This window comes from Alligator mississippiensis, chromosome 1 (genome assembly GCF_030867095.1).
Source record: "Alligator mississippiensis isolate rAllMis1 chromosome 1, rAllMis1, whole genome shotgun sequence".
Classification (NCBI taxonomy): Eukaryota; Metazoa; Chordata; order Crocodylia; family Alligatoridae; genus Alligator; species Alligator mississippiensis.
The window spans coordinates 129,191,568-129,335,746 of NC_081824.1; the positions used below are offsets into that span (position 1 = coordinate 129,191,568).

Below are 144,179 nucleotides of genomic sequence, written 5' to 3' on the forward strand. Positions count from 1 at the left end.
ACTGTATGAACTAGACAGACAGCAGTCTTCCTCCTCCTGTCCCCACTATCCCCATACCTCTCCTGACCTGCTGGCACTAAGACCCATCTACTGCCACCACCATCTGCAGGCGTTTCTCCCTGCTGAAAGCCACAGAAGACCCCAATCCCGTCTCGGATCTAATGGCTCTGCAGGCTGTATCCAGACTTCGGTTGCTGACCTCTAAATAGAGCAAGTACATTATTAGGGACAACAGAAGGGCTGCATAGATAGCTGAGGTCACACAAGAGCTGGAGAATTGTTATATGCACAAACAAGTTATTTAGTTAAATTATATAGATTTAAGTAGAGCTTGTGTATTCTATTTGGTAAAGGTCTACTGGAAAACAGCATAAGTGATAAAAATAGGTTAGTTGCTGCTATTTGTTGATCTGTTTTCTTTAGTGGTTTAGTACTCTGCATTTGTTGAATAAGTGGGTTTAGAGAACCAACTCTGAGCTTGACAAAGGGGACTCTGACGTTAGAAAAGCTTTTCATTATCCTAATGAAAATCCATTCAGAACCTGCCATTTGTACACGAGCAGTAGAACCTGTTCTACTCTTCCAAAATGTTTAGTGCTTCAACTGTTAAGGCTGTGCAAAGCTTTGGTCCCTGATTTGATTCGGCCTGATTCAGTGGCAGAATCTCCAAATCTGAATCGAATCAGAACCCTCTGAATCGATTCAGAGAGATTCGGCGATTTGGATATAGACACAGCTTTAAATGTTTTTTCTATATACCTCTAGGTAGCAGGTGGCTCATGAATGCTTTAATGCTGGGGTGCATGGAGTGTCCCACAGAAGCATGGGGCTCCCTAACATGCTCAGCAGCAGACCCAGAAGTGGACCAGAAGCACTTCCGGTTCACTTCCAGGTCCTCCGGGAAGCATGCAGGGGGCCCCTCCATGCCCCCCTGGCTTGGCGACTGGTGCCTTCTGGGTCTGGGGGGGGCACTTGGGGTCCCCCTGTGGCTGATCACCAAGCTGGGGGGGGGGCCCACCTCCCACACTCCTGTGAGACTGTCATCCACCCCAGCATTGCAACAATCACAAGCCATGCCTGGTACCTCAAGGTATGTAGAAAAAACTTTTAAAGCTGGGTCTATGGCCAAATCATTGATTCTCTTAATCAGTGTTGAATCTGCAGATTCGGATTCAGCTGAATCAAATCAAGGACAGTGATCTGAATCAACAAATCGAATCACTGTCCCTGATTTGGGCCAAATCTAAATCGAGTAGGGCCCATTTCGTACACCCCTATCAACTATACCACAGTTTTCCTCAAGCCTTGCTGAGTTGATTGCACCAACCAGTCATCATGACTGCTTACTGTTTTCCCCTGTCAAAACAACATTTATCTTAACGGAATATGCACTAGGCTGTACTCATTGCAACCACCTTCTAAGTGGCTTGTGGACCACCCCAGAGGCTGCCCTAGTATGAACCATAGGTAGTGACCTACTCAATTTGTGATTTTGCAGATTTTGGGCATCAACCACAAAATTGTACAAGGTCTGCAAAATCTGTGGGGAAAAAAAAAGACTTGTGGAAAATAAAATGATGGCTCCCCAGAGGGAGCCACCAGTCCTCAAGGCCTCTGTGGCCTGGCTGTGCATCCTGCTGGGGGGGGGATGGAGGGCTGTCAGCACTAAGGGAGCAGCTAAGATGGCTGCTGCCCCTCCACTGGTTAGTTGAGAGGGCTGCCTGTCATGCAACCCAACCCCCTCTCCACCAATCAGCTATGAGGGGTGGGGCCACCTGAACCTCTTGGCCAGTCAGCTGCATGGCAGGGTTTGGCACAATTAGCCTCTGAAAATGGTGGCCAGCTCCATGATCTGCCTGCAAAATTGAGGGAAGGAGGGGAGACTAGAGGTTCTGGCTGCAGTAGCAGCTGTAGTGATGGGGGAGTGGCAGCAAGGTAGGAGTCTGGGGCGTGTGCTGCCTGAGGGCCGTCAGTTAACCCTGACATACAGCAAGGACCAAGCTGCTTACTGTACTAGGCAGGCAGGCATCATTCCTACATTTTACATAAACAGTAGTAGCTGAGACTCTGTGAGGCTGCATAAGATTACTTTAATCATAACTAGGAATAGATTTTGGGTCTGTTCAATCATGCTACATTTCAAATTGTCTGTACCAGCTTTAGGAGCATGGTGATACTATGTAGATAACATGCATTCTGTACACCCACTTCAGCAAAGCAGTTTTGGACACACAAATGAGTGACCATTCTGTAAGTACAAACAATTAATAGCACTTGAGGATCCCAATTGGCAGCTGAAGTGCTCTGCACTTCATGTTTCAATCCAGACAGGTCTCTTGAGCCCTAGCATTCCACTGCTGCCTAGCAAATAAGTGTTTAACCTACCGATAATGCACATTGCATCCATCTTTACCAGATGATCCAGCTAGAAGACAACACCTTATCGCTACTGGTCTTACACTAATTGTTCCTTTAGCTCAAATGAAACAGGTCTGTGCCACTGATAGGAACGGTCTACATTCAAACCTTGCTGATGACCCGTGGGGTCAACTTCAGATGTGGCATATTTTACAGTCCAAGTGCAGCCCTAAACTTCTTTTGACATACCTGTCCTGTTTTTCTTGTTGCAGAATAATAAACACATTTTATGTATGTCCAAACTGATGCTGAGCCTTGTATGTTGCATCAAGGAGTTAATACTGGCACTTGTACACAGCTAGACTCAAGGGCACAACAGAAATCAATATTACCAGAGGCTATGTGATTTTTATTGTCTGTCACTGCTGTGCATGTGTGTGGGTTTTTTTTTCAAAGCCTTTACTTTATTGATTCCCTTCCTACCAGCCCTCTCCATAAAAAGGAAGTTAGCTTAAATATTCATCAGTGAAAAGTGATAGGATGAATGGCAACATATACACAAATATTCACAGATTATTCACCCTAATATAGCATTCAATAGTGCCAGTGGCAGCTACAGTGTGGCCTTGCACCATGTGAAAGGAGATCTGGGAAAAATTCTGCTTCAGAGGAAATTCCTACTCTTCTCTCCAAAAGGCAGCCTGCCTGGGAGATCGGCTTTGTTGGTTGGTGCATAAGGAGAATAGGTCTATGTGACCACACTACTTCCTTGGCTTCTTTGGGGTGTCTTGAATGGTATACAAGTAAGGAGCAGTTCCTGTGCTCTGAAATTGCAAGAATCTGGGACAACACATAGGGGGTGCACATGGGTGCATGTGCACCCCCTGAAATTGGCAGTGCACCCCTGCAATTGACCACCACTGCCAATCACCGCCACCCCCCCCCCCCACTGCCAACACTGCTGTGGCTGCCTGTGGGAACTCCCTACTGCCACACCTCTGCTGCCACCACTGCCGCTGCCACCTGCAGGTGGTCACCGTGCCCCCCCAGACTCTGGGGGCACATGTCGTTCATGGCAAGAATTGCAATCTATTAGGGTAGGGAAATGCATGTGTGCCTATATCTGTATGTATGCTTCCTCAAACTCTTCCCCTCTTCCTTATGGACACATGCACACATGCGTCTACATGAGATGTTTACTGTACACTAATTAGCTCCACAGGGAACATATAGGCCGTTCATGTGTGATCCTATTGGGCCGCGGGAAACTAATAAACTCTGTAGCAGGTTAATACTAGTACTAGTTGGCAGCTGGTATCAAGTGAAGTGTCTCAGGGTTCAGTCCTGGGGCCAGTTTTGTTCAATATCTTCATCAACTCTCTGGAAGATGGGATGGAGTGCACCCTCAGCAAATTTGCAGAAGAAACCAAGTAGGGAAGTAACAGATACACTGGAGAGTAGGGCTAAGATTCAGAGAAACCTCAACAAATTGGAGGATTGGACCAAAAGAAATCTCATATGGTTCAATGAAGAGAAATGCAAAGTGCTGTACTTAAGATGGAACAATCCCATGCACTGGTACAGGCTGGGGACTGACTGGCTGGGCAGCAGGTCTACATAAAAGAACCTGGGGGGTCACAGTGGACAATGAACTGAATATGAGCCAACAATATGCCCTTGTTTTCATAGTTGCATAGTAGCTAGGGTCAGGAGGGACCTGATCAGACCATCTAGCCTGACCCCCTGCCACAGGCAGTAATGAATGCTGGGCTCACAAGACCCCAGACAGGTGATCATCTAACCTCTTTTTGAATTTGCCCAAGGTAGGGGCAAGGCCCACTTCCCTAGGAAGTTGGTTCCAGATTCTGGCCACCCCAACTATAAAATATTTCCTTCTGATCTCTAACCTAAACCTATTCTCCATCAGCTTATTACCATTGTTCCTCGTCACCCTGGGTGGTGCTGGGGAGAATAGGGTTCTTCCTATTTGCTGATGATCTCCCCTGATGAGTTTGTAGGCAGCCACCAGGTCCCCCCTCAGCCTCCTCTTGCTGAGGCTGAATAGGTTCAGGTCCCTCAGTCTCTCCTCATAGGGCCTGTCCTGCTGCACTCTTACCAAATGGGTGGCCCTCCTCTGAACTCTCTCCAGGCTGGCCACATCCTTTTTAAAGTGCAGTGCCCAGTACTGGACGCAGTACTCTAATTGCAGCCTGACCAATGTTGCATAGAGGGGGAGTATCACCTCTCTGGACTGGCTTGAGATGCATCTTTGGATGCATGACAAGGTATGGCTGGCCTTGCTGGCTGCTGTCCGACATTGGCAGCTCATGTTCATTTTGGAGTTGATAATGACTCCAAGATCCCTTTCTGCCTCTGTGCTCATAAGCGGGGAGCTCCCCAGCTTGTATATATGCTGTGGATTCCTTCTCCCCAGGTGCAGCACCCTGCATTTATCTACATTGAAGCCCATCCTATTACCATTCACCCACTTCTGTAGTCTGTCTAAATCTAATTGAAGCTTCTCTCTCCCTTTGAGCGTGCCTACCTCTTCCCACATCTTGTTGTCATCGGCAAACTTGGACAATGTGTTTTCCACCCCCTCGTCCAAGTTGCTGATGAACATGTTGAACAGTGTAGGCCCCAGGACCAAGCCCTGGGGGACCCCACTATTCACATCCTGCCAGGTCGAGTACGACCCGTCCACCACCACTGTCTGGGTATGCCCCATCAGCCAATTTTTGACCCATCCAACTGTGTAGGCATCAATTCCACAGTCACTCAATTTATTAATGAGAATGGGGTGAGAGACAGTGTCAAAGGCCTTTCTATCCTGGGGGTCTTTAAGAAGTGGCTTGATGCCTACCTGGCTGGGGTCATTTGAGCCCAGTTTTCTTCCTGCCCAGGCAGGGGGTCGGACCTGAAGATCTTCAAGGTCCCTTCCGACCCTACTTCTATGATTCTAAAGTCTAGAAAGACTATGCCCATGGTGACACCATCATCCAAGGATTTAGTTACTTCGTCATAAAAGGCAATCAGGTTGATCAGGTTTTGAAGAAGGCTAATGGCATACTGGGCTGCATTAGTAGGAACAATGCCAGTAAATCAAAGGAAGTGATTCTTCCCCTCTATTTGGCATTGGTGAGGCCACATCTGGAGTACTGTGTCCAGTTTTGGGCCCCCCACTACAGAAGGATGTGGACAGATTGAAAAGAGTCCAGTGGGGGGCAACAAAAATGGTTAGGGAGCTGGGGCACATGGCTTCTGAGGACAGGCTGAGGGAGCTGGGCTTATTTAGTTTGGAGAGGAGAAGACTGAGAGGGGATTTAATAACAGTGTTCAACTACCTGAAGGGTGATTCCAAAGAGAATGGAGCTAGACTGTTTTCAGTGATGGCAGATAACAGAACAAGGACCAATGGTCTCAAGTTGCAGCAAGGGAAGTTGAGGTTAGATATTAGGAAGAACTTACTCACTGGGAGGGTAATAAAACACTGGAAACAGGTTACCCAGAGACATTGTGGAATCTCCATCCTTGGAGGTTTTTAAGACCTGGCTAGACAAAACCTTGGCTGGGATGATCTAGCTGGAGATAGTTCTGCTTTGAGCAGAGGTTGGACTAGATGACCTCCTGAGGTCCCTTCTGATCTTCATTTTCTATTATTTTATGAGTGTTTACAGACCAGGGGTAGGCAATTATTTTGGGTGGAGGGCCTCTTACCAAGTTTTGGCAAGCTGTCAAGGGCCACCTGGGTAGCCCTGCCCCTTGACAGGTGCCCCACCTGCTGGTCACCATCTTGTCACTGGAAGTCCCGCCCCTAACCCTTGACCTTTGCCACCAGAAGTCCCTCCCTTTGCCCCCAGAAGTACTCCTTTCAGCAAGGGTTTTTGCCATCTCAGAACCAGAGAAATACAAAATTATATTGTAAAAAGCAAACATCTAAAACATTCATTAATTTGATTTCAAAAAATATTTTTGTCCTGATTTACATGTGTTTGTGTGGTGTATGAAGAAGTGATTGTATATAATAACTTAAAGTGAAGTCTTACTTTTGTATATAGTGTGGGGATATAGGTTTGTGGGGGGCTATGGGTGTGTGGGTATGTGGAGTGTTGGGGAGGGTTTGGGTGTGGCTGTAGGGGGTGGATAGATATGGGGGTGTGTGGGTGCAGGTTCAGGGAGCATGGGGTATGTGTGTGGATATGTGGGGTATGGGTGAGTATGGGGTTTGTAGGGGTATGAGTGTGTGTGGGGGATGGTGGCTGGGGTGCATGAGGAGGTGTGGGTTTGGGGGTCTGTGGGTATGGCACTGTGAAGGGGGTGTGGGTACATGTGTATGGTGGGGTGTGCATGTGGGACTCAGCCAACCAACACACACACATGGTACTGGTGTGGTCCTGTCTCCTTAGTCTGGCAATGTAGCCAGAAGCCACATGGTGCTGCAGCAGTGGGGGGGCAGAATGGCAGGGAAATAGCTGGGGGTGGGGCAGGGCTGGGCTGCCGTGTTCCTGCTGGGGCTCCCCCTGGGTCCTACTGCCTCTGGCTCCTGTCATCTTTGACAGGCAGCCAAGAGCAGATAAATACTTTCTAAATTTTTTAGGGGCCCTGTGGACCATATTTTGCTCACCCCTGCTACAGACCTTACCGGCCATGTTGTAACTCATGGCACTTTATATAAAGTGCCATGAGCTAGAGCCCCTCCCCCCCGCCCCCACCACCCAAGAGACATTTACCTGTTGTGTTGTGGGGGCTGGAGCCTGCCTGCATTGGCCCTGGCCAGCAGACAGGGGCACTTCAGCAGCCTCCAAGGAGGCTGTCAAATTGCTCCTTTTCCCAGCCCAGCCCAGCCCCCCAGCTCTGGGGCTGTCAGCGGGGGTGGGAGGGAGAGAGGGAAGGAGCAGCATGGAGTTGCCAGCTAGGTTTTGCCTCACCAGAGCTGGGGGGGGGGGGTCCTGGATTGTAATGGGGCCACTTCACTTCGTAATTCCCCTCCTCCCCCCGCCCCAGCTACCCCGTTAGAGTATTGGGGGAAGCCAGTCCAGGCCGATGAGAAAAGGGAACTCTATTCCACCTCCTCCCCCACTACTCTAGCTCTGACCAGGCAAAGCCCAGTGGTAGCTCTGTGCTGCTCCCTCCCCTGCCTATCCCCCCTCCTCTCCCTCCTTTCCTTGCTGACAGCCCAACAAATACCAATTTGCTGGCAGGAGCACCAGCCCAGTCCGGCCCAGCCCTTCAAAGTGGGGAAAAATAACCTTTGAGGGAATGCAATTTCCATAAGGCGCTCTGCTTTAGAGTGCCTTAATCTATTACCTGATTTGAGAAGCGTTAATTTTTCACACACAGCCATTTTAAAAGCCATCTGCAGCCATGCATGTGTATTATGTCATGACTGTAAAGCATTTTCAGGGTCCTGCTTGCTAAAACTATAGCGTAAGGGCCCCATGATTCTAAGGCAGCGGTGATGCAGAACAGGCTCTAGAGGGAGCAAGGGAAAAGAAAGAGTGGAGCAGAGTATAGAGCAGCTGGGATAGGATAAAAAAGGAATGAACACGCACATAAAATGAGGAGAGAAAGGCAGGAGGTTAGCAGAGGAAAGAGCAACACTGTGAAGTAGAAATGCATTTGCAGTTCATAGTTTCCTCTGCTTCCCTTTTCCTTTTCCTTATTATTCTACCCATCACTTCATTTTGCTTCTTCCCCCTGATTCTAGGGACTGACAAGTTAATGGAGTAAGAAGGCTGCATATGCGTTTCAAAAAATTTCTGAGGCAAGCAGACATTTCTCTATATCCATTGTCTCCTGCCTACAATTAGAATTCACTATCTTCAGAAAATTCAATCCCTTTCATTGGCATTTCTCCTTCATTTCATTTTTCTTTCCACAGCTTCATCTGAATTGCCCAATAGGGAGCTGGTAGATTTCACTGGTGCCCAGAATTGGTTCTAACCACGTAAGCTCTTTTTAAAATTGAATCCTCTTTCCATGATTTGCGCCTACATCCCACTGCTGGTTCTGAGCCTGGCGACCTGCAGGCAGAGAGAATGCAGGATTTTAGGTGATTTTGGAGCTATTTGATCAATGATAGATGAAACATAATTTTGGCAGGATAATGTAGGTACTGGAAGATCCTCATCGATGAAGCCATGCTTCTGTGGCATCTTAAATGTGTTCTTCTCATCAAGCTTGAAAGTGGAACAGGAGTTGGAGGTACAGGGGAAGACTTTTTCCCCTCACTCCCACACAAGTTTTTCATTGGTGACCTTGAAAATTGTCCGTGAGAAATTTGTGTAGTTTTACTTTTTCTCTAACAGATGGCCATCTCTCACATCCAACACAAGAAGTTCAGGAGCAAATGGTGTAAATCGAATCCACATGGCAGTGTTGCTCATTTCCAGGTTATATGCATATCTAAAAGTTTCTGCTGAAGTTTTGACTTTCAAGCAACTAGATCTTCCTTTCAGCTGAAGGAGAATTGTTATCAAGATTCTGGGCAGCAGTTTTCCTCTTGGCTTCCTGAGAATGTATTTTCTTCAGAAAATGCATGAAAACCCAAACTAAACATAAGAATGCTGGCAGCTCTACAAGTTCCTCATTTGCACACATTCACCAACCACTGTACATTATTTAAAAAATGCAACTCTGAAGATGATTCTGAGGAAATGAGTTGAATATTCTCCAGTACCTCATTTTCTACTTTTAGAATTTTTTGAAGTATTTTTCTGAATGGCAAGTGCCACTTTTTAATGCCTGTACTGATTACAGTGTCTTGTTAACTCAATACTGAGAAAGTACTGAAGTGACATCTTTGGAGCATCACACTTAGTGCAGATAAGAGTACTTAAGCTGCTCACCTACCTGATACTTGCTACAGTGGGGAACAAAATGCTCAGGCTTCTGCCCACAGCTGAGATTCACAGAACACACTCTATTGCTTTTAAAAAAAAATTCCTGTTGTGTTATTTTAATTTGGGGATTTTTTTCCTGCTTTACTCCCTTTAAGGGAAGGAGGGCTATAAGACCAGTTTAAATCCTCAGGCTATTTTTAATGTAGTTAGCCATCTTCCTGGGCAGACATCTGTTGTACTGTACCAAATGCTAATAACTGTGACTGAAATCTGTCTATCAGAGTTTGCTAGAGACCAACCCCCCCCCATGAGAAAAACCCCCACCCCACCCAAAGAAAATATAAGAAAAGAAAAACAACCTTCTTAGCTGTGAAGTCAAGTAATAAACTATATGGATAAGGAACTCTAGATCGGACTTTCAGCATAACCAAAACTTAAGACGCAAATTATAGGTCTCTCAAAACATAAAAGTTTAAAAGACAGCCACTCCTCTCCTTTAAAACCTCATCATCTTTTTGGTTTCTATAACCATAAGAAACAGTTGCTGACAATAAATCTTTCTTACTTTATTTATCCATGTCTATATTTATAAAAGCTAAGAAGAACTATACAGCTGCAGCCCAGAGTGGAAATGGTAATTCTCTTTTCAGATCCTCACAAACTCAGACTAACTGTAGGTTTCCTCTAAAAGGATTGATCATGGAAGACTTAACAAAGTTCATATTTAAATCTTATCAGCAAGCAACTCGATATGAGAGAAAGGGGAAAACATAGGTGCCAGACATCTTTCAAGCTCTGCCTGTGACCCAGGCTCCATTGATGTCAATGTGAGTTGCAGGTGGCTATGCGCCCTAAGTATGGATTTTGGAAGTTGGCAGATAGGGTTCTTTGGGTAGGTGGTGATATCTTTTATTAAACCAACTAAATAGTTGAAAAATGGGTTTTGGAGGTTAACTCTTATGCAACCAGATCTGAAAATCTGACATTCATTTATTTTTTCCTGACTGAAAAGCTTAAGGCTTAGGGACCATTTAGATCAAATCAGTTTATCTCCTGTATATCATAACCATTACATTTCACCCAGATACTTTTAAGCTTAGAGACTTCAGTTAGATTAAAATGTTTCACTCAGCAGAACAATAAACTATGTACTATGGGCAAAGGAGAAGCGAGACCAAGGTATCACCAGAGCACTCAAGGCCTGTGCAAATATAGGAAATTGATTAGGTGAAAGGTCTCAGATGACAACCATTCTTCAGGCTATACAGCCAAGGAACCCTCTCCAGTATCTGTGCCAGTCTGACCTGAGGGAGAACTGTTCTCAGATCCTACATGTCCTGGTCAGCTTTACACTGAGCAGGTAAGCAGTACCGTACCAAGGAAGTTTGGCATCTGGGACAAGCCTGCAGCGGCAGCCTACCCTTGCCTTGTGCACAGATCCAGGGAGCACATGCCCCTCCATGCTTGCCTGGGAGTATACGCAACAGCAGGAGCTGCCCCCCGCCCCCCTGAGCCACTCATGGCTCTGTCCTGTGTCTTGCTCTGGCTGGGCAGCGCCTGTTGGCACCCCTTTGCTTCAGCACCCAGGGCGGTCATCCCACACCCCCCTGCTACGGTACTGCAGGTAAGCAAGATGCATCAGCTAGGCATCTAAAAGCAGTCTGATCAGCACCGGCTCACTCTTTTCAGCACCCTGGCTCCTGCTGTGGTCAACCCTTGAAAGGAGTGTGTAAAAAAACAAAACAAAACAAAACAAAACAAAACAAAACAACCCCCCCAAAAAAAACAAAACCCCAAAACAAAAAAAACCCCTCACACACAAAAAACCCAAACAAAGAAACAAAAACCTGGAATACTTCTAGTATTATGTAGGTGGCATTGGGGTAAACTACATGGCACAGGTGTAAACTATATCTTTGTTAGTGCTTTATATCAGAGCAGTTCACTTGCTGCAATTACATTTGTGTCTGAGATTCCAGAGTAGACAAGAAACTGATGGAACCACTGGAAAAATGCCAATACTTCCATGAAGTAGAATATTGGATTGATCCTGAAATATTCATAAACTAAACCTCTGTTACTAGTATCTTTGCTAACAGTGACCTGGAAGACCCTACTTGACAGTGAATTATGCTGGCTAGTCATAAGCAGATATATGATATGAGGTTGTTAACCTGGTTTTTAAACCTACAGCAAATTAACCTCCTTCAGTAAATGCTTCAAGAAAGCCTTCTTAGGTATAATACTCTAATATAAAAAATGAAGCCACTAAGCCTAAATGGTATATTTTAGAGAAAAATGTTTTGATTTGCTAATTATGATAAAAATTCCATTAAATTGAACTATTTGATTTCACTGCAATGGAAACATTCAGCCTACCTCTAGAAAAGAAAATTAGCTTAATCACCATTTTAGTGTTCCACTATCTAGAGTTTGTGCGGTGCAGCAGAATATTTTTTTAAATGTGCATAGATAATAGATTGCTGACTTCACACTTGACAGATATGATTGGAAAGCTACATAATAATTGTCAGAGGAGCCTACTCTGGGTGGAAAAAGCATTAGAATTTTAGAGAAAAGATAATCTGGATTGCAAAAGTGCCATGTGCACTAGCTTGCAGTCCTTTGGCAAATTTTTGATATCATGCATAATTGTGTGAACCAGGAGAAGAAACATTTGCTTAACTGCCACTGCTGTAAAGGTTTGTTAGACATCTATGTTGATCATCTAAAGTAATTTGGCAATTGCTTTGAAAACGTGCATGAAGGTGTTCCTGAGAAAGTGCTTGCCATACTTTGACAAGGTTCTTTGTGTAAATCCAATATCTTTCATTAGACCAACTCAAATAGTTGGAAAAATTCTTCTTAGCAATCTTTTGGGCACAAACACCCTTCGTCAGGTTGAGGAAGTGTTGGGCACAAACACCCTCAGCCTGACGAAGGGTGGTTGTGCCCAAAAGCTTGCTACAAATAATTTTTCCAACTATTTGAGTTGGTCTAATGAAAGATATTGGATTTACACAAAGAATCTTGTATGCCTATGTTAGACCAACATCGCTACATCCTACACCCTTGCCATACTTTATTATTCAAGGCAATTTTAGGAAGGCTATAGAAAGAAACCTTTGGACTTGAATGGACATTTTGCCTTTGCAAATGCCATACCTAACAGAGGGGGGCGCAGGTAACAACAAACTCCAAACATAATCTTATATCTCTTTTCCTTCTCATGCTGGAGGCAGACCAGTCTGACTTCGGGTGAGTTGGGGCCACGTCTGCTAGCCCAAGAGCATGAAGACAAAATGTCTCTTCCCCATTTCTCTGCTCCCAAGACCAACACTGGACAAAAAGGCCACACTCTGCAGTACTCCCTGAGGCTAAGCTGTTTTGGGCTGCAAGAGGAGTTTCACCCAAGCAAAACCACAAAGTGCGTGTTGAAAGAAGAGAGATGGCAGCATCCTGAAGGGAAAAAACACACTGGGCGTGTCCATACTTGCATTTATTGTGCAGTAAATTACTGTGCAGTAAGCAGTTTTTAGGTCAGAGCCTACATGCGTAGGACCCACTTAGGAGTAAAGTTACTCCCAGGTCAGTCCACATACACAGTGTTACTGTGCAGTAAGGTGTCTCTACATGCTTTACTGTGCAGTAACTAAGCAGGTGTAAATTTGCTACCTGCACCATGCATGTAGCAAGGTGGCGTATGTCACCATAGTTACCACACAGTATGCGCATGCACATGTAGATGCATGCCCATACTGTGCAGTAACCCACTGTAGGCTAACCTGGGACCCCCTGCCTGTGGTGGCACCTTGCCTCCTTGCCCCATGCCTTCCAGGGGGATGACTAGATGACTTTGGGAAGTCCCTTTCAGCTCTATTTTATGATCCTATGATGAGGGGCTGACACAGCTGCTTCTTTAGGAGACTAGTTAGCCCTGTCAGTCTGATGTCAAGTAGAATGGAGGGCAGATTTGCACCTTATAAATCAGTGATTCTCAACCAGGGTGTTGGGACACCTTGGTGTGATGCCAGATTTTTTGAAGGGTGCTGTGCTGCAATGTGAGGAGATAAGCATGTTGTGAGAAGATAAGCAGATAAATTAAGCAGATAAACACAGGCTCCAGCTTGCCCCTGCCTGGCTGATTCCCCACCCCCACTGCCAAGCTCTTAGCAAGGAGGTCAGCCCTATAATATATGAATTAGTTTTTGAAACTGGGTGCTGCTCAATTTCTAAAAGTTATGGAGGGGTGCATCCAGTCCAGTGTGCGTGTGTGAGTGTATAAATCTATGCCTATATGTGTGTGTGTGTGTGTGTGTGTGCGCGTACATAAGGGGTCTGCCTGCCTGTGTGTAATATGTATGTAGGGGTGTGTATGGATGTTTGTGTTTATGTGTGTGTGTGTATCTGTGTATGTAGATACATATAATGTGATCATTTATGTGTGTGTTTATATTTGCATGTATTTATATATGTGTTTATATATGTATCTGTATATGTGAATGCCTATATGTATTTTTGGGTGTATATGTGCTCACATATATAGATGTGTATGTATGTATGTATGTATGTATAGTTTGTGTGTATGTATGTAAATATATACATTTGTAGAGATGTGTGTGTATTAGAGGTACACTGATACATCAGTCTGATACTGGATCAGCACCGATATGAAGAAAATTGAGCGTGTCAGAAATCAGCCTGATATGGCTGATAATTTGACCAAAAAATGCCTGTGCATGCGCACAGCCACCGTGCAGCACGTAGGTGGCAAGGAGTGTAGCCCAGCAGCACAGAGAGCTGCGTGCAGCTCGTAAGTCTGTTGTGGTGGAAGGGGGGGGGGAGGAGGGGGAGGGAGGGAAGGGGCTGGGGAGGGGCAGATCAAGGTCCTTGCAGTGAAGGAGGAACAGGACTGGGGCTGGGGCTGAGGCAGGGGTTGGTGCTGCCCAGCCAGGGTGGGGTGTGGGTGGGTGGGTCCTGCTACTGTGTGCACCCTGGGAGGGTATGGGGGGGTGTATGCCCCTAGATCTCCAGTGGGGGAGGGGCGGGGCTGCACCAGGCTCTTCCTTGCTTGTGGGGGTGGGAGTTGAGCTGAGGCTGCGCTTGGGGCGGGTGGCAGTGGTGCTGGGAGAGGGGGTTGGGGGGGCTATGATGAATTCTGGGGTGGCTGCATATGTATGTATGTATGTGTGTTTTTATATATGCGTGTACATATATGAGCGTGTATATTAGGGCTGTGTGAAATTTCATTGGCTGTTTCAATTTGACCCTGTTTTGACTCATTTTGAGCTTGAAACAGCAAAATCAATCAAAACAACGGGCTTCGAAACAGCCTTGAAACAAGACGAGGCTAGTTGAAACATTTCAAAAGTTTTGAAATGTTTTGAGTTTCAAAGCAGCCAGCAGCGAGGTGGTGGGAGATGGGAGAACCAGCGCTGCGCTCTCTGTCTCCTGCTGCTGGGCTGCGGGAAGCCGGTCACAGTGCAGGGGAAGGGAACCGAGCCTTGGCTCAGTTCCTCTCCCAAGTGCTGCGATTGGGCTGGGGAAAGGAATTGAACCCCATCGCTCAGTTCCCCTCACCAGCCCTATGATCCGGCTGGGGATGGGAAGTCAGCTCAGCTGGACTGAGTTCCTTTCCCCAGCAGGATGGTCAGGTGAAACAACATTGAAACAGCCTTGAAACAGCCTCATGATGAATCGAAACAGTGAGGCTGTTTCGACTCGAAATGAAATTTGAAACAAAACACTGTTGTCCAAACCTTGAAATTGAAGCCAAAATGGAACAGTGCCATTCTGCACAGCCCTAGTGTGTATATATATATATATATATATATATATATATATGTGTGTGTGTGTGTGTGTGTGTGTGTGTGTGTGCATATGTGTATATTTTTGTGTATATGCATACATTCGTGTGTGTGTATTTAGATGTGTGTGTGTGTATTTGTATGTGTGTGTATGTATGTGATATATATATATATACAAATATACATTTGTGCATGTATATATGTGTGTATAGGTGCCTATGTATGTATGTATGTATGTATGTATATAGGGGTTTGTATTTGTATAGCTGTGTGTGCGTGTGCGCGCGTGTGTGTTATAGATGTTGTTAAGCGTGTTTGGGTGTATATCTGTATACACATATGTCTATCAATATAAGTGTATATATCTGTGTATTTATATGTGTACATACATATACACATATGTATATAAGTGTCTATATCTGTACATGTATATATGTATACATATACTGTGTATGTTTTTCTATATGCATGTATCTATACATGTATGTAGGGATGCGTGCGTGCATGGACACACTCGCATCTGTATGCAGAGCCACACACGCGTCCATACGTACACCGACGTGTGCACGGAGCGCGAGCGCAGGTCCCTTCGCCCGTGGCGGTGACAAGGGGCAGCTCAGCGAGGCTTGCGCGCGGTCCGAGCCCCCCGGCCGGCCGCAGGCAGGAGGGGGCGGGGCGTTGCCGGCGCTGTCCCCGCCCCCCGCAGCCCCGAGGCAGGCCGGGCGGCGCCGCGGCGGATGAGCGCGGCTCCGCCGCAGGTGCCGGGCGGGCGCTGGCTGGCGCGGGCGGCGGCAGCCGGGGGGTAGCGGCGGCGGGAGCAGCTCCACGACGCTGCCTCGGGTGCGGAGCGGAGCATGTCGGTGGCCACGGGGGGCAGCGAGCCGGGCGCCGCCGGGGGAGGCGGCGGGGGCCGCGTCTTCTTCCAGAGCCCCCGGCCCGGCGCGGGGGGCGCGGGCCCGGCGGCGCGGGAGGAGGCGGCGCCGGTGCAGCAGCAGCAGCAGCAGCGGCGGCAGCAGCAGGGCAAAGTGACGGTGAAATACGACCGCAAGGAGCTGAGGAAGCGCCTGGTGCTGGAGGAGTGGATTGTGGAGCAGCTCGGCCAGCTCTACGGCTGCCAGGTGCGGCCCGGGTGTGTGTGTGTGTACACGCCGGTGCGCCCGCGTGCGTGTGTGTGCACTGACCCCCCAGGGGTGTATGTGCGCGCGCGCGCCCGCGTGTGTATTCCTGCGTGTGCGTGCGTGTGCAATTCCCCCCCCTCCCGTATGTGCACCCCCTTGCGCCCAGCCCTGTGTGTATGTGTGTCCACACGCGTGTGCACACCAGCAGTGGGTGTCTAGCGCTCCAGCCCTCCTCCTCGCACTCGCCCTCCTAGGGGATTGGCTTCTTTGCCTCTCCAGTGTGCCTGTGGCTCGATTTACGCTGTGTCCGTGCGTGTGTCCCGTGCGCGTGCCGGGCAGGGGGCGCAGGCTAGGAAACCACCTCCAAATGACATTCCTGGCGGGCGGGTGCTGAGTCCCCCCCCCCCCCCCCCCCCCCCCCCCCCCCCCCCCCCCCGCCAATCATGCTTCTCCTTCCCACCTCACAGGAGAGCTGGGCGCAGCACCCCCTCAAGCCTCGGCTGTACCAGGGCTGCGTGCAGGGAGGACCCAGCAACAAGACAGGCTGGCAGGTCCCCCTCTCTGTCTGCAGGGTGTCCCCTTGCTTGCCTTTTCAGCCAGTGTTGGAGTTGGGAACAAAAGTGAAGGTTCCTCAGATGCCTGCTGGCCTGTCCTTGCCCTGCCCCATCTTCCCAACAGCTGGAGAGATCCCTGCTGTACAGAACAAAGCCCCCCCCCCTTTAAGTTCCTTCTTCACCGGGTTTCTCCCCCCCCCCCCCCCCCTTCGCTGTTGGAAGAGGGCAGAAAGGCAGTCCGTGGGCCCCAGGCTCTGTGAAGATCATTAAGTTAGTAAAATAGGATAGCTACAGGACCCCTCTTTTGAAGGTGGCCTTTGGGCACAGTTCTGGATAGTGTCCTTGAATTTAAAAGTCCCTACCCCAAAAGCAGAACTGTAAGGATTTCTTTTTTTTTCCTCCAAGGTGCCAGCCAGCAGAGTCTGTAGTTTCTTCTCATCTTGGGCAAAATGTACATAGCTTAAAAAAAGAAAGAAAATAATAAAATTATACATGGACCTTCCCCTACTCCCCCCCCCCCCCCATAAAATCAGAGGTCTGGACTCTGCCATTGTCCTACACAGTCTCCAGTAACAACCCTCATGTTCACCTGCTCCTTCCACCAAGTACATTATTAACCCATAGTACAGAATGAGGGCTGCACGAAGACCAAGTTTAGGTGCACGTCACATGTTCTGCAAACAAACCCCAAATTCAGCACCCTGCCCTCCTGCCCAAATGATTTTCTGACCCCATGTTGAAAGAAAAAAGTCTGTGCCCAATTGAAAAGCCCCTGCCCCCAAAGGCATAACTGTCTTCTAAAGAGGTCTTGGGGCTCATTCTGTACTATGGGTTAATAATGCGCTAGGTGTAAGGAGCAGCTGAAAATAAGTTTTTTACAAAGATTATGTAGGATGATGGCACATTGAGTCCATACCTATTATTCCTTTGAGATCTATCTGTCAATCTATCAATCTTGTTTTAAAACTACGCATGTTTTGTCCAGGATGAGATAAAAATGCAGATTTGGCTGGCACCTTGGGGGAGGGAGGGGGAATAAAATCCTTATGGTTTTAAAACTCTTGGTTCAGTTGGTCTAATAAAAGGTATTACATCTAAACCAAGAGTTTTAGAGTTTTGTATTCTTCTTTGTCTCAGACCAACACGGCTATAAAACACATCCTTATGGTTCAGCTTTTAAAAGATCTCGCAGGTAGATAGCTATATTTCAGCAGAAGTTCCAGTATTCCTTGTCTGGCCTTTCCTGTCACCCTGGTCAGTTTCTGTGTAGAGATTGCTTCTTTATTTTATTTTTTTTTTAAACCATTTTTTCTGGTATGACACCTTGGCCCTGTTGAGGCCAAATGTGAAGTTTCCTGCTGATTTGAATAGAGCTGAAATTTCACCACAAGAGTCCCAGGGTGCATCAACAAGGCAGGAAATGCATGACACATCCTGAGGTGTTTAATGCATCAAGTAGGTGTGAAGATCTGAATAACTGGACTTTGAACACCACACACCCTCCTCACTTTAGTGCTAAGGGTTCATACAGAAATTACTTATAGGGAGGATGGAAAACAATTTAGTATGTTTTCCAGGTTTCCTGCTGGTCAAATGCATTAAAAAAATAAGTTACTAAATGCATACTTAAAGGTTTTCAGGACTCGTAATAGAGATAATATCTTTTACTAGACCAGCAAGATTTTTGTAAAAACATTTCTTTAATTACTTAAAGGTTTTGCATCATCATAAAGCCTCACAGGTGAGCTGAGAGATTCCTTACCAGCTAAGAACTGCCTGTCCAGAGGAGGTTTCCATCTATTGACTCCTCTGTGAAATTCTATGAAATATGAACTTTCATTTCTACCCAGGAAAACTTTTACAGTCTTTTCTCCAGTGCCTGATGAAGGGTGTTTGTGCCCAGAAGCTTGCAATTAAAGAATTTTTTTGCAAAAAATCTTGTTGGTCTAATAAAATATATCACTTCTACCACGAGCCCTGATTACTCAAAGGCTTTTAAATTCAATTCAATGTCTCCTTACTGTGGTTGCAATGTGACTACAAACAGGAGGTAGAATGTAAATGAAGAATTTGGTGAGAGGGAAGAACTTTTGGAACCCCTAGTTCCACTCTTATGCAAATGATGAATCAAAAACTTATTTTCCTCCATGGGGAATGAGTCTTTCTAATGACTTGATGTGACACAATCTTTTCTAATAAAAAAGAAAAGAAAAAGAAAGGGTAAAATTGTTTAAAGTCTTGACTTAAGCTCTTAAGTGTGTGTCTTTCTGTGTGTCTGTCTCTGTTTGCAAAGTGTTTTATTAATCCCATTGGTTTTGAGAATGCTACACTTGAGGTCAAAATGGAGATTTGATTATGGCTCATTTTTGTTCCGAGATTCTCAGACTCTTTATGATGCAATTTCCCTCCAGGTTTTTTTCCTTTACAATTAATTAGCAAGCAGGCTGCATATCAGAAGTAATAATGGGTGAGAGAAGGGAGCTCAATTGAGAGTATTAGGTTAAAGTTAACTGCACAGCTCTTGAACTTTAAATAAACTCCCTCATGATTTATTTTTAGGCTGGGATGTAGCTCCTGTGTTGAAACTTAATCAGCTGAACAAACTGGTAATAACTATGACAGGAAGGCTGGCTGAGAGGAATTGGTCCTCATAATATGGCATTGCTTGGATTCTGAAATCACTTCAAAATCCTTCAGATTTCACACTATCTGTAAAATGCGTAATTTTGGAATAGCACATCAGTGTTAGTGTTCCCTGTCTCATCTGTTCAGTGACTTGGCCTTTGCAGCTTTCATTGACGGTAATAACAAATAATAACCCTACAGTCCTGGGGAAGGAAAGCAGAAAAAGTATGACTGAAGGGTGTTTTGTAGCTTGGCGCAATGAACGTGTGCAAATAAATAAATCAATCTTGGACTCTAAAACTGTAACTGAATAAAGGTGCCTGCCCATCAGTCTCAATTTAAAAGGCATCTCCTAATGAATTGCGGTGAGAGGTTTTATTGATAAATCAACAGTTCCAATATTTATATTTTAAATATAAAATATACATTTCTATATTTTAAACTAGATAGGCAGTATTTTTTTCTGGCTTCCTGGTACACAGGAACAAGTCCTGCCTGTATGTGATCTTCTTTCCTTCCTTCCTCCCTTCCTCCCTTGGGTTAAAGTACTGCTTTTTAAAAAGAAAACCCCCTAAAATCTGATATCAAACCAAATGAGAACTCTCGAGCGCATCTATTATTCATTATTTGCAAAACTTTTTTGCCACTAACTCTAGATAAAACACTTGAAAACACGATGTCTGCAGGAAGGCTAATCCCATATAAAAATCAGATTTGGGGATTGGCCTAGCTTTAGTTGTGAAGGGTTGTCAAGGTCAAAAGGAAACCCTGCAGAACTAGGGAATCTGGAATAGAAGGGGATGTGTCCTAAGCTTCTAGTTAGCTGAGAGATCACTTCATTTAAAGATGATTCCAAAGAATGTTGAATGAAATGCAAGGTAATCCAACCTAACACTGATTTGGTTGTGCTCTGGGCAGCTAGATTTCAGTGCACAAATCTGAATCTAGCTTAAACTCCTGTTTGTATGAAGTGGGGCCACTTAAACAAGTTACTCTAGATTATGCCACATTTACATACTTTTAAATTGTGTTTTAGCCATTCTAGCTTTTTTTGCAAATCGTAAGGTGGAAACAGGGTACCAAACTTGTAGGCCATTCCAATCAGTTTCTATAATCACTGCAGTAAATTAGTTTAAAAAAAAAACTCTTGTAGGAGAACTTTCTTTAGAACACTGGCACTTTCAAAATTTTGGCTCAAGTTCACTGTTTGTGGGTAAGGATTTCTGGCATCAAACAACCCACATATGCATAAAGGAATTGAAACTGGTGCACTCCACACCTGCATCCTCAGCACAGAAATTATCCCAATTGAAATTCTCATATGCATCTTCTGACCACCTACCAAACTTGTACAACATTAAACAGTACCTCTGAATTTGCCTTAGGAGCTATTGATTAAGCTTTATAAATAACTTACTGTGCTGAAAGGTACATTCTCCACGCAATACTTTTAAAATTCTGTAATGAACAGAATTGTGGAAGTATATTTGGAGGGAATAAAGGTCATGAAAAACTTACAGGAAACAAAAGACAGGAGCTATACTATGGATTGCGCAAGAGCTATTTTGTTTGCACATTATTATATCCAAGAAAAAGGGTTATTAGGTTTATAATTGGACTATTCTTGAACTTTAAGAGTTGAGGACATTAGCCAGCCACACAGCTTCTTTGGTTGCTGAGTACAAAAACCAATACGAATGGCAACAGCTCAAGCTGTGTTGACGCTTCTTTTTAATTTACTGGTCTACTTGGTTAATTTAAATGGATGGGCCATAGAGTTTAGAACAATAGGAAGCTCTATATCTTAAGAGAACAAGCCTCAACAGGAAATGAGCTTGTTTCTTGGTGAGAAAGGGATACTCAGTTGAAGCCTGATTTATTCTGTTGGCCTGGCATGCTTTCAACATGCCACAAAACATCAAGTTTTGCTTTCTTTTATTTAAATAAGTAGTACAGTCTTAAAGTAAAAGCAGCAGTAATTTTGGGTTTGTTTTGGAAATAGGTAAAAAGAAGACATGCATTTAAAAAGGTCTCAGAAAGTGTTGCCTGGTTGGCTAAGTGTGTATCCCAGTCTAGCAAACCTTAATCTGGCCTTTGTGATATGTCATTACCTGATTGGGTTACAGCAGGATAATATACCTAGATATGAAATAATTGGCCTTTGGAAGGGTGGTTGGGGACTCCTCCTGGTAAAGAATGCAGCTTCTTTTCTTGTTGGGAATACTATTATGAATATGGCTGTTTTCCATGCTCTGTGCTGACTTCCCATAGGATGTGGTCAAACTGAAGATCCAAGTCTTTACCTTATCAGTGTGTTATGACCTGGGCTCAAGATGTGTAAAAGAATATTTAAAGCTTTGTGATAGAGACTTTTGATGTCTAACTCAGCTCTTGGGGGAGCGGGGGGCATGTAGGTGGGTGGGGGTAGTGAGCGGCATGACGTGAAGCCAGCGGCAGCGGTGCAGAGTCACCAGCCCTGCAGGAGGGGCCATGGCCTCTCTGCCCTGCACCCTCCTAGGGTGTTTTCCCTGATTCACCTCTCCCCCCGGGACAGCCGTGTGTGTGTGTACGTATGCGCACACACACTTGCGAATTGCCTGTCAAGAATGATTGGGGGGCGGTGGGGGGGGGACAGGGATGCGGGGGACAGAGCGCTGCCACCCACCACCCCGCACTGCTGCTGCCTCCCAGGAGCAGCAGGGGAGGGAAGCTTGTATGTGGTGGCTGCCACCATCACCCATTGCCCTGCTTTACCACCACTCTGCATTCAGCTGTGTGCCACCTTCCCTCCTTCCCCTCACCCCATGAGCATTATGGACAGACAGACAGATGGACTAAGCCCTTTATTATATATATATATATATATATATATATATATAAAGCAGGCAGCATCCATTCTATATATATCTATAGATATAGATATAGAATGGATGCTGCCTGCTGTACAGATAAGTCTCTCTAATAGATGGAGATTTGTTGTGGAGGATCAGGTGAAGATGGTGGCCTTGAGAACAAAACAACTAAAGAACCATCACAGACCTTTCAACTTCTCCTTCCAAATGCAGCATGCCCTTTTTCATTTTGCCTCTCATAATATACCTGCAAAGTCCAGGGTGACAAAAATACCAATAAATAAAACAACAGGAGCAATTCCCCTTACCATAAAAACCTCACAGTATTTCCTTTGAAGTGATGGTGAGAGAGGACCATATTTAATAGTACTTTGTTTCTTTTGCAATTTTCTGGAAGATGTGCAGATACAGTGATGATAAGCAGGGATCTCTGATTAAAAAAAAATCCAAAAGTATTCTCTGATTAAAACCCCCCAAATGCACATTTTCCATGTTTAAAATGAAGCGCCACTAATATATATATACTGTGTTCAACTGATTCCACACACACACACACTTTTACTGATATATTTTCAGTTTTAAAGCAGTTGGAAGCCTATCAGTGCTTCAATCGTTATCATAAAATTAAGTTCTAAATATCTATGTATTTTGGTGTTTAAATTTGCTTTGTTTGTTTATCGTGGAAAATCGGAGATCCCCCTGCCACAGAGCTCCCTGTGCCTGGTTTGTTCACCAGGACATAGGTCTAGCTGAAGCCCACTCCCTGCCTGCCCCCCAGCTTTGTGACACTGAGCAGCCCTGATATACCAGTGCCCCTCAGTCCCAAGCCACAGCCCCCCCAGCCCTGCTGCTGCCCCTCCTGACCCCCAGCTCCTGCCTACCCCCTACTCACTTCCTCCCATCAACAGCTCCTCCCCCCCCCCATCATGATAGGGTCCAACTGTGGGTGGCTCCCCCCCAGCCCCCAGCTAGCTGCTTTCTGGCACTGATCAGCCCTGACATGCCAGTGCCCTGCCACAGCCCCCACAGCCCTGTCAGCATGACCCATGCCCCTCTTCCCAGCCACTGCTAGCCCTGCTGGTATGACCTGCATGTGCATGTGTGGGGCAGGGCATAGGAAACGCGTAAGTGCTGACACTGAGGGATACAACTCTGTACCACCGCCGCAGTTGGGAGGCAGGGGGGGCACAGCTCCATGCTGCCATTCCCACTGGTGCTGGAAAGGCAAGGGGAACCTTACTATGGGGGTGTGGCAGCATAGGGCTCCTAGCGGTGGCGGTGGCAACACCAAGTCTCCCCACCCTGCTGTGCCCCTGCGCTGGGTTCAACCTGCTAGGCTGTGGAGGCAGCTCCTGCCTGGTGCCAGTCCGTCTAGGCTGTAGCCTCATGTCTCGCACCCTGTTGTTGGCACAGAAATCTTGGGGGGGACATGCCCCCCATGCCTCCTTGGCACATCACCAAGGGGCCGGGGTTGTGTGGGGCTTTCCAGAGCTTGGCACCCACTCTGATGGTGCAAGCTGGTTCAGATTCACCAGAGCTTGGCCTCTGGCCTGGACCAGCCCTGTGCCATTGGGGGACCTTGATGGTGCAGGGCTGGTTTGGGCTTGTCAGAGCTTGGTCCCTGGCCCTAATGGCACAGTGACAGTCCCTAAGCCCTAATCCTCCAACCTCTCCCCCCCCTGCATCCCACAGACTTACCTGCATGCGGGTGCTGGACCTGCTTCCACCACCCTGCCTGGCTGTATTGCTGGCTGCATGGCACCCTCTGCCCCATTGCCCTGGATTTTTTTTCCCTTTTACCTCCCAGGCCCTCTACCTTCAATTGCCCTCTGCCTGCTCCCCCTCCATGCCCAAGCAGCTTATTTGCAGACTGGCAGAGATCCAGCCTCCAAATGGAAATCTGCACTTTTCTCCTTTAAGGGGGAAAACGTGGATCCCTGGTGAAAAGGGTTGTATAAAACCTTGACCAAAATAAGGAATTGGCCTTTGCAGTACAAATCTTATTACTCTAAATTACCATAAATATTAATCTAATGTACCTTCACTACACTGCCAATGCAGTGTTTTGGCTCTAGTAGCTTTTATTGCAGGATGTAATGTTGAAGTGGGTGGCCCTTGTTGAACTTCTATTGTAGAAGTTCATCTTGGTCAGTTCCTCCAACCTCTACTGTGCCTTGGTTTCAAAAACAGTATCCACAAGGGGAGGCACTTCAGGCTGTTGAAAGTAGCTTTGAATTCCTCTCTCGGGTATTAAAAATGCGACTGCAGCAGACCCATGTCAGGAAAGGCTCCATGCTTGCTGGGAAGAGGATATCTCTTTGGACACCTAAAGTCCTTGCTATTACATCCTGTTTGTCAATGAGATTGTTCTGCCAAGTGTATGTGTTGTCATGTGGGCCACTTGGAGCATTATTTCTCCAATATACTTTTCTTGTCCATCAAGTAGATGGAAATGGCTAAAAATTAACACAATTATTAGAGGGTCAAAATGTAGAATTTTTTTCTGAAATAATACCTTAAAACTTCAATTAAATGTTATTCATTGTATTTCAAGACCCGTGTCATTAAGAGACAACACCATTCCAAGAGAGAGGGGCATTATCAGGTATTGTTTTTGGTATACTGTGTCCTGTATGTTACGGTACATAACATGAGCTTCTGTATACCCATGATTCTCAACCCAGGTGCTGCAGCACCCTGGGGTGCCTTAAAATTCTTTCAAGTGTGCCATGGGGTGCCATGCAGTGTTAGCACTGGTAGGTGTGTGTAGCATGTTGGGATCCTAGGGGTGGCCGTGACACCCCTGCAGGCTCTGTGACTGTACCCTGCTCCACCCCTACAGTTCCTTCCTGTTTCGTCTGCCACACCTTGAAGGGATAGTGATAAATAGGCTGCCCACAGACCTTTGCATGGCCCTGGTTCCAATGTACCCCACTAGGGTCCCCAGTACCTAAGTAGTCCTCACTGATCCTCAGCCCCTCGCTGGGCCTCTATAATCCCAGGTCCCTCTTTGGGCTTCTGTAATAACCTGTGCATAACAGAGTACCCAAAGCCTTAAGGGCTAATTGTGTGGCTCCAAATCCTCCCCTATACCACAGCTTGTGCCTTGCGGGTGGTATTGTTATGTTGTTCCCTCTGTTGGGGCTTCAGCCTCCTTGGCCTCTGCCCCTTTGCTCTAGCTAGGCCTTTGAGCCTGGGCCCACTGTTTCGGACCTGGCTTTGAGGCACTAGCTCTTTCTGTCCTTTTTGGTTGCTGGGCCCCTGGTCCCTATCTGCCGGACCCCAGGACCCCATGTGTCTGTGCCCCTCTGGCACTGGGCCTCTGGCCCCTGTCTCACTGTTGTCTTGCACTCTCCCCACTCCAGGCTCAGTAACTGCTTGAGCCTGTCTCTGGTAGGGCTTAAGGCTATCGCATGTCTCTTAAGCACTAATGGGACCTCCTTAACTGCCCCTTACAACCCCATCACAAACCTCTGGTATAAACACAAGCCCCTGGGCTATAACATAAACCACCATAGTGAAGATAGCCCTCTGCCCCTTTAAGCAGGCAAACCTTCCTTCACCCTTGGGCCTGCACACCTCCCAGCCTGGCTCCTTGTGAGCTCCCCGAGTCTGAGCATTCCTGCAGGCAGCAAAGCAATCAGACCAGCGTCCCTGGGTGGTTCTCCAAGGCAGGAGCTCTTTCTGTGGCTGCCAGGGAGAGGCTCCCTGAGCCAGCCCCAGCCTTGGGTTTTTAAGCTCCCAGGCTTATAAGCCTTGGCTACCTCTGGTCAGCTGACTGCCCGCAGGTGCCTGCTAATTGCTCTATTGGCCTGGTGACCTGTAGCTCCTGCACCCTGCCTAGCCTGCAGGGCTCCCTGGATAGGCTGCTTCTCTTAAAGGAACAGAGAGCCCCTAGGCTTTCTGTTACTGTGTGTAAACATGATTTACGAGATAAACCAAGACATTTCAACAAGAGTTCATAGTGTTTAAAAAAAAATCTGATCTGTTGTGGACTTTCTGAGTTCTTCACATCAAAAAAATTGCTTTGTTGTTTTTCTGTAGTCATACTGCTGTATACATTCTCCTGCAAGTAAATTTCTTGTATACTTATGATATGCCCCAAGTATAACAGGGCTTCTCTTTGAGGTTTGGGGTTATGTTTCTATTAGCCACTAGTTTTCCACACTGGTATGAACCTTCTGTTTCGGCCCATACCATCCCCTGGCCCTGTTTGTGTGTGCCAGGCAGACCTTAGGCATCTGACCCAGTTGCCCTGGTTAGTAGCAATCTGCTCCTTCTGAGTCTGGAAGAACAGTAAATAATATTGCAAACACTTAAAGTAAAACTCTTTTTGTAAACGTCTCATCCTTGCTGAAGCCACCAGTGTTGCTTGCTATTCTCGTTGGCTTATCAAGCCACCCTAATTAGCAATTTGGTTTTATTCTGTTTTATTCTGTTTTGGGGCAGTGTTGGAAGTAGTGGAAGAGAAGAGAAGACTGAGAAGGAATTTAATAGCAGACTTCAGCTACCTGAAGGGGTGGGAGGTGGTTTGAAAGAGGATGTTCTCAGTGGTGGCAGATGACAGAACAAGGAGCAATGGTCTCAAGTTGAAAGAAGGGATGTTTAGGTTAGATATTAGGAAGAATTTTCTCACTAGGAGGGTAGTAAAACACTGGAACAGGTTACCCAGGGAGGTGGTGGGCTCTCCGTCCTTGGAGGCTTTTAAGACCTGGCTAGACAAAGCCTTGGCTGGGGTGATCTAGCTGGGGAGTTTTCTGCTTGAGCAAGAGGTTTGGACTAGATGACCTTTTGAGGTCCCTTCCAACTCTGATTTTCTATTATTCTATTATTTTTTCTTGCAAAGCGTTTTTTATTATGTTTTTATCACCTTCAGTAAAGATAGGAAGGAGTCTTATGTTTAACACTGTCAGGATATAGAAACTAATTTACAACACAGTTGTCTGACTGAACAGACTCCCATTTAATTGCTGCTGAGCCACCTCCAAGTGGTAACTAGTGAATGAAGTGATTCTTGAATACAACAAAAATGTATAGAAAGAGAGAGGTATAAAAAACTTCAGAGAGGTGGAGAAGAAATTTCTTAAATGGATATAAATCAGTATAGCATGGATACCAAATCCTTTCAAGGAATGTAGTTCTGTTACATTGAAATATGCTACTTGGGTTGGATGAACTAAATTTCTAGTGCTGAGTGATTTTTTTTAAGAAACCTATCAATATTGGTCATCTGTATTTCGCTGTATGCTGCACACACTTTTGACTGCTATTTGAGCATGGGAACATTACTGAACTGATATGTGCTAGTGAAATGAGTCCTATGATCTAAGTCAATATGGGAAGCATTCAGTAGATTTTCTTGCAGTCAGAGGCACATTCTATGATTGGTCTAATCAATGATTATCTGAAAATGGTCTGAGAAAGTTTCATTTCCTAGCTAAATGCATGTTGCTGCTTTTAGACAGTGAGATAGTCAATTCCAACTGTTGGGGAAGATGTTCAGTCCCTTGCAGGAATGGGTCCTCTGTGTCTTGTGTCTATAAATACTTACACTACTTAAACTCTTATTCAAGGTTTTAAAGAATACAGGTTTTAATTATCCTGAAACACAGCTATATTCCTCCATTTATTTATTTATTTTAACAAATCTTTTGGGTAATTGATGTTGCCCTTAAGATAACAGGACAACTGGTTTTCAGGTTGTGTAGACCTGTTGCCCATTCAACAGTGGTCTTGGATCATTGTCATTTTCCCTTTTAAATACCACCCATTGCTTTGGTTTCTGCTTCGCAAACTTTTAAAGCCAGACTTTGCCTGTTCATTTAGCAAGTAAAATCCCTTCCAACTGTTTGCATGTGGTCAGACACAAACTATTCTTATATAATAAAGGGCTTTGTCTGTCTGTCTGTCTGTAACACTCTTGAAGCATTCTAATTGATTAGTGAAACAACCAATCAGAATGCGGCGCGCCGACATGATGGTAGGGACGGAGGGGACAGAGAGGTGGGGTGAGGCCAGTGGTGCTGGGCTCACCCCACCGCTCCATCCCCGCAGTCATGACAGCACTCTGCCACCTCTGAGGAGCAGGGCTGGGTTGGGGTGGCAAGGTGGAGGTGGCAGCAGCGCAGGGTGCTGATGGAGGGGACAGTGGGGCAAGCTTCCTACCCCCCCTGCTCCTGGGAGGTGGCAGTGGGTGATGGTGCTCTGCCCCCCACTGTCATTCTTGACAGGCAGTTCGCTAGTTAACTTAATAACAAGTCTACTTCTCCAGTTTTAGATCTAAAGGACCTGGGCCCCATACAAAGCATATTTTCACTGGGAGACTTGCAGCTCTCCTAGTAGAAACCACAAGCATACAAGCAGTCACACACTTTCTCCTAGATCAAAAGTGGTGGTTTTGGGAAAAGTAAGACTCATTTTCTGCCCCGTACAGGTTGCTTGTGGGAGAGTTTCTCCCAAGAGAATGAATGCTTGTACACTTACATGCTTTTGTGTCCCCCATCCTACCCCCCAGGGACCAGGAGTTGAGTGGTGGGGAAATATTGCTCATGCCTTTTACAGACCAGGGTCACCCCTGTCTGGGGAGGGCATAGGGAGCAGCTGTTGTGCTTCTCCTCTTAGTCTTGGGAAGGAGTAAAGTGGTGGGGAAGTGCTCTCTATGCCTTCCTCAGCCCAGGTCACCCTAGTCTGGAGAAGCTGCAGAAGACAGGTTCTCCCAACGGGCAGCCACTCCTCCCCATCTGCTCCTTAGACTGGGACTCCCAGTCTGAGAAACCTTCCCCACTGCTTCATTCCCCCTAAGAATAGGACTGGAGCAGTTGCTATTCCCCAGTGCTTTTCCCAAACTGGGAGCACTCAGTCTTGGAAAGGTATGAGGAGGAGGGGAGAAAGGGCAGGCTGAACAGTTGTAATGCTACCTCTCCTGAAAACATACCTAGTGGCGGAAAATTTCCACTGCTAGAAATAAATGGCTATTTGTGGTCCTGGTCTCTTTGGGTATGATGTGTAGTGGCTGCTTTTGACAAGGTAATGAAAAGGATTAGTTACTAAAAACAATCTGCAAACAGCCAAGGTTAAACCTTTTTTGGCAAATTGTGTAGTATATTGAATTTTATGCAGATTTATATCCCATTTCCCAGGATCTGACCCAGTATTCTCATACCTGTGCATTAACCCACCTAAATTCCACTGCTGAAATGAGTACCTGAAAAAGCGTTTAAATGAAGAAAATATTTATTGTATGGCAACCTGTAGCCTTGAGGGATAGTGAAATGTTCCTAAATAGAATCGGTATCTGAGTACAAAGTTCTAATAGAAATAAACCCTTGCTTTCCAAATGGTGAAAGCATTTTGGATCAGGGTTGCCTTGGGAATAATTTGATTGCGATTGGTGGCTTGTAGATACTGTCAGGAACTGTCCCTGGCCCCAGACCAGTAAACAAACCTCTCAAGAATTTCGGGGCACTAAGGATAATCTTTATTTCCTATGCTTGTAAAGAATGCTTTTGCACGTTGGTTAAAAATATACTAGACTGCATGTCTGAATCAGTCTGAATAATATTAGTTGCTTCATCTCCTATCAGCTAAGGTGATAAAGCAGCAGAAATATAAATCCATTCCTCCTGTAGCCTTTTAGGTTTATTAAAAAGCAAGAGACATGGCTTCTTTCTCATTTTCCCCCTTCTTTTTCTCTTTCCCTCCCCTCTACCAGAATCCAGAAACTTCAGTTTGACAACACAAATTGAGTATGTTAGCAATGGCTCTCCATCTGTGTCAGTGCAACTGCTACTTGCTTGTCTTAAAATGTTGACAGTTTCATTTACTATATCCCAATCTGACACATTGAAAGAAATTACATAAATGAGGGATTCTAGAGGTTAGCAGCATATGAGAAGAGGGATTAGAGCTTAAAGTCATATTTGTGTATGTGCTGATTGGCAATTGTAGTTAAGGTAGAATAAATTTACTGCTATTAAAGGTAATGGCATTTTTGGAACAAAGAAGTAGCTGAGTCAAGGTAACACTGAAACAAATCTAATCTTCCTTGTGGTGAATGCAGGTATTAAATTGTGACTATTACATTTTGGTAATGGAGTACATTTTAGAAAAAAAAAAAATTCAAAGCACCATGTTGTTCTAGGAACCAATTCAGCACCATATCTTACACTATTTGCAGGGAATAGACAAAATGCCTTCTGGGTCCATCATCTGTTCCTTTTTTTTTCCATATGGTAGTTGCTGGCACTGAAGATAGTGTACTTAAACCATGACGGAAGCAATAGTGACTTGTGTGGACTTTAATTATTAGAACATTGATAGCTTAATTCATCTAACGAAACACTGTTTCTGGCTCAGGACAAACTAGCACACATGACATTTGCTATTATGTCTGTCTAAATTAACATTGTTTTATCTGTTACCTTTATCAAAAAGGCCCTGATTTATAGGTGATTTTTATTAGTCAATTATAGTGGAGGTTTTTAGGTTTAAGGCTTAAAGGTATTTTGCAATTACAATCCTCACATTTGCAATATAATTGGAAATTTGTCTTTTATGCAGGACTTCATAAATGCATATGATGGTACAATCAATGTCTTACACTGAAAATCCTTTTATTGGACCGTCAGTTAGATTCTTTTTCAATATATGGAAACACAAAACTGGAAAGGACCTCTTAGTCTACTCCTTTACTACAAGCTTTTTGCATTTGTTTTATGTGCTAACAGGGCAATGTAGTTGTATAATAACAATAATAAAGTTTAGCCTGATGTTTCCTTCCACAGTGCGTTCTGAGTTTATACTTGCACTTTTTAAGCCATTCTTTTAACTGAGCATTTTCTCACTTGGAATTGTATAATGGTTACAGAAGTGATCTTGCCAAAAGTTCTTCTTGTTTTGACCCTTATACTGATGTATAGTCCCACTAAAGTAAATGGGATTTTGTTCTGGCCTAAAGGTACACACACATGCTCAAATCTTTTTGTCACTGACATCTTAATAGCCTTACTGCTAACAGACAGGTTGTGACAATGGGGTGCAAATGTTGTTGAGACCTGATAAGCTGCTGTAGTAGATAACTGTATTGTTATAGATTAATTTCCAAAAGGTTTGCTCATCTTTAGGCCTCATTGAAGTACTTTTGCAACACTTGGAAAATGAAGAGGGCAATAGCTAATCAAAATTTTAACTTACTATTTTGAGACTTAGCTGATAATTTAGATATCTTTGACAAAGAGGGTGACTTTTAGCATTTGTGTGTCATGTTGCCTATAGTGTATGAGAGAGAAAATGTCTGTTGTATCTATAGACAATATCTTGATCTTGTATGACTTAATTTTCTTCAGATGATACCTTAAAAATAAATATAAGGTCAGATAGTGACTGATCAATTGGGTAGTGGGGTAGAGGGGAGTGTTAGAGTTCATCCTCTGAAGTAAATTATCTTACGTTTAGTGTTGTGTTGTATTATCTGTTCCTGCTTCTGCCCCCAGTGGGGCACTGAAACAGATTTTTTCATACATTTCTTCTTTTGGAAAATTAATTAAGCTTCTTGCTTGGGAAATAGGCATGCGAACAGTCAGTGGCACTTGTGGGCTCTTATTTCCACATGTCTTATTTTGACTATCCTGCTGTAGTGCTGTTTGTTGGGCCTGTTCAGCCAAAGATTTTAATGCAATTGTTGGATCCTGAATTTGAATAAAGAAGTTTTGCCTGCTGTTCACCAATGCAGTCTGCATCTCCTGTTTATAGAGTAGCCAGGTCCATACTGGAAAATGTGGTAGCCAGTTGCTTATATAACTGAGGCAAATGAGGAATGTATTCATATACGTTATCAAGATGAATATTCTGAATGAATAAACCAGGGCTTTTCTTCCTGGCAGACACAATTCTGCTCCTGCAGGGGAGAATAGCATTACTTCTAGAAAAAAAAACAGACCTGTGCAGTCTTTCACCTTTATTTCCCTTTTCTCCAGTGCTAAAAATTTCTTGTTTCTTGTAACATTGTCCATGCAGATTCTTGACATGCAGCTTAACCATTATGTATTGATATGCATTTGATGGAGAACTCGGGCTCTTTATCTGGGTTAATAATTTGACAGATCTTGGCAATGGCAGGGTGTAGAAGAGAGAAGACCATTTTGCTTCTCTGGAGTACAGTTGGAGGAATTTGGGCTTGATGCAAACAAAGATCTGAGTCGGACTGGAGCTAAAGATTTTATGGAATCTTTTCTTTCTTCTAGGACTTTCTCTCTTTCCAACAGGGCAGTCTCAGCCAATTCAGCCTACCCACTAGACCTGAAGTATCATAAGCAAATCGTGGTAAGTGCTCTTCCAAATAGAATATTCCAAATTTATAAAATCACAGAATCATATAATATTAGGGTTGGAAGGGATCTCAGGAAATCATCTAGTCCAACCCCCTGCTCAAAGTAGGACCATACCCAACTAGATCATCCCAGCCAAGGATTTCTCTATCTGGGTCTTGAAAACCTCCAAGGATGGAGCTTTCACCACCTCTCTGAGTAACCTGTTCTAGTGTTTTACTACCCGCCTAGTGAGAAAATTCTTCCTAATATCTAACCTTAACTTCCCTTACTGCAAGTTGAGATGGTTGCTCCTTGTTCTGTCATGTGCCACCACTGAGAACAGTCTAGCTTCATCCTCATTCGAACCCCTCTTAAGGTAGTTTAAGGTTGCTATCAAATCCCCCCTCAGTCTTCTCTTCTACAGACTAAATGAGCCCAGTTCCCTCAGCCTGTGTGCGTAAGTCATGTGCCCCAGCTCCCTTACCATTTTTGTTGCCTCCACTGGACTCTCTCCAATTTGTCCACATCCTTTCTGTAGTGGGGCTTTCAAAATTGAACACAGTACTCCAGATGTGGCCTTACCAGTACTGAAGAGAGGGGAATAATAATCATTTCCTTTGACCTGCTGGCAACACACCTACCAATACAGTCCAGTATGCTGTTAGCCTTCCTTGCAGCAAAGGTGCACTTGTGGCTCATATTCAGCTTATTGTCTACTGCAGGGGCGGGCAATTATTTTGGGTGGAGGGCTGCTTACTGAGTTTTGGCAAGCCATCAAGGGCCACATGATAGGCAGCCAGGGGCAGATAAATATTAATTTTCTAAATTTTTTAGGGGCCCTGCGGGCCAGATAGAGCAGCCTGGCAGGCCACATCCAGCTCCCAGGCCGTGTTTTGTCCAACCCTGGTCTACTGTAGCCCCCAGGTCCTTTCCTGCAGAGCTGCTGCCCAGCCAGTCAGCCCCTAGCTTGTATTCGTGAATGGGATTGTTCCATCCTAAGTGCAGGACTTTGCAGTTGTCCTTGTTGAACCTCATGAGATTTCTTTTGGCCCAATCTTCCAATTTGTCTAGGCCACTCTGAATCCTAGCCCTACCTCCCAGCTTGGTGTCTTCTGCAAACTTGCTGAGGGTGCACTCTATGCCATCTTCTAGGTCGTTGATGAAGACATTGAACAAAACTGACACCAGGACCAGCCCTGGTGCACTCAACTTGATACTGGCTACCAGCTAGACATCAAGCCATTGATTACTGCCCTCTGAGTCCAGTGCTTCAGCCAGTTTTTTACCCACCTTACAGTCCATTCATCCAGCTCATACTTCCTTAGCTTGCCCACAAGAATGTTGTGGGAGATCATATCAAAAGCCTTGCTAAAATTAAGGTATTCCACATCCACTGGTCTCCCTGCATCCACAGAGCCAGTCACCTCATCATAGAAGGCAGTCAGGTTGGTCAGGCTTACCCCTGGTGAATCCATGCCGACTGTTCCTAATCACCTTATTTTCCTCCAAGTGCTTAGGAATGGATTCCTTGAGGATCTGTTCCATGATTTTTCTAGGGATTGAGGTGAGGCTGAATGGTTTGTAGTTCCTTGGATCCTTCTTTTTCCCTTTCTTAAGTATGAGCACTATTTGCCTTTTTCCAATCATCTGGGACCTCTCCTGATCGTCATGTGTTTTCAAAGATGATGGCCAGTGGCACTGCAGTCTCATCAGCCAACTCCCTTAGCATCCTTTGGTGCTTCCCATTTGCCCCTGTGGACTTGTATATGTTCAGCTGTTCTAAGTAGTCCCTAACCTATTTTTCCACCACTGTTGGCTGCTCACCTCCTCCCCAAACTGTGATGTCCAGTGTAGTCGTCTGGGAGCTGACCTTGCCTGTGAAGACTGAGGCGAAATAGGCATTGAGCACTTCAGCCTTTTCTGTATCCTCTGTCACAAGGTTGCCTCCCTCGTTCATTAAGGGACCTGCTTCTGGCAATTTGTCTGAGAAGCTAAATAAAGTCTTCAGACCTACAGGACCTACAGGACTTCTGACTGAAGTGTTCTAGAAAGCAGGTGTTTTTCATGATGCAAGTGGACCAGGTTCAAAATCCACATCTACAATCAGCCTAATCATTGCCCCAAGTTTTCTCTGCACTGAAACTGACAGGAGTATCAGTTATGAAGAGACGCATCATAGTTATTGGTGCATGGAAGGCTGTCTTTCCTGAGTACCTCTTGGAGGAGGTGTAGTCTGCTAAGGACTATGGGAATGTCTAAAAATCTTCAACCAGTTGGATCTAGCCAACAGACCCCTTAGAATGCAGGCAAGCCTGGGGTGAGGTTGATACACAGGAGAGAGTGGTGTTCTCTGCAGAGTATGTAAGGTCAGCTACTTGATCAGAGCCAGAGTTCACAAGTCAAATCTGAGATCATGTATTACTACTTCTGTCTTGAGGCTTTCTTCAGTAAAGCTTGTGATAGTTTAAAATTATATTATGGCTCCCTACTAAGAATATGTAACAGTGAATTAGAGTACAGTATGTTCATGCTCATGTTGAAATATTTGTCTTGTGTGAAGGTGGATAAGGACAGAAAACATGACATGTCCTCTCTCTATCTGCACTGGAATGTTTTGCTTAACAGAAGTGACAGTTTACATTGAGTTAGCATGTCCTATTTTTATACCAGAGCACAAGGCATTTGCTTAGGAGACACAATTTTGAATGTGACAAATGTCAGCTGAGATTGGATTTGTGTCATGGACATAGTTAGGAAGTTCTGAATTTTTCCTTCTTTCTTTGCTCAATGTGCTTTATGATCAACATCTCCTCTCCCCATTTAGCAATTTCACACATCAGTGGTTCCTGCAGACAACAGTACAAATACACAAGTTAGACAACAATTTCTTAACTAGCATTTGTGTTACTGATATTCTTGGTTATAGTGAAGTTGTTTTGACACTTCAGTCATGAAAACAACTGAAGTGTCAAAACAATAAAATACTAGGCACTGCAGATACTAAAGTAGACTAATTGAAGCCAAAACCTCTCTGTAACTGGCTGACAGTTCATTTCCTATGCTTACCAATAAGCCTGCACTTTTACTGTGAAGAACTACATATTTTTGCATTGTTACTGCATATATATATATATATATATTTAAAAATAGACAAGCAGTAAAATGCAATATCTTTGTATCACATCATTGTAGCTGCAAAGAAGAAAAAAAATGTTTCTGCCACTTAATGCCTGTATTTTTTCCATTAACCTGTGGGGAAAGATAATAATACTAGTTAGGCTGAACTTAGCATATTTACTCGAATCCAAGACAAGATTTTTTTTCTCTTTATTAGCATTGGGCGGTTGAGGGGTGGGAGTGGAGAAAGCTCTTCATCTGGGATTTGCATATAAGGTGGCAGAGAGCCAGGTGGCAGTTCTGGCTCTGGCCCAGACCCTGACCTTGGCTGTGACCTGTCCTCAGAGTTGGAGCTGTAGCCATGGTTCTGCCCTCCACCTGCCCCCTTGCTACCTCTACTCCCTGCTGCCTCTGTCCTCATTGTCACCTGCTGCCTGACTCCTCAACACATTCTCCCCTGCTGCTGCTTTTCCTGTCTTGGTGGTGGTGGGGGCAAATTTAAGATAGCCCTCTAATGTCAGCTGAGATTCTATACATGGAAAATTATAACAAATTATTAACTTTTCATTGTATAGAATTTAATTATTGAGGACTTTCTTTAAATTTAAAGTTGTCTTAGGATGGGTAAATATGGTAGTTCTCTGGTGACTGTGGATTGAGTTTTGTTAGCTCTTCTACAGATTCCTTATAATGGTGAACTCTGGGCCTGATTCTTTGTGTTGCTGAGCACACTCAACCTTCCTTGTTTCTGACGGGCTGCAGGTGCTCAATAGTTCACAGGCTTGGGCCTTTTTATTATTCCTGTTTCATTTGGGTGCTTACATGCCTGGTCCATCTCCTTTGAGCACTTGTTGCCTCTCTGGAGCAATATTCCACTTCTGGAGGAGTCTGGGAAAGGTCAGTTTATGTGGAAGCCCACTCAGGAAAATGTTAGTGCTTTTGGGCTTTGTTATGCACTATACCATACTAAGTGCCTCGAACAACTGCTCTCTACTTTCAAGGGTGTGCAGATTGCTTTCTGTCTTGCTACAGTCTTCCACAACTGCAACTGTTCACTGTGGGGTCTTTTAATACAGGGGTTGCCCCAAGGGAGCAAAGCCTTGTGTTCTGGGGGGTGCAAGAACATGATGAAACATGTCTAGATCTGGAAGGAGATGAGGAATCTCTGTTTAGTTGTGTTTGTTCCACATGTTCCCATTGCAAGAAATGCCAAAAGTTATTCTTGCCCTCACAACAATCTCTCCCTAATTTCATTCATCCGGGTACCTCTTAAGCAGGTAGGGGGTTGAAGGACACAGCTAGGGAAGGACTGAAAGAGTGAGGGGAAAACCAGCAAGTAGGCAGGAGCTTGGGGTGATGGGAAGAGGTGCTTGGTGGCGTGAATCAGAACTTGGAGCAACCTTCCTCCTTCCTGCCCTGTGTATCATTCCTGCCCTGCATTATTTCCATGCTTCTTCCTCACCTGGGTACACTAATACAAATGTCTGTTGCCACTTCCCTGTTGGCTTAGATCTGACAGTGAGACAGATGAGGATAAAAAGGTATTGAGCTGCTTATAGCACTTCCTCCATGTGGGCCCTGGTAAGCGACAGAAGTAGTGGAGGTGCTACAGCCAGGTGAACATATACCATTCTGTACACTCACAACAAGAAGTAAATTGCAACTCTGATGCCAGCCTTGCTTGTCTTTCATAGAGCTTTCTGCTTTCCCTGATCTGCCCGGTCTCCATTTCCTATCATTCCCCATTACCCTTTTACTGCTTAAAGCTTTTTAAAGTATTGGAAGCAATGTCTGAGAGCTGAATATAGTAGAGGGGAGGGGACAGAATGTAGCACTTGGAAGAGTGGTGCTGTGGGAGACAAGGAGGTGAAACTGGGAAGGGATGGCATTTGGGGACCTTGGAGGAGTACATTGTGCTGTGATGCCGTATGAGGCTGAAGGAAATCATCAAATTTGGGCATGCTGGAAGTGAAGGAGAAGAGTTAGGAGGAGGAGGCATGGGGTAGGCTGGAGTGAGAGGCTTAAACTCGAGTCCTGACCAGATCTGCTTTTGGGATTTGAGGGGGGTGGGAGGTTATTTTCGTTAAAATTGCAGGAGGTTTTTTAAAAGGTAAATTCAGTAAAACACTCTGTTCATGGGTCGTGATCTTCTGTAATTGGCTCTGTCTTTTTATGATTTAATAAAAGAGCTTGAAATACGGCTATTTTCCTAATATAGTCAACCATTCAAAAATGGCAAGACTGGCTTTCAGGTTGAGACTTTAAAATGTGTGGCTCTTTTCTTTATTTGGCATTTGTTTTGGAGCCTTTGGGTTATGTCCAGTTTTTCTTTGCAATTATAGGCTGTTACAGCTTTTTTGCTGTGGATCTGAAATTCATATGACTCTAAGAACGGAGTCATGGAAGTAAGTGCCACATAGTGCACAGCTTGCACTAAAAGGAGACTCGATGCCGCTGTTCAGGTGGTCTTTCATATAGTTTCCACAGGGATATTCCATAAATGAGGAAAACTGGCTGCACAGTGATGTTTGTGGGAAGGAAGGTCACCTGCTTAACATGCACGTGGCTTGCTCTTTCAGAGCCTGAAGTCCCGCAGAAAGCTATTACATTTGTTGTCTAAAATGACTGTGTAGAGTTGCAAGGTGCTCTTGAACACCTGATGTCTCACCCCATGTGGCTGCATCACATTGAATGAAATGAGGTTTGTATATGGCTTGTGTTAAGAGTTCTCTGGAATGAAGGTTATAAAGAGAAGTAGTGGCTGGCTGTAAAGATTTGCATGGAGCAGTATCTGCTAACTGGATACCTGAACTGTGAAATATTATTACATTGCAAGCTAGTGTAGTGGAGGCCAACCTTTTTGGCAGGTGTCACAAATGAGCTCTGCACCCTTGGCTCACCAAGTGCCACTTTCTCTGCCTGACCTGTTGCTTTGCTTCCTGCCTGATCTGCCACTATGCTGCCTGCCTCCTCCCCCATCTGATCCCTGCCACGTATACAGGATGCCTGTGTGGCAGGTTTGCCACACCTGAATTAGCAGATGACATCTGACAGCTTTGCTCTCCAGGATGCTGCAGGAAAAATTTTAGTAGAAGCAAATTTTCAGTCACGAGATTAAACGCAACTTCAAATTCAGTACTTTGACATGTTTTATAATGCGGTGGTGCAATATGGTGATATTTTGACCTCAAACAGATTTGAGGAAGATATTAACAACTATATGAATCTGTCAGTTATAGCAGATTCTGTTAGTGTGACTTAGCCATTCTCTTAGTCAGTCCAACACTTGGTTACAGTTAGCTTGGTGTGTGCTTCAAGGAAGACAAAAAGAAACCAAGTGATGCACATAAGTATCCTGTACAGGTTTCCCTCACTTTGTGGGCTCTGTATGTGAAAATTCACTCTTATGCGATGACACTTTTTATACCAAAAATTCGTTATATTCGAGGTAAATTCACTCTTATGTGATTGGTGTGGTGGAAGCCCACAGTCAGCTGCTCTGTGCAGTGCGCTGTGGGAATGACGCACCAAAATATAGTCTCCTGTGTGGATCTCTGCTCCCCGGTTGTTGTCTGTAACACATTTTTCTGTAGTTGCCATCCCCATTATGATAGTGCTTGTGTGTTCTGTCTGCTGTTGGCGAGTACCAAAATTGTCTTGTAGAAGTGGGTCTGGGGGTCAGTACAGTCGAGGTCTTGGAATGTATCCCTATTTGTTACGTTGTAAAGTGGGTTCCTGTTATGCAAATTCAAGTTATGCGCCATTTTCCAGGAACACGTACATTATAATGTGTTGTAGTGTGCATAATACAAGGGAAACCTGTATTGTATAGAAGCCAAGGGTGATATGTAGGGGGTGTGCACAGGTGCACGCATACCCCCTGAGTGTGATGGTGCACCCTCTGCAAAAAGGTGCCATCGACACTGTTGGCAGCGCCTGCGGGCGGTGGCCGCTCGCCACCCCGCTGCCAACAGTGCTGGTGGCATCTGTGGGCAGTCCGCAGTTCCCTCTGGCTGCTACCGCCACTGCCGGTAGTGGCTGCGGGTGGTTGCCGACCCTTGGTCGGTGCTTGCCACTGCTGCCACCCCCTCCGCTGACGGTGCTGGTGACAGCTGCGGGAGGGAGCTCCCCCAATTACGGCTGCCATGCTCCCGCTGCTGCCATGCCCTCCCCAGCTGCCGGGGGTAGGCACTGTTCATGATGGAAGCAGGAACTGTACCCTCTTAAACCTGTGGGGAAACTTGCCACCTGAAGTCTATGACTTGGTTGTTTTTATCATTTGTTTTGCATAACTACAATATTAGGCTTAAATGGATCCAGCCACAGTATCTGACTCATGACCTCTTGTAGGAGCAAAGTCTTTAGATTCAGTACATGCTGTGCAATTTAAGGGTTTCATTTTTATTGCTTCTATACTTCATTTCAGCTGTCTCCAGATAAGAGACTGGGTAAAAAGAAAGGTTAAATCAGTTTTTACTGTACCCTTCTTACTTTGACCCACCTTAATCATCAAATAATTGACCAGAAGAAGAATCAAATGAAATCTTTACTTTTAGAATCTCTTACCGTAGGAAATGTCATATACAGAAGAAAATAAACAGCCTGATACTCACTCTCTTCCTTCCTGTAGTAGGAGCTGCATGAGGAGCAATCCTTCTTATAATGGTTCTAATGTAAATGCTTCTGCAGTGGAAATTAGATTTTTTTTTAACTTGTTCATCAAGAAATCTCCTTACTGCAGGGGAAAAATGATAAAGTGAGCAATGTCTTATGTCTGCGAAGGAGATTAGGGTAGGAAAAGGCATGCCTATTCTGCCACTAGCATTACAATTTGAAAATCAAAAGGAGGGACACAAAAGTGGCAGGATGGGGAAGTGGGGAGGAGAGGGTTGATAGTTTCTTGCCAAATTCAGAAGGAAAAATGCATCTAATCAGATCCTGAAATGCTCAATAGTGCACAGTAGTAGCACTGATGTTGATGTCCGGTGCTTAAGTCCCTTACCTCACCAGTGTAATGGCAGTAATGCATTCCCAGGCAGATAAGCTGGGAGTTACCAAAGGAAATGTGTGATTGGTACTATGGGAACATCCTGAGGTTAGCTGTAAAATGTCTGCCACTTGCTTCCTAACAGAGTAATTAATAAAGAGCTGGTGCCAAACTGTGCTTTCATATTCTCAAAAGCAGATTTATTCTGTGGGTTTTTGGAGCCAGACATACTGTGTGTTATAACCATAAGTGCTTGCGTGAGTTCTGACAGCTTATTAGTCTGAAGTCAAGCAGAAGGCAGGGCAGGGTGGCACCTTAGGCCCCTGGCACACATTCGTTTAATGGTGCATTGGAATTTGATCCCCAGTCCCAACGCTTCCACCTTCTGCCACACACACATCCTGCCATGCAGGTGTAGATTTTGGGATCAGGGATCAGATCCCAATTGTGCCATTACTGCTTGCCAGTGGATCATGATCCTGGGCTCCCCCTGCACCAGAAAGTTGAAAGCTAGTCCCAGAGCTCCATGCATTGGGGTGTCAGAAAATGTCATGTATCACCCAACATCAAACCCTTTTTCATAAGGTCCCAGTGCACTGGGACTTTGGGATCCGAGAGAGGTTCCCTGCTTGTGGGGGTGTCAGAAAACCATGTATCCAGCCAGGAACCTCAGATCAGGGAACTTGGGGCTGCCATGGCTGGAGCGTGTCAAGTCCCTGGGAGCAGTGAGGCAAGGTAGTCAACTTGTTGAGTCATGGTGAGTCCCGTGGCTCCCCATGACCTGGCATGGTGCTTGCCTTGCCTCACAACTCCTATGGGTGCTGAGGACCATGTTCTGGTGAGCCCTGTGGCTTCCAGTGCCCTGGTACCCTGGCCCAGCTGTTGTGTTCATCTTCTTTTGACACCCTGAAAACAGCAGGATACTGCAACAGGGGGCTATCAGCCTGCTTGCATGGTTGTAGCTGTCAACCAGTCTCTGCCATTCAACTGACATTGGGTTGCGTGGCTACCCTGCCACACCTTCAACTTAAGGTGCAGTGGAAACCAACCACAAAAATGTTACATTTTGGGCAATATTTTTATGGTTGGTTTCTCACCTTGTTGTGCCTTTAGTTGCATGAACATGCTGCGGGGTTATTATACATGGCATGATTAACGGGTTAATTATGTCTTAAGTCTAACGTCTGCCAGGGGGTGTGGAAACCAGCTGGTTCAGAGGCATAAACTTGGTTGGTGACAGCTTACTGATCAGTTTTCTGAATCTTATGTTGCCACTTTCTATTTGTTGTGGCTATTTTTTTCTCAGAATACTTAAATTGAATCTGTTAAGTGGAATTCTGTGATGTGTTCTTATAAAAGTCTCAAGAGGCATCATATTTAGCATATGAAAGACAGAAGGAAATCCTGCTGCAGCCTCAAAATAGGCAGAAATTTGTAATTAAATATTTCTTGGTTTTGTTTCAGTATACTAGCATGTTCAGATTTTCAACAGATTTACTAGATTGGTACTGGTAACTAAGGATTGTGTTATGAAAGTCTTCAGGGGTATGGCTATGGATTTTGCTGGCTAGGTACCATGACATGACCTACTTGGAAACTGGAGAGGTCTGAGAAACAACTCATGGCATTTGATGCCTGTAGCTGCATCCCTTTTCTGCTGTCTTCCTTCCGCTTCCTTCAGTGGGTGCAGAAATGACTTGGATGGGTTTTTGAGGTATGATGGAGTCGGTATTAAGACCTTGAACTACAGTTTCTGTTTTTACCTACTGTGCCCATTAACCAGCCATATAATTACCATCACACTTCAGTATCTATCAGTGAATACAGTATTTCTTTAACAAAAATAAAAGCTACCTAATTTTGCAACTTTAGGATGTATCTGTGCACCTGTCTCCATTGTAAATATGAAAATCCTAAGGTTTCATAGGAGGGGAGCCTGTGAATTGGAAACCTGTATTCTTAAAGTAGTGCTACTATAATTTTCATATTGCTGTGAAGAAAATGATCTGTAGTCTAATAGCAGCTTTAAAAATAGAAATTTCTCCCTACCGCGTCTTTTTCACCTCAGTGTGATGAGACTCTTCAATCCTAATGATCCATGTAAATATCACTATTAAACACAGAACGTCTCTTAAGAAAAAAAATACATTTCTGATTTAAACATAAAAATGCCTGTTAATTCACTAGCAAAGCTATGCAGTTGAGAAAAATCAAGAAATAGAAAAAGAAGGTTCTAAAATCTGTGTTTGTTTTAACTCTACTCTTCTGTTCTCAGCATTCAGTTTTCCTATTTCTTGGGTAAATATGTATATTTCTCATTCTAAAACACAGTCAGTTTGAAGATCTCAAAGTGCTTGGAAACGTTACTGAACAGTCTCTCAACATTCCAATGAGGTACCCACGTATTGTCTCCACTTTTCTGTAGAGGTGCACCGACATATTGGTTCATTTCAGATCAGCACTGATGAAAGGAAAATTCACATTATTGGCAATCAGCTTTTTTTGGCCAGTGTAGCCGACAATGTCACTGATAAATGCCGTGTGCATGCATGCAGTCGCAGCATACATGCAGCCAGGAATGCAGCATCTGGCTGGTAAGTCTGTGGGAGACGGGGCATGCAGGGGTAGATCGAGGCCCTGCAGTGAGGGAGGGAGTGGGGCTGGGGCAGGGACAGATGGTGTCCAGCCAGGACAGGGCTGGGCAGTAGGGCTGTGTGAAGCTTTGGTAACATTTTTGTGGTTGGTTTCCATTGCACCTTTAGTTGAAGGTGTGGCAGGGGTAGCTGTGCAACCCAGTGTCAGTTGAATGGCAGAGATTGGTTGACAGCTACACCTAATTTGGCAGAAGTTCAACCCTGTTTGGTGGCCAAATCTCTGAATCAGAATTGAATCAGAGGACCCTTTCATTTCTCTGAATCGATTCGGAGAGATTCGGACAGATTTGGTAATTTAGACATAGATACAACTTTACATGTTTTTTCTACATACCTCTAGGTAGCAGGGGCTCTGAATGCTGAGGTGCTGGGGCAGATGCAGTGTCCCACAGAAGCACAGGGGGCTCCCCAGCATGCTCAGCAGCAGACCCGTTAGTGGACCAGAAGCACTTCCGGTCCACTTCCTGGTCCATCAGGGAGCACATGGGGGGGGGCCCCCGCACCCCTGGCTTGGTGACTGGTGCCTCCTGGGTCTGGGGGGGCACCCGGGGTCCCCCTGCTGCTGATCACCAAGTTGGAAGTGGCGGGGGGGAGGGAGCCCAGTGTGCTCCCTGGAAGACCTGGAAGTGGACCAGAAGTACTTCCTGTCCACTTCTGGGTTCGCTGCCAAGCACGCTGAAGAGCCTCCCCCGTGCTCCTGTGGGACGCTCCATCCACTCCAGCACAGCAGTGAACATGAGCCGTGCTGGTACCTAAAGGTATGTAGAAAAAACTTTTAAAGCTTTTTCTAAAAGTACCTGTTTCTGAATCTCTGATTCGCTGAATCAGCATCAAATCTTCAGATTCGGATTCGGCCAAATCAAATCAGGGTCAGTGAATCAACGGAATGAATCACTGTTTCTGAATCGGGCCAAATCCGAATCGAATAGGGCCCGTTTCGCACACCCCTACTGGGCAGCTGTGGGGTGGAGCCATGGATGGCTTGTCCAGAAGGGTGCAGCAGGGCAGAGAGGGGGGGCGGGTCCCTGCTATTGTGTGCACCCCCAGGGGAGGCATGAGGGGCGTGTGCCCTCCAGATTTCTGCCTGGGTCAAGGGTGGGCTGCTTGCAGCAGGCTCAGGCCTGGGGGCTGTGCTGCTGTCTTCCCAATAGGGGGGCAGGGCCGGGGCTGTGCTTGGGGTGGGCAGGGGCATGGCACGTGGTGGCGGCGCTGGGAAGGGGGTGCTACAGTCACCCCAAAATTCCCAGTAGTCTCCAAGCGCAGCCTTGAGCCCACAGCAGGTAGCCCACCTGTGCCCTGTGCACAAATCTGGGGGGCACATGCCCCCAATGCCTCCTCTGGGGGGGTGTGTATGGTGGGGAGCCACCCCCTGCACGCCCTGGATGAGCTGCCCATGGCTCCGTCCCACTCCCTGACCCACCCTGGTTGAACAGTGCCTGCCCCAGCCTCACTCACTTCCTCCCTCACCATGGGGTGCTCGATCTGCCCCCCACTCCCACACACACCCCCTTCCTGCCCACAGACTTACTGGCCAGACACTGCTCTCCAAGTTGCTGGGCTGCATATTGGCTATCGGATTGATATCAACTGATTTGGCTGGTTAATAATCGGCCATCGGTATTGGCCAGAACAGTTTCCATTGGTACGCACCTACCTTTTTCATACACAGAGAAACAAAGTCACGTTGAGGTGTTTTGTCACAAGGGCCGGCTACCAGATTCCTAGGTCCATTGTTCTAGTTTTAACTCAAGACCATCCTTCCTCTTAACTTTCATAAAGCACACTTTCCTGAAATGGTTCTCTTCCTTTTTTATAATCTGATTTAAATATCAAGAGCATTTTGGTAAACCAGTACAAGTAAATCACGGGGAAACTATAGAAATGGCTTACACCAACAGGGGCCACATGCCTCACAGTTGCTTCCCTTGCATTGTGACTGCCCTCCTGCCTTCCAGAGTATCTTGTGTGTACACACACACACACACACACTTTCTCTCTCTCTCTCTCTCTCTCTCTCTCTCTCTCTCTCTGCAGCACATGGGAGACAAAAGCCACGGTTGACTGCAGTGAGGATGAGCCCTGAAAGGTGCTGGCAACTATGCCTTAAATTGATCTGCAGTGCCTATTATTAAAGAACTGTCATGCAAGAAAATTAATTATGGCTTGTAGGGCAGAGGAAGAACTTTGGGAGATTGTTCTGAGATAGTAATCTAGCTCAACAAATGAAACAGCACAACAACACCTGAGCTGTGTTCCTATACTGAAATTGCATCTAGCACGTACCAGCCCTCGAGCTGCATATAGGAAGCTCTTTGTCTTGGCACTGTCTCTTAATACTAGTTTTAATTTTTCTACTTCATTATACATTTTCAGGTGTAATTTCTAATACACAGTTGTACTTTGTACTCTTAATTGGTTCACCCTGTTGACTGCATCTATAATGTTTTCAGGAGATAAATATTCATATAGGACATACACATATTATAACTTCCATAATTTAACAGGTAGTTAGTGGTAAAAACTTAAGAATAACTGCATGAGGATATGATTAGATAACAGCTCAACTATTATTTATGTTGTTTTTAAATGTGCAGCTATTCTTATCTCCTTCTCTAACTGCCTTAAGGAAATGACTTATTGATTTTCGTAGAAATACATGAGTCCAACGCCAAAACTTTTCCTAATGAAATGCGTATGATCATTAATCTCTTAGCATTGGAAATTGATGATAAAATGTCTATTTTTCTCTTATATAAAGTGTCCCCCAAAACAGTCGGTGGTCCTCCTAATCCCTTCTCTGGGTAAAGCATCCTTTACTAGTGTCTTATGGCACATCTCATAGATTCATAGATGTTAGGGTCGGAAGGGACCTCAATAGATCATCGAGTCCGACCCCCTGCATAGGCAGGAAAGAGTGCTGGGTCTAGATGACCCCAGCTAGATGCCTGTCTAACCTCCTTTTGAAGACCCCCAGGGTAGGGGAGAGCACCACCTCCCTTGGGAGCCCGTTCTAGACCTTGGCCACTCGAACTGTGAAGAAGTTCTTCCTAATGTCCAATCTAAATCTGCTCTCTGCTAGCTTGTGGCCATTATTTCTTGTAACCCCTGGGGGCGCCTTGGTGAATAAATCCTCACCAATTCCCCTCTGTGCCCCCGTGATGAACTTATAGGCAGCCACAATGTCGCCTCTCAACCTTCTCTTGCGGAGGCTGAAAAGGTCCAGGTTCTCTAGTCTCTCCTCGTAGGGCTTGGTCTGCAAGCCCTTAACCATACGAGTGGCCCTTCTCTGGACCCTCTCCAGGTTATCCGCATCCCTCTTGACGTGTGGCGCCCAGAATTGCACGCAGTACTCCAACTGCGGTCTGACCAGCACCCGATAGAGGGGAAGTATCACCTCCTTGGATCTATTCGTCATGCATCTGCTGATGTACGATAAAGTGCCATTGGCTTTTCTGATGGCTTCGTCACACTGCCGACTCATGTTCATCTTGGAGTCCACTAGGACTCTAAGGTCCCTTTCCACTTCCGTGCCACCCAGCAGGTCATTCCCTAGGCTGTAGGTGTGCTGGACATTTTTCCTCCCTAGGTGCAGCACTTTGCATTTCTCCTTGTTGAACTGCATCCTGTTGTTTTCTGCCCACTTGTCCAACCTGTCCAGATCTGCCTGCAGCTGTTCCCTGCCCTCCGGCGTGTCCACTTCTCCCCATAGCTTTGTGTCATCTGCAAACTTGGACAGAGTACATTTCACTCCCTCGTCCAAGTCGCTGATGAAGACATTAAAGAGTATTGGTCCAAGGACCGAGCCCTGCAGGACCCCACTGCCCACACCCTTCCAGGTCGAAACCAACCCATCCACCACGACTCTCTGGGTGCGACCCACTAGCCAATTCACCACCCACCGGACTGTGTAGTCATCCAAGTCACAGCCTCTTAACTTGTTCACCAGTATGGGGTGGGATACCATATCGAAGGCCTTCCTGAACTCTAAGTACACGACATCCACCCCTCCTCCTGTATCCAGGCATTTCGTAACCTGGTCATAAAAAGAGACCAGATTAGTCAGGCACAATCTGCCTGCTATGAACCCGTGCTGGTTTCCCCTCAGCATAATTTGCCCTGCCGGGCTCTCGCAAATGTGAGCCTTGATAATTTTTTCAAAGATTTTGCCGAGGTTGGAGGTGAGACTGACTGGCCTATAGTTGCCCGGGTCCTCCTTCCTTCCCTTCTTGAAAATGGGGACCACATTGGCCCTTTTCCAGTCCCCATCTCCCTTCAAATTTGCCAGTTTCTTAATATTCCCATGAGTATTCTGTAAAGGAATACTAGGTAGGTTTAACCTTTTTAGCTGTGCTTAAATGTAACATTAGCTGGTAGAAATGAGGAGTTAGCATTGTGTTGCTACCCAGTTAGGCAGTTAAAGGACCTTTGTGTTAAACCAGTAACGAGGGTATAGATTCAGATTTTGTTCCGATTGACAAAGCTGCATGCATAGATACTTGCAACATAGAATTTATGTTCGTTCTCTTAAAAAAAACATTTTAGGAGGCTGGCACAGATGCACAGATGCTAATTGCTGGACACAGCTTGATACATTTGTCAGTGATGAGTAGGTTGTTTTTCTTTCCTGAGTGCCACCACTTTTACAGAACTTGAGTATCTCTCTTGTGCTTTTGTAAAAAAGGGCCACTTAATCTATACAAGTATCAAGAATAAGTCACTGTTGTCTCTTCAAAATATGATGGCTTCTCTAGCACCTCAGATCTGTTATGCTAAAGCAGAGTGAAAACTTTGATTAGCTACTTTTATGCTGCTGCTTGAGCAGTAATGGAGCTGTTCACTAGAGTGAGGAACCTAGAGCATCTATACCAGTGCTCTGGGATGGGGGTGGAGCACATGTCTATACAAGGGTATACCTCGGCAGTTCTCTCAACCCTCTTCATTAGGCCATACATCCATCTATTCCCAGCCTCATTTCTAGGGGCACCTAGACACATGATGGACCTCTGGTGTGATGTGTGCTAATTAGCATGCATTGGACTGTACTCAGTCAAGTCTGCTGGAGTGTGCTAATTAGCATGCTCCAACAGCCTCCACATCGCGTGTATTCAGTGTCCTGTGCTTCAGAATGGCGGCAGGAGCACTTAAACTAAAGCTTGTTGAACAAGCTTTAGTTAAAGTGCTTCCGCTGCCACTTTGAAATGGGGAATGCTGAATACATGTGACGTGGAAGCTGCTGGAGCACGCTAATTGGCATGCTCCAGCAGACTTGCAGCAGACTCAATGAATCGAGTTTGCTCCAATATGTGATTAGCACACGTTAGAGCAGGGTTCTATCGTGTCTAGGTGCCCCTAGGAATGAGGCTGGGAATAGATGGATGGATGGCCTAATGAAGAGTGTTGAGGAAATGGCAGAAGTAGAGAACCCTTTATATCTTTATGTACCTCCCTACTGCTATGCATTTATTTTCTTGGTAGACTTAGCAAAGATTTTGAGGTAACTTCTATTTTAGACCTCTGATAGCGGGAGACTTCCATGAAAAATGGAGGCCTTTTTTCACCACAGTTGGGATTAGAGGTGACAGCTTGATAGGAAGAGGCAGGGTGTTGAGATACCTGAAAGGTGAGGGTGGGAAAAATAACTCCTCAGTTTTTAATATTTGTCCTTGGACAAGTAAGAGCCAGACTAAATAGGGATGCCTAATAAAATGTTCCAGTCTGCTGGCAGTATGAAGATAGGAAATGATGAGACTTGTTCTCAAAGTGAAATACAACACAAATCTTATTAGTGTAATTCTGGAGGGAATAAAGAGGAGAGATGCAACACTTAGGAAAAGCAGCAGAGGAATGAAAAAGAGAGGGTGAGAGAAGGAAAAGGTAAACAGATGAGGTAGGAAAAAGTTGCTCTATGCCCTTCTAGAAAAAAAGGGCAGGGGAACTGATGAGGGTGAATGTGAGGAAGCGACGGAGTGACTTGCTTTATACTTTTTAAAAAGTCAATATAGAATATTGAACGTATTAAAAGGAAGAAATGATGGCTTGCAAACTGTAGCACGAGGGTTGTGGATGGTGGCAGCATAAGCATGTTTTACTGTGGTTTATAGACCTTAGTCTAGTATGTGTTGGGAACACTAAGCCTTGCTTCAATATTTTGTGGGGAAATGGTGACATTCCAAGGCAACTGTGGTAGTTCATTGAATCTTTCAAACTTCTAGGAAACTTTGGAAATGCCTTTGCATCAATAGTTTACCTAATTTAAACTTATTCTGTTGTACAGAGCCTGTTAGAAATCTGTTGCATATAATTCTGGAAACTTCATAACATTTGCATGGGTAAATCTTAAAACTTTATTTTCTCTAGTTAGTTCATGATAAGATGGTTAGTATCAAATGAAACTGATAACAGACAAATGACTAACTGGTCAAAGGAAAGGAACATATTATGCCACCTTATGATGCCATGCGTGTGTTGCCAACAGCACTGGAAGTTCTAACGAGCAAGTTAAGAGTTCTCTTGCTTACCATTGAGTCCTATTCATTTTCAGAGACTGCATAAATGCGGAGCCCTGCCCCTTTGTGAAGAGTAGAGAAGTGTTTAGCTTGTATCCAAGCTGCTAGATACTCTGTAAGAAAAGCTGCTTGCTTTGCTCTTAAACTAGGCATTACTGGGTTCATCTACATGTGCACTTTAATGTGCGGTATCCTATTTAACTACGCATTAAAATGGTGTGTAAAAAACCATGTAGATACATTAATGTGCAAATAGACTACTGTGCATTAAGCATCACTAAAAAAGTGTGTGCTTTTGCTACTGCGCATTAGGGCAACCTAAAGTGCATTTATTTAGTACTTCACATTGGAGATACTAAATTTCATGTGCATTAGGAAAAGCTCGTTAATGCATTTATAGATGCACCCACTGTCACCTAGCCAGCTGTTGGAAAAGAATTAATGCTTTATTTACCATTTGTGTTTGTGGTTTGACATGGTCAAACTTTGGCTTAAAAGGTCACTTCAGGTCCACAGTAATTGATTTTTAAGTTGTTATTCTATCAGCCACTTGACATAAGTTAACCCATTCCTCATAGGTGTTATCCATTGACGGTATTGTAAGGTGGGCCACATTTTTTACAGATTTTGGTTAAGAATTTTCTATCCATTTTGGTTCATGTTGGTGTGTTGGATTAAGGGCATTAATGAATTATGGGAATATCAATATAAAAAGTTGCTTATACAGTCTGATATAACACTTTTACCAGGTTTCAACGTCAACAGTGCTTATAGCTTATTCTTGGGAAGAAAACCAGTAAACTGCAGTAGAACCATCACAATTGTAAAAAATCTTCTCTTGTGTTTAAACAATCCTTAAAGCCCAAGCAAAAAAGACTTGAATTTCTGGGAACAGGAAGATACTTATTTCTTTTTCTCTATCAACATTTTTGGAAGATTTTTGCTGAAACAACTTCATATGTGAGATCTGAACACTTGTGCTTTGGCTGGCACCAGTTTAGATAGCTGTCAGAATGGGTTAGAGGTGTTTTGGGGCACTGACTTTGATTGGTTTTAACTGTCAAAGTAAAGAGGTAGAGTCAACAAGAGTATCTTGGAATATAAAAGTTGAGGAGGTAAGAGTCAACAAGAATATCTTGGCAGAAAAGTAACATGCTCAGGAAACATCCAAAAGGCAGTGGCGGAGGGCAAGCTAGAATTGTGTTAGGTTAGGTAGGAAATAACTTGATTTCTCCCTTATAGCAGATCTCCGTTTCATACACCTCCTTCTATGATTGTTGGATGCTCAAACCCATGCCTATAAAGGAAGAAATTTAGATTTTTCTTCTAGCAGATAAAAGATTACAAACGATATAGTCCCAAACATGGTAAAAAGCTCTCTTTTGAGATGTTTGTACTTTGGTCTCTATCAGACCTGAGATAGAGCTGACAGTTTGGCAACTGTTCCCTAGTTGTAGAATTTCCTTTTTGGCTTAAATACATGATTTTCTTAAAGAGTATTTACTTTTTCCTTTACGTTGGTAACAAATCAGGGAGGTTGTTTTTCAGACTGTATTTGTCCACTCTGTAACTTTGTTTTTGCCAATAGATGCCACTTTATGTGCGGAGTGAATTTTATATCAGCTATTGCTGTAACCACCTATTACTTACATGCTGGCATGATGACAACATTGTCCTGGGAGACAAGTGCACATTCCTAGCCAATCTATACAAAGAATCTGTTAAAACTCAACTGCTCCAGGCTGTGTTAGAGGCATCTAAGTGTAAAAAAAGACGTTAAAACTTTCTAAAACATTAAGCAACAGGAATAGGAGACTGAAAAGACTTGGAGCATGCTTCTGCTTTGGTTCCTAAGTGCCTGCAACCTCCCACTCCCATTATCTATATCTCAAAGTCCTGATTGTCCTCCGAGGCTTCTCCAGAAAATATCTCCCATTCAAGGGACTGTGGTGGATGTTACCATAGGCCTGGGAAGGGCAGTCCCATGGGTTATGCTCCTTAGGGATGTGTGTTGGCCCCTAGGCTGCAGTTTCCTAAGCCTCAACTCTGCATGAGTTGTTTTATGAGCAAAGTAAAACAGCTTAAAAATAGATTGAATTCAAAGTGTAACATATAGCATTGAACATCTAATAAATAGCCAAAGTTCTTTTTTAAATCTGTGTTCTTGTTAGAAGTAGCCTAATGCAAATGGCAATCTGTTCCTTAGCTTTGGGCTACACCTTGAAGCTGTTAGCTTCTTTTTAACTGTATTTCTATATGACTATAAAGTTTGTGGAGCTTCCTTCTCTTCCTTCCCAATGCCAACAGAAAACAACTGTATAGTTACTAGCCACATTATCTCATATTCTCATTTTCATGGCATGAAAATGAACCCAAGGACTTGGTTATTTATATTTGTGTGTTATGTGGGTCCAGGTAAATTGAGGCTGTTTGATTGTGGCAGGGTGGCCAAGGGTTAGCTGTGTAAACAAGGCACAGTGGGTATCTCTCATTGGGTGCATCTACATGTGCATTTTACTGTGCATTAGACTAATTTAACATGCAGTAAAGCATCATTGTCTACATGTGCACTGTACTTAGTGGTCAGTAAATTAATTTACTCTGGCATAGGATAGTCCTGTCAAACTCGGGTACTGTCCTACACTGCAGTAAATTACTGCACTTTAAATGCATATGTAGACAGTGATGGGATTAATTTACTCCAACTCAATTGCCAGAGTATATTCAGTCGCATTAATTGTAGGCTAATCTTCTCAGTTGTTTCCACACTTGTCCACAGGTGTCTTACAGTCTTAGTTTGCTTATTTCATTTACTGTACTAGGGCATTGTTTCTCAGGTAATGGACAGTGGTGGGGTGGGGGTGGGGTAGGGAAGAGGAGCAAAAGGGTTTAAATCTATCAAACTCTTACAAATCTAAAACAGTGGTGCTGGTTCTTTTGGCCCTGTGGGCTGAAAGAGTGATGTGGTGCGCATCCATGGGCTGGATTCTGTGGGCCTGATCTGGCATGTGTTGGGTTGGACCCCGGTCCTACATATTGCCCACCTGATTGGGCCTGCCTCCCCAGCTCTCGCCCTTCATGTGCCAGATCCATCCCTAAGACCCTATGTGCCAGAAGAATCCCATGTGCAGGACCATGTCATCTGACCTGTGGGCTTGGAAGTTTGGCAGTGTTAATTGCCATTTCTTCCTGCAGATTTCCAGACCGTTGGGAGCCCTGTGGGCTAAGCATCCATGATCTAAAACACTCTTGCTCCCCTGCTCCTTAAACACTTTTGTCCAAAGGGTCAACTGCTTTGTCAGCCTCTTAATCAATATAAGAGGGGGTGAGCTGCAAAAGTATTTTGATGTTGGGAAAGGGATCACCAACTTTAAAGGGTTGAGAAACTTTTGCCCTAGAGATTAGAGCATGAATGGTGCCTGTGTGATAGTGCTTCCCTTGGTGGATGGAATTGTAAAATGTTGTACAACTAAGACTACCACATTGCTATACTGAGTATATTAGACACAACTTAGAAAATTGTGGCAAAAGGTAGGCACCTTAACTGGGCTGAAGTTTTTATTTAAAATAATAAAAAATGGTGAAATCCAATGACTGTTTTTGAATGCTCAGAAATTTTCAAATCTGGCCCTAGTTTGCTGCCAATCTTGGAAATATTGGCAAACACTTTTTCTGCCAAGCTGTTATTTTGTTATAAATGGAATTAGTCTACTAATTTAATTATTTTTCTAGCTATTGCATACAGTATTCTTCCAATACCCCAGAGCTAAGAAGAAGACTGTACAAGTCATATACAGACTCAGCCTTTAGCATGTTGCCAGATGCAAAGCAGTTTGTCTGATCAGGTGAAACTCCTTTGCTGGAAACTCAGGTATGTCTTGGCCATATCCCAAGTGGAATGACCTCTTAAATTGTGATCTCCAAAAGGAGGCATGTGATTTATAAAAGGAAGAAAAGGAAAAGAGGAGCCTCCAGGATAATTGGGAGCATTGGTATGGTAGTAAAAGAGGATAATAGGAGGAGGTACATTTAAAAGGAGGTACAATAGGTGGAGTTAGATTTAAAAGTTTAGGTGGTTGAAAAAGGCATTTATGTTGTGATTTTTCTGGCCTATTTTTGGAATCCTGCCAGTTGCTAGAAATTGGTACCTTTTGCATTCTGACCAGATAGGGAATGTACTTGCCATCTTCGTCCTCAAGGATGTTCAGGCTGGTCTGGTTTCCTGCTATCAACATACAAGTTTTGGCAACCCCAAAACCTAAAATTCAGCAGTCTGTCTTTCTCTGATCCCGGTACTTTAAAAAATAAACAGTGTTTTTGGTCTGTGTGTGTGTGTGTGTGTGTGTGTGTGTGTGTGTGTGTGTGTGTGTGTGTGTGTGTGTGTGTGTGTGAGGCCCTCTCAGAGGTCGAGAGAGGCCCAGGCCACTTCCATTTTTTGAGTCTCAAAATACAATGCAATAATTTGTAATAAATCTTCCTTTTTTATTTAACAAGTGCTTTTCTAGCTTTTTTCTTCTTCTTTCAGTCCTGTCAGTATATCTCTGTGTCTGTACGTATAACCTCATTTGGAGATAACATCAGAAGTCTAAATTTTGAGGCCCTCTGTGAGGCCTGGGCCAAATGGCCCTCCTGCCTCTCCCGTGATAGGCTGTGTGTGTGTGTGTGTGTGTGTGTGTGTGTGTGTGTGTGTGTGTGTGTGTGTGTGTGTGTGTGTGTGTGTTTAGCTTCTACCAGCCCCAATGTGTGCAGTGCAATTAGTGATGCTAACTCCTTGCAGATATATCATGAATAAAATAACTTTGGCTGCTGTTTCAGGAACTCTTGCCTGAGCAACCAGTTGAGAGTAGGGTCTCAGTAGGAACTATTCCAGTACATGAGAACGGCAATCCTGCCTGGGGAGCTCACAGTTTGATGTAAAGCATGGTGGAAGATTTGATAACTGTAACCAAACTGACTCCCTACAAAGGCTACCATGCATCCATTAGACAAGAAATTTCAATTTATTTCTTTGCTGAGATGGCTGGATTAAAACGAATCTCATATAGGTAAAAGACTATCACGCATTGCAGGTGAGTTAAACTTTTAGTCCCATTTAAATGCTGATGTTTCACCTGTAGGAATGAGGGTTTTTTTTCTAGACAGCTAAAGCAAAATGTGACCTTTTCTGGACCTTCCATAAGGGAGGTCTAGAAAACTCTGACTTAGTTCAGAGTCAGACTCTATCAAACTCTGACTCTATCAGGAGGCACTACTTCACTGTCAGGGTGGCTAGGAGCTGGAACTGACTTCCAAGGGAAGTGGTGCTCGCTCCTACCCTGGGGATCTTCAAAAGGAGGCTAGACAGCCACCTAGCCGGGGTCATTTGACCCCAGCATCCTTTCCTGCCCATGGCAGGTGGTCAGACTAGATGATCTGCTTAGGTCCCTTCTGACCCTACCAACTATGAAACTAAGAGTCACCCTTCAACAGTATCTACATTGCTTGTAAAGAGAGAGTTCCCTTTAACCAAAAAGCAAACATTGAAAAAGCAGTAATAAATATTTACACATTAGTTTAACAAACATTTCAGTCACTCCAGGGTCCTTTATGTATTTCTTAAGGTATTTCCCCTCCCTGTACTAACCCTCACCCACCATAGGTTGTCATCAGGGATTGAAACCACAGCCTTTAGATCCTGAGATCACCTTTTTCATGCCAGTGTCTTCTGTAGCGAAGTAGAGAACACTTGATCTGAGCCTTCAAGAGGCTGAGAAGCCTTCTTGAGGACTGTCTGTATTCAGAGCCTTTGACTTACAATACAATTGGTTCCTGAAAACCGTGACTTAAGTTGAAACGTTGTAACTTGGAACTGATTTTTCCCATAGAAAACAATATTCTAAATGGGGGATTGGTTCCTGAACCAAGGCCCGATACCCTATTTTCCCAAAACCCAGAATTTTGTACTCAGTCAATTACAGATGAGTAATATAGCTACAATAATATATTTATATTGTAAATAGCAATCATATTTATTTGGAAGGACTTCTTTGAGGTGACTTTGCTGGACTTTTTGAAGGGCTCTTGGTTGGACTTTTTGAAGGGTTCTCCGCTGGAGTCTTCTCGGGAATCTTGGCTGCAGGTTTTTCTGGAGTCTTGTCTGCTTTCTTAAAGAAAGTGTCCAAGGAAGTTTGGACAGATGTTCTCCAGGGAGATGGGCGACGTAGCAGACTTGTTCACTGGTGTGGCATGGCATTGGATCAAGCGTTGTAAAGTCAAAACTGATGTCAGAAAGTTGAAACAGGATGTCAGTTTATAAATGTAAGTGCGAAACATTGTAACTCAAAACACTGTAAATTGAGGACTGCCTGTACATATGCAGCCAGTGCATTTATATAACTGGGATGTTGGATATTGGAATTAGCTGGGTTTATTCTCTGTCTCTCTGTCTGTCTCTGTCTCTCTTCCCAGCAGAGCATCATGTGGTATCTGGAAGCAGCAGAGTCAAATATAGAACATAATAACATAAGCCTCTGATTTTGATGCACTTTCAGATGGGAGGTTCATCATTGTCATTGTCAGGCATGGTCTTGGGAGACCATGGACATTGAGCCTTTGGGTTACCAGGTACCACCACAGCTTCTTGAGTAGTCGGAGTCCAATGTGCAACAAGCAGACCCTCCCGCAAGTTGCATATACAGACTCAGTTGAGCTTGTGCCAGCATGCCTAGCACCATCTTCTCTATGCCTCTTCGCTAGCTCATCATTGACCCTCTCCATCTCAAAGTGACGTAGGACCTGTTTCACGGCGGCTTTCCGCTCACAGTGGTCTGAAATGATTGATTCCCAGCATTGGCCATTGATGCCCAGCTCACAAACGTTTTTCTTGCAGACATCAACAAAACGGAGTTTCAGCCATCCAAGTTGATGTTTTCCAGTGTCCAGTTCACCCTAGTGCGTGTCTTTTGGGATTTGGCCATCACTCATACAATTAACACGTCCTAATGAACATATTGGGTATTTTGTCCTGTTCCAGAACTGTGAAGCTGGATATTTTATCACCCCATGTTATGCCTGGGATATGTCGGAGACATCAAATATGGAAACTATTCACTTTTCTTCCTTGGCATAAGCAATCCACATTTCACTGCTGTACAGTAGAGAGAGAAGTATGCAAGTGCTGTAGACAGGCAACTTTGTCGATAGAGTGAGGGCTGTTTTTCCAAACTTTTTTGAAGTTTAGCTGTGGCATTACTTGCCTTTTCCCAATGCAGGCATTAATTTTGGCTTCCAAGCCAAGATTTTGCGAGATGGTAGAGCCAAGTAAGTGAATTTTTCAACCACTTCTAGGCCTTCATCATTTATTCTAACTTCAGGAGGGTGGTCACCTTGTTGACCCATGACTACTATCTTCTTTAGTCTAATGGTCAGACCGAAATCATCACAAGCCTGAGCAAAGCTATCCATGAGACTTTGCAGTCCTGCTTTTGAATGACTAACAATTGCTGTGTCATCGGCAAGAAGCACTTCATGGACAAGAACTTCTTGATTTTTGTTTTTGCTTTGAGACAAGTGAGGTTAAAGTTTCCCATCTGATATGGAATAGAACAGGGGTTTTCAGCCTTTCTGGATCATTGTACCCCCTGGCAGCCAGGCACAAGGCAGTGTACCCCCCAGCTGCCGAGCGAGTCGGGGGGAGGGGCAGGGACAGTGCGCGGCTGGACACCAACCAGGGTTGGGGGGAGCACAGCACATGGTTGGATGCTGAGTGGCAGCAGCCACCATGTGTGAGGTTGCCCCACATCCAACTGGGTGGGCAGTACCTGCGTGGGATGGTGCATGGCAGTGCTCCATCCCCGCCTGCCTGCATGTACCCCCTATGTCCTTCTCAAGTTTCCCCAGGAGTATGCGTACCCCTGGTTGACAACCCCTGGAATACAACATAGAAACATAAGCCTCTGATTTTGAGGCAGTTTCAGATTGGAGGTTAAATATGGCCTTGGAGGCATGGTTGCTATACATTATGCCAGCACATCACTAGTTCCATCAGAAAGGCAGTAGCCTGGTAGGTGAGATGACAGTCCATTTATACTTGAGAGCTTTATGTTGTTCCTAATGTGCTCTTTCACATGACCTTGTGCCAATCCTCAGTCATCTTACCTGCAAAATGAAGAATAATACCTCTGAGTGGGGTGTGTGTGAACTCTTCTTCTGAAAGGCAAAGAAGTATTAAAAAGACTTTCGTAAAAGACCTGGGACAGAACGCATGGTTTACAGGTATGTTCCACTGATTAGACAGTTCTCCTCCACAAATGAAGGAGACTATCTACTTTCAAATAAAAATTGCTAAGTTTCCTGTCTAAGCACTGTAAAAATACCAGTCTTCTCCCTTGATGTATGGTTTTAGAGCAGGTCTGCAGAGCCCTGGGGCTTGCATGTATGTCATGTCTTGCTGGTTGCATTTTAATCACAGTTGGGATTAAGGCTGTCATAGCAGTACTCTGCTTAAAACCTGCTCAAAGATGCAGGATGTTTTACCTCAGAGAAAATAAGTAGAAAACTGGCACTGGAAGGCCTGTAAAGGGAAATCTGCTGTCTCTGAAAGTGACAGGGGATTGGGAGGAATGATTGTCAACATGTTACTCCTGATTGGGAGAGAAGGAAGATCTCTTCCAAGAGGGAGAAGTGTTCCTCACAATGACAGTGCCTCTCAGATTACTGCGCAGAACAAGGTACTTTGGCTGGAGCAGATGGATCCTGGTTGAACCAAATAGAACTAGGTGTAGCAGTGTTTTAAATATTTTTTTCAGTAGTTTGGAGATGTACGTACTGTTCATTCAGCCACAACTAGGCTTTTAAAATAGCCTGAAGAAGCTTAGGTTCCTGTCTTGCTTTAGGTTAGGTTGTGAGATCAAAGGACTGTCAAGATTGTGTGACATTACAGTTTCTGGGTTTACTTTTTTTTTCTGATGCAGAGAGCAAAAAAAAAAATTATTTTTTCCCCCTAGAATCTTTGCTTTTGTAATGGACAATTCATGGCCTGCTTAATCTTGCCCCCACCTTTTTGGAATGAAAAGTTTGACTAATTTTATTTGACCTTAATTCTACTTTCAAACAACTTTTTTTCCCCCAAAATTCCATGCTTTATTGCATTTCTGTTTTTAAAAGTAAAAACTGACTTCAGAAGTCAGCTGGTCCTTGATGTGTACTGCAGATTACATGGTATACCATGGTATACATTACATGGTATGTTCTTCAATTCTAGTGACTGTAAATGTGTTTGAATACCTATTTGGATGGATAGTGAGATGGTTCAGTCAACCTTAGGGCTAGAGTCTCAAGAATGTAGTCATTTTCATCTTTATTTTTTTTATGATGGTACTTCCAGAACAGTAGACTTAAAATGAGCTTGGTAAAGTTTCAAAGCTTAAAAATTAGACCTGGTGGAGTGTGTGGCTTTTTAAATAGCTGGCTGTGACAGTTTAAAGAGCTTATTGACCATCTGCTTCTTCTCATTTGCCACATGGCAGGGTACTACTAATCCAAATACTGATCAGTGCTCTTGTGCAACAACTTGCTTTTGAACATCATAGTGGTATTAATTCCAGATGCTTTGATACTAAGCTGATGAGCATGACATAGGTGCGTAGGGAAGGCATTCTCCTAATCCATATTGGAGGTCCTGTTTTGTTCTTTCTGTTTCCTCCGTTGTCCCTTCTTTAACTGGGGATTCCTCCCCTACTATTGTTTCTTAGCTGCAGTTCTTTGCCTCTCTCAAAATTGTAGCAGCAGATTTGTTTTTAATTTCTCCTTCTGATTTTTAAGGGAAAAATATTTAGAGGGAATGGGAAGCAGGAGTCAGAGGCTATAGCTGGTGTATTCTTGTCCATGGTGATCATAGAGCCTCTGACAAAAAACCAGACAAAGGAAAACATGCTGCAGAAAAACATGGATGCCTCACTCAGAAAAGAGTCTAGGAGCTTGGAGTCCTGTTTAGGAAATGGGACTTTTCTGTAGAGATACATGAGCATAAGGAAGGGTAATGACCGGTTTTCTCCTATTGGTTTTAATAATTTTGCCTAAAGAAGTATACATAGGATTTAGTACAGGGGTGGTCAACCTGTCACAAGTGGCACAGGCAGCCTGTGTGTGTGGCATACAACAGACCAAGGAGGGGGTAAGCAAAGCGGCAGATGGGGCTGGAAGCAGAAAGAGAGCAGAGAGCAGCAGACTGGGCATGGGAAGGGGGTTAGAGTTGCAGTCTAGGCAGGTGCAGAGCCAATTTGTGACATTTAATAAATTTACTTTCCCATAACTGCTGTAGTGGCAGGCACAGCACTTACTTTGAAATGGACATGCAAGTGTGTTGGCAACATCTAGTGACTTCGTCTTCATCAGATGTATACCCTGTAGGCAGTATCTCAGCAGCTAGGAATTGAATCCTGTTAAACTTAGTAGGGACACCTGTCACCATTATAACATGCTCTGCTTTACCACATCAGTAGTATTTTTCTCTAAGCCCCAACTATACGCACAGTTAGAGTGTGTCTGCACTGCATAATGCAGTGTTCTATAGTCATACCCTCAGTTGCATCATCTACTTATAAATTCTGCAACTCTCTTTATACAAGTAAATAGTGTGCTTCAGACTTTGCCAAATACCTTTCATTACAAATTAAATAATATGCTGTGCTATTGAAAATCAGTCTAATAAAACCTTTAGAAGAACTAATAATACAGATTTAAATTCTTGGCCTGCGTTAACATCATGGTCACTCACTAGATAGTAAAACGGCATGTCTTATTTATTTGACATCCTCCCTGATCACCTCTAAATGCTGTATTTACTTGAATTCAAAACAAGGGTTTTCCCAATAAACTTGGGGGGTGGGGGAGAGAAGCCTTGTCTTAGATTTGAGTACCAGCCCAGGGCAGGTGGTGGGTCAGCTCCCTGGGGGAGGGTGCACACAGTGGGGAGGGAGAATGGCATAAATGCAAGGGGGAGACCACTTGGACTCTGTCTGTGTCTGTGCGCGTGTGCGTGTGTAATTATTACCGACAGGGCCAGGATCCCACTGACAAATTAGAGTGTGTGTGTACATATGTGCATGCACATGAGTGTGCATGTACACTTTCTGAGGAAGCAGTAAAGCTTCAGTGTCCTTGTTGTAATGCCTAAAATACTACACAGCAAAGAGGTGCCTTGGCATCCTTTCAAAGGGGCCACAGGGTGCCACACAATATTAGCACTGTTAGGTTTACAAATACGATTCACAAGATGTTGTGGTCTTTCTTAGTTCTTTACAACAGAAAAACTGCTCTTGCTTTTTGGATCTGACAGCATTTGGCCTGTCACCTTTCTGTCAAGTGTCCGTAGCACTGACAAGGGGGCCAGATTTGAGGAAGTGTTTTTCGTGTGCGGGTGCGGGACGAGAACTGCCTAATGCATTGACTCTTGACTGGGGTACAGTGAAACTCAGTACACAGTTGTTAGCACTGGTAGGTGTGCAAACATGATTCATAAAATAAACCTAAGGATTTCAAATAGGAATCCATGGGCATCTGTACATGTGCTCTGGGATGGAGGGGATGGTTAATTGGAGTGGCTCCAAGAGCTGCTTTAATTAAAGCACCCGCAGCATCATGTGTGTTCAGCATCTGGTGCTTCAAATGGCAGCTGGGCATTTGAACTAAAGCTTGTTCGAGCTTTAGTTCAAGTTTCCCCACTGCCATTTTGAAGCATGGGGCGCTGAATAGATGTGATGCAGAAGCTATTGGAGTGTGTTAATTAACATGCGCCAGCAGACTCGATTAACTGAGTCTGCTCCAACGCATACTAATTAGCATACATCGGAGCAGACGTCTGCCACGTGTATAGGTGCCCCATAGTATTAAAAACATTCTGTTGTAGTCAGACCTCTTATGGTCTGCAGTGCTGTCCCTAGGGTATGGCAAATCGGGGCAACCGCCCCAGGCCCTGTGCTTTGGGGGGGGCCCCGTGGAGCTGGGTGGAGTGGCCACAGCCCCTTCCGCGGGGCCAGCCTGGAGCTGGCGGCTCAGCCCCGTACCACAGAAGAATCATGGAGAGCGCCATTTCCCCCCGCTCCCTCCCCCTGTTTTCGGGAGGACCACAGCCCCGTGCAGTGTTAAGGGGGCCCCACACAGGCTGAATTGCCCTGGGCCCTGCACCCTAGTGCCGGCTCTGATGAACTGAGATCTTTGCAACTAAGGAATTGTTTTTATTTTTGTGTAGTTTAAAAAAAAAATAGTGAAAACTGAGATCTGGTATTTTCCATCAGTGCCTTGTGTCTAATGAGGAACACTTTGAATCTAAGAAGGTTGAGGACCACTGGTCTAGTGATTCCTTTGCCCTTATAGTTCTAGGAAACAAATCTTTCATTTATCACTTCCTTGCTTTCTTGCAGGTCGATATGGGACTCTCTAACCTCGTTCATACACAACTAACTGAATGATGAAAAAACAGGCTAATTGGCCATCTTTTTTGCATCCTTACCTCAAACTGGCTTCCTATAAGTGTTTTCCATATCTCCAGTCCAGCTTTTTCTGTGAGGCATGGACTCTTCCCATGACCCATGAGGCATTCTCATGGGTCCTGTCAGTTATGATGGTTTGCTGTTGCTGCCCTGCACTGTCTTTAAGCCTGCTTTCTTTGACTGTGCATATTGTGGTCTGCAGTTGTGCAACAAAACCTACCTATGTACAAACTTGCTTGGGAGTCTTAGGGTTATATGGAGAATATTGTCAGTATTAGCTCTTCAGGCTAAAGTTGTCCTTATGCTCAACAGTCTCTGTTGGAGTCTGTTTTTTGGAGTCACCAGCTCAAAATCATGACCACATAGTTCACTACAAGTGCAAAGTTTTTTATTATCCAATGTGAAACGGTCTGCCACTTCTCTGCTTCTGGCCAGATAACTTGTCACAAGGGATTATGGGCTCTTTAGAGTTTGAAATGCAAAGCTGTAAGCAGGTTGGACATTTCAAACCCACTAGTTCATTGTGTACATTCAGACTAAGCCAAAACAGCAAATATCCTGCCTTGTGCTTGAACTTTTCTGCTTCCTTGTTCCCTAAACAAATCTATTAGACCGACTGTAGGACCACAAGGGTTTCACTCAGTAAAGGGTAGCATCCATATCATGAGTCCATAACTGTTACCCTGAAATAGCCAGAGCTTTGTCACTAGAAGTAGAAACCCACTTTTTTCCCCCCTTGGCCCAGTGACCATTCCAGCATGAGGACAACTAAAGTTTAGTTGCAAGGCTTGATTCACTATCACTCTCTTTAAGTCAAAACCTATCAAGTTTATGGCCCTGCATAAACTATAGGAAAATGTAGTGAGATTTTTATTAAGAGCTGTTTAAAAATATATTACAATATTCATATATTACAATATTCCCTTTAGCAGAAGCTGAAAAAAACCAACAGTTGACTGCTGCAAAGTAATTTAAATTCAGCAACAAAGACCCCCCCCCAGGCCGCCATGGCTGCCTCTGCTTCCCCATGCTACCTGCTGCCCAGAGCAGCGAAGCAGGAGGAGGAGGAGGAGCCACTGGGGACAGGGAGAGTCAAGTAGTACCTGGGCAGCTGCAGAAGCTGCAGTAGCAGCCCCACTGGGAAGCTGTGCATGCTGGTCCCCCGGCCAGGGCTGGGGTGGTGCCATTGGTGGGAATGGGGCAGGTATAGGAAGGAGTACTGGACAGGAGCAGGCAGGGTTCACTCCCATGTGGAGCACTATTGGGGCATCTGTGGCTCAGATGGTGTTGGGGGGAAGAGGGAAGATGGCACCTACACTGCGCTGCCTGAGCAAACTCTGCTGCATCTTTAATGACCGCAGGTTGGCAACAAGTTTTTGCTGCTGAGTGTGCAACAGGGCACCTGTTAGCGTAGTTGAAAATGATACATGTACAAGGATGCTAAAATAGTGTCTCTTGGGATAGCGGATAGCAGCTACTGAACATAATAGTGGAAATCAGAGGGCTGTGGTTTCCACTTTGCAGATAAGGCTTTAGGATATAAGGGCGAGCACAAGTGCTCTTTGGCTCTTTAGTATTTCTGTGAAATCTCTCTGGCAGACGTTGCATCAGTGTAAACATTCAAGCTGTTAAGCACAAATACTTCCCTCTTCTCTAGTGTTTCCTGTATTCCCAATCTTTTGCAAATCTTATAATAGTCCCTGAAGTAGCACGGGAAGATCCTGTTTTCTAGCATTGTGGAGAAAAGCTTGAAAATATGAACCCTGAACTCTGAAGATAAATATGCCACATTTGGCTTTAAACATTGGATTTTAAAAACAACTCTGATTTCAGGAGGCATTGATGAAACACCTTTGCATGATTGAGGTTGATGGTACTACAGTTTTCTTATGTGAAGAAGGCAGAGTGGCATTGTGAAAATGGGCCAGATTGGGAATTTACCTTGGTCTTTTAATGACTGCAGGTGGGCAATTTGTTTGCATACTCATCTGTCACAGTCCTAAAATTTACTCATGACTATTTTTTAAATATGTCAACAAAAGATTTTCTTACGCCTGCTGAATACTTGTCTTTTTGTGGAATGTAAAGTGGTACTGTGCTGCCCCCAAAACTTGTGTGGGCTCAGCCATGTGTGTGTTACAAGTAGAGTTTTAACTTAACTAGATACGAGGAAGAAGACTCCATATTTTACTCCCCAAGTTCTAAGAATCCTTAACTGTAACTATAACTGCAGCACAAGACATTCTTTAAAATCTGTTCCACCTTTCTTTTCACAAATAACTTCTCTTCACCTTACTCAGTCAGATAGCTATATGTGTGCATCCGTGCATTTGTATTCTGTGGTTGCATTTCCCTTCCTTCCCCTTCCAGATGACTATAGTTTCTAAGACAACTGTTCTTCCTTCAGTTCCTCACCCATTAACCAGTGCAAAAGGGTATATTTACTGACTGTATTCAGTATTAGTGTAAAACTTGAGTTTCTGATTTACTTTTTGCATTTGGATAGCACATAGCCTTGATGCTGAGCCTGCAACGGGCAGGGAGGAGGGGGGCGCTGAGGTTGGGAGTTGAGAGTGTGCTCTACCTTTTCTAACTATGGGAAAAACTGTACTGGCATCTAAAACAGTGGCAGCTGCTCCCATATGCAGTATCTGTGCAGGTAGCTTAATTTTGCCAGTGGGAATATGCTTATTGACATAGAGAAAAAAACTATGTTCTGTAGACTTTGGATATTGAGTTGCTTTCAAGTCCTCCGTAAAGATTTGCCAAACATGGGCTTTGCATGAAAATTGCAGTAAGCCTCTTTATTCCTATTTATACTCCAGTAAGAGCAGAGCTCTTAAGGGAAAGTGTCACTTTCCACTGTGTTATAGTATCACCAGATATGTGAGGAGGGCCGTTAGAGAATAGTATGAAATTCCAGCTCGTTAGAATTTTATTTTGTCTATACCGTGTGCTTGAGGGAAGTGAACTTTTAGAAGAGAACTAGTGGCATTAATGCCGTTTCAGACTTCAAGCACAAACATCCTAGGACAGTGGTGTCCATCCGTTTTGCGCTGCAGGCTGGATGTACAGTGCCAGGTTGGTCCTGGAACCTGATCTCGGTCCATGGGAGTGGCTCGCCTTGGGACTCATCTTGGCGCACAACAGTAGCCCACCCAGGACTTAATCCAGGGCTTGGAAATTTGGCAGTGGAAAGCAGTGGAATTGCTTCTCTGCCACCAGATTTCCAGACCTTGGGGAGTCTTGTAGGTCAGATCTGGCCTGCAGGTCAGGGACTGAGCACCCCTGTCACAAGAGGATAGGACAAATTTTTGGAGGAAAGGTGTGCATCAGTAGCTGTTAAGCATGGGAGTTAGGGGCTACAGCCTCTGAATTGGAACTTCTTAGACCAGAGGTAGGCATGTGTGAAGGCATTTTGTTTGGCATGTGTGCCTTGAGGTTGGATGGTGGGGGAGCCGCAAGGGGACCTATCCTTGTTGTGGCAGTGAAGCCTTGGCCCCTTGCCTGCTGTCTGCCTCAAGGCCTGCATGCATCTACCACAGGCACCAAGCCAGGCTGGGGCTCCATGGACCCTGGTGCAGCTGCTTGCAATCTCCCTGCTGCCTGGACTCTGTGGCGGGCATGTGCACCTTGGGGGCATACTTCAGGGAAGGGGCTGTGGCTGTGCTACCACAACAAGATTTGGGCCTTTTTGGGCTCCCCTACCATCCACCCTGCCAACACCTTACAAGTCCAGGTTGTGAGTATTTTTGGCTCTGCCTAAATCCTGCCCTAGACCTTAAATACTGGAGGTTGAAAGTGAGAGAGGACCAGTGGAAACATCCTGAGTCATACCCTGTTCATTCTCCCTTGCAGCACTCTCTGCCACCGTGTGAAATAGGATACAGGTTTCCTGCAATTTATGCAGGTTCTTTATATGTGAATTAGCTCTTATGCGATGAGCATATTTAGACCCATAATTTGTTGTATGCAAGGACAATTTGCTCTTATGTGATCAGCATAGATGACCCCCTGCCCAAACTGGTAAGTCTGTGGGGGGAGGGGAAAGAGCCATGGCCCCACTCACCCCAGCCCAGGCTGCAGTGGCCCCGGGAGCAGCCAACACCAGCTTCTTGCACCAGGGCACAGTGCAGCCTAGGAGCAGAGGTGAGTGAGGACAGGCAGAGCATGGTACAGCTCAGTGGCTGCAGGTAGCTGGTGCTGGCTGCTCCTGGGGCCGCTGCAGCCAGGGCTGGGGTGAGTGCCGCTCTGTTTCCTCTGCTTTGCTGCCTTGTGCAGCCCTGGGAGCGGCATCCCTCCCTCCTTCCCTCCCTCACGCCATGGGAACCTATCCCTATTTGTGACGTTGTAAAGTGGGTTTGCTTTATGCAAATTTGATTTATGCACCTTTCTCTGGGAACGCATGAATCGAAGGAAACCTGTATTGGGTAAGATGGTTCTGTGGTCTGACCCTGTAAATGGTAGTTTTTATGTCCTAATTCAACACAAAGAGGAACAGTCTACAAATTGGGGTGAGGATAATTTTATTTTGTTCAGATAGTGAGATGGAAGAATTTGACTTGAGGGAAAACTAGCAAAAGTATTTACACATTCCACCCACACTTGCTCTTAAATAAACGGTGTTTATTCATTACTATACTTATGAGCCTCACAACAAGAATAAACATGTATTTTAATGGTTTCTGTGTTGCATAAGCATGATCCAATTTAGTGGATATTTTCCACTCTAAAACAAGATGCTCTAAATCTTGCCTATAAATGTATTTTATATAGTTGGTGTATGGATGAAAATAGGGCTTTAGGGATCCTAAGATTAACTTTTATATCTTTCCTAGGAAACTTTAAAACTGTCAGTTACTCCCTTCTAAATTAAAGAAAGATTCTAAGCTTGCACCTTGATATCAGTATCCTAAAGAGACAATAAACCTGTTGGAGCTTCTTTTTTGGCTTTATTTTTCCCGTCTTATACCTGGTTCACCTGTCTAGTGTTGTAACGGACTGTGGAAATTATATATATGTATATATGCGTATGTATATGTGTATGTTTATGTAGATGTGTATATATATGTGTGTGTTTAGAAACTTTCCTGCCTTAATCTTTTTCTGAAAAGCATGTAGTAGTTCTGCAAGGTATTGTCAGCATCAGGTTCAACTACTTAGGAATTCTTTCTGGTAAAAGAAAAAGATTAAATTAGAAAAGAAAAAATGAAGCTGGCTGAAGCCTTGACCTATACCCAGGAAAATTAAATTACCTCCTCAGCATGTTCTTGATGAGCAGTATTTCCTCATTTGGCTTCAGGGTTTTAAAACAAAATTTTGTAGTACGGGAAGAGGTACAGACAGAATAAACGTGGAAATCTTGTATTAATGAACAAACAATAAATATTGGCTAAGACCATTATTGGGAAGGATTGACAATAGCCCTAAGTAAGTGTCTTCCTCAGTCTGAACTTCTTGGAGGGTTTTAACTGAAACAGGTTCAGCTGTTTTTGACAAAGAGATTAGGAAAAATATTGTTTGCCTATAAAGAAAATGTTTCTGACAATTTTTTCAGTTGTTTCTTCAACCTCACTTCTCAAAGCAGTACAGACAATCCCATTGTGTTTTTTTTCCTGCCAACATGCTGAGCTAGTTTTGCTAATTGCTCAAAATCCACAGTATATTCAAGAGTAGTTGGATTGTATCACTGGAATCATAGTAAAGAACCTAATAAAAGTGGAGTGGGGGTAATATTGGAATGGTTGAGCAGGAAAGAGCCTCTAGATCTGTAGGGAAGCCTAATAAGAGAAATTTGGGCGTTGGAAAGAGAACAAGGGAAAGGACAAAGGAAAAGGGATAGGGTAAAAGATGCAGGAAGGAAAAAAAAGAAAGAAAAATGGGTTGAGAAGAAGAATGAGAAGGATAAGGAAGGAGATATGAGAGAAGAAAGCAGCAATATGTAGGGGGCTAGAGAGAGTAAGACTAGAGTTTCATGATCAGATGCTGCCTCTACTCCAGTATACCATGAAGCATCAAATCCTGGGTAGGCCATAAGAGCCTGGTAGATGGTTGTGTAGAGCAGGGGAGTACATGGTGAATCTAGCTGTGAGCTAGCATGTGAAGAGTTGCCCCAGGGAAAGTTGGCAAGCCCAATCTGAGTGCTATTTGTCTGAAGAGAAAGGTCAGATAAAAGGTTTGAGCATAACAAATTTGAAAATGAAAACCTTGCTAGATTCTACAATTATAGTGATGGCTGCAATTTTGGCTCTTTCTGAACTGTTATTAGAAAATAATTTGTATTTCACACCTTAACACATTCAAAAAATTGTTAAGACATACACGTTGCTGAGACTTTCTAAAAGTCGTTTAAGCGTGAATAAAAGTCTTTATATGCCTAGGTCTTAGGTGTCTAAAACTAGCCATTTATTTAAAAAAAACTAGTCCATTGAACATATGGAGCTTATAGTTGAAAAAAGCATGGGGTGTATGTTCCTCACTGAGCAACTTGTGTGGTAACAGCTTCTTATTGGAACTGACAAATTATTAAAATCAGCTCTGGGACCACACCCTAATTAGAATTAGGGATAGGACAAATGTATTTGTAGTGTGGCAGGTCGAAGTTTTCTAAGTAATGTTCAGAAAGAAGAGAGATTTGAAAGATGTGTTTGCTGTCCTGTCTGTAACTACTAGGCCACAAGATAGTGGGCTCAGATTTTGACTGAAACTTGTAGAAACCTGTGTCTACCCCAGGCTCAGGAACTTGCCCTGAAGCAGAGAAGTGGGAAAGTTTGATGTGGAAAAAGTGAGTGGGGCAGAAGGAGGTGATTTTTTGGTATGCAAGAGGCATTGATAAGTGTGGGGGGGAATTTTCAGGTTCACTAGAAGGCTTTATGTTTATTCTAGGAAACTTTTTCTTAATTCTCCCCTTCTTACTTTAAGCAGCTAGCACAAAACTTACTCAAAAGTTGACATAACACACTGGTAGACCTCAAACACCTGGATTAGTTGGAAAGTTATGCATGAGATAAAAGTTTAATGCAGACTGCTTTTGTTGCTTAATGGCAGGTACACAGTTGTTTATGGCCTGTGGTTATAATTCAGTGTTTACATACTTCTGTGGAGATGTATTTAGATGAATGTCTTCGTTTATCTATGGACTAACATTGGATAATTGTTTGGAGTTAATGGTGTTCAGAACAAAATGAATTCATAAAATGTTTATGGTCTCTATTGGATTTCTGGCTTATAAGTCATTTAATGCACACTAGTATAAAGGCAGGTTATAAACACATATGTTAACCTAATAAATGTTTTGTAAGTCTTTAGATTCTGACTTCATGTAGAATGGTTCACAGAAAACTCTGAAAGCTCATTCTTTCTCTTGTTTATTTTTTCTCTTCTTTATGATTCTGCAGGCTGCGGTGATGGCAGGCTGTCCGTTCCCCCCCCCCCCCCCCCGCGCAGGGGCGAGGGGGGAGCAGGCCCATTTTCCCCCCTCCCCTCCCCTGACCCAACGAGAGGTGGAGGGACACGGAGCTGCTGGGCCCCAACCAAAGCTGGGATGGGGGGCACAGTGGCGGTACTTTGCCGCCACTTGCCGTGGGCCCAGCTCTGAAGCGGCGGAGGCAAAAGTGGGGGGAGCAGGCCTGCTTGCCCCCTCCCCGACTGGACGAGAAGTGGGGGTGGGGCCAGATGCGGTACTCTGTCCCTGCACACCTTGACAGCAGGGAGCATGCTGCCACCACTGCCGGGCCCTAACAAAAGCCGGCGGGGGGGTGCACAGTGATGGTGCCTTGCTGCCAGTGCCGCCAGGCCCTGCCAACAGCTGGGAGGGAGGAAAGGGAGTGGGGAGGGGAGGCAGGTGGATGTGGGCTGGGCAGACCCGGAGTGTGGGGGTGGGGGGGAGAGGGAACAAAGTTACTATCCAGATCACAGATGCCTATTTAAATTTCATCTGGGGGTTACTAAACCTGGATGGTTAAGAACAGAGGGAAAAAAAACTGATGCTAACTGTATTTTTGTTAGAATTAAAAATGGTTAACAAGATATTTTTTGCATTGTTTTAAGAATGACTGACTTCTTTTTTTTCTCCATGTTTAACAAAGGCTCTAAAATGATTCTTATAAATGTATACACTGCTGCTGATAATATTTAAAAACAATTGGAAAAAAGGACAAGTCTTTTATTTAAAAATGTGATTTAGTGGTGATGCAAATGAATGAGGATATTCAGGGAAAATACTTTGTGCATTACATTTCTCATTCTACTGTTGGCACTGAAAATCTGAATTTTTCTGAGGGGAGCTATATTATCCCTGTCAATCAGTGGTGAATTGACACTACCTTATTACACTAATGGAAAAAGCCAAGCAGCACAACCCAGAGCATAACTTTCAAGCATCTTTTTCTCTCTGCTTTTCTTTTCTTTTTTCAATAATCCATTCCCCCATCCTTACCCTACAAAATGCTTAATTGACTCCAATCTGAGGAAGGCAGATGAGGTAGCTGGATGTAGACTGTTAGCACTGCTACTGATTTTGCCAGAAAGATTGCTAAAGAGAAATCTTGTCCCCTGCACCAGACACTAGGTATACACCTCTCTTTACCTAGGTGCCAACAACCAAGCTGGTGTGTCTAATTGATCTCCTTCTCCTCTGATACCCTCTCACCCTACCAGATGGTAACACATGAGTTGTTTTTAGTCTGCCAGCTCAGCTTTTCAGCCTTGTTAAAGGACAACTGAATGCACTAAACTGGACTTTTCCCTTTGCAGGAAGAAGAGATGCCAGATGTAGAAATTGACATTGATGACCTTCTTGATGAAGCTAATGAAGAGGAAAGAGCTCTTAAATTACAGGTAAAATATTTCCTAATTTAAAATTGGACACGTCTGGATTAACACACCTAGGTCTTGGTTCTGACTGACTCCTGCATATTTCCTGCCTTTTGAGAAATAGGAAGTTCAGCATAATCTGTAGGACTGTTGCCTGAATGTAATCTGTTTCCCCTATATTATAAGCAAACTCCTTGTAGGAAGGTGACAATAGGAAGAATGTTGAGTTTCCAGATATCATACTATTGAGGGGAGAACTCTGCCAAAAAGTAATAGAATGCTTTAGCTTTTCCTCCCTGGTTTCATTGGTATTGGAGAAGGTGAAGAGGGAAAACTAATCTAACTCTGACACTTCAGTGACCTGCCAGAGCTCCAGTTAGTCACATCTGAAGAATAGATACTGAATCCCCTTGAGTCTGTCAGATGCTATTATTCTCTAGCCCTAGGAATAAAGCACTTTTCAACTTGTTATTGTATGCAACCTTTAGCAACCCATTTTTTAAGGCAGAAAATATCCAAATTCATTAAGTACTGACCATCTGGTGTAAAGCTCTAACTAAAAATATGGGGGTAGGATCAAAGAAACGGACAACTACGTTTACTGTGCAATTGCCTACCGTATTTCACGGTGTTTAAGTCAAGGTTTGAACCCAGAAAGTTTACCCTTAAATATCCACCTTGACTTATACACTATATGAATACTCCAGCCAGACCCTACGCCAGCACCCTGCTGTATGGGGAGGTGGCATCCTGGCATCTAGCGTCTTCCTCAGTGCTGACTGAGGGCCAGCCAGCCCCCGCCCCTCCCTCCCTAACACCCAGAGCCGGTCTGGGTGCCTAAACCCCATACTTGTTGAGTCTGGCCCGTCTCCCATGGTTGAAGGTCAAGCAGCTGGCAGGCTGGGCAGCCCCAGGGTTGGGTGCCCGGTTCTTCCTTCCGTGGTGGTGACAACCCCTGGTTCCAGCTGGGCAGGCTGCCAGCAGGCTGGGTGCTGCCCCAGCTCGGGAGGACCAAATCCAGTTTGCTCATGATCCTGCCTGGGCTTCCAGTGCCACGGACACTGTCCTTGCTGCCTTCTCTCACTGCCAGAGCACCTAGCCACCCTTCTGCCCCCCACCCCCGTGCTGCCCATGAGGCGAGGCAGCCCCTTCCCAGGGAGCACCAGCCATCTTGAGGGCTGCAGGAGCCTGCTAAAGGCAGAAGTGACCAGGAGTCTGATCCTGCTTTCAGCAGAGCCTGCTCACTCCTATCTCCCCTGCAGCCAGGGATCCCCATGAGCTACAGCCAGGCTGGGCAGCCCCTGAACTGCAGGGGGGGCCTGGTCCTTCCCTCCATGGCAGTGGTGCCCCCCAGGCCCAGCAAGACAGGATGCCAGTTAGCCAGGTGCTGCCTCAGCTTGGAGGTGTACGAGTCTGCTCAGGCTTCCAGCACCTCACGTACCATTCCCACTGCTTTCTTCCTCTGCCAGTGCACCCAGCAACCCTCATGCCACCCCCCACTCTGACAAGACAGGGTTGACATATATACCAGATGTATGAAAATCCTAACTTTCTTGAGTGGAAGTCTGGGGCTGACTTCTACACCATGTCAACTTGTACACCATAAAATATGGTAATTAACTGTACAGTAAACATCTCAGCATTTATACATGTGCCCCTGTTAGGGTACACAAAACTAATAAACTCTGCAGCAAGGTAGGACTTGTTTTTTTGTGTGCAGTAGTGCACTTGTAGATGCCGAGCCAGCTGGCTGGGGCACAAGGGTGCTTCAGTGCGGAGGCTGCCTGCCAGCTAGTCTTACATTGAAGCACTCTTATGCTCCAGCCAACTCCTCCACAGCACATTGACCCTGATCAGAGCAGTCCTGGTTGAGAATCGTTGTCCTAGGGTATGTTCACTCTGCTGCAGTCAAGAAGAGTAAGTACAGTTCATGTGGACTCACCCATGCTAGTTTTTTAAACTAACCAGCTCAAGTACTGAGAACACTGACTATCCCAGGAGTGTCATAGGTTGTACTGAGCGTTGGGGTGCTGTGATGGTGTGGTTACCACAACCTAAAATTATGAGTTCAAAAGAAGTTCTGGCATTTTGACAAATGTTACAGTCCTACCTTTGAATATGATGTTGATGTACCCCTGGTATCATAATGAAAGCTGCTCTGTGTGATTGAAATGAGATTCACTTCTCTCCACTAGCTCCTTCAAGGTGCATAGGTCAGGATTGTAAATTTAGAAGTAGCTGCCCTTTTTTGCAGACACTGTGCTCCAGCAGTGCTCCAGTGCTTTGGATTGGAGTTGCTTCTATACAAAATACAAAAATTATATGTCTCCCTTCTGTAAGGTACATGAGACACAGTGGGTCTTGTTTGATAGATGAGAAAAACACGGGGCCATTCCATTCAGATGCAGACTTGTTTTTCTGTTAACTGTTGATACTGACACTTTTGTGTTTTACTTCTAGGAAACTCTTGTAGATTGCTACAAACCGACAGAGGTAAAGTCGCTTTTCTTAAACACCATTTTTCTGCTTTTATAAAGGGGCCCTGTTCCATTATTGTGTTCATTAGGCCAATGGGCTTTACTTAAATGGATATTCTGGATAAAGTTTAATGTACACAATTTTTAATGTACTGTACAAGTATGTTCAAGTTTAGTAGGAAGCATGAGCATTGCAACTTAACAAATATTTTAACTTCATGCAAAAAAGCTGAGTGTGGTAGTTGAAATACTAGAATGCACAGTAAAGACTTAATTAGATATATTTTTTTCTGTAATGTGGTGGGTCATTACAAACTCAGCAATTGCACAAGGAGTATCTAAGACACTGCATTATGCAGTGGATGTACAGTGTCTTGGATTCCACTGTTTGGTAACCACTTTAGGTTAGTTGTGCTTGACCAAGGAAACATGCTTTTCTTTTCTTTTCTTTTCTTTTCTTTTCTTTTCTTTTCTTTTCTTAAGGCTGTGTTTAGCATGGTTTTGCTTCTGGGGGAGCAGCACTGAAATGGCTGCAACCTGAACTGCTTTCTGTAACATAAAGCACTGAGGCTTAAAGACAGACTGTCAGGCACAACATTGGAGTTGAAAGGATAGTGGTGTCAATCAGACCTCTGGTTTGGTACCTTTATATTTTTTTATTATATCATGTAGTACTGGAGAGGTAGTCAAGACCAATTGCTGCAGCCACTCAGATCTTTAGCAGTGTTGGAATATAGCTCAGAAAGACCTCAATGGTTTATTCTTTGCTGTGGGAGAAATGGTTTTGCATAGGGTAAATATGACATATTGTTGGGATTCTTAGGGAGATTCCAGGCTAAAAGGCCAGGTTTTTCTGGTGCGTGTGTGTCAATAGTAATGCTATATTATCAATGACCCATTCAACATTTTCCAGCAAAGGCCATTGAACTTCAATTGTTTTTTCATACCATTGGTCTAGATAATTGATGGGGTATCCAGAACTGAATAAAGTAGAGCTGGGGGGGGCGGGGAGGGGAAGAGGGAAAGAATGGTGGGAGAAGGCAGATCAGGATGCTAGTAGTTTAGATGGGCATTTGAGAATGGCTACTGATGTTTTCTTTAGATATTCTAATTGTAGTAAGAGGGTGAAGCAATAAAAGGCAAGACTGGAAACAGGCCTTTTAAATGTCTTGCTAAAATTAATTTGGCTTTAACATTTCTTTAAAATTCATGCTAACTTAAGAAGAATGAATACTGTGAATATTCATTGCTAATGAATGTGAAGCAATTGCTAATGACTATTTCATATATAAGACTTAACACCAGTATGATGTTAACTTCAGAAAGGAAATATACACAAGGTACACTTCATTGAGAGGTGATCAATTTTAGAATGATGGCTTAAATGGAATAGCCTAATAGATTTGGGTCTGTGCAGATGGTGAAACTGAATGCAAAGGTCTCCAGGCACCTTGCACAGGAAATTAGATTTTAAAATTCGAACTTTAACTTGGTCGTTGACTCTTGTGCCAGTAGAGCAGAAGCAGTACCCTTACACTAAAGAGTATGTGTCTCCCATTTCTCCTTTGGTGACTTTTCCAACTGGCCTTGAGATTAAACTGACAGGTCTCTGACTCCAGAGTCCTTTCTTCCTCTGCCAATGCAGTAGTCTGTCCAGTTTGGATGAGAGAATGTTGGGCCTGAGGAAGAGGAAGGAAAAATACTACTTTACCTGTGATGGTCTGCATGATACAATCTCTATGTTTAGTTAGCAGTTGTTCATGTTAAGTCATGAGAATGACTTGTATACATGACATGTGACATTCCTTCTAAGGTAGCTGTAATTTAAACATGACAACTTCTTTTTTTGCCAAGATTTTAGTCTCAAAAGATCTACAATCTAAAAAATGCTTGTGAACTGGAGTTCTAGTGGGGCAGGTAGTAGTAATAAATTTGCAGTTTGACAGCACATTAAAGGGAAATCAATACAGGCAGGAAGTTCAGTAACTTAAAGCTATGCTATATAGAAAGAGGATGTTTGGAGATGGGGCATTTTAAGTCAGTTTTACATAGCTTCCCCAACTCAAAGAGGCTGAAGGTTAAAGAGACTGAAAAGTTGTCTTTGTGCATTGTGGCTATTCCCACCAGAAAAAAATCAGAATTATCCAGGTCACTTGGTAGGTGGCAGGTATTAAGAATATCTGTTCTCAGCCTCTGTAATAAATTGTTTAAAAATAGCAATAGGCATTAATTTGAGGATGGTCATTAAGCTAGTCTTCTTTCAGAGTAAGATATATCTAGACTCTTAAACATGCCCCAGTGATCCTGAAAATCTAGGTTTTATAATACCACAATTGCTGCTGCTGTTCTTTCATTTAACTCAATAAGATTAAAGTAAGACTGGCATTGCAATAAAATGTCAGTTCCTTATGAATGCCATTATTTAAGTAAAGATATATCAGTTATTGAGTATCCTAAAATTATTTGATTTGGAAATCTTATACAACTGTAGGTTAAAGTGTGGCTTTCACATACAATTAGAAAACCCAACAGTCTTCTTTATAGTCAGTGTAACTTAATGAATAGAAATGTAATTTAACTGATCTATCCCCTAATTAACAAAATAAAACTGAAAAACGACATCTTTATCCTTAGTAGCATCTTGCCAGCAGCCCAAAATAGTTTCTGGGTACATGATGCAAATTGTCTGTGTTTCACAAAAAGCACATTTAGAAGTGAGCATAAGTAGTAATGATATAAATACAGAGTTCTTTTTCCTCATCGTGGTTAGCTTATGCTTGCTGAAGATAATTTCGAACGGCCCTCAGAGAGGCTTGAGAAGAGAATACAAGCTTAAAGGAAAGGGAGAAAACCTCAAGTTTGACATGCATTCTTAATTTCTTAAACTTAGCTCTAATATTTTAATTGTAATAACAAACCACAGAAAATTTAAGCACTGCCACATTTTTAGGTAGCTAGAGAAACTATGAGGGCTTGTGTTTACATTATCCTGAAAAATAACTGACACAGAGAAGCAAAGGATGCATTTCTTTCAGTATGCAAGAATCCACATAACAGGTTTCATGTTCCAGTTAACTTTTAGCACAAACATACTTTGCAGAAACTCCAAAGTTGCTGTGTTCGCAAGTGTTTACAGAATTATTTGTTTTTCCCAGAATAGCTTGTAGATGAACTATGGCCTTCAGCACTAGCTGGGAATGAACAGCCAAAACCTAATATTTCTTCCTCGTAAAATGGGGGTGCTGACTTATGTCATAGTATCATAATAGCCCTGTTGTGGTGATAAAGTCTAAGCAGAGTCCCCTAACAAGGATAGTAATGCTTCACTGTTCTGTTGAAAACTGAAGAGTAATTCCTAAGTAACTGATGTGGACCAAAAAAAAAGGTGAGGCTTTAGGATGGGCCAGTAGCATAACTATAGATGAGCAAACAGGGCACAGGCCCCAGGATTGGGGGCCTCACTTCTCTTCACCCTGCACCAGACCCAGCAGCCAAGTGTGAGATGAGTGGAGGGGGCAGAACAGCAGCCAGAGGTTCACCGCTAGGGGGAAGCTGCGGCTGTGGTGGGAGGTGTCAGAGACTGTTAACCTTCTTGTGTCCCTTCATGCTGCTATTTTTCAACTTTTAAATTGCTACAGAATTATGGATTCCAGGTTAACCCTTGCAGCAGTGGCTTGCCCAGTAGCAAACTCTATCATTTATGCCTGTGGGATAGGCTCTGTATTAATACTTCCACTGCTGCTAGCACTAGAGCTACTGCAGCGATTGTCAGTAATGGTAGATATGTTGTAAACTGCTGTGGTAGACAAGGCCAGCATAGCTAAAAATTCAGGTAACATGTTTGCTGGCTCTGAAGGTTGTGCTTGTGCTATATATATCTGATGTAGTTACTCTACAAGGCACAAATCTGCCCTGCCTTCTAAAGGATGTGGTTAATAAACATAAAGAAGAGCTAAAAAAAAGATTTGCAAAAGTTTTGAATTTTGACAATGACAAGAATTGTGTGCGTGTGTGTATGTGGGGGGGGGGGGGGTATCCTCTTCTCTTACTTTTCCTTTTTGTCAGTATCATAAGAGCCCTGTTGTGGTGATAAATAAACATTACTTCTCCCAGGCTGGTGTTCAGGGCAGGACACACACTTCTCTGGCTGAGGGAAAAGTTATGCAGATTTCCCCACAACATGGGACATTGGACACAATTTACCTCTCTACCAGCAGGAGCCAGAGTTCACACAGTTGTGATTACTCAGTGTTTTCAGTAGGACAGTCCATTTCAGTCTGCCAGACTCTGCCCCTGTTCACACTGCACCCTGTTTGGTAGGATAGTGGTTTTTTAAGAGGGTCTCATTGACCTTCCCAAGGTGGATGCATTTTGAAAATTTATCTTCTACAATACAGTGTGGGGGAGAGCATTACAAATGATTTTAGAGTAACACAAGCAAGGAACCAGAAACATGTTTTCCATTGCTGCTTATTGTAGCAGTGGTATGTTTCATAGATTTCATAGACATTAGGGCTGGAAGGGACCTCGGAAGATCATCGAGTCCAACCCCCGGGCTAGGGGCAGGAAGTCAGCTGGGGTCAAAGGATCCCAGCAAGATAAATGTCCAAACATCTCTTAAAGGAGTCCAGGGTAGGTGCTTGCACCACCTCTGGTGGCAGTCTGTTCCAGGCCTTGGGAGCTCGGACAGTAAAGACATCCTTCCTTATGTCCAGCCTGAAACGGTCTTGGAGGAGTTTGTAACTGTTTGACCTCGTCATCCCTTGGGGCACTCTGGTGAACAGGCGTTACCCCGGATCCTGATGCACACCCCTTATATAGTTATAGGCAGCCACCAGGTCCCCCCTGAGCCTGTGCTTTTCCAGACAGCAAAACTACTCCTAAGTTAACATCAGGGGGGGAAAAAAGTGTTGGGGGAGGTGGGGGGTTTGGGAATAGGTGGGAACCTCACTGTGGCTAAAATATAGTTTATAGCCATTGACTTCTGTAAGGTACAACACTCTCTTGGGGGAGTCCAGTTTGCAAGAGGATGCTACTTTTGACTATTTCCCTTGTATGGTCTTGCCCACAGCCTGAGCCTGTGTGGAACGGAGAGTGCCATGGCTCTTCCTGTTTCCCTTTGAGGCACTTGTCACCCCCCCCAGGGGCACATGGTAGGAACAATCCTGCCTTCTCTCAAATGTGGAGATGGTAACTGAAAATTTGGAATATTTTCCACATAGGGGAAGGAGAGACCTGGCAATCTGAGCAGTACTCTGACGTGAGTCTGACAGTACTGCTCCTTTTTTGGTCTGTCTAGAGTAGAAGTGTCGAAGATACAGCCCATAGACTGGATTCAGTCCATGAAGCTACATCATCCTGCTATTGCTGCTGGGCCTGCAGGGAGCCAGTCTGGGACCACCCAACTCCACCCCTTGCAAACCAGATCCAGCACCTGCAGTGCCAGCTTGGGCCTGTTTGGGACTGCGCTTCACATGGCACCCACTCTGACTGGTCCAGGATGCAAACTACATGCAGCACCTGTTGCAGTTGGTTTGGGGCAGGTACCACATGCAGTGCACTCCAAGACTGGACAGAGCGGGTGCTGGAGTGGGCCTGTGGGGGCATCCATGGATCCCTGCTATGCCATATCTGGGCTCTGGATCTGTGGGGCTGGGAGTTGCCAGGTCTCCTTCTGGCCCTTAGGGTTGACTGCATGCTGTTTTTCTGGCCCATTAACCAGTCCCAATCCACTCATCTGGCCAGCAGGGCCAGATGAATTTGCCACCTCTGGTCCAGAGAAGAGATTGAAAATATAGAATTCCAGGTATTCCTGAGATTAAAAAAAAAAGTCTTGTATCATGTATCCTGTTCCTAAGGAGAAGTATCTGATGGGGCAGCATCCAACTGGTATCCAGAATTCATTGGAGAAATTTAAACACGAAGTTTGGCCCAATGATCTCAGTTAAACAGCGTCTTGCAATCCCAAATGAGAGGTGAAATGGTCCTCCCCCTTCCTTTCTGAATTATTACTTCATCTTCATTTGCTTTTTAATTCTGCATTATTTGAGCTGCATGCCTTTGATTGTAGGAAGAGCATTACAGAAGGGAGAGGGGAATGCCTAAGGCTGAATATAAATTAATTCAAATGAACTATAGATTTAGTCTGTCTGTCTCTCTCTCACGCATGCAAATTTGCTCTTTAGAATTAGAAAGGCATGACTGCAAGAAACAATGGTCTTGTGCTATAAATTAACAGGAGTCTTCAAGCTTGTAACACACAATATTTAAAGGTGTTTAAAGGGCTCTCTGCAAAAAAGAATTCAGCTGTGTTTGTGTGAAGTTGCTGTTTGGATGAATAAGAGACTTAATGAGTGTATTTTGTTTTTCCCTATGAAGAGAGACAGGTACACCAAGTCTGGGTGTTTTATTTTATTTTTTTGAAGCAGTTCTTAATTTTCTTGGTCCTTTGAATTTTTAACAACTGTTTTTTCTTAAGTGTTTCTTAGGTGTTTATATCAAGCAGGTGTTAATGAAAACACAGCTGAGAAGGAAAGGGACTCTGGTTTTGGTTCTTCAACACAATCTACTTTTATTTGTCCCTAGTTGGCTACTAGTTTTCTCATTCTTTACTAGTACTACTAATCCTGTGTCAGTGATAGGGGGGAAAAGTGCAGGTGTGGGAGACTAGAGAGAATTGGAGAGAACAAATAATGCTCCCATCTGTTAAGCCTACCTTTATATGTTCATAAAGAATGATAAACACAAGCACATCTTTAAATGTCAATATGCCATTAAATTTTGAGCTAGGCACTCCTAAAATGAAGCCTGCCTCTTTTGTCCACTAACCAAACATTAGATCAAAGAAACCTGCAGCTTTGAAAGGTACTTCCCTGTAGTGAAAAAAGATTAAATCTGAAGCTGAACAGTCGAGTCATTGAAGGAGAAAGCATGAGAATGAAGGTACAGTGGCATTAGTAACTACAGGTTTTATCAGGTGCAGAATGAGACCTGATGCAAAGAAACTTGGGTAAGGAGTGGAAGGGTCAGCAGCCCCTCTCCTGTTCTGCCTATGCTAAGTGCTGTTTCTAAATCCTCTCAGGCAGATACCTACCCAGCCTCTTGTAAACCTTCAGTGAAGGGGGGTTCCACAATTTCTTCTTGCTTTTCCCATTGTCATGCTGTTACAATTAGGAAAGGAGTCCCCTGTGGTTCAGTGGTAGAATCCTTGTCTACCACACAGGAGACCTGGGTTTGATTTCCAGACACTTATATAACTATGGCTGTGGAGGCACCAAACATCTGGACTCAGTCTAGTCTTTGGATTCTGTCTCAGTGGCCTAAAGGGAGGATGGAAAGTCTGGGCAGCCTCCACTCCTCCAAAAATTCCTGCTTGGGCATATGCATCGAAGGTCTGGGTGGCCCTCATGCATACACCGTGATCCAGGAGAATTAGCGGTTGCCACAATTGGGAAGCTGGGGTTTTTTTTCCCTGCCTTCCCACCCCACTTCCCTTGAGACTTAATCTAAATCTGCCTTTGCTCTTGTTTAAACCAACCATTTTTTCTTGTCCTTCATGAAGTTTCAAGATAATTCCAAGTGAAAATTCTAGCATAAAAGGCAAATAAATGGCTGGTTTTGCACACTACAAATGGGATGTGATATTACTAAAAGAACAATGGCAGAAGCCCTGGGCACTGCACACAGACTGTTTACCCTGCTCTAGTGCCACACTAAAACCAGAACTAGAAATGGCATCGCTTACAGCTGGTTCCAGCAGCCCATAGTTCAGCAGGGACTGTCTTCAGGATTTTGCTTCCTGAAAATTGGTTGCTTTTAATTGTGGGTGTAAGTTACCCCCATCTTTCCTCTACTGGCCCAAAGTATTTTGTATTTATAAGTTTTATATATAATATATAATATTTGATTGGGCCAACTGTTGGGCTGCTCTGCAGATTGTGTAGCGTACTTTCTTTTTTTAAAAGAGTCTCAGTTCACTTTAATTCTATAATTCATTACATTTTACACAGATGTTTATAAGAGTATTGAAAGCAAACATCCTGAAGGGAGCATTTCTGTCCTTCAAACACCATTTAGCCCATTATCGTCATCCTTTTTTAGCAAGCTTTTATAATGATGAAAGGATCATAGAGATGCAGTGTACAATGCCCTGAATAGAATGAGTTTTTAGATGTGAATTTTTCTTCTCTTCTGTGTCCCCAGTATGAGTGTAAGTAGTGTACTTCATCTTTACAGATGTGAAGTAGATGGTGTTGCAGATGCTTGTAACCATGGAAACGTACTTATGCTGAGGAAGAAGTAGATTCCAGGTTTTATGAAGTCTGGTTCCCCATCAACCTTCTTCTAAGGCCTTGTCTGCAGTCCAGATGGGAAGTGTTATGGAACACGTGTATGCCTACTCACACACTAACTTTTGATACAGATTACTCAGTAGCAATGCAGAAACAGCAGCACAGATTTCATTCAAGTCTAGCAACCAAATTATATACCCAGGTTCCCCAGTAGTCAGGCATAACCTGTATTGAAATATGTGCAAACACCATCTTACCTGCTGTTGTTTAGTTAGTGTAGGTATTCCTTACCATGCTGCAATTGCACTTCCAGTCCAATGTGGACATACCATACTTTGGCAGGAGAAAGCATATTGCGTGCATCATTACGTTATCCATCCAGAAACACTGGCCCTGTCTCTTGAGTTAAAATGTATGCATTTAGTGCAGAATTCTGTTTCACCCTACTGAAGTGGTGCTCAAGCTTGTGGCCCAGCAAGCCAAATGAGTGACATGGAGATGATTGAACAGCTGGATAGACTCCTGCATAGCCCTGGGGCCTATGCCACCCTGCCTGGCCCCATGTGCTGGGATGGGGCCCAGCATGCCAAGAGTGGATCCTGGTGGCCTCCACCTCCCCTGCCTGGCTCTGCATGTTGTCAGCCCTGCATACCAAGATGAGGCACCTGATCTAGCACGCGGGATTGAGGGCTCCCCATGGCTCCAGAAATTTAACAACAGGGGAGTAGCACCACTGCTTCCTCACCATCAAATTTTTGAATGTGTGGGAAACCCCAGGGGTCAGATGTTACTGTGCTGCAGGTTGAGCATCCCTCCCTTAATGGATAATCAAACTGGAGCTTGAGACCTAGCTAATGCTGCATCACCCAACTGGAGTGCAGGAGTGGTTGTTACCTGATCTGGGAGATCAAGTACCCCCCCTTATAGGACTAGGTTTGCTCATTGGAGACATGCAGATGTTCCCCTGTTCCTCTCATGGTGGCTCTTGCACACCCAGAGGGGGTGATTGAGTTGCTTCTGCACTTCAAGTGGGTAACACAGAATTAGTTTCAAGCTGCCCTTTGGTTGTCCACTAGGTAAAATTGATTCTTCCCTAGTGACTACTTGTACACATACTGCAGAACTTTTATAACAAATATGTTTATGTGGCATTTTGTTTAGGAGCATTTCAGCGTGCGCGTTTAAACTCTTGCTTGGCATTTGGGTGCTGGACTAGTTTGTTGGCATTTCTAAGCCTCCTGGAATTAAACTAGGAAGTGCAAATATTTTTGTTACAGACTGAACAAAGGATTTATTTAATGTTGGTGGTAGAAAATAAGGAGGTTATGGGCTTGGATCCACTGTGGACTTTCAGGTGCACCTTTGGAATTCTCTCCAGTTATTTTGTCGTGGCTAGTTTATCCATAATTTACTGCTAAATTCTGTTTCAGTATTTTAAAGGAGTTATGGAAAAACTGACTCTCAAATGTGCTGGTCCTTTACAGCAACTGCCTGTTTTTATAGCACCGCATATGGCACTATCAGTAAACACAATTATCTCCATGTCTCAAGTGGCAATAAGTTTTCAGGTTAATAGAAACCAAGATTTGCCTTTTTTTTTTCAAATCTAACTTTTGTTTATTGTGAAAAATACATTTTGTATTATTGGATAATTCTGAATTTACCTTATGTTAATTGTAGTACTGTAATGGGATATTATTATAACTTTTAACGTCAGTCACATTGTATCTAGCTATAGGTTTTGATTGACCCTTGTCAGTACTGAGTAAAATCCAACCAGTGGTAATCTTGCTTCTGCAAAAGTTGTAGAGGAACAAGTGGGAGTTCATGTGGGGAAGGATACCTCAAATCAATTATTATGACAAAGGTTTGAGACTTCCTGTCATTTGGCTGAATGTGTTAAGAATGGCCTAAGTTTGAGACTAATCTGGTAGTTAACGGAATGTGTTCCTTGTTTTGACCCAAGTGGAGCTAGTCTTGGTGAAGGGGAAGGGTTTTTTTTGATAAATTTCTCATTTGGAGAGATGGCACAGTTGTCAGAAATTTTTCAGTAGCAGCCACTATACAAAAGGCTTGCAATGTAACTTCATACTTTTGTGCTTGTACCCTTTGCATACTCTTCTTTGGGGTTTATGTCTGATCTGGAGCTTTGCCTGAAGGATAAATTTCTTCTTGTTTGTTTGTTTTGGACAGACAGCAAAATTTGAAGAGAGTGAAGAAGAAAATATCTTGTACTTAAAACAATGTCAGCAATAGCAAAAACCCATCCTCTTAAAGTACATCAAAAACCTGCTATATTTAGAACATGCCTCTTGACATGGGGAGCCTCTTCTAGCTCTTGAAGGAAGGTGCTGTTGTTCAGGGGTTGGCACCCTGCAGCACATGATACAAGTGGCATGGGCAGGCTGTGTGTGGCATGTGGCAGATAAGGGAAGGGAAAGGCAGCACAGCAGTAAATAGGACAAGTGGCAAAGTACAGCAGCAGATCAGGCACGAAGTACAGGGCCTGGAGCAGAAAACAGAGCAGCTGATTGGGCAGAGGGAAAAGGATTGGAGTAGCACTTGGGGAAGGTGTGGGGCTAATTTGTGGTGTGCCTGCCAAAACAGTTGGCCCCTGCTGCTCTACTTTATGGTTGTCATGAGTAAATGCAGCAAGAGAGTAGATGATGTGTAGCAGTTAAGCCTGTGTGCACTTGGAGGGCAGGCTTCTTCCATTTCAAATATGTGATGAGAGTGTGCATGTCATGCGTGCACGGAGATTTCAGGAAATGGGATGGAAAATTCCAGCTGAACATTCAACTATTACATTTAGGATAAACCTTCATAGTTTGCTTTATTCTTCCTTAAATAAATAATAAACCCATGGTGCTAGGGGAAGATAACAAAATATTGATTGTATCTAATCTTTCTTCCAGGAATTTATCAAAGAGCTGCTAACTCGGATAAGAGGAATGAGGAAGCTCAGCCCCCCTCAAAAGAAAACTATATAACTACTTGCCATTAGCATTCCACAACAGACAGCAAGGGAAATGGGACTTCGACTACCCTTATTAAAATAGTTGTCTTTCTCTGCAACGTTTTTTGTTTCATTCAGTTTTGACTCTTATTCAAGGGAGTTCTCATGTATTAAGATTTTTTTTAGGTCTGTTGTTTTTTTTTTATCAAAGATTCCAACATTTTGGATGCTGGTCAAATATCACATGAGGATTATCAAAGCAGGAAGAATCCAGGAATTAGTGACCGCTTCATGGCAAAAGATGCAGCAATCAGAAGAACTTATAAACTTACAGAGCTAGGAGACTTTTTTTCCCTTGCAGCTAGTTGGTAACACTTATTTTTAAAGTTGGTTGTACATTTAACTCATGGATGTCAAGTTTTCTCATGCTTGTATGTACGTACACTATTGGGTTGTGAATACTGCTTCACATGACTGGAAGGAAAGTTTGTGACAGTAAACTATTAATTGTGGTTATTGCAAATTTGTTATGAAAAAAGCAACAGTATAGATTACTGAAATGAGTGCTACCATCTTCTAAATACATTTTAAAACAGCAAAGTGAAAAACTTTGGCATATCTTCTTAGTCGGAAACTGACGTGAGAAATGGGGAATTTTTTAAGGGCTTAATTTGTAGACTTTGAATAATTTTATTGACTGATGCTTTGCCAGATCATTTCCTCTCCACCTTGTGGTGTTTTTAGAATTGTATTAACCTACTCCAGGGGTCAGCAACTTATGGCCTATGGAGCCTTTTGGATCTGGCCTTTGAAGCTTTGGCAGCCTTCAGTGGTGGTAGAGGGAGGGGGCGGAGGGCCTCTGCCTGTGCTGCAGCTGGGCACCCAGGGCTTGAGGGAGCTCTCGCTTCACTGTGCTGCAGTTAGTCTGCAGGGGCTCCATCAGAGGGGAGCTCTTCCTGCACCTATAGTCAGGCAGTGGGAAGAAGTGGTGGAGGTGACTGGGTCCCCATGCCTGCCCAACTCAGACCCAAACTGGGTCATTCAGGCCCCTTCTGGAAAACATTGTTGACTCCTGCCCTGCTTTCTAAGGGCCTGGTGTGATATTTAGAGAAATGTACATCACCCTTTGAAAGATGCTTCATAATGGGGAAGCAGGGGGGAAGCAAGTGCTACCTAAACAAACTAAAAGCAGTTATCTTGCCTTCAGTTATGGGGTTTAACCAAACAGATTCCTCTCTTAGTGAAGCAGGTAAAGACCATTTGTTTTAGAGCTCTGTTGTTGGAACGTGGGCGGGGTGGGGGATCTTGTTAGCTTTCAGTCCTTGTTATTTGTGAAAGCAAGAAGAAAATTATTTCAAGAGATCATTGTGTCTCTCTTCTGGAAAATGTCTTTAACTAGGATAACTCCATAAGCTACCATATGCCGGTAGATGACAGTAGTCAGGCATTTTTTTTATCAAGGGTGCTCTGAACATATTTTATTTTTAAAAGAAGTACATGTTTGTGAATTTTATGTATACTGGCAAGCTTTTTTTAAATGTATTTAATTTTGTAATGTTTATCAACAATTTTATTTACCAGATATTTACCCAAATAAATGGAACAACTTGTGACTTGTTGCATATACATTTTACAAAACTACTGTTACTGAATATACTGACAAGTGATGTGGATGCATAAACAGCAAAGGAATGGATTGGTGAATATCCATCAACGCAGCGTAAACTAGCCATAACGCAGTAGCTTTAAAAAAAACATTACGAAGACAATTTTGAACAGTTCTTGTTACCACGAGAGCTTTTTCCAGTACAAAGAAGGACAAGCTATTCCTCATCCCTCCTTTTAAAGTTTGAATGTTTCTTTCAGGAAAGCTTTCTGCTGCTTTCTTCTTAGAAATATTAGGAACATAAAGCTTATTTTTCCTGTTGTGCTCTAAGATAACCTAAGGACTGGAGTCGGGAAACCTCATAGTAACTGAAGGAATGCCAGTACTGATTTCTTTTTTAATGGGCCTTTTTTTTTTTACCTCCCAAGCATGTGTAAGGAATTTTGGTAAATGTTAAGAAGAACAACAATTTTAGTCAATGTTAAACTTGGGTTTACAGTATCTCCAGGTTTAGGTCTTACCCCGTTTGGTGTCACAATCTAGATCTTTAGCTTTCCAAGGAGTTTTACAGCAAAGATAGAAGTTGAAACTTGAGGTGAAATCCTGCACCCAGTGAAGAAGATGGTGAATATAGTTTAAGATTTTGCCCTTGACCTTCTCCTATTTGTTACATTAGCCATGTCAGTGAAAATCTTCCAGGTCTCAAAGAAGTGCGATGTTAGCCTTCAAGAGGATCAGCACCATGGTTAAAGTCACTTGACAAGAGGTGACTCCTTAGAATGCATTCCTAGTATGCTGATTGCCTGTAGATTGTTGTCCTTTTCTATTAGTTTTAGAGAAGACAAACTCAGATGCAAACCTTTAACTTACTACCAATACTCATAAGGCCTTTTTGTGTGTTAGACTTCACTAATCTTTGCAGTTAAAAATCCGGTCATGTTGTTTTGTGCTGAAATGCATTACTTATTTACTCAGTGCTGAAAAGGACTCTCTGTGGAAGTCCATCCCTTGTCTTCAACATTTTTTACAGGAAACAGAAATGTCATGTGTCTGTCAATACCCAATGAATAGATTTTGGTGAACTGTTGGCAGTAAGAACCTCTCCAGTGCAGGTGACTTGAGTGATGTTCAGACTCAACCTGTGGGGTGAATTTTTTTCAAAACAAAGTCCCCTTGCATGAATGCAACTCCCTTTAAGCTCCAGACTTTATTTATTCACATGCCTATAACAGATGGGCTCTATAGATGTGCAAATTCTGAATCTATAGATTTGCTCTATAGATGGGTTCTACAGAGAGTTCTGCACAATTCAGAGTATCTATATATGCTATCCATATATGTGTAGCTGTCTTATATCTAGAATCACACCCCAGAGCTGAATGCCCTGCGTGTTCTGCTATTTCAAGTTCGCTTGGGTCTATAAAGATTTATTTTTAAGTCTGGTAAACTCTCCAGTACTGTGATAAAGTATAGCAGGACTGAAAATATACCAAATTACAAACATATAGGTAACATAATGACTGTCTTTTATTTTTTACAAGCAGTGAGTGGCACTACTTGAAAATATAAGTAAAAATTATGTACAAGGTCACTAAATGTTAATTGGCCAGAAAGGGGTAATTGCTCTTTTCAGCCTTAATTGCATCCTTTGTGCTTTCTTGAACTGCACACTGCAGGTGTTGCTGGAAACAATGCTATCATCTCTTTAGAAACAGTCTGTAAGAGATAACCCATGCATTTCTAAAATCAAGAGTAATAACTTGCTATTTTGCCCAGTGTGTGAACACAGGAGAGCCAGTGCTGAAAATGCTTCTCTCTCAAAGTGGTGGTAAGCAAAAATGAATTTTAAAAAGCCTTTCTTTGCAGCTGGTATAACTAGCCTGGGGAATTCTAGAGTCTGATTCTCCTTTCTTTCTCTTTAATACAGTTACTCTTGGCTCTCTGGTGTAAGGTGGAAAAGAATCAATAATGCCAACTCTTTCAAAATATTGCGAGTTGTGATTTCTAAATAAATGAAGTCTGACTCATGATCTCACAATAGAACTCTCAAATCTCGGGATTTTTCTTCTGGCAAGTGTAGAGCAGCACCCAGCAGGTAAGTCTGGGAGGGGAAGTGGTGGGGGGCAGGGGTGAATGGGGGCCGGGGCAGCTCATGCGACAGAGCCACTGGCAACTTGTTCAGAGGCGCTGGTTGTGGGGAGTAGCTCCCCGCTGCTGTGTGCATCCCTGGGGAAGGCATGGGGGCATGTGCCCCCCAGATTCGTGCATGGGGCATGCCTACTGTGAGCCCGGGCTTTGTGCCCTACTGCCTGTGCCCTGGGAGCCTTACGAACCCATGATGTGCCTCCTAATGCTGGGCGAGCAGGGGATGTGTGGTATGGCCAGCGCGCAACTCCCAAGACAAAGGCAGCAGGGTGCAGAGACCCAGACCGCAATGGGCAGACTGCCTCTGCCCTACACACAAATCCAAGGGGCACATGCCTCCTCCAGGGGTGCGCACAGAGACAGGGAGCTGCACACCTCTGTGCCCCCCCCCCCCGCATCTGTGGGTGAGCCATCCATGGCTATGTCACACAACCCAACCCAACCCCACTCCCTTCTTCACCATGGAGGCCTTGATCTGCCCCCTCCCATCCCCCCCATTTCCCCTCCACGGACTCACCTGCTGGGCACTGTTTCTGTGTCTGGAAAGTGCTAAACACTAGGGCTGTGCGAAATTTCAACAGCTGTTTTGTTTTGAAACTGTTCCGACTCATTTCGAGGTCGAAACAGCAAAATCGAAATGAAACAAAGGCCATCAAAATAGCCTCAAAACAAAATGAGGCTGGTCGAAATGTTTTGAAAGTTGAAACGTTTCGACCATAGCGCTGGGGATGGGAAGTCAGTCCAGCTGGGCTGACTTCCCATCCCCGGCGCAAGATCTGGCAGGGGGCTGGAAGACAGCCTAGTGCGATCTAGTGCAGGGGGTCGCAAGGCAGCCCAGCTGGGCTGCCTCGCTGCTCTGGGCGTATTCTGGGCTGGCGAAATGGTCAAAACAGAGTCAAAACAGCCTCACTGTTTCAATGAAGCAAAACATTGAGGCTGTTTTGACTCAAAATTATATTTGATACAAAACGCTGTTCCATCCAGACCTTGAAACTGAAGTCGGGATGGAACAGTGCCGTTTCGCACAGCCCTACTAATCGCACAACAGTCTGGCATATGTCGTCCTAATCGTAACAAGTAGGAATTCTTAATTTTTTTTCTAGAGCGTTGTAAGTTGTAGTAATATAGTTTTATATACGACTCTGGCCTATTAGAAGTTAAATAAGTTTCCAATAGGATTTATAAACCAACGGTCACTATATCTATATTGACTTGTACTTCAAAAATGGCACCTCATGATTTACCAAGCAAATCTCTTGATTTTTTTAAGAGTTTGTCTCTTGATTTTTAACATGGTGGAGTTGGCAATACTGAAGAATCCACCCATTCACTTACCATATCTTTGTGTTTTACCTACCTGTACTGTTTGGGTGCTCTTGGCTTTCAACTGTGCTTAGGAGGCATTCCAATAGTATGCTGTTACTGAAACAACTAGAAATCAGGTCTTGCAAGCCAAGCTCTTTTGTGCCTTAACTAAACAGCTTGCAATAAAAAGGGCCAGTTTTGGCTGCAAAACAAACTTCCTTTGCCTTTAAAATAGCTAATGAACTGAATGGAATTGGTTCCATAACGAATGCACACTGTAGCAGAGTTTTTGTTTAGCTATTACTGTGCATCTCCACTACAAAGGGAAAGCTGCCAGCAAGAGGATCATTGGTTTTCAAGGATATACTTCTTGCATTATTCTACATGTAATGTTTGCCTTCTTTACTGAACTATTTAGCACCGAAGCAGTGTGGAATCTTCTACACCCCCTCCTCAGAATGCCTTGGTCATAGTAAGAAAATGTAAGGTTTTTGCTTCCAGCCAAACTTATTTCCATTTTTTTTTTGAGGCCATGGGAGCAAGTAAGTCAATTCCTGTGCAAGAGAGGGAAACTAGGCAACTGGCTATTCCCTAAGCCTTCTTTCATTGAAAACTTTTCAGTTAGACTCCTTTCACTTTTTTGCCTGCAGAAGTAAATTGTAAAGATGGCAAACACGAGAGGAGGAAATCTGTGATGCCAGGGCAAAAAGGGCTAGTATGATTATTTTAAAATAAATAGGTGAGTAGGCACAGGGCAGAACTTTCACCAATGCCATATTGGGAAGTAAAATGTATCCTGGAATGCTGCACTTAGTACTGTTATCAACATCTTAAAAAAAAAAAAAGCTGAAGTGCTGGAGGGGGTACAGTAGAGACACAAATGACTTGATGGCTGGAAGGCCAGGTTCTTTGGCTGGATATGATATCTTCATGATATCTTTTATTAGACCAACTGAGTAGTTGGAAAAAAGTTCTTAGTAAGCTTTTGGGCACAAACACCGTTTCAGGCATAGGAAGTCTCTGCTGTTCTGAGATCTCCAAGGAATGAAAGAAGCTAAAAGTGTGACTGGATGTCAGTGAGAATGTAAATAGGTAGAAAGGAGGAAAACAAAAGGTAGAGAAGGGAAGGGAGGGGGAGAAATGAGGTGCGGGGAAAGCCAAAAGTAAGTAAGAGACTGCTGTAGTAATTTTCCGAGGTAGAAAAGAGGCAGTCTGTGAAAAAGTAAATAGCTGGAAATTAGGAAGAGCAAGTCTGTACTCTGAGCTGTAATCTTGTTCTTGTAGATATGTGAGGCAGGCTTGGATGCCATCCTGGTGTGGGGTGTTGGTATATAAGCTAGTGACATCCATGGTGGCTAGGAGGGTATTACTGGGAAGGTGGTTTTCGCAGGAAGTCTGTTGCATCTTGGATAAAACTTGGTGTTTGGGTGATGAGCGGTTTTAGGATGGATTCAATGAAACCTGGTATTTCTTTCTTTAGGGTTCCATGGTTGGAAATGATAGGTCTGCCAGGGTTCCCTTGTTTGTGGATTTTAGGGAGCATGTAAAAAGTCCCTGATTAGGTAGTGGAGGGATCAGGATCTTAAGTTTTTCTTGTAGTTCAGGAAATGATGTAATGGTGGTTTTGAGGTGAAAAGGGGAGTTGGATCTTCCTCTAGTTTTTATAGTGGGTATTAGCAGAGAGTTTTCTGTTGGCTTCTTTTATGTAGTCTTCATGGTTAAGGATAACTGTACCTGCTGCTTAATGTGCTGGTTTTATTACTATTTGATGATTGGATCTTAGAGATTCTGTGGCCCTTCTTTCTGAGAGGAAGAGGTTGTTGTAGTGGTGTTTGTTGTCAAATATTTCACTGTTCATTCTTTCTCTGAAGCAATCAATGTGTAGCAGTTGAGGTTTGAATATTGTGTACCGATGGCTGGAAAAAATGTCTTAAAGAGATTTAGAACTGTTATACCCAGAGGAGGACCGGAGCAGTAGCAAGATGCTTTTAACAACTCGACCACCACACCCTAGTCAGTACAACTAAAACCAGGTTAAATATAATGGCCCATAATGTATAGGGGGGAATTTTTTTCTGGCTTGATGACCCAAGGAACTCTGGAATAGATTCTTACATACTGTGGTAAAACCTAAGGAAACAGGTATGGCACTGTCTGAATCACATTTTTATGCCATTTACTTCATTAAAGGACAAGTAAAACTTTTAGTTGTCCTTTAATGAAGTAAAAGGCATAAAAATGTGATTCAGATAGAAAACTATCAGTACCAATGACACACATTATATGCAGCTTTCAGTTTTTGATTTCCTCTCCACACCATTTCCTCCCTTAAGCACCTCTTAAAAATACTCACCAGATGATCTACTGCAAAGGTAACATTACTAGAATGAAAATTAGGCCTGTGTGAAGCAGCTAGTATTTGCTTTGGATTCAGATTCGGCCGATGCGAGAGACAGTGATTCGATTCGGTGATTTGAATTGCTGTCCCAATTCTATTCGGCTGAATCTGATTCAGAGATTCTGCTGCTGAACCAGCCAAATCTCCGAATCACATGCCCCATCCCCCACCCGCTCTCCCAGCCTGGCCCAGCTCCCGGCACTTAAAAAAAAAAAAAAAAAGCCCCAACTCAGAAGGTGCTGCCTGGTGGGGGGTGATCTCTGCTGCCCCGTGCTGCATGGGGGGTTCTGCATGAGCCCCTGATTTCCTCCCCCCCCCCACGGGTGCTCTGCCCAGGCCAGCTCCGGCCCTTTTAAGGAAAAAAAAAACCTGAAAACCCCCCCAGACTCATAGCTTCTGCTGGCAGGAGGTGGGGGGCATCCCTGATGCCCCCCATTGCCCTGTGCCACAAGGGGGGCTCTGCATGAGTCCGCAAGGACACTGCAGGAGCGGTGAGTCCCGGGGCTTTTCTCAGTTGTTGTTATTTTTTTCCTTTAAAGGGCCGGAGCTGGCCCAGGCAGGGCACCCATGGGGGGGTGAGAGAGCGGGGGAGGCGTTGGGGGGCCTCATGGCAGAGCCCCCCACGCAGCACAGGTTAATGGGGGGCAGCAGGGATCGCTCCCTGTCCGGCAGCACTTGGTGAGCATTGGGGCTTTTCTTTAAAGTACCGAGCTGGGGTGGGTGGGGGTAACCACGGTGGGGTTGGGAGGGACTGGGGGAGTGGGAGGGCCGGGGGGACTGGCAGGGCTCCCCCCCCCATGGTCCCCACACTCCCCTCCCCCACCCCTAGTACTTACCAGTTTGGAGTCATCTGCAGCTCCCTGCTGCAGCCACCAGGGACTGCCTGAATCACTGAAACTCTCCAAATCTTTTCCGAAGATTCGGAGAACTTTGAATCGATTCGGACCTTTAAATTGGTCCTCTGATTTCATTTGGATTCAGAGATTCAGCCGCTGAATCAGGCCGAATCTCCTTCGATTTGAATCACCACCTGAAGCTTTGCACAGCCCTAATGAAAATCTGTACAAAAGTTGAAGCACTGAAGAGAACGAGTTTGGAGTGTGACCCATACTGCAAGATTTTTGTATCAGGTCATCAAATGATAGGAATGTGTGTCAGTAGCACAGAGTAATTCTGAAATTGCCCTGAAACTGCTGTTTAAGCTAATCTAGAATAGTAGGGTTTTATCTCTTGTTTCTAGTTCCTGTTCTTAGAAGGAATCTCCAAGCCCTCTCAGCTTTTAGTCTTTGTACTTTAGTTTAGAGCCTCATTGGCTAATAAATTAGGATTCGTTATTAACTTAGAATAAAGGCCAGTTGAATGATAAGCCTATATTTGGACACTCATTTATAAAAATGTATTTAAGGACTGCAGGTTTTGGGTCATAGATTTTTATTATGCAATGAACTCAGACCTTTCATCCTAGTACCTTGATATATTAAATCTACTTAAATCATCTTTGCCTTCTAGAAACATTTCTAAAGCTCTTGAATAGCCCTTGGCAGAGGTTAAATTTTCATTGCATACTTACTTAATAATGGGCCTGGGGTAAGAAATTAATGTAGAAGAGATTTATATGAGAACCCTCTACTGTTTATAAAACATACATGTACAAAGCAAACAAGCAGACTATAACTTACTGCATCAGCATCTTGGGCATTTTCCCATTTTGTGTGGGAATGTCCCTCTTGCTAAGAAAAGGTACAGGTTGATGAAAGAAATATCTGATAGTGCAGTTCCACTGCTGATTTGTAGAATTACAAATGCATGTGTTGAGGTGCTTACTCTGTTTATGGGACTGCATATTTCAGTGCCTTGCCATCTGAAATGTATTTATCTTCTTGATGCCCTTTTGAAGTACTGTTTTGTCCGTATTATAGACTGAGAAAGCCTCTCTGTGCATCAGTTCCCCATGTTATATGTGAAGTCTGTGGGAGTTGAACCTAGATTCTCTAGTAGAACAAAACATTATGGAGCAAATATTAGGCACTAAGCAGAGAAGGGGAAAATATAATGAGGAAGGGATGTTCTCACCTTTGTGTGTCTACTGGAAACCTTGCAGTGTGTGGTATAGGTGATATGGAGGAAGAGTAGCACATACACCTCTCAAGGGTGACTGTCAGTAGATACTGGGAGGCACAGACTTTGCCAGTTGCCAGCTATGGCTCATCCTGCAGCTGGCTCTGTGTGCATATGCCTGGACCTATATGGAGCCATATTCTGTTCTCCATTTGTGGGCTTGGCTTTAAAATGTTGCCTGAAATGCGGTGCAGGCAGGTAGAGATCTGTAATGGAGATCTAAATGCTATCCAGCTACAACAGTGTAGGGAAATGGGACTTCAAATCTTCCATAATTAATAGTTGCACCAAGGAGAAATTTGGCCCCAAACTCTTAAAATGGGTTCTCAAGCAGTTTTGTACTTTGTCTGAGTAACAAATGATCTTCAATGAGTTGTACTTTTCCTTTTGCCCTTCTACTCTTAATGTCAAGCCTATCAGGGCAGCAGTTTACCAAATCAATTTTAGAATCCATTGCATCAAGCTTTGTCACACTATATTTTTCCACAGTTTGTGTTAACGGCATACCATATTTTCTTGCATACAGCACTCCTGCTGTATTTAATATGCACCTTGTTTTTGAAGGGCAACCTGAAGGGGGAAAAAAAACTTCCTGTGTGGTAACTGAATAGCAGCAGCAATGGAGCCAAGTGTGCTCCTGAGCCTGTTGTCAGCCCCATGCACCAGATGGGGCCTGCAGACTGACCCAGGCACCAGTTACATGTGAGAAAAATACAATATTTTCCTCGCTTTCAGGTCTACCTTGATTAATTTTCCTGAGAATCTGGTTACAAATCAGTGGCAGGGGAAGATGTCATCCAATGCTCTCTCTGCTGAGGAGACTTAGACGCCTCACCTCCACGTTTGAATGGCCTTGGAAGGAGGCTGCAATATGAATTGTTTCAGAATTCTGATCAGGCATTGGGACGGCCTCTCTTTTCCATTGGCTTAATTTTCCCTCAGTATCTTCACCAATGTATGCACAAGCCCAACACCTCTAATGTAACTAAACTGTTTCTTTCTTTTTTTTTATAGGCTGGGAAAGAAAAAAAGATGTTTTTCCTTTTTGGAAAAATATTTGGGAACTATTCAAATAGGACTGGCTTGGGAAATGCAGCTCTTCCATGAATAGTTAAAAGGCAAAATAAACACTAGCCTAAGCTTGCCCTTCCTAGGGTTGCATGCCAAGCACAAGTCATCCTCATCCTTCTGGGAAAGATAGCCTGAAGGATGGTGTTGCCACCCATGCTCACTTGTGATGGTGAGGCGCAGATGCATATTCCTTCTTCTCTCCCCCCACTTCCAGCTGACCCAGATGCAGCGGTTGCTCCAGAGCTGCTCCTGTCCTGCTCCAGTGGAGCTGCATGGGATGCCCTGGGGGCAGAAGGACAATGGGAGGGTTTTCTTTCCCTGCATCTGCTACTCTCCAGCTGGGAGCCCTGCTGGCTGAGACCCAGTGGTGGAAGCAGAATGCTAACTCTCTTCACCCCATAGCTGCCACTGTCCCTGGCTGACACAGGCATGGGAGCAGCCTCAGAGCCCACTTCTCTCCCTCCTGCCCCCCTCCCTGATCATGCTTCAGCTGTGGGCTACAGGAAGCATCTGCTACACAGGGTGCCAGGCTCAGCCTGTGGCAGTGGCATACAAGTTCTTCCTTCAAACCCAGCTCCTGACCAGCAAGGGACACCTGAGGGTGATGGGTCCTCTGGGCAGGGATCAGGCATTACAAGAAGGAACCTGTGTGCTGCTGCTGCTTCCCCTGGCTGAGCTCAGCACCCCTACAGCCTGTGTCTGGGGCAGGCAGGGTGGAGCTCTGGAGTCCCCCAGTGCCTATGTCAACTAGGAACAGCAGAGGCTGGGAGCGAGTTCCTCCTTCCAGTCCCTGCCTCCTGCTAGTGGTGGATGTCTGGGGGCTTGGCAGGTAGGAAGCAGATGCTGAAAGTAGGAACCCACCCCCTGCTGCTCTGCTGCTGACCCCAGTGGAGCTTGGCTCCCTGCCCAGCTGCTTCTTGCAGCCCCGAGAGAAGTGGCTCTGGGGCTCCATTCATGACCACCCCGCATCAGCCAGGGACAGCTGCAGTGACACAGATCCTCCATCTCCCTGTCCCTTCAAGTGCTTGACCTTTGCCTGGCTCTGCCTATGTGCTGTAGGCACCCCTTGCCCCCACCCGCTATGGTCTGAGGGGTGGTGATGCTGCCTATGCTCCTTTGTGATGCGGAGGAGCTGTTTTCTTGCTAATCTGATCTTGAAATATTTATGTTCTGCTTGTCCCGTGTTTGCTTGTCCCTTAAAAGTTCTCATGGTTATTAGATATAACTGTAGATGCAATGTCACAAATGAACAGCTTCCTGAATTATTTCCCTGAGAGAAAAAAAATCATTGTTCAGTGCTCCTTCCTGTTTAACTTGGGCCTTGGGGGACCAGATCATCCATAATTCAGGTCCTTCAGGTTATCTTAAACTTTTTAGAAGACCCTCTTGGGGAATATATACATTACTGGTTAATATTTACTGCTTACATAAGGAAGCACTAGACTTGGAAAAATAGCAATATAAAGTATAACTAGTTTGTAAGATTCATGGCAGTGCATTTGCAAAGATGCTGCCCCAGTTGCCATACCAACAGTTAACCAAACAGTGGTCACATCTACATAAGCCGCTTACTAAGCAATAGTTTGTTACTACTGCGTAATAGTGTCGATGGGCACAAACCATGATGCTACACCAGTGGCGACGTGTGCCCCCGGAGGTTGGGGGAGCATGGTAAACACCCGCAGGCGGCGGCGACAGCAGCGGGGTCATGGCAGCAGCGAGTGGGGAGCTCCCGCAGGCAGCCATGGCGGTGTCGGCAGTAGGTGGACGGGGGTGGTGAGCGCTGACCAGTTGTTGGCAACCATCTGCAGTTGCTGCTGGCAGTGGTGATTGGCGACTGCCCACAGACAGGGCCAGTGGTGTCGGCAGCAAGGGGGGGGGTGGCGACCACCCGCAGGTATTGCCAGCAGCGTCAGCGGTGCTTCTCTCAGGGGGTGCACCACCAAGCTCAGGGGGTGCACATGCACCTGCGTGCACCCCCTACATGTCGCCAATGTGTGACGCTACTGTGCAGTAGTAATGAGCTACTGTGCAGTAAACATTACTAGGCTACTGGACCGGTACACTACTGCGCAGTAATGCTGGTTACTGCACAGTTACTTAGTACTTAATTATGCAAGTACTAAATGACTGCGCAGTAACAACTGGACAGTGGGCATCTTGTGTAGATGTGCCAAGTGAGTATTTTATGATAAACCCATGGAATGTTAAACCTACCTGCCTCATGAGTCCCTGGAGCATTTAGGTATGAATTGTGGGTTGGTGTATTGTATTGATTCTTACTTCACCTATGAATCTGGGTTTACTCCTTAATCACTTTGAGGCTGGTATTTTTATCCTTGATACAAGGACAGTGTTACATTTTCATATCTCTTCTCTTTCCTAGAGCCAAACTCCCCTGAGAGAGAGAGGAGATTCATTTTGATACTTCTGACAAGGAATAAGAAATACCAGATGCCTTATACATGAGCTTGATCTCATAAGATTTTCAGCCCAACTTCTATTTTTTTAATGAAAATATGCATTTGAGCTTGGGGGATGCTTTATTTATACCCTACCTTTCAACTGCCATTAACTGGAAATCTAGTAGCTGTCACTAGTGACATGCACCAGAACTAGAGACGGTCTCAAATCAAAAGAATCAGAGAACATTTAAACTTCAGGGTGTTTAAAGACTGGATCTCTGAATTTTGAAAACACCAGATAGGCAACCCCAAAAATTTAAAGATCAGTAAGCATGATCCCATCCTGCAAAATAATGAGAGCACATTAAATATATTTTGAATTGTTTTTTTCCATCTGCTTTTTGAAGTCCTCTGCTGGTGACACCTGCAAGCTGTTCTCCAATGACAGGGACTTGAAAAAGAATTTTAAATGGAAGCTGAAATTCTCACGTAGCCATGTGAATCTAGGAACTGGAGTTTTAAGACAAAAATGTGGGACCTGTAATTGACAACTCTTGGGCATAAAGCTGTCTATTAGTTGCAGTTATAATTTGCACCAGTATACAAAACACATGTAAATGTGTCCTGTATTTGGGCCCTAAGTTCTGGAGTGACCACTTCATGTAGTTTTCTATTCAATTATGGCCAAGCTTATCTAGTCCCTTCCTGGTCTGACCTGGAGAAGGGTGCTTAGTGCTCCAAAGCTTGTCTAATATCTTTCCCAACTATACAATCAGTCCAATAAAAGGTATCACCACAAAAAGCTTGCATTTCACATGCCTTGGGCCATCATGGCTGCAACACTTGCATTTATAGCTATATTTGTAGTGCTGCAAGGGCCTCTGTACTTTGTAGCACTACATTTTTTTAGCACTTTATGTGAAAATAGATGAGATGCCCCCAGGCTGGAATTCTACAGTCATGGTAAATGCATGCAGCAGCATACTCTCCAGCCAAAGGGCGCAATGAAAGGTTGTTTATTCAGCCCTGTGGCTCTGCTCCTCTGCCCTTCATGGCTATCAGTAACCAGGTGGCAGCATGGGTCCCCTGAGGATGCTGCTGGCACCCCTGCCCCACCATGGGAGCTAGGAGGCTGGAGTGTTTGGTGGCTGTTCATCCTGCTCTCCAAGGGCATATTCAGATGAGAGTGCACATGTGGCTTGCAGTGCCTCAAAACTGTTTGTACATGGTGCATGTACAACCATTTGCCACGCTGCAAATTTGATGCCAGGAACTCCTGGTATTAAAAAACCCCACAAACAACAAAAAACTTGCTGCAAAAATAAAGCAGTGCAGCACATGTTCCAGGAGTATGAGCTGGAGCAACTGTAGGCTGGGTCCTACAGGGAGACACTTTAGTTACTGGTTAGAGTGTCTCCACTGCTTTAGGTGTCCCCCTGCTCCTCCAGCACATGAGGAGCCAGGAGGAGTGGGGAAACAACAGTTTCCCTGAAGCAGGGCATTTTGCCCCACAGCAAACCCCACATGTAGGGGCATGTGCAGCAGCAAAAAGCAGTGGTACAAATTTGTGCTGCTGCTATTTGTGCTGTGGCAAACGCACACTCCTGCATGTGAGGATGTGCCCCTACGGAGCACTGTGGGATGCTAGGGGACTGAGAGACCAAAGCATATATGGATGCCAGGGAAGGTAATTAATAGGGAATAGAACACTCTAGGTATAATTCGCTACTGCCATTATTGGAGATAGTCTATCTAGCCCAGTATCCTATTGGTCTGACCCATATGGTACTTCTTATGTTCTGACGTTCATCTGTGGCACTACAAAACACTGCTACAAAGAAGTTTATAAGCGTTTGGATGCTTATCTTGCTGGAATCCTTTGACCCTAGCTGACTTCCTGCCCTTGGGGCAGGGGACTGGACTCAATGATCTCCCAAGGTCCCTTCCAGCCCTAGTGTCTATGAAGTCTATGAATATTTCACCCAGCAACACTTCTGTAAGTGCCTCCACCATTATTGTAGCACTACTGGGAGCACATACATTTGTCTGCTCAACTTGTGTAGTACTACAAATTTAATTTTGGTCTAAACGCCTCAGTTTTCTCTCTAGGTACATATCTGCTATGCATACAACTACAGTTAATGACCTAAAACTTCAACCTAAAGTCTGAATCTGAACCCATCACAGTTTTTACATCCATTTGCTTAAATCCAGGGACTGGGTATCTTATTAAATGAACTATGCTTACACTACAGTGGGGTTAATGCAATTTTAATTGATACCTTTGTGTTTTCTTGGGCTAGTTGGAATAAAGCATATGGTTGCATGCTGTGAGGAAATTGCTCTCAGTCCTTTATAGAAATGATGGTAGTCACAGACAAATAAGATGGTTTAAAAATTGCTTATGCTGAAAGTATATTTCAGTGGAGTCTGTTAACATTCAAAAACCAATTACACTTCCAAATTTTGCCCCTTGGGCTATGGAGCTGAGATGCAGATTAACAAATGCCAGACTATCTGGAGATTATGAAAAGCTTTGAATCCTGATCATTGTTAAAAGGGTTGTTTACTGGTTGTAAGCAGTTCTAATGAACTCCTATTAGTTGAATCTTGAAGTGTAAGCATCTGGTTTCACAAACATACAATAGTATTCAGGATGAGACCCCACTCACTGTTCCAGAGCTCAAGGTGTTGGACATGCAGCCTGATGAAGTGGTGTAAGCAAGGAGCAGAGAGATGATATTAAGCCTTACAGCAATGAAATTGACTTGAATCCAGTGTAGAATTACCTCCTGTGATGATGCAGGAGACATGTGAAAGGCAAGAATTGTTGTGGGTAGTATCTTTTTATTGGAATGACACTGTAGTTGGTATAGACACAGGCAGGGGATCGTAGTACCCTTAAGTGCCATGTGTCCTCAGCTGTGCCATGGTCAATGTTTGTTATAGGCTGGGGTATCAAACTCACCCAGCTCCCTGAACTGGATCTGGACCTATCTCTGGCAATGGGGGAACAGTGCTAGCATTAAGCATCACAGGTAACTGAGCTGCTGTGTCAGCTCAAGGAGCCACAGGGATTAGCACAGCTGTTGCTTGCTGTGCTGCTGTGGAAATGCTCCCCAGTGGGGCTCCATACTCTGAGATTCAGTGCTGGGCTCCACCCTTGCTTGCCTTGCTCCTAAATTCCTGGTCTCCCCAAGACAGAGGTTCCTAACCACTGAGATGTGGCCCAGTACCAGGCCATGGAGGGTTGGCTGCTGGGTCGTGGCACAAGCCCCCTGCTTGAACCCCCGTCTGTCTGTCTGGGCAAGCAGTTTCTGCCATTGGTAGTCACATGCAGGGTTAAAACTGGGCAGCAGGGCAGCCCCGGGAGGGAGGCAGCTGGCTCTGTGCCCCATCCTGCTCCCATGCCGGTCCGCAGTATAAAAAAGGTTGGGAACTACTGCTCCAGGAGATCCATTCACTTGTCTGGTCTGTGGGGCCATATCTTTGACACCCTTGTGAGGGGCAATTACCTGCTCCCCCACCATCTAGTGATGAGATCCTATAATAGCGCCTACCCAAAGTAGCTCCTCTAAAACAGCTGCATGTATGTCTGCTCCAGCTGCCATCACTTGTTTCTGTGTACAAAACCAGTTTTAATTACAATTATGTAAATGTGCCCTGTGTTTGGGCCCTAAGTTTTGGAGTGACCATTTCGTGTGGTTTTCTATTCCACTAGGCTAACCTAGCCCCTTCCATATATTTGTCTGCCTGGGGGATGGTATTCACTCAAACACAGCACTTGAAAAATGGCTTTCTTTCTCCTTGCAGTCCATTAATGCTACATCTGAGCTCTTCACAGTCCCTAATGTAGCTTCTCACTTGCAACTCCCCTATGAAGTAGGGATGTACTTTACATAGGGGGAACTGATGCACATAGATTAAGGACCATACTGGGAAGAGGAAGAAAGGTTATCTAATACAAAATGCTAGTGTGGGGGGGGGGAGGAAGGGGCCTGTTTTTAAACCCTATCATTCTTCAGTGTTTTGGTATCTTCTTCTGTACTATGCAGGGAATTAGACTTCAGACTAACATGGCTAACTACCTCTCTTTGCTAATTCGTGCTAGAGCTACAAAAGGATTTAAATGCTTAGGACCTAACGAACTGCCCTTCTAGGTACTCATACCCAACTTAGTAGATCCTCTGAACACCTAGTCGGCTCCTACCTAGTCTTGGAAATGCCTAAAAATCCATAGATGGCTAACCTTTCCCACTGACGCCCACAACCAGACCTTTAGGCACCCAGAGAGTATGTCCTACAGCAATCTTTACAGAAATCAGGGTAAGGAGTTAAGCCTTTTTTTTCACTCATTTGTGGGGAGAAACCAGGAACTTCATTCAAGAGAGCTGTTACCTTAAAACAGTGGTCACCAACTGGTCAATCTTGGTAGATCTTGGTTTGTTTTTAAATTCCAAAAATGATCTCGTACTGGAAAAGGTTGGAGCCCACTGCCTCAGAATCTGGTAGTATCAGGACCTTGGGAAAGAACTGAATTTCTGTATACACCATTCTGGTCACTGCCATTCCCTATCACTTCAGATGGACAAAACATTGGTATTTCTGTTCTCAAGGATCCTTATTTGAATCCAAATGGTATCATATCATGTAAACTTAATCCATACTATACTATACGTAGTTTATACAGTCTTAAACCTGGAGTAAATCAGATGTAATGGGGAATCAGTCAATAAGATGTAATGGAAAATAGATTTGGTCCTTGCGTGACTACGGTTAAAGATTGTCAAGCAGTTAAATAATGTAATAAATGCTGAAAGAATGATTGACTGCTTGTAGTATTTAGTTTTTCTACACAATTTTCACTTATGCTCTTCATGAACATAACAGCCCCTGAATGAAACCCTCATGAAAGCAGTTTGAGACACCGCAAGAGACATTCTGGGAATGAAAAAATGCAGCGGACTCTAGTTTCGATACTGGGAAATCCCGGTATTAAATGCAGTAAAAAAAACAGTGCAGGGCTACTCCTGAAGCAAACCCTGAAGCAACCAGAGGCTAGGTCCTCCTTAGAGTCCGCTGCACCTGGCCAGAGCGTCTCTGCCTGCTCCCTTCCCAAACAGGAGCCGGGCAAGCCTACAGCAGTGACCCAGACCCAGGCGCTGTCTCCCCTAAGTAAGGATGTGGGGGTGGGGGAATTGTGGGTGTGGGGGGGAGGAACCAGTGGGGTACTGCTGGCCCCCCACACAGTGCACAGCCCCCCCCTGCCCCCTCCCAGCAGCAGCAGTTGGGCCACTTAGTACTGGCAGAGCCCCCCCATGGCACAACACGGCCGTGGCCACTTGGGACCTAGCGCTACCAGTGCCACATGGTATGGGCCCAGCCCAACCCTGGGGTGTACACCTTTGGGCAGGACTAGGCCACTTTTGCTGTCACCCAGGGTCCTGGCATCTCATGCAGGAGCCATGCGCCCTCAGGCTAGGCTGGTCCTACCTCCACATGCCCCACACACCGTCAGGCCAGGCCAGCTCCATGGAGGCAGGACCCAGCCTGGCCTGAGGGTGTGCAGCCCCTGCGTGCAGTGCCAGGACTCCAGGTGACGGTAAGAGCAGCACAGTCCTGCTCAAAGCCACACGCCCCCAGGCTGGGGCGGGCCAGACCTCCACCATGTGTCACAGGTGGTGCTGGGTCGCAGGTGGCACTGCACCATGGGGGGGCTCTGCCAGTAGTGGGCCCGGAGTGCCCTGATGGCCACTGCTGCTGCTGCATGGGACTGTGTGCTGTGCTGGGGAGTGGGCAGGGCACCCATCCCTCCTGAGCAGTCCCACCCACACTCAATCTCTCCCACCTACAACCCCCACATCCACCCCACAAACACCACATCCCCAAACCATCCTACAAACCCTGCATTACATACCCGGCCACAGACCCCACATTCCCCTAAACCCCTGCACAAACTCCATACCACCCACAAACCTCACCCTCACAAACCCTACACCCACCCACAATGCCCACAAACCCCACACAAAGGCCACACCTACCCCCCCTCCTAACCCCCCGGCACCTACGAATCTCTCACCCTGTGTGTCCAGCCGCTAGATGAGATGGGACTTGCTGGCAGGAGCCATGGCTGCATGGGCAACTGTCAAACCACAGCCCTTCCCCATGTCCACACCAGGGCTGGGACATGCAGCCCCAGGCTTACTTGCCCTCAGGAGTTTCTGAGGCCTGGCTAATTGGTATCTGGGACACTAGCCCCTCATGCCAGCTGGACTGCTGAACCAGCCCTAACCTAGAGTTGCACCTGCATCCTCTACCCACTGCAGCAGTCTGGCAGTGGGGGCTGCTGCCTTGCTGTGACCTGCTGCTACCTGGGACAGCATGCAGCTCCAAGGCTGAGCACCTGCCAGACCCAGATGGGAATCTCACAGCCACCTGGGCTGTGATATGGGTACTATAGCAGAGCTGCCTGCTAGTGGGCTGTGGGTGCACAGTTGACCTTCGGGTAGCCTCTCCTGCTGATTCTTTTTGAAGCTGTCTGTCTTCCAGTGCCTCTGCTCTGCCATCTGGGCAGCTATCACCCAGAAGATGTGCTCATTGTGGTGGCCCACTTTGAACTGCTCCTCCACTCTCATCTCTCGCACACACGCGCGCGCACGCGCGCGCACACACACACACACACACACACACACACCTGCTACCTCTCTCCCTCCCCCCAGCCTATCACACACCCAAGTGGTTCCTGGAACCAGGAGCCCACATCCCCAAGCCTGAGCTGCTTGCCAGGGCATCTTTTTATACTGCTTGGCCCATCACAGGTGCCGCCCTCAGCCTCTGGCTCCCCCTGGCTGAAGATCTAGTAGGAGCTGGGCAGGGTCAGTTTACCCCATGTGGCACAATTTGCCCCACACCAAAGTACATGTTCAGGCACGTGTGCTGAGGCACAAATCTCTAGCACAAATTTATGCTGCTGCCATTTTAGCTGCTGCAGGCACATGTGCCTAAATGTGTGGACATGCTCCTAGAGGTTAAAAATGTATAAGGCTTAGCGGTATAAGGGTTAGTAGCTCACCACTGGTCCTGGGCTTTACTCAACACCAAAGCTGAGGGGAAAAATGGAGGGGTGAGAGAACAAATGCATCTTCTGTTTATTAGTCTGTACTGGTAACTACCTTGGGAGACTTTGTGTCATATACTCTGTTCCCTTAGAAAAGCATTCAGACAAATTATTCTCTGCTTAACAGTAGGCGTGGTAGCAGGAGCAGAAGATAATTTTGCATGTGCCAAACCTCTCTTAAGGGAAAAAAAATCTTCATCTCATATCCCAGTGCCCTTCTCCCTTTTGAAAGAGAACTCATCAGATGCATCAATTTTCCTAAATAGAATAGTTCTTGTAGCTAAATGGTTCAGTAGCACCTCTCATCACCCGTCCCTTATTTTTTGCTTTACCCAAAGGAAAGGAAATAGCTCATTTTAGCAGCTGACATGTCAAAAGCATCCAGGAGGAGGCTAGTGAGTTAGTAGGGTCTTGGAAAAATGAAGCAAAACCTCAGGGAGTCTCTTGGCTGATTAGCTGCTTTTTAATGACTTTCCCTACCAGATCTGTCTGCTTCTACTGAGCTGGATGGGGCCTTCCTCCTGGGACCAAAGTGCTTTTCCAAGGTAAACTCATCAGTATTAGAGGCAGCACAGTTATGTTTGATAAATTCTTGGAATTAATCTTCCTGACTGTTTTAAAAGTCTAATCCCTATACAAAAATAAAGCAGTCACTGACTGAACCCACCCATCACACCCCAGTTGATCACCAGTAGTAGACATAGTTTAACTTGCATTTGAGAACATACTTGTACCAGAATAATTGATGGGGACTATGTATTATTAGGGCCACCTATGAAAAATAGCTGTGCTAGAGGTAAAATCTGGAAAGCCTGCTGGGGGGCAGTTGATGTTGCTTTAATATATTTCAAAGGCTCAAGGTGTTCATTATGAATTAAAAAAGAGCAACTTCCCTGCCTCCATAATAATAAAAAGACACAATTCTCCAAGGCTGTTTAGCAGAAAGGCTAACTTAATTTAAAAATAAAATACCAAGACATTTTTCTGTGGGTAAATGTTATTGCTGCAGTTCAAACAGGGCAATTTAGAGGCCATACAGCTAAAATTATGATTAGTACTGACTATACTTCTTTTACATCCCTTGCAGCATACACATCAAATTCTGCTGCAAACTTATTATAGCTTACAACTAAATCTTTTACAAGTGACTACTGATTTCAAGGGGTCTCAAGTTCTGGATGCTTGACTTAAAACTTCTTAAAGGTGTCTGACTCCCTCCCTGTCTTTTCCCTGCCAAAAAAAGGAGTCTTTGGTACTTTCTGAAAAACAGGTCCATTCAAGATGCTAAGTCTTGAACATGAGAAAACCGAAGCTCCCAAACTTGCTGGTCATTGCTGAAAATCTTTTCAACGCATCTGCATAGGAACAATGGTGGTTAATCTATAAAGCAGTGTTCTGACTGCTTAACATCATAGCTGAAAGTGCAATTCACTTATTCAGCAAAAAATAAATTGCTGCTTTCTGAAAGGACTATGATACCATTTGGGAACTGCAAAGAAGGCAATCCTTTTTGCTTATTAAATATTAAATTATCCAAAGAGAAACCCACAAATAGGCATCCCCTCCCCAACAGTTTCTGAATTATATAAGTTTTGTATAATGAAGAAGCTAAAAATGAAGTATTCTTCCTTGAGGTTATTTGTTTAAGCCATTCCCTTCTATTGTCCTGGAATAAATAAAGGGCGAATCCTGTTATTTTAACCAGGAGAGAGGTATTTTCATGTTCAATTCAATGTCCATCATGATGTCTTGCTACAAAGGGTGGCTTCCTTAATAAAGCTCGCCTGTGAAAAGAACAAGGTTGCAGGCTGGAAAAGAGAATCAGTGAAATCAGCAAAGCCATGTATTAGCTACTAACCAAGAATAAAAAACTGGACCATAGAATGCTTTTTACCACTGAAGCAGGTTTTATAGTTTCTTAACAACTTTTAACAGGGCTCTGGGCAAGTCAGGATCCTTATTTCTCTTGGGATAAGGCTGACTGCAAGTCAGCTTCAAGCAGTAGTCACTGACAGATGGAAAAGGAAAACTATGACATGTTATCTCTGGTTCAAATATATATTGACCCAGAAATGGCTATAATGAATTTGAATAAAATAAGAACCTCGAACCCCATGCTTCCATCCAAAGGTCAAAAATGGATCTTTTTGGGGTTCTCAAAGTTAATGTATTTGCCCTGTAGCTTCTACTTTTGTACCCTATTTGGGAATAGCTCATGTGTTTAAATGCTCTTTAAACTGATATTGTACTCTGAACCTTGTGAAGGATTATCCATAGCTCCCCCGGTTGTCTATACAGATGATTTAGTCTCTGGTATATGGTATTGGGCAGCTTGAAGCCAAGTAATGGTGGTTATAGGTCTTGTGGTCCATCACATTGTCACCTACTACTATTGCTTTCATGTTATTTTCAGGCTCCCCCTTATTTAGAAGTAAGCCTCTCAGTTAGCTTAGCTGAATGAATTAATAGCTATTGGTGTATCCTTCTTCCCCTTCTACTGCACTATCCTAGGATGTAGCCCTGCTACAAATTTCACATGACCTTACTTAAGTTCCCCATCTGTAAAATGTGGGAAATAGTATTTCCCCCCTTCATGAAGGTCTTTTGAGGATAAGTACATTAAAGAGTGTGAGATGCTAAGCTACTACAGCAATGGGAGTCATAAAGCTACCTTAAATAGCTTGCAAGTAGCGAACAGAATATACACCCCACAGCTTTTTAAACCAGTTTCCATTGAATGGCTTCATTCAGCAAGCTCTCTTCCCCTGATCACATCAGAAATAGGTTGTAATGGTTGTTTCAAGTGCAAAACAGAAACAAACCAAATTTCTCCCTTATATAAATAATTAATCAGGGTTATTTTTAGTAGCAGGGAAGTGCTGTACTTGTAAGGTTAATACTAACTACAGTTACATGCCTTGCATGATGCTTGCCAGTTATAGAGCTCTATCAGGTTACTGAGCTGGACCAGAATAAAAAACGAATTCCCACGTTACTATTTTTAAGGTGCCGCATGCATTTGATGCACTGTTATTCCCATAGTGCCTACTAGTGCCAGCATATCTGAGGTAATAGTGGGGTTTCATTTGAAAACCTGTTTTTTCCCAGATTTAATTATAATGCAGTCATAACAATCCAAAAAAGTAATCTATAGCAAACTGGTGCTGACTTTGTGGGTTTTTCTGGGTTAATTTGCTCTGAGTGCAGCATTCTGGCTTTCACATCAGCTTGCTTGCCTTTTACCTATACCACACCTTTCTCTTTCCAGAATCTTTCATGTTCTTGTTTTAAAACTCTCATCTGTGAGGGGCATCTTGGATGTGCTTTAAGCTCTTTTTGCCCATTCTGCCTCAAATATGAAGGGTTGCATTTGCAAAGGATCCAAGACCTTGCCTCTGAACAGGTCGCAACAATTGTGTGCATACAAAATGGATTCCAACCTGACAGCTTGATGTCTTCCTCGTCTGTTTGCAAATGCCGGTGTGTATGCATTGTTAATAGCAAAGCTCTGAGGTGGTGTTTGTTTTACAAGTTTTGCATTACTTGTACTATATAAGCTTTGCATTACTTGTACATTATATAAGTTTTACATTACTTGTAAGGGTAGGCAACCCCCAGCATGGGTGCCAGAGCATGGCATGCAAAGGCATTTTGCTTGTCATGTGTGCCTCAGGATGGACAGTGGGCCAGGGTTGCATTGCTACAACAAGGATCATGCCCCTTGTGGCTCCCCCACTGTGTGCCCCTGGCACGCCAGCGTCTTACAAGTTGAGGTTGTGGGTATTTTGGCACTGCCCAAAACACACTGCTGACTCCTGACTTAGAAGCTTTTGCTCTTAAATGTATGTTGTTTAGCTTCAGTAAAGCCATCGCATTGAAAAGGTGAGCTGTTGAGGGAAATGGTTTTTCCGTCTATGCCCCTCCCATTCAATTTCAACACAAATAAACATGTTTCATCTCCAAATTTGGGAGGGGGGGATGGGGAGGGATTGGGAAGAGGGGTAGAAATGTTGAGATCTGAACATTTTCATGAAAACTTCCATTTAATTGCAAAGGCACATTGACTGGCAGTGGACAAAGTTAAGGCGGTTGTGTTTTGACTACTTTCACCACCTGCCACTAGCAGAGGATACAGCACATCTGCATTAGTTCCATTCTTCAGTGGCATTAACACTGTGGCCACATGAGAAACCTATCATTTACTGTGCGGCAAAACCACAGCCAATTCAATGTCATGCCAGATGGAGTGATGAGCAGACTTTCCAGAGCAGTGGCCCAAATGGAGAATGGCAGGCAGCTGTACCTGCTTGAGCTGGGTTACCTGTTCAGATCCTGACTGGTATCAAGAGGATCTACATGCATTTATGCAAGGGCAGACTATGGGTGCATTGTGCCACTTAACTGCGTGGTGTTATTACAGGTAAGTAAACAAAGTTTAATGTCTATTACCTGCAGTACATTTTGCTTTTATTCCTTGGCACTGTAAATGATTCAAGTGCTGCATAATGAAGAACAGAACACCCGGGCAATGCTTTAATAAGGTGGTTTTAAATATTCACTCTTTACAAGCTGAATCAAGCAAGCAAACAAGGGAAACAAAAGGTTTGAGGCTATAGTGAATCTTTAAACAGTTACAAACAAATTAGGGAACACTTCAAAAGACGAGAGCACAAAGGCCAGCTCGGTGGTAATAGAACAACGTGCACCATAGGAGCCGACCATCTGGTTGATCTGGATTGTGGCACTGGATTGAGTAATCAGTTTATTAAAGAGGGCCTTTTTCAGGGCGGTTCTGTGGAGTCAGCTGTTGTGGGGCTAGAAAATTTTGTCTCCTTAGTTAACTGCCTAACAGAAATTTGGCTTTTCTTCTCTGGATGTGCGAATGCTGCGAGCAAGCTCTGCCTTGACACATGCTTTCAAAGAGAGTTAGGGCTCTCCCTTTCAATCTGCTTGTCTTGACTTCCCTTTTAGTGTGAGCGGGAATTGCCCCTCTGCCGAGAGCACTGTGAACTCCCCTTGAGGCAAAGAACTAGGATACACCCACTGGCAGCCTTTCTGAACCCTCTCTCTCACTCTCACCCTCGCTGAACCCCATCTATCATCGATACTTATGGCTCCTCATATTAGTTGTAGAGCCCTCACAAGCCAGCTGTGAGAATAAATCAATGAGTGAAGCAGCAAAAGTAGCAATATATCCATTTTATAGATGGGAAAATTGAGGCACAAAGAAGCTGTGTCTTGTCCAAGGTCATGCAGAAAACCTGTGGGAGGGCATTGAATTGGTCTTAAGTCTGCCTCAGCCCAGGTGACTGCTTTCCAGAGAGGAAAAGCCCAATTTTTTTTTTTCTGGTCCCTTCCCATGAACTCACCTTGAATGCCCCTTTCTTCCCCATACCTGCTTACAGCACTGGAGCTCAATTTTTTGGGACCACGGGCCAGATGAGTAATGTGGAGTCAGTCCATGGGCTGGATTGGGTCTTGGAGGCCTGGCATCACCCACTCCTAACCCACACACTGGGACTGGGCCCTGGAGCCCGGAGCCACCCCCACCCAGCCCTATGTGCTTAGATTGGGTGCCCCATCCAGCATGCAGGACCTGGAGATCTCCATGACTCTGGAAATTTGGCAGCAGGGGAGTGATGACACTCCTTCCCCATCGCCAAATTTCCAGACCCATAGGGAGCCCCACAGGCTGGGTGACACCATATGGTGGGCTGGAACTGGTCTGCAGGCCAGATCTGGCTCATGGGCTGGGGGCTGAGTATCCCTGGCTTACAGAGTTTCCCTCTGTTGTCCAGCAACCAGGAGGAGACAATAGGATACATTCTGCAGCATGGCCTTCTGGGTTTCTGGGGACACGTGGCAATTAAATCATCCCAAGCCTAGGGGATCTCTGTCCTTCGACTGAAACCCAGAAGCAGGCGCAGATCTTGTTGGAGGACCCAGAAGGTTATGTGGCAGTGTATGAGGTTGGACAGCCAGTTGCCAGACTGCCAGAGATAGACTGGTTGATGGGGAGAGTAAGAAAATGGGTTGCTGAAAAGAGTGAGAAATGTAACTGATTCTGCTCTTTTACACCAGTGGAAATGAGCATTTTCCATGTAGTTCTGACTGGTTGGTGCTGGTAGAAAATGTCTGGCAGAACAGAGTCAGGCTTTGAGTGCTGTGTTAGAGAGAGAGAGATGAAGAGGATGAATGAACATGTGAGAGGCAAGATGGGTGGGGGCTGTGAAGGAGGGGGAGCAAGAGAGACAGGGACAAAGAAGAGCTCAAGATCAAAGTGAGAAAAAGCAGAACAGAGATCAGAAGCAAATTGTATCTAAAACATATAAAACAATATGAATGGAAAATCTAGGTGGAAGCAAGATATAAAGAGAGCAGAAAATAAGGTCAGGGAGATTAAAAAAAAAAAATGACAGCAGCTGTGTCTGCATAAGCAATGGAAGGTAACACAAGGGCAAGGAATAAACACATACCCATGTTGGTTGGTGTGACATTCCCATGTAGACCACTTTGTCTTGTGGTATGCTAAAAAGTATTGCAGAATGTGGCCTGGTAGAGGATAATGGACACTGAACCTAATGCAGTTTCCCAAACTTTTGATACTTGGGGTGCACATTTTTTCTGGATTAAAATTGGCACCTCTTACATCTGAAAAGGTGTGTATTTATTTTTCCAAAATATATAACATATTTCATTCCCCTGCCAGAAGAAATCATACCAGTGCTGAGATGTACTGTTAAAAAATGACACCAAATACATTATTCTTTAAGCAAAGGATTAGTCTCTATACCAGTGATTCTCAACCTTTTTAGCTTCCAAGGCTTCCTCTATTGGGGGGGCGGGGGAGGGGGTGCTGAAAAAATTGAGAACCACTGATCTAGCAGGTACCACTTATGGGTGGCAGGGGACAGTACCTCACCCTGCTGTGCTCTGCTCTACTCTGCTCTTTCCACTGTCTGACCCTCCCACCCCTAGTCTTTATCTCAGGGTGGCAAGGGCAGCTTCTGCTGCTCAGGTTGCTCCTGCAGGGTCTTGCTCACGGACAACCACCCACTGCTCTTGTTGGCCCTGGGAGCATAGCAGGAGTGGAGGGACAAGCTGGGCTGCAAATTACCATTTCATATGTGAGTCCACCTGCACACTCACAACAGAGCATGCTCCTAGGAGTGTACTGGAGCAGGTGGGGCAGTACAGGGGCTGCCTGGGGGCAGGGAAAGGCAGCAGCAGTGATGGCAGTCCCCAGAGGAGCAGCCGAAGGTGCTGCTGTGGTAGCTGGGGCAGGTGCTGGGTCCTGGGTGGGGGCAAAGAGCAGGGGGATGTTGCAGCATTCATCCATCTCTCTCATGACACACTTGTGTGCCCCAGCACACCCTTTGGGATTCACTGTCCTAATGCCTGACCATGAGTTTACTTGATAGAGCAGCCTGATGTTGCCTGTGATGTGTCCCTGCTTCCACTTGCTTAAATTGACAAAATTTAACAATTTGGGCTGAAATGTTCCTTGCTAAGTGCTTGCCTTAGGCTGAAATTGTTTTGAAAAGTCTCAGAAAAATAGTTCCAAGGACAGAAGAGAAATAAAATGTTTTGACTGTGTTAAAGAGAGTCTTGAAGAGCTGTAGAGCTCCCACACTTAGATCCTGGGATTTGAAATTTGGTAGGGGTGTTCCCTTTGTTTCAAGCATGTGACTTCTGTTATCTTGTGAAAACCTGTCTAAATTTGTTCAAACATACTTGCTTTCAAAAAATGTCAGTTTGTACATACTCTGAGACTTACTAGTGCCTCATGGCTAAGCTCTGTGGTGTTTTCTGTCCATGGAGGGTATACATCTGACCTGGTGCTTGTTGGGGGGGGCAAGAGCCAGACCTGTTGGGGGAGAAGGAAAAGTGGGGAGCGTGCTGGGACTGGCAGTTGTTAAGGAGAGTGTGGGATACTGTGATTGGGTTCAGGGGAGGAGACTGGGCTGAGTTGGATAAAGCTTGAGGACATAGAAGTGGGGTGGGGGCAGACATTAAATGTGGAAGGGGTGGGAAAGGGGACTGGAAACTGAAGCCAGTGGAGGCTGAAACGGGTATGAAGACTGGAGGGGTGAAGATTAAGACTGCCTGGGCCAGGCAGCTGGGGCAGGTAGGATATGAAGCGTGATGAGTGGAGATTAGGACTGATTAAGTAAGGGAACTGTGACAAGGATGAAGGAGCTACAGTGGGGGAAAGGGACAGGAGTGAGGGGCAGATTGAAGGAGATGTGACAAGAGCAGTCATGCTGTGGGGAATGAGCAGAAGAGTCTTTGTCCAGTAGAGCGTAGTCCCTAGCAGAGTCTGGCATGGTACTTCTGATTCCTGAGTCTCACTGTTCATCTGCCTTCAGACAGTATCTATCTGTGAGCCATTCTGACAGTATGTCCCATCTCCATTTAATACTGTAGGTGCATATAGAGCAGGGATGCTCAACCCCTGGTCTGTAGGCCAGATCCAGCCTGCAGAGCTATGTCCTCTGGTTTGCTGGGTCACCATGGTGGCAGCATTAATTGTTGTTCCCCCGCTGCCAAATTTCCAGGCCCTGGGGAGCTTTATGGGCTGGATAGTGTGGCCCTGTGCTCTAGATCGGGTGAGTGGGGACTGAGATGGCAGAAGGATGGATCCTGGCATGTGGATGGGCTGAGGTGATGCAGGGCCTGATCCAGACTGTGGTTGGTAACACTTCTTTCTCATTTGTCACAGAAGGTGGAAGATATATAGCCAACAATGGAGGGGATTGCAGGAGGAGGAAGGATAGTATCATGATGCTGACACTTGATGCTTTCTTGGAGGACTGGATCCATGACTGCCATAGAGGTCCTGCATGACACTGAGCAAGTCACTTAAACCGCACTTTTCACAAATGATCACAAATTGTGCTGCTCTCATGCTCAGGGCCTAACCTGAGCCACCAGGGGTCTGATTTGCAGAAGGACCAAGACCTCACAGCTGCAACTGAAATCCATGGCAGTCATCGTGTGGATACCAGAAGTGCTACATCAGGCTAATTACTCTGAACACTGCCACCACCCCCTCCCCCCACCAAAAAAAAAAACTAAAAAAAAAAAAATCAGGTCCTCACAAATCAAGCACAGTTGATTTTCTTTGTATCTTTGAGGCTGATACCACTCATCTCATAAGGATACAGTGAAAATAGTCATGGACATTTTCTAAACACTCAGATGCAATAGCAGTGGGTGCTTAGAAAAGCTCATAAGGGAATCCATAATTTTTTCTTCAGAGGAAGGCTTGGGTACTGTGCAGTAAATATAGCTCGGGGCCACTGAGCAATGAAGCGAAAATAAAAGATGGAATGGCTGCTCATTCAGAAGGAACTGTCCATCCTGCGCACTGAACAATGCTGGGGTCATGTGGAAAAAAATAACTTGAAAAACATTTGTATTATAATGAGAACCAGTGGGGATAATGGTATCTGTTTTTTCAGTGACCGTGCTATAGCACACAGTAGTAGACACAGACAGCTCCCAAAACAGGGTTGAAAAGAAAAGACCTCTCTCTGCGTCAGCAGCAGGATCCTCTCAGTCTATTCTAGACTTATATCTGTAGAATAACAACTTGTGTGTTTATGACTCTGCTTTTAGTTAAAAACCAGCTGATACTTGAGGCCTGGTCATAGGCAGACGCAGCAGGTATGGCATAGTCTGCACTCTAATCTCCACTTGAGAAAATGTACTTCAGTACAGCATCTGAAATAGAGACAGTTCAATAGACCAAAGAAAAATCCAGAGGATAGTGTGGGTGTGACAGAGTGGAGAAGTTCATCATGCCGTTGTCTTAGTCCTCAGACTCATCTTGCAGAAACCCATTCAGGGGAGCAAGGAGGGTAATGTATTGCCTCTGCCTTTTGATATTGGTCCTCTGTGTAGTCTTCCAGCTGGGCTGGCTATTGACTCAAATTGTTAAAAAAAATCACACTTTCTTTTAAATCCACATTTTGGCAAATTTTGACCAGGTCTAATTGACGATAACTCCCTTAAAATCATACCTTGGAAAAGAGTCCCTCTTAATACACTGCAGTAGACTCCAAAAGCCCTTCAGTAATAATTTCTTGCCCCCAGCTGGTATGTATTTCATCCTGGACATCATTAGCTCCAGTATTCTTGTTTGTTCAGGTAAAGTCAATGCAGGAGAGGTGACCTTCTGGGTGGGATGGAGAAATGGTCACAGGTCCTGCACTGAATGGATAGGTAGTGTGATGTACAGAGGAATGGTGGACTGCATCCTCATTCACATGTCCTAATCAGGTTGCTGCTGTCTGGACGTGCTGCGCTTCTACGTGGTTTCTGCTGCCAACCTTAGGTACAGATCACAGCAGTTGTTTGGCTTCAATATAATGAAGGTGCAAACTGCTCTTCCTGGATCCTCATCTTTGAAGATGTGGAAGGCCATGAATTTTTAATGCGTTTCTTCTTACTGACCTGCATCTTTTCCTTATTGGCTCCTTTGACTGTTGTTTGTTCAGGTCCTCCAGACATGGGAATAATGAACTGATGGCATTATCTGCTTGAGGCATAAGAACTAAGGACAGCTGTGTATTATGAACAGCAGGTTGTTGATGCTTGAGTGTGCAGTGTCTGCATTTCCCCCTGGTGGTAGAACACCAAAGTTGGACAAGCCTGATCCTGAGGAGCTTGGTTCAGAAATTAAGCTGCCTTTTTCATCTGTGAGCTCTGGATAACAATTAGGTGGAGCTTACTTCATCTAGTGACTGGATTCAAACTAATTATGTCACAACAAAGTCTCTCTAGTCCATTACAAGTCCACCTGGTCCCCAGAGGTTAGTAGGTTGGTGGATGGGAAGAGACAAAATCTCTTAATTGCATTCAGAGGTAAGCGTTTTGCTTCTCATAGTTTGTTAATCTGCACGACTGTATAAATGTCACATTCCCCAAGGGCAGGTCTGCCAAGGAGCAGCTGGAGTGTGTTGAAAGTGGGATAGCACTGTGAATAATCAGAGATGCATTAAAAATGGAAGTAATCACTTTACTTTAAACGTAAAGCTTTCTCTTGGCTGATTTAACCTGTTTGCTGAAGCAGGTGAGGAGGCTCAAGCCAAAGACACAGCCATCTTGTACCTGTCTCCACCACCAGATCCTGGGATCCACGGCTTGGATTCGTAGTTGTCTTTTAGTCTCCATTCATGAGGTCTATCTTATTGCTATTCAGGCTTCAGCCTGAGTTTACTGTCTGCTCCATCTTCTCTGCTATCAACTCCAAGGATCCAAAATCAAAAACAATGGAATTAAAAAAATAGGAAGTTTGGGGTACCTTGTATAAGACAGCTTGAAAATTTAAGTCATGTCCTGAAGCTTTTTTCTACATGCAGAGGGACAGGAACTAATTTTTTTTAAAACTTGAAAGCAGAAGTTCTAGTTAATAACCTGTTTTCAGCAGCTGGGATCTAATTAAAACTTCAAATATCATGGGACTTTTGACACAATTGTGAGTGTGGGCAAATCTGTGCTTCTGCAGATGTGATCATCGCAGAAGTCTCCAGGTCAATCTTGCCCAGGAAGGAAGTGCTTCCAATGAAGCAGCACACACCGATAAATGTGCCACTGCTTGCTAAGTCAAAGGAGATCTCTGCTCTCTGTCTTTGTTCTCTGTTGTGACTCAAACAAGAATGTGCTCACTGACATTAATGTTTTCCATCTTTCTGCCACCTGCTATCAGATTGAAAAATTAATATGCCTATTCTTTGACTAAATTATACCATACTCTAATTCCTGAAGAAACTGTTGATAAGTCTGCTTTTGAAAGGGGCTTTTTAATACTCCTTCCAAATGGCCAATGGAATTCCAATTAAGCCTTGCGTGCCATTTTCATTTCTCTTGTCATTGCTGTCTAACTCTGAAAAATGCTTCCATCTATACTGCTTTCATGTATCATCTGCTTCTCTTATTTGCTCGCCCAGCTATAATCCTGGTAGGTGACATGACAGCTATTTCCATGGTAAGAGCATTAAAAAGTCTAAAATGACATCCTTTGCTTTCATCCCAATCAGCACAGGGTGAAATTTAGTCTTACATGCACACTTTCACCATTTTGCAGGATGTTACAAGACCTAAATCTCACTATTACTGTGGTTTCCACAACATAGCTAATTTTTTGCATAGATTTGCAAAAATCCATTTATTTGCATTGTTGGTAGAAAATTCCATCTGGCTTGAAAGTGTTCTTTTTTTTTAAAATTGGAAACAGGACTTTTTTTCCCTTCCAAAAAAGGGCCTAGTTTTAACTTCAAAATTAAATATTATGGCGAGGGACAGACATTCAAAAAGCCTGAGCCTGAATTGTTTCAATCTTTGCAGGTTAGTCTAACCTGTAAAGATTGAACTGGTTTACAAGAGGACGGACATTCACTTTTCATTCTGGAAATGCAGGCACACACCTGTAGTGGCTCAGGCCAGAAGCCCAGGGGTGCTAAAGCAGACCTCCCTTCCTTTCCCTTCCATAGGGAAGCTGAGCTGGGGGTGGGGGCATGGCCAGGCCCTGGCAGGCTTGGGTATGACTGAGGAGGGGTCTAAGCCCTGACCTTGCCCTGCCAGGTTTGGAGGGTGGGGAAAGAGAGAGCATGGCCAGATGGGGTCATGGCCAGACTCCCCCCCCCCCCCCCCCCCCCCCCCCCCCCCGGCAGTGATGAGGAGGAGGGGGAGAGTCCTGCCCACTGCAGCAGCTCCCTGATTGCCAGATGGGGTCATGGCCAGACCCCCCCCCCCCCCCCCCCCCCCCCCCCCCCCCCGTGGCAGTGATGAGGAGGAGGGGGAGAGTCCTGCCCACTGCAGCAGCTCCCTGATTGCTCCTGAGCATACAGTTCTGGAAGGGGACTCTTCCCCCTCCTCTACCCCCCCCCCCCCCATTGTGCTTCCCGGCCTGGCCCAACCTGGGCATGGGGAGTGACTGTCACTGAGTCTCAGCCACTGGAAAAAGCCCCACAGCCAGGGCCAGCCCCCCTTAGCCCCAGCCAAGTCAGCTGCATGGCAGGGCTGGCCCAGGCCCCAGTGGCTACAGCTCAGTGATACGGAAGCTGAGCCCTGCTACTGAGAGCAGTCTGCCTGGCATGCACAGGCAGCAGCTGGCCGGACAGTGGGCTACCTGGGCCAGCTCAGATGCTCCACGGGGCTCGTATGTCTGCAGCGAGCCCCTACAGCAGGCAGCTGTTGGGCTCCTGGCCTGCCTCCAAGAGCTGCTCTAATTAAAGTGCCCCCCATACCTCCTGGAGCATGTGTATAGATGCCCTGTGGTAGCACTTCTTTATCTGCAGAGTAAGATGGTAGAATCTCATGTCTCAGTTTGGATCCCCAGGAACTTCATGATATTGTATTGTATTCATGAATACTTTTATTTTAGATACCCTCTACTTTGTACTATTTCTATCCTGTGGTTATGCTATTTCATGTTCAGTATTCTTTCTAAGGGCACCCACAAAGTAGATTTGTAGGTGACCTATTCCATGAAACACTGACATTAAAAATTAATATTTCATGAACTTCTAAAAAAAAAAAAAAAATGAAAAGAAAGTAAAGCATCTCAGCAAAACTTTCTACAGTTCCCATTGTGCCCCATAACTGGGCAAGACGTTCAAAAGGAAGTGCACACACCAGCTTAATGGAAGATTTACAAAGCATAGGAGATTCTGGCACAATGTGCTTTGGAATAAGAAAATGCCCTTGGCTATGCAGAAGAGTTTTTGTATGGAAAAACAACATGTTTTCCAACTGAAATTATATTTGGTAGTAATGTGCTGATATTGTAGCTGTATGATAAAGTTGAGGGGATTAGATTATGTATTTTCTAGGAAAATTAAACTCCTTTGAAGCTACTGTGTAGAATCTAAATGCTTCTGAAAGCACAAAGTTGTTCTGGGAGGCCCTCAATCTGTGTGTATGGTGAGCGAGGACTTAAAAGAACACTTCAGTATAAAGTTAGGAAGCTAACTAATAGTTAACTCTGATGTTATGTTAAAGGTGTTTACTCCTAGAGTTAAAATGATAGGGAATCAGGGGCAGATCCAGGGGGAGTGGTGCAGTTGTACCCCTCTTTGATTCCTGCTCTATATAAAGTTTAAAACCAACTGCCTGGCAGTGGCAGCAGCAGCAGCACTTCTATTTAGGCAGCAGTGAAGGGGACAATTGACTTTCAACTATCTGAAGGATGTTCCAAAAAAGATGGAGCTTGACTGTTCTCAGTGGCTGCAGATGCCAGAGCGAGGAGCAATGGTTTCAAGTTGCAGCAAAGGGAGTTGAAGTTAGATATTAGGAAGAACTTCCTCATGCGGAGGGTAGTGAAACACTGGAGCAGGTTATCCAGAGAGGTGGTGAAAGCTCCATACTTGGGGGTTTTCAAAACCTGGCCAGACAAAGCCTTGGCTGTGATGATCTAGTTGGGGCTGGTACTGCATTGAGCAGGAGGTTGCACTAGATGATCTCCTGAGGTCCCTTCCAACCCTCATTTTCTATGATTCTATGACTTCATGGCTCATTATAATTTGATTCCTTCTAAACTCTTATTTTTACAGGTGTTAATGACCCTCTTTCCTTTGAAATGGTCTCTAATGGTTTCTGAAGCTGTCCTTACTTGAGCAATTTGCTGTGTGTTAGGTGCTCCTGGTAATGTAGCTCCTATTTCACAGCTCTGCAGACTGTTCTGTCTAACTCTGTTAAAAACATTAACTCAGGTGATCATTAGCTCAGATATATGGAAATAACTTTCAATGAAGCATTGGATACACTGTCAAGATGCTCTAGAAAGCTAGATTTTGTTTAATGAATTTGAAGAGATGTACATTTTATTATGACTAATGAAATAACATCTTTTGATTATTTTTGCCCAGCTTATTGTGTTTTATATATAACACACAATGATATACAACACACATATGATATAGCAAACGAATACACATTCCTATAAAGGTTTTTTGTTTCAATCTTAAATAATATAGCTCTAGGGCCCTAACTTATTAGTGAAGCTTCTAGTTCCTTTTTAACTAGAGAAAAACGTGTGTCATGTTATATGTGATGATGCACACCACACCATCTGCACCCTCCATTTCAAAACCTTAGATCCACCCATGTAGACAATATAAATAGGACAGTAACACTAAGGCTAGGGACAGACATTCAAAAAGCCTGAGCCTGAACTGATTCAGCCTTTGCAGGTTAGTCTAACCTTCCAACAGGGAAGCTGAGCTGAGGAGGGGGAGCAATCCCAGCACACAGCTGCCCAGCCCCAGAGGGGAACTCTTTCCCCTTCTCCCTCTCCCCAACTGCTGGGAGGGGACCCTATTCAGTGCTGGGGGGGCTCTTCTCCCTCCTCCTCTGCCCCTGCAGTGGGGTGGAGAGGGGGGCTCTGTGAGGCTGCCTGACCCCAGAGGGGGACTCTTCCCACTGCTTCTCCCCCGGGGGGGGGGCTCTATGGGATGCTGCCCAGCCCCAGAGGGGGACTCTTCCCCCCCACTCCCCGCACCAGGGCAGGGGGAGGCTCCGTTCCACACTGGGGGGAACTCTTCCCCCTTTTCTTCCTCCCCCCAGAGGGGCAGCGGGAATGCAGAGCTCAGCTGGGCAGGGTGTGGGTGCGTGGGAGGAAGCAGGGGTTTAGGGACTCCCCCCATAGCGTTCAGCAGCAGCAGCAGGTGGGGAGGTCAGGGTGCTTGTGGCTGGTGCAGGCGAAGCCGCAATACAGGCAGCCAGCACTGCGCTGGGGGCGAGAAGAGCAGCTGCACGCAGCCTGCCTGGCTGCTTCTGTCCCCTGCAACTCCGTGTCACCCTTGCAGCTCTGCACTCACAAAGGGGAAACCCTGTACTGGAGTCTGTGGGGAAGCAGGGGGCTGGGCTCCCTCCACTCTTTGCACAGTGCTGGGACCTTGCCCCGCGCAGCACTGGCCGAAGCTGTGCCTATGCTGGGCATGAGTGCGCTGACCTCCTCACCAGCTGCTGCCAGGCAGTGGGGGCTACACGCCTTGGGGGAGTGTGTGGGTGTCCCTACACCCCCCACCCTCCCTCACACCCCACACACCTACACCATGCCCAGCTGAGCTCTGTGCTCCTGCTGCCCCTCGGGGGGGGGAGGAGGAAGAGGGGGAAGAGTTCCCCCCAGCATGGAACAAAGCCTCCCCCTGCCTCCACTCTGGGGCCAGGCAGCATTGCATGGAGCTCCCCGTTCCCAGCCCCTCAGGGCAGGGGGGGAAGGGGAGGAGGAGCAACAGTCCCCATCCAGTGCCTCACAGTGTCTCCCTCCCCACCCTGGGAGGAGGAGGAGGGGGAAGAGTGTCCCCCAGCACTGAACAGAGTCACCCTGCGGGACAACCAACCCAGCATGGCCCATTAAGGTGAAGGGGGCAGGGAGAAAAGTTAATCCCTCCCTCTGTCCCTTCCCTTCAGTGGGGGTCTGCCAGCTCCAGGGGCCGCTGCTGCAGCCCCCTCCCCTCTGCTCCCAGGCAGACTGGCTGACCCGGGCTGCAGTGGGGGAAGAAGGGAAGAATTAACCCCCTCCCTGCCCACTTTGCTTTAACAGGGCCATGCCAGCTGGTGTCTCTGCTAGGGCTGGTCCCTACTTGGGCTAGAGAGCAGAGGGGAGGGGTCAGCCCAGGAGCTGGAGCACAGAGCCCTGCCCAGCCCAGAGAGCATGCTGGGATCCTGGGGGTGTCTGGTTTAATATAAACCAGCAAAGGGTTTGGGACGGACATTGCATAAACCGGTTTGAGCCAAATCAGTTAAGTCTGATACTACATTAAACCAGGTTTATCTTAAACCTGTTTTGGCTATTTTGAAACTGGTTTATGTGCACTGAATGTCTGTTCTGTTACAGGTTTAAACTAGTTTCTGATCACTTAAACTAGTTTATGTATAATGTCTGCCCTTAGCCTAAAGGGACAGAAGTCCAGGGTTAACAAGGTAAAGCACAAAATAGAGAGTGATATCCTTTCATTTGGAATTTAAGTAGAAACTTTACCAAAACATTGCTGTCAGAAGCCAGAAGATTTCAGGATTTGCCTGTGCTCAGTGGGTTAGTTTTCTCTAATCAGAAACACATCCTGTTGTTTATTTTCTATCTGGGGCTTGTCCCTGGAGTTATGGATTGCCATTGGCTCAGACCTAGTGACTGAGGCTGCTTTTTTCCATTGCTGTTTTGAGAAATGTATATTTAAAGGCCATGTAGACCATAGGTGACGCATGGTGGGGCACATGCCCCCCCTACCCCTGAGATTGGCCCTCGCCAGCTGGGAAGTGGGGTGCTGAGTGCAGCGCTGGCCAGTGCCCCCCACAAGATTGGTGCTGGCTGGCACTGAGAAGCACCAGCGGCACTGAGAGACCTCCCCCTCTCCCCCAGTTGGCAATTGGCCGCTGGTGCCCCACCAGACTCTGGAGGCACCAGTCACCCATGATGTAGACATATACTCAGATATTCTTATTCTGATGAGGGCCTCAGATAATTTGTGTCAGCCTTTATTTTCACAGAAGATTCAAATGTATTGCATGCCAGAACTAATCAAAATTAATATTGTCTTACTGAAACAAAAATGGTGCTTCCAGTATGCTGTTTTTATCAAATACTGTCATTTGAAATTTTCAACTTTGTAGTCTCTTCTGACCTACCTCTCAGTGTCAAAACCTGTTTGCTTGCTTCTTTTATACATTATCTCTTCTGTTTGATCCTTTTTTGTATAGTATCATTAATATGCTTCTCTCTCTCTCTCTTTTTCTCTTTTTGTTCTTTGCCTGGATCAAGACACGATCCAGTGCATGATTAGATGTTTGGATGATACAAAGCTGAGTGAAATTACAGCTACTTCAGAGCATAGGGCTAGGATCCAGAATGACCTGGATAGTCTACAGAAATGATCCATAGTCAATCAGATGAGATTCAATAGGACAAGTGCAAACTCCTGCGCCTGGGATGAAACAATTTCATGCATAAATGCAGGCTGGGGAATGACTGGCTAGGCTGCAATACTGCAGTAAAAGACATAGGGGTTACAGTAAACCATAAGCTGAATATGAGCCAACAGTGTGCTCTTGCTGCAAAAAAAGCCAACAACATATTGGGTTGTATTAATATTTCCTTGCAAACCAAGGGAAGTGATTCTTCCACTCTGTTCTTTCAGCATTGGTGAGACCTCAGCTGGAGTACTGTGTCCAGTTTTGGGTCCCACACTTCTACACTAGGGACAGACATTCAAAAATCTGGAGCCTGAAGTGATTCAATCTTCGCAGGTTAGTCTAACCCAGGGGCGGGCAATTATTTAGGGTGGAGGGCCACTTACTGACTTTTGGCAAGCCATCGAGGGCTGCATGACAGGCAGCCCAGGGCAGATTAATATTAATTTTCTAAATTTTTTAGGGGCCCCGCAGGCCGTATAGAATTGCATGGTGGGCTGCATCCAGCCTGTGGGCCACATTTTGCCCACCCCTGCTCTAACCTGTCTAGGTTGAACCAATTTGCAAGTGAACAGATGTTCAGGAAATGCAGATACATGCCTGCAGTGGCTCAGGCCAGAAACCAAGGGGGGCTAGAGCAGCCCTCAGCTTCAGGGAAGCTGTGCTGGGTGGGGGGGCATGGCCAGCCCTGGTACTGGCCTGGAGCAAATTGGCCAGGGAGGGGGTTTAATTCCCCCCTCCCTGTCCCACCAGCACATACTCAAGCCAGGGTCTGACCGGTGCTCCCCCCTCACTACAGCAGGGGCAGGGGCAGGGGCAGGCACTGGCTGGCATGGCCCCCTGAGGTAGTGGGGGCAGGGAAGAGGTTCCTCCCTCTGCCCCCGGGGGACTGCAGCCAGGGTCTGCCAGCCCTGACCGCTGCCACCCCCGATTGCTCCCTGCATGGGGCAAGCAGCAGAATAAGCTCCTTCCCCGCCCCCTCCACCAGACGCCAGAGGGAGGAGGGAAATAACCCCCCTTCCTGCCCTCTCACCTAAGGGGGCCATGCTGGCTGGCCTGTAGCTACACCCCCTCCCCTACTGCTGCAGCAGTGAGGGGGCAGGGACCCTGACATCTCCACTCATGGTTAACTGGGGAGAGAGAGCCTTTTCCCGGCAGGGGGCTGTGTTGTGGGCGGCAGAAGGGTAGGCAGAGCAGACTATGTGCGATGAGCAGCAGCAGCATGCTTGGGAGGCCTGGGGGGGGGCTATGGCCACCCCTCTGAGCCCCGGTGCCGCTGCTTGCCCTGCAGTCTTCAGCAGCTCTGACTGCCCTGCCCCACTCCCACCCACAGTGCAGCCCCCTTGGCTGAGGAGGGAGTGTGGGGGAAAACAGCCCCCACTGAGGGCTTCCTACCCCTTTTCCTGCCAGGCACAGCCTGGCTGGGGGTCCAAACCCAGGTAGGGGGCTATTTCCCTCCCACACTCCCTCCTCAACTGGCCTGCTGGCTGAGCAGGGAGCGTGGCTGGGTGATCACCCTGGCTCCCAGCTGCAGAGAAGCCGGCAGTGGGGGTTTTACTCCCTGGCCTGAGCCGGGAGCCGGGATCCAGGCTGATCACCTGGCCACGCACCCCACCCCTGGCTGGTGGGCCAGCTGAGAGGGGGAGTGCCCCCCCCCCAGCTTTGGACCCCAGCCAGGCTGTGCCCAGCACAGGGGGTGAGAATCCCACAGCGGGGGCAGTTTCCCCCCTCATTCCTTTCTCAGCTGGCCTTCTGGCCAAGCAGGGGCATGGGTGGGTGATCTCGCCCTGGCTCAGCTGGGGACTGTGGGCTTCTGTGCAGCTGGGAGTTAGGTGAATCACCCCGTGACATGTTCTCCCTGGTCAACAGACTGGCTGAGAAGGGAGTGGGCAGTAAAAATGGCAGCCTCCTCCCCCTTCCTCTTGCATCCCCATTGCAGACCCCTGCTGCATCCCAGGAGCAGTGGCAGTGCAAGCATGAGTGCTGGTGCCACTGCTTCCCTGGAGCCGGCCTGGGGGCTTAGGGCATCAGGGCTGCCCGGTGCATCCTGGGCAGAGCTGAAACAGTGCCTCATCCCTACCCCTGCTGGGGAGCTGGGCCCACCCTGAGGTCCCTGTGGGTATTGGGTGAGTCCTCCCAACCTGCATGGCTGGAGCCAGCCCATCAGCCTTGCCTGGCACAACCTCTGTAACTCCCAGCCTGCTCTGCCCACCAGGGCTGCAGCAGGAATCACACTGGAGGAGGGAGGGGGCTCGCATGCCAGGCTGCAGCTCCCCACCCCAGACTGTCCTGCAGCATAGGGCTCCCTGGGGATTGCAGCCTGCAGCCCAGTAGGTCCTGTGGAGCAGCTGAGGAGGGAGGGCAGCAGGGGAGTGGAGGAAATGCCCACCCTTTGTCCAGTGGAGGGGGGGAAGCTAGGAGTGGGAGCTTTACTCTCCCACCCCAGCTGGGAGCTGGGTCAATTCCCCAGCAAAGGAGGAGGTGAGGCAGGGGAATCTGCCCTGTTCCTGGCTGTTGGGAATGAAAAAGCCCCTGCTGGTAGCTGGGGGTGGGGCCAGCCCTGCTCTGCTGAAGCAGAGAGCACAGCCCAGGGCTGAAAAGCATTCTGGGATGCTGGGGGACTCTTCTTTAACTTAAGCCAGGAAGGGGTCTGGGACAGAAATTCCATAAATTGGATTGACCCAAATCAGTTAAATCTGATACTACATTCAACCAGGTTTCTCTTAAACCAGTTTCAGCCATTTCAGTCAAGAGAAGATTGAGGGGGGATTTTATAAGTTTTTAAATAGCTGAAGGGTGATTATAGAGAGGATGGAGATGGGCTTGAGATGCACCTTTGGATGCATGACAAGGTATGGCTGGCCTTGCTGGCTGCAGTCTGGCATTGGCAGCTCATGTTCATCTTGGAGTCAATAATGACTCCAAGATCCCTTTCCGCCTCTGTGCTTTCAAGAGGGGAACTCCCCAGCCTGTATATATACTGTGGATTCCTTCTCCCAAGGTGCAGCACCCTGCATTTGTCTACGTTGAACCCCATCCTATTCTCATCTGCCCACTTTTGTAGTCTGTCTAAATCTAGTTGCAGCCTCTCTCTCCCTTCAAGTGTGTCCACCTGGCCCCACATCTTGTCCTCTGATTGCATCATAGCGCAGCATGCAACAACACAAAGGCTTTAAAAAAGGCTTTGCCTCAAGGAAGGACTCAGATGTGGATATGTTGTTGCATCTGTTCAGGCTTCATGCTGCAGTGGTAATGTGCATTGTGCATTCATCTGCAGCAGGGAGTTCAAACTGGCACACCATATGCTGCAGTCTTAGGTGGAGGTGATAAAGCTTGAGGAGATATGGCCTTTGGTTTCCTTAACAATTGCAGATCTAAATGTACCATATTATAAATCTAAAAGGGAACTGATACATTGGGCATTAAGAAATCGAACAAATGAAGTTCTCATGTCTTTAGCACCTGATTCCTACAGTGCACAGCATGCTGTGGGGATCAGGAGACACTGTCAATTTCCAAATTGTTGATGAAAATGAAGAATCTTTAGAAAAGAAAGGAATAGGCACACGGATCAGGCAAGTAGCGGTGATTTGGGCTAACCAGCTCTGCTCAGGTGTGAAATGTGAACCCTGAAGGCAACAGATGGAACGCAGCGACCTTAAAAACATGGTGGTGTCCAAGAGCGCTATGATTGCGCATCAGAGCAAAGCCTCCTCTGCACATCTACAAAGAAACAATGTGGATGAGCGTCTATTTTTTTAGGACATAACAACACTACAATTAACAGATGGGGGTGGGGGATTGATTTTGCTTTACACAACTGAACAGAGTTTAGCTAAATCACCATAGACTAAATGGATGCATGGGGCTGTGTCTAGCAGTTAGTCAGAGCTGGCCACACAAAAGTATCTACAACACCCCAGTCTCTAATTCTGATCATGTAGAAAACTGCAACCTGAAGCATTTCAGATACTGATGCATCATAACTGTTGGCAAATAGTAATTACTGTGGAATTCTAGGCTGTATGGGAAAAATGGAATGGAAATGGAAAATTATTGGATGACATATATAAGAGCTTGTATAAGGAAGGAGATACCACAGTTGTTTCTGTGAGGTTTTCAGTGATCTGTGGTACAATTTTCTAGTATAAAAACTGAGTATAGAATTAGGTCTGAACAAGTATTCTGCAAAAGGAATGGTTATAAAACTTCTGATCAAAATTTGGATGGAAAATTGGGGTTCTTGACTGAATGAAAAAAATGTCACAAAAGGTAAAAGCCTCCTCAAGAAGTTTTTGATTTCCATCAGACTGAACACATGCAAGTATTCATTCTATGATAACTAAACATTGTTTTTATTTTAAAAAAAAATCTTCAGAGCAAAAATATTTTTTCTGACCCATCCTATCCAGTGAGTTTGTTCTACAGACAATCCACATTTATGGGAGGCAGTCAGATGTGGCAAGAGAAATTGTCGCACCTCAGGGGTACTGATATAGAGTTGGATATATTTTTCTTGGATTACCTGCACACAGTACTTTTCCTGTATGGTTTGGCGGTTTACTTCTTTACATCTCAGAAATAGAAAAAATAATCTTGCCCTGTAAACACCATCAATTAAATATAATGCAATATCCCTCTGAACAATCTCCCTCCCTCTGTTTCTTTTCTCTCACTGATGGCATTTTAAATTTACCATGTAAATCTAGCCATTTTCCCTCCACATTTATTATTCAATACAATTTAAATTGACTTGAGAAACCTCTCTGTGATCATCATAGGCATTTGAAGCCTCATGTCCTAGTTCTTTTAGTAAAAGAGGAGGAAAACCCTGGGTTATTTGGGCATAGCAAGGAGAAGGTGTTTGCTCACTGATTTTTAGCAGGCAAACCCTCCTGTTCTGTAACTTTCCTGAGATTATTAGCCTTCCAATGGTTCTGTGCTTGAATTCATTATAGCCTCTCTCTGCAGCCACCAAGATTATAATGTTATTCAGGCAGTGTTGTAACAAAGAAAGGGACCTTTTCCTTTTAGTGTGTGCACTGAACTAGAAGGCAGTGATTTACAGCATGCCTCAGAGAAAGCAAGAAGTCAAGGGATACTGTAGATTGCATTCATAAAAACCACTGGGCTGGCACTTTGTGGAGCTTCCTTGTGGGCAACCCATTGGAATTCCAGGCAGATGCTAGCCTTCCTGATTACAGAAGCTTTGCTTTAACTAAGTCTGCTTATGTTTTTGGCCTGTTTTTGCTCATATTAGAGATAGGACAAGCGCCAAAATTCAGATCTAAATCCAGTCTTCTCTCAAGTTCAGGACTGGTTTGAGGCAGGATTTTGTTTCAGCCCAGTGTACAGATGGTAACCAGCTTTGAGGTTTGGATTCAGGATCAAGGAGTTCTGCTTGGGGGTTATTTGAAAGAATGGGAGAGAAGAGGTCAAAAGTAAAAACAAATGACACATGAGGAATGTTGCATATATCAGAATTCTCCTAACGCGCATTAAGGGGCATGTGCAAAATCCTGAGGATTTTTCTTGGGGGAAGGTGAAACGAATGAATGAATGGAGGGGTTGTTTTATTGTGTCTTGGTGTTTAGATAGAGGGGGCGGTTTGTAGCAGGCCCATACTATTGGGAGGGACCAAGGAGAGAGAGTGCTCTACAAATGTCTGGGTCAGCTCCTTTACTTACTACTTACATTGGTCCTGTTTTATGTCGAATCATCCTGTTTTTAAACCCTTTGTCCCCTGTCCATGTCTCAGTCTTCTCTTCTCCAGGGATTGTTCAGCCTTGAGAAACGAAGACTCAGGGAGGACTTGGTTGCAGCCGATAAGTATATTGGGGCGTACATCAGGGCTTAGGGGAGCATCTATTCACCAAGGCCCCCCAGGGGAGGACAAGAAATAACGGACACAAGCTGATTGAAGATCGCTTCAGGCCAGACAGAAAGAAAAAGTTCTTTACAAGCTGAGTGCTGAGGGTTTGGAACAGGCTCCCCCTGGATGGTACAGTCATCCACCCTGGTGATCTTCAAAAAAAGTCTCGATATCCATGTTGCTGGGGTCATTTGATCCTATCAGTCTTTCCTGCCCATGTGCAGAAGGGCTGGACTAGATGATCTGTAAGGTCCATTCCAGCCCCTAACAGCTATGAAACTATTTCTAAATGTGGATCAGACTGCAAAAAGTCCTATTTTTTAGTTCATTGGTAGAAATACACCTCAATCATTTGTCCTCGTGACTCTATTGGCTGTGGCCAGAGGTAGGGCAGTGCACAGCCAGGAGGAGCAGGGTTCCAAGCCAGCCAGGGAGGTACGGAAGTGATCTTTTTGTGGTGGCCCCACCCCTTGCTGCTGATTGGCCAAGGAGGTGTAAGCCCTGCCCCTCACCACTGATTGGCTGAGGTGGGCTATGGTTTCCCCCTCTGCCCCCTCCCCCCCAACTAAGAGGATATATTCCCGGGATGGGTCAGTAGCCATCCTATTACTTACCCTCATCCTGCATGGAGTGGTCTGCTGAGCCTGTGATGTGAGCTCCGGTCCAGCTGTAGATAATTTCCTACCCTGCAGCACTCAAAACTTCCTAGGACCAGCTCTAGACTCACCCTAGCTTTGAGGTCTGCCTCAAAAGATAGTCTTTTCTCCTGTGGCTTTCATAAGGGGTTGCAGCAGGAATTTTGAATTATTCTGTTCAAGTTTATACAATTCACACAGCACTGAAGATAAGTACCCTACTGTACTTTGCAACAGGGACAGATGAAGTGAGCGCTGGATCATAAAAGTTGATTCTATATATCTCTGATTTAGTTAGTCTATAAGGTGCAAAATCTACCTTGCCTCCAGCCGGTTAAGTGTCATTGTTTTTTAGGATCATGTAAAGATTGATTTATACTAACATATTTGTGATCAAAGAAGCATGGGCTCTATATATAGGGATGATGAATGCTAAGTAATTGAAGGGAACTGCGCTGTCACAATAAATGTGAGTTATTCCATTTTTCAAATGTAGCAGAAATGGAACAGAAGCAAAATCATTCTTTCCTTAGGGTTTCAGGCTGATTTTAGTTCAGAGTGTGTGTGATGACAGCTTATTGTATTATTAAAGAAATTAAATGCCAGCACTGGACTAGTGAAGCAGGACAGCTAATTAAGATAGCCAGCAGTTCAAACAAAGCCACAACCTATTTTGGAGGGAGGTGTTTAAGTGTGATAACCCTTTCTAAGTTGCACTTCAGATGATCTTTAAGTATGTGCTGCAGGGCATGGTTCTGTCTGTAACAAAGCCCAGCTCAGATGGCTTATTTACATGCTCTGATCAGCATTTTCCTTTCTGACGTGTGGAGCCAACCACTGATTAAATCCACAGAAGGTATTTGCAATTACTGTGCAGCTTGGCTACAAAGTTGCCCGAGTACTTGATCAGATATGCTTTAAATCAGTCAGTGGTGAATGCCTGAATAAAGAAAAATTGGCATGTACCCTGATGGGATCATTTCAAAAGAATGTCCCTTCACATGTGAACGTGTAACAGGTCCTTTATATAGATTTGTTACTGTGCTTCCTAGTTTCATAGTGCTATATGTCTTCCAGAGCATCCGATTCCTTCTGTATTTCCTATACCACCACTACATGCATGACCCCATTATGGACATCATTTTTCAGGTAGGAATTGGTCAGGATGCACAATGAAGGTCAATGACAGCACTGGGTTTCTCTTAGTGGCTCATGAAAGTATGTAACAGATACGGATATAAAGCAGCTATTATCATTTTTTCATTACAAACTTTTATCTGATGTTCATGACTATAGAATCTGCAGTTTTACATTAAAGCAGTAGTCAAGAGTCTCTGAGGACTTGAATCAAATACGAAGTATATAGCAAGCAAATCTCTGTAAAACATATTGCTTGGAGCAACCTGAGAGATTGATTAGATGACTCAAGGATAGGTCTTGTTTTAACTCTAAGTTTCTGATTATAGAGTAGTTATTCATTATGGTGTTAAGTAACTTATGCAGGCCCTCCTAAACAAGAGACAATAAAAACTTGATGGCATTTTTCTTTCACCATCCCCCTTGTTTATGCCACTTATTTTATATGATTGGGTTCCTTTCTTCAGTCTACATCCTGGGGTTTTTCCTTCTTCAAGTACATTAGTTACTATGGGAACAGGAGTCCTAGAGCAGCATTCGATTTGTTTCTGGGAAGGGGCTGTACCAAATGTCTACCCTGAAGCTTGAGGAATCCTGTGGTTCCCTCTAAACCTTTCTCCTGAGCTGCCCACCAGCTAGACTGTTGCATTGATCCGGACCGTAGCTGAGTTGTTTTGCAATTGTTATTTCTGGCAACCCCAGCTAAGACAGGCCTGCATTAGTGCAGACAGGAAGTAACAGGGACATCAAGACCTAGACCTCTGAGTGTGGTGTCTAAATAAGGCTCTCCTTGCCACTGAAGTCATGGTGGATCCAGCCAGCACTGGACACCTGGAAGGACTTGCTGTACTATAACACTCACAACTGTGTCCTCCTGTGAGGTTAATACGATTTCCTTAGCTCTGTATTGAGCATTATTTGTTTGCTGGGCAATTTGCTTTAGGCTTCTAAAACCCATGCAGGTCAGCCTCTTACCCTTTCTAAAAAAAACAATCATTTTGATTATTTTGGGCTGCCACTATGGGATAATTTTATCCCTGTTAAAAGTTACTCCCTACATAATGGATGCTGTGCTTCAAAGTGACACAGAAATAGAATATGCTGAAGACCTTGGGTAATGAAAGATGAAAAAGGGAAGCCTGCTATGTTCAGGCATTGTTATAATTGCTGCTGTGGGGTGTGCAGGATGTGATTTGCACCCTGGTGGTCCTGTGGGTACCAAGATCAGCTGCTCATTTCAATTAGTGATACAGAAGGAATTGACTCAATCAAAATAGGAGCTTGGCTCATCCCTGTTGGCATAAGGATTGTATTTGTAACCTACCCCCACCAGGAACCAGCAGAGAGCACCAGGGCTGGATTAACCCTTTAGTGAGCCCTAGGCAAACAAACTCCTAGGCCCCTACTTAATAGTGTATATTTATATTACTTTTTTCACTCAGTTATTATAATATGTAAAATAAGCACAATTGGGCCCCTATGCGTTCATCTAGCCCTGGGGACCCTTTTACTTGATAAGGATGCTTCACAGAAAAAGGCAATTGAGTGTGTGTAGCACTTCATGAACCAGGGCTGGTGTCATTTGGTAATTTGATACTCGAGTTGGGGGCTTCATTTATTTCCTTAATGTTACTTATTGGCTCCATGAGGTAGTATTGGGGTCCCTCACAGATGCTAAGAAATATATCCATCCCTCGCTCCTGGCAAGTTCTATTACCCCTTTTTTACAGCTGGGAAACTGATGCACTGCATGATTCATAAAAGGGATTTGAATGAAAGGTATATGTTTAAATTTGCAGTCCTTAAAACCCTCACTCAGCTACTGCCCAGTCCTGGAGATGCCTAAACTCCAGAGGCACCACCATTTTTCACCTTGAAGCTCTGCTTCTGTCTTTGCTTAGAACTGCCTCCGCTCACAGGACTAAGCAGAAGGCATCTGCTTCCTCCTCAGGCTCGGTGCGGTTCCACAAATCAGGTGCCCCTCCTCTATCAGACGGGCTTTCTTTTAAAATAGCGGGGTGCTCTCTCTTGTATATAATATCACACTGGCTGTAGCATTCACCCAGGATGTGAGAGACAAGAGTTTGACTCCTGCCGCTGCCTAAGAGGATGAAAATTCATGTCACCCATCTCCTAAGCAAGTGTCCTAATAACCAGGCTGCCAGCTATTATAGCATGTATATCGGGTGTGTATGAGGGGAGTTGCTCTTGCTCCCTTGTGCTGAAGCTATGCCACTGTGCAGAGGAGAATGCAAGGTCCATTGGGATGGAGAGAGAAGGGGCAGCATGACTTTGTAGCCTAGTGGTTAGGGATGGGGGAACCTGCTTTCCAGTGCCGTTCCAAAGACTGTTGATGCATTGTACATAATGTAGCCCTTCTGGAAGCAGCTCTGAAAGCCAGGGAAAGAGAGAGAGGCTGAGCTTGATTTCCCTTGGGCACAGGAGGGAGTTAAACACTGCTCTCCTGTATCGGGAGTGAGTACTCTAACCATGGAGCTAAGGGAGAGATGGTGCGATCTCCCCTGCTGTGCCTGGGTTTTAAAAGGGCTTAAGCATCTCCCTCAGGAGACAGTAAAGGAACTGAAAGTAGGACCATCCTGGTAGTGTTGAGTAAGTGCCTATGGCACAGACAAGACCGGGATATAAGATTTGCCCTTTTCTTTAGCATTTCATGTTGACTGGCTCCTCATGCAGCTGGTGTTTTTTGTGTCCCATGCCAAAGTGCCTGACTTTTGGTATCTCTTCTGTGAGGACCCCAAGTTCCTAGCTGAAGCTTCTATTCCATTGGAGTATGAGACATGTTTATGAGAGAGGATATACATATGTATGGCACAAAGCAGTGTGGTGCAGAGATACCCTGGGTTTTGGGATTGGAAATATGCTAGGCACATGAGCACAATGTTGGCCCCAGGCTCATTAACTTAGAATCAGAGCTAGTTAGTCACACAGTGCAAATGCAGCAACATTACTACTTTTTTGCAATGGACCCAGAACAGAGCTAGCACGGGGTATCTATGCATTACATTATCTTGAGTCATGTAGACATACCCTACAAGCTCAGCGTATCCCATTTGGTGTTTCAGCATCCAACTTCCTTGTATCTTGGCTTCAGTGACTTGCCCAAAGTCACACAGGACATTTATTGCAGAGCTAGGAACAGATCCTATGTATGTCTCCTATATCCCTGGTAAAGTGTGGTTAGAGAAGACTTGCTTTCATCAAATCCAAGACGGTTTCAGGCTGGACATAAGGAAGAACTTCTTTACTGTCCAAACCCCCAAGTTCTGGAATAGCCTGCCATTGGAGGTGGTTCAAGCACTTACTTTGAACACTTTCAAGAGAAATTTGGATGTTTATCTTGCTGGGATCCTTTGACCCTAGCTGACTTCCTGCCCCTGGGGCAGGGGGCTGGATTTGATAATCTTCTGAGGTCCCTTCCAGCCCTAATGTCTATGAAATCTATGAAACCTGAAACAGTGAGGCTGCAAAATAGCTAATTTGATGCATCTTCCAAACCATGGTCAGTCAAACATTCCCCTTCAAAACTAGTTGTGCCTTCTGTCATCTTGATCAGTTTTTCTAGTACCTCAGAGGGCTTTCGATCAGGCCATTTCAGCAAGGCAGCCCTCTCAATCTGGTGTGAGCCCAAACCCTGTATTAAATATCCTATCCATAAAAACAAGTTTCTGAGTTTTGTTATAGCTGGCCAGATCCATCATATATTACACATGAGCCCTCCATTATTTTGTCCCCCTCCCATTTGGAAATTCAACACAATACTTTCCCCTTCCTTTCCAAAGGTAGCCATTCAAAAGCATTAATGTTTGAAGAAAAGTTTTCTCTATGAAGAGAGGTCATTTTCCCAGTGCAGTGAAATAACTAAAGTGGTGACAGAGCAGGCTTTTGGCCACTACTGATCCTCTGATGCCTCCCTGACCAAAATACGTTTAGGTTGAAGCACTGTTTTTACCTGTCTGCTGTACTTAACACCTGATGGGAAGAAGCTTGTAGTTGCTTATATCTGTGGTTGACATAATGCTCCATTAAGACTTTGTAAACTTGCCATCTCTCATAAAGTGAAAATTAATTCTGATTGAATGCCCTGCTTTAGTGGACTGCAGATAAGATGAATGGGGAATTACTGGCTAAGGCAGGGCTCACGTAATGTGTTTTAAACGGTGCTGTCCCTGGGCACTTGATCTATTAATGAGTTTTATAATGCTGTTATTTTGTAACTAGAACAGCAGGGGCTGTTACCATATATTGCAGAGCACCTGCATGAGGAGGAGGAAGCAGAGCTGACTAGTGCTGACCCAGTTTTTGCTCATTTGTGCATACGAGGCATGCCCTGGATGCTTTCCAAGTCCATTTTTGGAAGCACTGTTCTTCAAGCATAGAGCCATTTCAGGGTGAAGTGAAAGCTATAGCACAGAGCTGGAGGTGCATGTGGGACTACGTTTGTACCTTGGGGAAATGCTTGGATTTTATTTTTTAACGGTGTTTGTGTCTGTTTGCTCTGACGTTGCATGGCAATCAGTGGCAATAGGAATCAGTGATAGAATCTCAGACTGATTCTTTCTCTGTTTCTTTGAATATCCTCAGGACATCTTCAGCACAGCATCCTGCAGCAGGAGTCCCTAATTTGAAGAAAAGGTTTAGACTAAAGGCCAAATCCACTGCTTTTAAAGTACTGTGATTGGATTGCTTCCCAGTCTGGGCACATGGGCACATGCACAAATTGCAGTAAGGCAAAGGAAGGTGGGGGCTCTCCTGTACATCAGCTGCTCTGTGGTAACAGCCCATGTGCTAAATGAAAACTTGGTAACTTGCCCCACTTTCACTATCAGAACTAGAAGGGTATTGATTGCTGTGACCTACCTTGGCCTATGCATTTAGCAGAGTGCCTAGACTCCAGTACTGGGTAGACCATGAAGGGGTATGAAGGATTTCTTACTGTCCTGCATGGTTATACATACCAAGGGACAATTACTGTTGTAATCAACATTTTTTTTACACTGATGTACATATACCAGGATGTGGAGTAGACATATGATCAGCTTTCTCCAGGTAAGTGGATGCTGATCATGCCATTATAGCAATTCACCACTAGGTGGTAGAAAAGCAAACAGCTACCATGAGATGGAAAGATATGATCTATTTCTGGGGTTATTCTGTGCTGGATTTAAGTGAATTTCACTGGCTTGCTATCATGTATCGTGTCTTTCTTACACCACTGTGAAGACAAATTACACTTAGGCAAATGTATTGTGTGTCCAGGGCCAGAATCATATTTGCCTGATCTATGTGTTATATAACTAAGTACCTGCAGGTTTCATCTTCAGTGTTATTATTTTTTCTGATTGAGATAATCTCCCAATGCATTTTAATTTTTGAAAAGTGCCTGAATGTTACAGGGATGAGCATGCCACATACATATATAAGTAAACAAAACAGGGCAAATATTATTACATTTATACAATATCCAGTGTGGTTGCTGCTAAACAACCCCTTTTTCCCAGGTTGTTTCTCTCATTATTTTTATTACGTCTCCACTTTTCTCCTGTCTCAGAGACATTCTAATAGATTTAGGCAGGGCCTTGAGAAGCAGCCTATGCATAAGAGAAGATGAGTGCATTTCAAGGAGGAATAGCTCTTTTATGCCTGAGAAAACTGGATCATTTACCAGCATAACCACTTCTACTTGTGCTGCCTGAGAAAGATACTAAAGTTCAAGTGGCAGGACAAGATTCTGGATACTGAGGTGCTCGGAAGATCAACTCTCCCCAGTATTCACACCCTGCTGAAACTGGCACAGCTGAGATGGGCTGGCCACCTCTCAAGAATGCCTGACACTCGCCTGCCAAAGAAAGTCTTTGATGGTGAACTGTCAAATGGAGTACACTTTCGTGGCTCACCTCACCAAAGAAGTGGTACAAGAGTTTCAGTATTGACCCAGAGTCGTGGGAGCAAATTGCTCGCGGTCATCCATCCTGGAGGTTCCAAATTCAGAACAGAGCATTGGCCTTTGAACAGCAATGCACAGCAGAAGCAATGAAGAAACATGCGGCCAGGAAAACGAAAACCACGCATATCCAGTCCTTATTGCTCTCCTGCCCCTGCTGCAGCCATTGTTCAAAGCAATGATCAGATTTATAAGTCACTTACATAGTCATGTGACCTAGTCTCCACCCCCCCTTTGTTCCCTTCCCTTTCCCTTCTTTCTCCTTTTCCTTCTTTCCCCTTCCCTTTTTCTTTTCCACTTCTTTTCTCTCTTCTTCCCTTCTCTCCTCCCGCTGGATGTGGTTGTCTTCGCCCGTGAAGGACAGAAGTACAGTACAGCTCATGCTACCAAGAGTTGCTGTAGACAGGGCATTGAGCAGGACAGAATGATAACATTAAACAGGGACATCTGCCCCTTTAATATTCTGCATAGAAAGGTTTTGCTGTCTTTGAACAATGTTATGGCCTTTCGGAAGAGAAACTTGCTCCGTTGGCAATGGCAAGTATAGGAGTCCTGGAAACAATGCAGCAGACTGTTTGCCTGTCATTTGCACACAGAACAGGAGATATCTTGCTATCTACCACAGTCCTGGGCTCAGGCGTATAAATGAGGGAGAGAACCAAGGCTCAAAAAGCCTTGTTCAAAAGGCAGTGGTTGCTTCTGTGCAGCAATTTTTGAAAATAATGTTGCCCTCCAGGTGGGAATCTCTTCTTTGTGCATTCCCAGATCTCCTGCAAAATATCAGGGGAGAAGCAAAATGGTACAGTTGAGAAGAGAAGAAGATTTGTTGCAGCAGCTAGTGATTGGGTATCCCAGCACCCACTATATATTGGGGCCTAGGGTATAGGCAACAAAGAGGTGAAACTAATGAACCCTTGGAAACTTTTGCACCCTTGGAAAATGCCTGGTGCCAGGGGTGGGGAGAAGGAAGGTAGTCTTATGAACCTGAGGTGCCCTAGCACAGAGTTCTTCTAGCCACACAATGCAAGGCTGCTGCAGCAAAAACTGGTGGGGGCCCTTCTAAGTTGGCACCTGGGGCTGGTACTCCACTGCCCCCCCATTATTTATGCTACTTGGGCAATAGGCCATGGCAGGAGACTGTGCCACCCCACTGCTACCTGGAGTAATCAGCCTTTGAGAAAGTTAGAGGCAGGGCCAAACTCCCAAACACTGGGTTACTTCCTACTAACTACTAATACACATCTTGTAGCATTCATATTTTAGGCCAGGGGTTAGTAACCTATAGCCCTCATTCTTGCAGTGGAGGCTTCTGTGGCATTTCAGCAGTGTGGGGCTTCACCCGTGCTGTGGCTGGGTTGTGGGGGGAGGGGAGATGTGGTAGCAGAGAAGAGCAGCAGCACTGGCTGGGTCTTAGTATTACTGGCCTTGGACCTGATCTGTGTCATTTTGGCTGACCACTTGAAAAAGTTGCTGACTGTGGCTTTAGGGCAGTGGTCATCAACCAGTGGATCTTGATCCACTGGTAGATCTCAGAGCCTCTTGCGGTAAATCTTGGAGCCTCTTGGAGTTGATCTGAGGCTGGGGTGAGGGGCTGAGTGCCAGCGTGCACGTGCGTGTGCACCCCAGCCCAGTAGGTCAGTCCATGGGGGAGGGGAGGGGCAGGGGCTAGACTGAGCCCCCACAGTGAGGGACAGTGCCGCAGAGGCAGGAACAGGGGTAAGTTGAGTGGGGCCCCAGCTGGGTGGGATTTACCTGCTTGGGAGGCGCTCCCCCAAATACTTTTTTCTCCCTTTACTTTGATCTGCCCCCCTGAATCTTCCTTCCCCACAGACTTACCTGTTGGCCGGAGGACGGGGGAGGGGGGAGGTGGCAGCAGTGCCACTTTGGCTTTTAAATGCCAAAGGTGATGTCCTACTTAAAAAGGTTGGAGACCACTGCTTTAGAGTCATCTTATAGTATAAAGATAATTTATTCTTGAATCAACATAGAGAAATATAAACTGTAGAAAAATAAACAGTAAAACAATGGCTTTTCATGTGATTATGCAGAACTCATGAAGAAAACAAATGTATAGCTCTTAGCAGAAAATCAGTCTGATGCTGCAGAATGGAGTCATGCTGGGTCAGGTTTTCAGGGCTGTTGGGTCACCCTGGAAATATAATACTGCTATTATGTTGATGTCTAAGGTGACATCCTGATTCCAGGCTAATGGGAGTTTTGCCACTGACTGCAGTGGGCTGACGATTTCATGGGTTGTATATTTAACAGAAGGTTTCAGTCTCAGTGCCAATCCCATGCCTTTTGTTAACAATAACATTTATTTAAAATAAAATTTAAGTCCTTCACCAGGTTCTTGAAGCTACCATGTAAGAAAGAAATTCCACTTTGAATATTCAAAACAAGAGAAGCCTTTGTTTGTACATGTATGGTGTAGTTAAGAGCCATGCCTGTATTGATCCCCTGTAGGAACTCAGGCTGGCTGCCAAATTCTCTATATGCAGGAAAAACTTACTTAATTTGAACGTGGAGCCTGCCTCCTTGAAAATAGTGTTAATATTGTATGATCAGTGGGAGCAGACAGTCAATATGTCATTCACAAAACTAAGCATTCTTCCAAATTGAGGTCTCTCTTTATAGGGACTTTTTTTTAATTCACTTTTAGTGAATTGATTAGTCAGGGAATTATCATCTCAGGGTAAAATTATACACAATACACATAATGATGAAATAAAGTTGTCATTGATTTACTGAATATCTGCAATATTTTTCTATCTCAAACCACAAGGAGTCTTTTGTTTCATGACTACCCTTTTGATTGTAAAACTGCAGTCTACCTTTTGTGGGTTTTTTTAATTCCATATTTAATTGGAATAGCTGGAGGTGGTGACAGATGAAAAGCAATAAGGAATGGGTAACCCCGGATAGTTTTCTGTCCAAACAGAAGCAGCTTTTTTTCTGTTGTGGACTACAGGGGGCCAAGACCCAGGGAGCTATTGAGGAGCATCCCCCTACTGGACAAGAATCTCAAAAAAAAGAAAAAAGAAACAAAATTAAAAAAAAAAGGAGGTGCTCTTTCCAGCCTTTTTAGAGAGTAAAAAGATGAAGTATGGGAGGGAAAGCAGTGCAGGGTACTGAGACTGACTAAACCCTCAAAGGTTTCTGGAATGAGGATAAAACAGGCAGGGTTTTTTATTTAGGCTTTTCTTTTTTCTTTTTTCTTTTCCCGTGGTTCTGTATTATCTCTTTCATGCTTTGTGAGTAAAGAGTGATTTGTTCAGCAATTCCTTACCAGGGTCTATGTTTTAATCACCACATACAGGGTTTGAATTACACTCTGACTCTTGGAAGGGTCTGCAGCGGAAGCTGGAAGGAGCCACCACTGCCGCTGCCACCACCACCTGAGCTGCTTAGAAAGACACGGGGTGGGCGGGTCTCATCTTTTATGGGGAGGCTCTGATCTCTTATGGGGGGCTTAGCCCCCCCCCCGCCCCCCCCTATTTCAAATCCTGGCCACATAATTCCTAAAATGTCTGTTGTGGGCAGCAGGCGGAATAGAGAAACTCAGCTTCAGCAGTGTGCAACAACTTGAAAGGAGGCTTTGGAGGCCTGGCATTAGTTTCAGGGCCTGGGTTGTTACACTGTGAAGTCTTGTCTTTTAAGGACAGGTGCTAGCTGGAGCATTTGTACCCTGTGAGCATGCCTAGAATTCAGCAATGGGCATATGGGTTCTAGATGGGTGGATCAAAGGGCATCAGTGTGGTGAGAATCCATAACCCACTAGTAAGCATGTGTTACAGCTCCTCATTTGTGCCAGTCCTAACCTATAGAGCCTTGGCCTTTTAGCTCATACCTTATCTTTAGAGATCCCCATTTCAATTCTGTGAGTTCAGCCAAGAGGTGGTTGCCCATGCATATCCACCAGGGTAAGCTCATCAAGGATGTTATCAAGTCACTTGAGAGCTCGGTTTGCCCAGTGTGGGGCACACTCTCCTTTGGTTAAACTGTGGAACAGAAGTGCTAGTCAGACCTCATCAGCTACAGAGAGAGACCCAGACTGAAACTGTCTGCGCAACAGCCTCATCTGATGTTTTCCTCTTTGTTCCACTAGACATGGACCTTTTATTTGAAGGCATTACAGCTCCTCTGTTGCACCTCTATAGTTACATGGAGTAGGCGGTGTGCATGCATAATATGCATGACAAGGCCCACAAGCCTACTTTTCGTGGGGCAACTGGTTTGAATGCTTGTCTGGCTAGATTCCTTAGGCCTTATTATTATTCATCTAGTTAGATCTCTCAGCAGCACTAGCTATGTGTGGAACAGCTTGTCTGTTTCTAGCGACTATGGATGTACAGTACTGTAGCTTGGAACCAAATGTTTGGCATATGTATGCATATCTTTCAAAGCACTGGTATACACCAATATGTGTGCTCCACTCTATCCCATAATGCTGACTTACAGTCTGTATTTTTTAAAGCTGTACTTAAAGGCTGAGCCCATGTACTCTGGATGAACTGCTACACTTGTTCTTAACATGACAGAAATATTTGTTTCTAATGTTTAACCATTTCTAGCCATGCAATAATATCCCTCTTTCCCATATTGGAGAGTTGCCTGGTTTAGAACTCAATGAATAATGCAGAAGCAGATTTGCAAGTTAATGGGCTGACTGTACTCCAGTGCTAAAGATGGGGTGATGTTATTCATTATTCATGAGAATGAAGATTTGGTAAACGTGTTTGTGGATTCCAAAAGTTTCCATTTCTTCCTTTGCCAAGCTAGGTATGTGTTAAAGCCAGTCAAATCCAAATTGTACATGGACAGTGGAGACCAAGAAAACAGGTGATAAGGGTTACAACTACAAAACACGTGCAAAAACAGTTACCTGCCATACAGGAACAGAAGGTTGAAGGAAAAAACTGTACTTAAACATAAAACAAAAAAAAAGGAAAAGATTCTCTTTTAAAATTATACATAGGAAAGCAATTGTTAAAGGATTTCATGATTCATAGCTTATCCAGAACACTTATGCTAGAAGAGCAACCTTCTAACTAAAAGCAGGTACAATACACATGACTAAAGTGGCCAATCATTACAAGTGTCCAAGTGAATAATTTGTGACGGACTCAGGCACTGAAATTTGTTTGCCCAAACTTCTTGGAAAATATTAAAAAATTGATACATTTTTCCCAATTTGGAATTGGTTTGGGAATACTTCAGGAAAAAAAAGAAACGGGAAAAAAATGTGTTCCCAACCCATGTTAAGCACAATGCTAAATGTGATCAGCTGTATCTGGGCTTCATGGTTAGACTTTTCAATGCCTATGCATATATGACCAACACTAATGAACTCCTGAAGCGCCTCAGGGTCCAGTGCCTTTGGCAGATGGGCACAGCAACTTGTAGGAAATGCTGAAAGAGGCAATCTCTTGAGTTTTGGTTTCTGCCTTTCAGATTCGATTTGTATGAAAAGCATATAGAATCAAATGAATGCAGCATCTACCTGCTGTTTTACTGACCAAGGATCTTGAGTTCAGATATATGAAGAATATACTGTTTGTTAGTCATCAGCCTAACTGCAGGGACCCATTTCATGGCACAGTTTTAAGGAGCACAACAGTATTCTGTGGTAATGCCCCTCAGTGCTGCAGTAACGCTGACACAAGAGCTTGTGCACCCCATCTACTGCAGAACCTGGGGTGGAGTCAAAACCCAGGGGAGGGTCCCTTGCAGACGGCTCTTCCCCACTCCTCCTGTATTTTGATGCTGCTGTTTGTCTGCTTGGGTTGTCTCTAATGAGGTTGGCTCTGTCTCCTGCACTGAGGAATCCAAAAATCCAAATTCAACATTAAATGAGCTGCTGCTTTTTTCTTTTGTTGTAAAGGTGAACAGACTGTTTCTTCTCCTAGCTTCACCTTGTGTAATTGCTTCCCCTGGGCAAAGTGAGTGTCAGAGGATCACTCTGGTGAGGGTGAGTGGAGAGTTCTGATTCGGGATCATTTTCTGCCTCCCTGCCACACCTGTGAATGTCTGCCCCAGGGGCAAGACAATGGAGAATCCAGAGTCTGGCCCTGCGCTCACCTTGGGCATTTATACACATGCTCCAGGAGTGGGGGGTGGGGGGGTGCTTTAATTAGAGTGGCTCCTAGAGCTGCTCTAGTTAAAGCTCCCAGTGTCTCATATATCAGCGTCTCTGAGATGAAAAATGGTGGCAGCGGCGCTTTAACTAAAGCCCATCAAATGAGCTTTAGTTCATGTGCACCTGCACCATTTTTTAGTGCAGGGATGCTGATCCATGAGACACTGGAGTCTGCAGGAGCACAGTGATTACCACGCTCTAGCAGACTAGATTAATCGAGTCTTTTTAAAAAAAAATTTAAGTTTTAAGTTTTTTTAAATTTTTGATTAATCGAGTCTGCTCTGACATGCTGTAATTACAGCACATCAGAGCTGCCTTATTTACAGGCACCCCTTGAGCCCTTTCTTACATGCTGGCATGTAGGCCTGCACTTGAAGGGTTAGTCAAAGTTGGTAAGTACTCTGACAGGAGTTATGTCAGCCTAGGATTAATGTTAATGTTGCTCTGCCCCCATGTTTCACAGCAGGCTTTGCTGAGAACATTGCAGAATAGCTTTATTAATATCTCAATTTTGTATTGATCATTTGTATTGCAGTTGTGGCTGAAGCTAGGGAGTGATGGGGCTAGTATAAGGCTGTGCCTTAAGGAAATGATCCTTCGGGCACAAAGCAAGACGATCCCCGAGCGAGGCAAAAAAGGGAAAGGGGCCAGGAGGCTTCCATGGCTGACCAGAGAAATCCAGGGCAGCCTAAGGGCCAAAAGGGGAGCACATAAAAAGTGGAAACAGGGTGAGATCACTAAAGATGAATATACCTCCTCTGCTCGTGCTTGTAGGGAGGCAGTTAGGCGGGCCAAAGCTACCATGGAGCTGAGGATGGCAACCCAAGTAAAAGACAACAAGAAATTGTTTTTTAGATATATAGGGAGTAAAAGGAAGGCCCAGGGAGGAATAGGACCCCTGCGAAATGGGCAGAAACAATTGGTGACAGATAGGGGGGACAAGGCTGAACTCCTCAACGAGTTCTTTGCCTCAGTGTTCCTAAGTGAGGGGCAGGACAAGTCTCTCACTGGGGTTGTAGAGAGGCAGCAGCAAGGCGCCAGACTTCCATACGTAGATCCTGAGATGCTGCAGAGTCACTTGGAAGAACTGGATGCCTTTAAGTCGGCAGGCCCGGATGAGCTCCATCCGAGGGTGCTGAAGGCACTGGCCGACATCATTGCAGAGCCACTGGAGGGAATATTCGAACGCTCGTGGCGCACGGGCCAAGTCCCAGAGGATTGGAAAAGGGCTAACGTGGTCCCCATTTTCAAGAAGGGGAGGAAGGAGGACCCGGGCAACTATAGGCCAGTCAGTCTCACCTCCATCCTTGGTAAAGTCTTTGAAAAAATTATCAAGGCTCACATTTGTGAGAGCCCGGCAGGGCAAATTATGCTGAGGGGAAACCAGCACGGGTTTGTGGCGGGCAGATCGTGCCTGACCAATCTAGTCTCCTTCTATGACCAGGTTACGAAACGCCTGGACACAGGAGGAGGGGTGGATGTCGTATACTTAGACTTCAGGAAGGCCTTCGATACGGTATCCCACCCCATACTGGTGAACAAGTTAAGAGGCTGTGACTTGGATGACTACACAGTCCGGTGGGTGGCGAATTGGCTGGAGGGTCGCACCCAGAGAGTC

The 144,179-nt window shown here is 44.9% G+C and overlaps 1 protein-coding gene across 1 annotated transcript; it reads left to right on the forward strand.

The window, feature by feature from the left end:
• Positions 1-15,759: 15,759 nt before the first annotated feature.
• PPP1R14C (protein phosphatase 1 regulatory inhibitor subunit 14C) lies at positions 15,760-86,348 on the forward strand. Its single transcript, XM_059713988.1, has 4 exons — positions 15,760-16,125; positions 70,952-71,035; positions 73,472-73,504; positions 84,695-86,348. The coding sequence occupies exons 1-4, from the start codon at positions 15,862-15,864 to the stop codon at positions 84,767-84,769; spliced, it is 456 nt and encodes a 151-aa protein (XP_059569971.1). The 5' UTR covers positions 15,760-15,861; the 3' UTR covers positions 84,770-86,348.
• The last annotated feature ends 57,831 nt before the right edge of the window (positions 86,349-144,179 follow it).

Bases quoted from the DNA above. Each gene is read 5' to 3' on its own strand.
- PPP1R14C (XM_059713988.1), top strand. From the start codon at position 15,862: ATGTCGGTGGCCACGGGGGGCAGCGAGCCGGGCGCCGCCGGGGGAGGC. The intron at 16,126-70,951 runs GTGCGGCCCGGG...TTCCCTTTGCAG, and splicing joins GCCAGCTCTACGGCTGCCAG to GAAGAAGAGATGCCAGATGT. The intron at 73,505-84,694 runs GTAAAGTCGCTT...TCTTTCTTCCAG, and splicing joins ATTGCTACAAACCGACAGAG to GAATTTATCAAAGAGCTGCT.